This window comes from Lissotriton vulgaris, chromosome 6 (genome assembly GCF_964263255.1).
Source record: "Lissotriton vulgaris chromosome 6, aLisVul1.2, whole genome shotgun sequence".
Lineage (NCBI taxonomy): Eukaryota > Metazoa > Chordata > Amphibia > Caudata > Salamandridae > Lissotriton > Lissotriton vulgaris.
Window position 1 is genome coordinate 300,242,712 of NC_141694.1, and position 144,179 is coordinate 300,386,890.

Genomic DNA, 144,179 nt, shown 5'->3' on the forward strand with positions numbered 1-144,179 from the left:
TTGTGGATAGGCTTAAATCTTTTGAAAGCCAGCTTGAGGACCTTTCGCTTTCCTATGATGCAGTGGTCCCCAGACCACCCTCACCCAGCTAAAACTTGGTCCAAACATTTTATTTAAAAGGTAATTATGATATTGGAGCCCTATCACCAAAATCAGGCCTGTTGAAAGGTGGTTGTCCTACACCTTGACCCCTTCACAGCCCCATATATTGGAGGCTGCAAAGAGTATTAGAATAAAGACACCTAACAACAGGTTCATTGGCCCATCATACAACCATCTATTGCCAGTAAAGCCAGGGAGCTGCAGTTCAGCTATTGGGTCAATGAACAGCACTGAGCTTGGGCAGGGGTTCCGCACATTTCCCAAAGACAGTCACCATCAAGCTTCCCTGAGCTCCCTGTCCCTATGTGACAGTATTCATAGGTGTCCCTGAACGATGTCATGGTCAATCTGAGTCTGTTGATCAACTTAACAACAAAGTATTGACTTGGATAGTTAGGAATAAAGAGGCAGATTTACAATAAGTGGCGCATCCCTGCATATTAGCAGGGATGTGCCACTTATTGTGCTCCATGCCTCCACCACCATTGATGCCCCGCATTTACAATGCGATACAAAAGGGGATGGTGGACGGAGCGTTTGAGCAAATCAAACACTCACACCGAGTCAAAAGATCTGGGTTTAATCCATCACCATTCTTTAGCTCACTCCGCCACCCCAGTTCAGACATGGTCATATGCAAATCAGTCTGACCCTGTGCTGCATTGGAACAGTTCAGCCCGAACTGCCAAGCCATGTCTTCCCTGGACCGGAAACAAGCATCCTAGAACCTGTTCAAATTCCTAATCCTCATCAGCCACGCTATCTTCAATCCAGTGGCAAAGTGAGCAAGGGACTCACGCCTGAGCATACCCTGCCAACTTAGGCAAACAAAGCAATACAAAAGGGGATGATGGACGGAGCACTTGAGCAAATCAAACACTCACCCCCAGTCAACAGATCTGGGCCTAATCCATCACCATTCTTTAGCTCACTCCGCCACCCCAGTTCAGACATGGTCATATGCAAATCAGTCTGACTCTGTACCTCATGGGAACAGTCCAGCCCGAACTGCCAAGCCATGTCTTCCCTGGACCTTGATGGAGGGCAGGCCGGCAACAGTACTCATGCAGAGTCTGCTGAAAAAGTACCTTGGATGGAGCAAATGCCATCATTGAGAGTCTGATGCATCGGTTCTGATTCACGCAGTCGGGTTGGTGGGTCAAAGTCGAGCCTTGCAGTCAGGAACTTGGATCGGTGCTGCATCGTTTTTCGAACCTCGCAGTCATATTCCAGCTTCATTGTCGAGCTGTGCAGTGATGTCTTTACATCAGCACTGCAATGGCGTCGAAGGGCACTGTGCCAGTTCCGATCGGTGCAGTGGTGAAAATGCATCAATTTTATAGCAAATCAGCTGCAGAACCCACCTCTGATGCCCAGGACTGGAGGAGGCACCTCAGGACTGACAGAGTCCAGCAGCACAAGCAGAATTGCAAGAAGTCTTTTGTGCCCCTAAGACTTCAGAAAACAGGAGGCGAGTAAGTAAGGCCTTAGGGTTACTCTGGGGGAAAGTGAGAGGGGCCCAGTCCTTGTCTTCAACAGGGCAGAGATCAGCATGCAGTAGGAGCAGCTCAGCACAGCAGTCAAGCAGTTCCTTGGACTAGTCAGTCAAGGAGAGTGGCAATCCTTTTGGCACAGCAGTCCTTACTCCGGGAAGAGTTCTTCACAGGTCCAGTAGTATACTGTCTTGGTAGGATCAGAGCCCCAGTACTTTTACCTAAATGTGCTTTTGAAGTGGGGGTGAAATCAAAGCAGCTTCTTGAAGTTCACAGGTCCCCTGCAGTTCCAGTATTGTCTGCCAGGTTACATGTGGGATGTAATCAGTCCTTTGTGTGGGGATAGAACACAGTCTATTCAGATGTAAGTGTCAGCTCCCTCTCCCCCTTCCTGCCCCGGAAGGCTATCAGAGTGCAGATGAGTCCTTTGTCACACCCACCCTTCTTGTGTTTGTGGCTGTCTAGAAAGAATGTACAGTGTGTAGCTGTCACCCAGCCCAGATGTGTACTAGAGACAAGCTGCAGGCACACAGAGCTAAGTTAAGAGCAGAGAAATAAATGTCCACTTTCTAAAAGTGGCATTTCTAAAATCGTAAGGCCAAAATAAATTCATTAACCTCAGTATGGTTCCAGGTCAGAGCTAGGTACAGTGGAGCAGTGTCTGAATTTGCATCTTAATTTGAGCAAGTATACCATTGACAGGTGCTGCCCACTGTACCTATCCTTTATTAACCTGTCTACTGCCTTTGAGTGTGTTAATCTTATCAAATTATTGTTGCTCTTGTTGGATATGGGGGTTTAAGTCTTTTTGATCAGTTTTCTCCATACCCTTCATGTTAACTTGAGGGAGATTAAGGGAATTAGGCGCTTGAGACACAGTACACAAAGCGATGTAACGTGTTATATTTGTGTGGTGCTAAAACAGAAGTGATGTCGTCCCTGCATCTCTAACACAGAGGTGAGATCATAAATATAAGTCTCCTAGCACACACAATGTTATATGAACACAATTGTGGGTGGATCATTCCATTATTCCTATGCTCCTCAATTTTTTCTTTCATTGAATTTGGATTCTTCTGCCAGCCAACATGTGTTTCATAAATGGGTGTGTCACCCTACAACTTCCTCTGGGCTTTACTCCATAATTTCCTTCTCAAAGCAGATTGTCCCTTCACATATAGAAATTCTGATTTTATCAATACTGTATGATTTTCATATTTTTTCAATCAACAAAAGAGTGTCTTGCTTTAGCACCATCTGTGCCCGGGTGCAGGCCAGAGTTTCCACATATACATCTCTTTGCGTGTCAACCCGGGTACAGGTCAACAAGTCCACAGCTGATATCCTCCTTGCAGTTGTTAAACGCAAGGAGGATGTGCACGCTGAGATATCTGTAGGCTTTAACACAGAGTAATAACAATGTACCCTTAAATGCCTATTATGTTTAGCACCTGCTTTTTACAATTAATAAGTAATGCCTACTGCTTCTATCATAAATGTTTATTAGAAACAGTCAGGCAAATAAGCTTTACTATTGTCTTATCACCATAAGCAACTCAGTCCTCCAGCATTGCCTCATAAGACTTTCCAAAATGGAAACATCAGATATACTATAATAAAATTACAAACATGTACAAAATGCACTTGACAAAACCATTACAAAATACCTAATAATAGAGCCTAATAAGGATTACCATAGTGCAAATCGTCTTTCCCCATGGTTTTTCATGTGGGTCACCAGCACCAAAATATTTGCCTGCTACATTCATTTGCAAAATTCCTTGTACAAAAAGCCTGCCTACGAGCTTTGGTGCTACTGTAATAGCAATCCACAGTTAAAAGCTCTTTGCCATTATCACATATATTTTGCAATAAGTAAGGCCTACTTGCTTTGTCACATCATAAATATATCACACCTCAGAATCTGACATAAACATTCCCAGTGAGCTGATGAGACCTCTACCCTTTAAAATGGATTGACACTGTATGCAACCCAGGTCTACAAATGAGCGCAGAAGCTGGCAACCAATGGATATACAGTTATACAATGACAAATGTGTACAAAATGACAGTTGGCAACACAATATATACAGCGCCTCTCAATAAGGTCTTGAAAGAATCTTCATACTGAAATTCGACTCCCAGGATTTGACAGAGTGGTTAGCCAACACCCTAGTCCTTGCCTACGATGGTAATGTGTGAGATTACATGTAGCCAAATACTTTTCAACAGCCTGTTGCGAAATGTGAAAAACTCCACTCTTAAAGGCCTAGTGACTTTACCATATGCTTTTCACAATACATAAACCAGACCAACTGCCTTTGTAATAACTAGGGCACTAGAATTATGCAGCTGAAGAGGACCAAATCATGCAGCAGTGTTGGCTAAATTATGCAGCAATAAAAGTCAAACTAAGCAGCATAATGAGGCACATTTTGTCATAGTACTATTTTGTCTTTTGTAGACATAACATTGGCTAGGAAAAGATTTCAGCCTTGTTAGTACCAATTTAACACTGAAATGCAGCAATAAGCAGCAGAACAATGACTAGTCTGTGTCCTGTTTCAACATCCTGCGCATGCTACGGAAGATCTTCCGGTGGAACCCCACCGAGACCAGGAAGACGGTCACCCAGGCCCTCGTCACCAGCCGACTGGACTACGGCAACGCCCTCTACGCCGGAACCACCGCCAAGCTCCAGAAGAGACTCCAGCGGATCCAGAACGACTCAGCCAGACTCATCCTCGACATCCCCCGACGCAGCCACATCTCCGGACATCTGAAAGACCTGCACTGGCTCCCCGTCAACAAGAGAATCACCTTCAGTCTACTCACCCACGCACACAAAGCCCTACACGACCAAGGCCCGAGCTACCTCAACAACTGCCTCAACTTCTACGCTCCCAAACGCCACCTCCGATCGACCAACCACGCCCTCGCCGCCGTCCCCCGCACCCGAAGAGCGACAACAGGAGGAAGGTCCTTCTCCTACCTGGCCGCCAAGACCTGGAACACCCTCCCGACCGACCTTCGCCTGACCCAAGACCACCTCTCCTTCAGGAAGAAGCTCAAGACCTGGCTGTTCGAGCAGTAGCGGTACCCCCCCCCCCCCCCCCCAAGCGCCTTGGGACCCTCCGGGTGAGTAGTGCGCTCTATAAATGCCTTGATTGATTGATTGATTGATAGTCAACCTTTGTGAAGGCCTTTCCAGTGCTCAGGAACGAACATATGTTTTTTGCTAATCAGCAAATTATGCAGCAGATGATGGATTATGTGGCGAATGCAGCAAATCCATAAATAGTTGAAAAATAATGCACCTGCAGAATCGCATAATTCCAGTGGCCTTTTTAAGTACTTTTTATGGTGACCGGAGGAAAACAATAAAGAGTAAAGTATTCTTTAGGCACAAGATTTGAAGATTCCCATAGATGGGTAGTCCAGGTATAAAAAAGTGTTATGACTCTGAATCAAATAGCAGGGTCTATCATAAGATTTGCCAATAGATCACCCACTTTTGCTATCTCTCCCCCTTGGAGATATACAAGATTCAAGCTTGTGGGGGAGCCATGTATGGGGCCGACTTATGGAGGCACTGTAAACTTAGTACCCTTGAAAAATCTAGAAATGCCTTTATAAAGATCCCTTTGAGACTCTCTATCAATGCATTGATGCTGCCAATCAAACTCAACTTAAATAAGGATCCATTTCTGAAATTGCTATGTTGAGACCTATCCAATATTGGATAAGACTCTGGACCAACAAGGATTTAGGTCCCTATATGGATTGTAACAGAGCCCTACTACATGATGATCACCATGTTGGGAAGATTCCCCGGCTTGTACATATGAAAAATTGGGTATTTAAGTTGGACCTGAACGGTTTTTGGCTGCAGCCTTCTGCATTACCCCAAGGTGCTCTGGACACGTTGAAAACGTCCTTTTGGCACTTTGTCCAAGGAGCCAAACTTTCTGCTTCATCCCCTGGTATCCTGGTAGACTCATTCTTGTTGTGTCCCTTAGTTTGAATGAGTAATACCGGAATATGGTTATTAACCCTGCTGCATATAATAATAATAATAATAATAATAATAATAATAATAATAATAATAATAATAATAATAATAATAATAATAATAATAAAGTAGTTTATAAAGCGTCTGGTGACGCCATCCCGGCGTGTCCCCGCGCTGTGGAGCGAAACAGCAAGCAACATAGACACCACCCCCAAACCGCTGCTATGCTTTATAAGTTGTACAGGGGAGTTTTTAGAAGACTTCTGAACTTGGCCTCCGATCTTTCCAGTCGGAGGCACATCGGGAGTTTGTTCCAGTTTAGAGCCGCTACAACTCTAAAAGATCGACCTCCAACTTTGGCTCTTTTTACACGGGGAATCGCCAGCTGGCCCGTAACTTCTGAGCGTAAAGCTCTACTTGGCTCATACCTATGTATCAGGTCTTGGAGATAGGATGGAGCTTATGCCATAATATCCGATGGCATATTAGGAGAGATTTGTGCATAACTCTCTTCTTGACCGGCAGCCAGTGTAGAGCCGCAAGAGCAGGTTTAGACACTGCTCTTTTGGGAAGTCTCAGAACTAGACGAGCGGCCGCATTTTGTAGAACTTGCAGGCATCCCATACTTTTTTCTGTGGCACCTAAAAACAGGACATTCCCGTAGTCCATACGGGACGTCACGAGTGCCTGGGTCATGGTGCGTCTGGCTTCAAGAGGAAGTAGATCTAAGGTGTGATTGAGTGTTTTTAACACCCCAAAACACTTTCCCACTAGGCGACGAATGTGGCCCTCGTAGGATAGTGTGGGGTCAACCCATATCCCCAGATTCTTAGCCTCCTTACAAGGAATGGGGGTAGGACCCAAACATGGTGGCCACCAGTCCGCTGTCCAGCTCAGGTTAGCACCACCAACCACCAGTACCTCGGTCTTGGAGCCATTTAACTTTAAACAATGCAAGTTCATCCATATGGCCAGAGCCTGCATACAGGCCTTAAAATTGGATGCCGCAGCTAAAGGTGCTTGAGACAGGGAGATTAGCAGTTGGGTGTCATCGGCGTAGGAGACTAACTCCACTCCATACGCTTGCACCACTTCGGCCAAGGGGGCCATGTATAAGTTAAATAAAGTTGGACTCAGGGCAGAGCCCTGAGGCACCCCCTGTTCCAACGCCACCTCTGTGGATCTAAAGGAGCCCCGTTGAACCTGAAAGCTCCGACCTGTAAGAAAGGATTTCAGCCACCCCAGAGCAGAACCCGTAACACCCGCCCTGTTTAGACACTGTAGCAAGATGGAATGAGCTACCGTGTCAAACGCTGCACTGAGGTCTAACATCACCAGTGCCATGGTGTGTCCGGCATCTGCCCCTCGTCTTAGGGTCTCAGTCGCTCTCAGAAGGGCCGTCTAAGTCAAGTAACCTGACCGGAAGCCCGATTGGGAGGAATGTAGGATGTTAGCCTTCTCTAAGTATGCCATCAGTTGAGAGTTTGCCACTTTTTCAGCCACCTTGGCTAAGTATGGTAGTAAAGAGATTGGCCTCAGGTTCTCAAGCACTTCATGGCTCACATTGGGTTTCTTCTTTATAGGAAGAACTACTGCTTTCTTCCAGTCACCCGGAAGCGTTTGGGAAAACAAACGAAGTCTGAAGTACTTGCCTGATGTAGGGTTCTAGAACCAACAGGCTCTCTCCCAACACCCTAGGGGGTGCCTGGTCCCGAGGGGAGCCAGGCTTAACCCCTTGACAGATGCTACGTAGCACTTCCGGGGGCGGGACCGTAAAATACTCCAGACAGTTTTCCGTAGTACTTGCCCCAGTCCCTTCCACAAAACTTAACCCACTTTCAGTTTTTTTTTAAAAGGAGGCATAGATATCCCTAACCTTTCCTGCAAAGTATTCTGCTACTCTGTTGCAATCCGCCACCGAGTCGTTATCTGGGGCATTATAGCTCGCTACCAAAGAAATCTCCTTAAAAATCTTAAAGAGTTCTTTCGAGGAGTTTTCTGCCTCCCCGATACAATTTTTATAGTGGGTGGCTTTAGCTCCCCGCACCATAGTTTTGTACTTCCTCTGTGCCTCCCTATAGGTTATCTTTATCTGTGGGCAAAAGTCCACCCGCCATCTACGCTCGATTCTCTTGCATTCAGATTTAGCAGTCTGCAGATCGGGCGTGAACCAAGGAGCTGACTTTTTGCCTCTGGTAGCCGCCTTAGATAAACACATCAGGGCCACTGCATCAAGGGCACTAAGAATGCGTTCCTCTAGCTTTTTATTCGTGCTTTCGCAGTCACCGGCCCCCGGTGGGCCCCCTTCCTGCAGCAATTTACTAAAGGTGTCTTGTGAAAAGTGCTTCCATTTGCGACGGGGGTAGCTCTTATTCTCCCCTCTTTGTCTGTCTGTCGCTAAGATGTTTATATTAAAGGGAACTAAGTAGTGATCCGACCAAGGTACAGGAAGGGGAGTATCCACCACCACTCCGTCCCAACTAGCAAACACTGGATCCAGTAAATGGCCATGCTTATGGGTCGGAGTAATATTTTTCAGTTCCAGTTGTAATGTCTGCAGCTCTTGTCTTAAGTCTATGGCCTCCTTGACCCGCTCATCCTCAAGATGTTTGTTGAGGTCTCCTAACACCAGAAGTCTGCTCCTCCTTATAGCTAAATGAGAGATGTCCTCCATCAGACTTGTTTTAAACTCTTTAAGTCCTCCTGGGGGTCTGTATACAAGGATTCCAGAAACAGTCCCACACACATTAATTGGAGAGTAGGGTGGAGCTAAAAGGGGCAACTTGAACGCTGACCTGACTGCAATGTGCCTGGAAGTGCTGGGCTCCTCCTCACCCTCCGCATCAAACGCCCACAATGGACGCGGCAGACCGGGCGGGAGTACAGTAGGTGAGTGACCCCCCGAACTCGTAATCAGCCCAGAAGTAGAGTGCACATTATTTTAAAAACAAATTTCGGCTCAGGCAATGACAATCATAGAAAGCAGCTAGCAGTCGTCACTCACACTATGTGTTTAAAAAATAGCATTACTATCGCCATTAAATTAAAAACACTCTAATCAGCGCCCACAGTGCAGTGCTTACAGCACACAAGCGGATGGAGTCTGCCTCTGCCACCGGCTTTCTCGTCTCCACAATGTGTCCGTTTTCCTCCCACTTTTTATTCAGTCGCATACAGCGTAACTAGAACGCTGACCTGACTACAATGCAGTCGTCACTCACACTATGGGGCCGATTCCGATCCGGTAAAAAGCGCTCCAAATAGCCGTTCGGAGCGTTTTTTCCTGTACGAATCGTAGCCGTAACCGTCCCCGTACGAACAATGTAGTACGATTCACACCCAATGCAGCTATCCATACGAATCGTACTAGGAACCGCACAAATAGAATTCCCGTACGAATCACCCTCGGAACCCGCTGTACGTGACATTCGTACGGTTCGCGGCAGCTTTGTACGACCCGGCAAGTATGATTCGTGTAGGATACGCTTCGTACGACCCTTTTTCTACAGGAGCTGGAAAGTGCCGTAAAAGCTGAGTTCCCCCCACAACAGGTACGGAACACCCCCCCTGGTATAGTGCCTACCCCCCATGATCGCAGGGGTACGGCGCGTACCCCTGCGATCATGGGGTGCATGTACCGTACCCCGCGATCTCAGAGTGTACGCATCGTACCCCATGTTCGGTGGGTGTACGGTGCGTACACCCTGCTATCGTGGGGTACAGCACGTACCCCCCATGATCGCAGGGGTATGAGCCATACCCCTGCGATCATGGGGGGTAGGCGTGTATGTAATTGTGTGCTTTACCATACGAATTGCCCTTACCTGACTAGGACCATACGAATCGCGTCCTGATTCCCAGGTCCGGATCGTACTTGTCGGGTCGTGCGGCGTGTGTACGAGTCGTACGGTTCATGGTTTCAGCCTTGCAATACGTACGGATCGCGAAGATTGGACGGATTCACGGAATGCGGATCGTACTACGCGACTCGGACGGACGGGTACGAATCGTACGGAAAGGGCTCCGGATACGAATCGTACGGCGGAATTTTTTTCCGGATCGGAATCGACCCCAAAGTGTTTAAAAAATAGCATTACTATCGCCATTAAATTAAAAACGCTCTAATCAGCGCCCACAGTGCAGTGCTTATAGCACACAAGCGGATAGAGTCTGCTTCTGCCACCGGCTTTCTCGTCTCACCTTATGTACAATTTAGATTGGGTGTTTTACCTTTTGCCACAGGCACTCATTCATGGACGAAAAATAGAGACATATCAAATCTTTGCCTGATGTGTTTTCATGAAAACATTCTGTAAGGCCTGTGCTGAACAGCAGTCACGCTTTGTTATTCCTTTTTGTAAACTCCTTGGTTTTAGTGATCGCCCCACAGCTCTTAGAGTATGTAAAACGAATACCACAGCCTGTGTGGTGTATTCATTTGCAAGATATCTGTCAGCAAAATGGTATATTAGGTTGAATGCATTTTCAAAACAGTAAGTTTGCCTTTTGCACACTTGGGATCCTGTCTCAACTGTATTTTTGATAGGCTTCAACTACTTTTTTAATTAATGTCTCACTTAAATTTCTTAGTAGGATTTTGCTTGACCTCATTGTAAATCTCTTTAGCTTTGGTATGCTTCTTTTTTAATATCTTTTATACATTTTAGTTTTCATTTTTTGGTTTATAAAATATGATTACATTTGTATTATTGGGCTGTAATTCCCAAAACAAGGGGTCCATTAGGATCGCGGACGGACTTGCGTCCGTCCGCGACCCCAGAGTAGGAGGGAACCTCCGCATGGCCTGCGGAGTTCCTTCCTGTGAAATTAGGATGTGACCGCCACCCTGGCGGTCACATCCTCTATTTTTACCATTGCGGCGGGTGCGGCTTCAAGCTGCACCTGCTGCAATGGTAAAAATGCATACATTGCACTTGAATGCAGAAAGCGGCAGGCACCGTGCGGTGCCTGGCAATTTCTGCATACAAATGCAGGGGGGTACCATAGGTACCCCCCTTGTGCACCCCCCACCCCCCCTTCACCCATGGGGCTCGCAACGGGCCCCTGCAGTGAAGTTCCACATGCTTTTTCACGGCGGAAAACCCGCCGCGGAAAAGCATTTTTTTAAGTCCATCCTAATATGGCTGGCGGTGTCTGAGAGACACCGCCACCATATTAGAGCTTTTCCGTCGCGGTTGTAAGCCAACCGCAGCGGAAAAGCAGCGGACTGAAACCAGGACCCGCCACCCATCCTAATGTGGCGGTGGGTCTTTGGTGGGTCCGCAGCGGATTTTCCGCATCCTCCTGGCCGGCGGTGACTTCCGCCGGCCCAGAGGATGCGGAAAATCCGCTATCCTAATGAGCCCCAAAGATAGTATTTCCTAGGAAGTTTTTTTAATGAATTTGCATGTTTTTATTGTATTGCTTTTTTAAATGATTTTTACATTATATCTTTTATGGTTCTATTGAAATAAAAATAAAGGAATTATGATGATGACTTTTTATAATAAACAGATTGGGGGTGTGGCTGAGCCGGCACACAAGATGGTGCCCTTATCCAGGAGCTCTGCTTCACTGGATCATGCACAGACATTCCATGGCATTTCAAGGAGGTGCAGACGACAGCCCTGAGTGGGATATGACATTGGATTTTGCTGTGAAACTTTCCTGGTAACTTTTATCATTCATTCATCAACTTTATTTTGATTGTAGAAGATCATAAAAGTACACAGCACAATATAAATAACATGCAGAAATAAGATAATCTTAAATAACATAATTTCATAAAAATATGATCAAAGTCACAGGGACTAAAAGTTTAATATATCATAAAGAGCATTTAGTGCCCCAAATACCAAGTGCATGCCAGGAGCTAGACAGGTCAAAAACCACTACTCTTCGAGTATCAGTCATCAAAATTCTTAAAACATCGAAGTAGTGGCCCTGACCGACTAGTTTACACAATGGGATTATCCATTTTTTCCTTGAGGATTTATAGTGGGGGCAAAAGAATGGCGAATGTACAATTGTTTCTGAACTGATGTTGAACACGGGATAACAGCCGTCATTAGGAACATCATTACACCACTTTGAACAAAACTGTTTTGTGGGAAGGGTCTTAAAATGAAACTGGAAAAACAGTTTACGTGCCATTAGGGGAATCAGTTTATCTATTGTGTCCACGAAACAATAAACAGTAAAGGCTCCCAGTAAGGGCCAAGCTCATCCACGGACCATAATCTTTGGCAAAACATTAAAAGTTTGTAGCTTAGTTTATGCACTAGCTGTCTGTGTGCAAGGTCCAGGTAAAGAGGCACCAACGAGGTGCTTGAGGGTAAATCAAACCAAGGTTCTAATTAAGCGATTTTTAATTACAGACAAGCAATTTGTGGTACCAGTGCCTCAGCTCAGCTCCATAAACTAGAATCCAAGCTATAGGTATTATCAGGGGTAGCATGAAGGGCGTTATCAGGCTAATGTATGCTGAATTGGTAGCATTAAAACAACCCCCCCACCTTCTTACTAAAAAAGCTGCGCAGCTGCAAGAATTTGAAAAAATTACCTCTATCCAGTCCAAACTCCGGCTGAATATCCCCAAACTGGCGGAAGCCTACGTTCTTTATTAGGTCCCCGGTCTTCCGAACCCCCTTCTCTGACCAGACTGCCATAATCTGATCTGAAAACATTTCTGGAAGCGTTGGGTTATTATAAAGCTGAGTATAGTGGTTAAACCTCCCTAGACCGGTCTTTTTTTTCAGTGCCGCCCAGATTTTAAAGGCGGCTGCAAGAGTCTTCAATTTGGTCATTTTGTAATAGCTGGGCTCTGTGATTGTAAAGACGACTCCGCTCACACAACTGGTCGTCAATAACTTTATTCAGTCACAACAGCACACCAAGGGCACGTCTGCTCAGCATGCAGTTCGCCCGTTCATCTCAACTGTCACAACAGCCCTCAGCTGTCAACATTCCAGCTGAGGCTGACCTATCACGCGCTGGAAAGGGCACGCGCAGGGCAGGGTGAAGAAAAGTGAGAAAGGACCAACATAACACATCTCTTTCCCTAGAAAGCAAAAGAAGGTTAAACGCAGAAATTTCCTCCCCCGCAACAGTAACATTTCGTAATTGTCAGTCACACACGAAATCTTTATATTTGTTAGGTTTGAATAGAACTCGGCCAAAACTGCTGGTGTTCTCACTAGCTTCGCCAACGTCTTCTGTATGCCTACTACCCTTATATTTTGTGGATATGTGTTCAGCATTTATAATGTCACTTGTTCCCATTGAGTTGGCCTGACACCCTAATTCTCCTTCATCGCTGGTTTCATATTCCGAGTCGGAGCTTCCTGTAGTTGCACTGTCCTGTGGTTCCACAGAGTCATCGGAGTTGTATGTCCTATCCATTCCGACCGATTCTATTCCTTTCTGGGTTATCCGAGTCGTGGTGCTTGTACGACCTTCAGGTGCACCAAGGTTGTTGTCCTCTGCATTCTCCTCTTCATCTGAACTATCCAGATGGTGTCCGTTTAGTTTGGCTCTACTTTTCTTTCCCTTATGTTCCTTATCTTCTGTATTGTGACACATTGCCATCCTTGAAGCGTGCCATACTTTCCCATCACTGAGTAATGCTGAGTTACAAAATACTTCTACCACCTCTAGTGGTGAGGAATATCTGTCTTCCCCTTTTACTATGTGTCCACTTCTTTTTATCCTCACCTTGTCTCCAACGTTTATGCACACTTCCTTGCAGTGCTTGCTCTTGTCATGCTTCTCCTTGAGAACAGTTTGTGCATTCTTTATTCTTTCCCTGATGGTTTCCACTGACCATTTAGATGATCTCGCTTGTTTAAGCCATCCAATATTGTCTTTTGACATGGGTGTTCTACCTCTCATAACTTCGAATGGACTTGCTAAAGTTTTTTCACCTGGAGTAATCCTGTACCCCCATATCATCTCTTTCACTTCTTTTCTCCAACATTTTCCACTTTTGTTGGCAAGTTGAATGGTTCCTTTTATTACTCGATTGAACCTTTCCACGGCACCATTTCCAGCAGGGTGATATATTGATGTTGTTTTGTGTTTGATGCCATTCCTGTCTATGAACTTTTTGAAAGCCTCCGAGGTAAATTGGCTGCCATTGTCACTAATGATGGTTTTTGGTATACCTTCCCTGGTGAACACGTCATCCATGAATGTTATTATGTCACTCGTGTCCACTTTTTTGCATACTTTAATTTCAGGCCATTTGGATAGATGGTCCACCATAACAATTATATACATCGGTTCACCTTGCCATTTTATTGGACCAGTTATGTCCACACCAATCTTTTCCCAAGGCATGTTGGGGCACGTTATAGGTTTTAGCATTGGTCTGAGTGTAGACTGGGTTTTGTCAGCATTTTCGCAAGTCACACAGTGTCTTACCATTCTCTCTATCTCCGTGTCACACCCAGGCCACCAATACCAACTTTTAATCCTCTGTTTTGTTTTGTTTACTCCTAAATGCCCTTCATGACATATGTCCATTACTCTTTTCCTTAGGCTTTCTGGTGGAATCATTTTCCCCTGTCTGAAAATGAGTTCGTCTTCTGTTGTAAGTTCGTTTCTCAGTTCCCAAAATGCTCTCAATTCCTCCTCCAAACATTTCTTCTTTGGCCATCCCTTGATAATGTGTTCATGTACTTTCCTCAGGGTTTTGTCTTCTTTGCTACTCAGAATCCACTCCTCTTTACCGATGGTAGGAAATTCCTCACATACGCTTGCCACGCACAACTCTTCTTCCTGCTCAACTCTTTCTTTGTTTTTTAACGGTAGCCTGCTCAAAAAGTCTGCCACCACATTTTTTGTACCTGGCAAGTACTGTACCTCATAGTTATAATCTAAAAGCCGTATAGAAAGGCGAGCTAGTCTGGGTGACGCTGTGTACAACCCTTTTACCGTTAACACTTTGGTTAGAGGTTTATGGTCACATCGTAGTATGATTTTCTTGCCCCAAATGTACTGACGAAAGTGCTCCATACCCCACACACAGGCTAGCGCCTCACGCTCTATGACAGAGTACCTCTCTTCCGTTTCCGTCAATGAACGTGAGGCGAATGCGATGGTCACTTCCTTTCCTGTCATCTCCATTTGGGTAAGTACTGCACCAATTCCTCTTCCACTTGCGTCCGTGGTGATGATGCACTCCAAATCTCTGTCAAATCCTTGCAGTGGTGGTGCTGCGCATATTTCTTTTTTTAACTGCTTGAAACATTCCTCGCATTCTGTTGTCCATTCAAATTTGTTCTTGTTCTTTAGTAGTGACCTAATTTGGTAGGTTTTGGTTGAGAAATCCTTTACGAACTTGGAATAGTACTCAACGAGTCCCAAGAATGCTCTTATCTCATCTTTGTTAGTTGGCATTGGTGCGTCACTTATTGCCTTGATTAGTTCCTTCTTTGGCTTAATTCCTTCATGCGTAATTTCATGTCCCAAATAGTTTACGCTACTTCTGTTGAATTTGCACTTCTTGTACTCCGCGGTCATGCCGCACTTTTCTAATTTTTTGAGTACTTGGTGGAGTCTGTTATCATGATCTTCCTGATTTTTTCCCATTACCAAAATGTCATCTTGGAAGACGAGAATGTTCTTGACGCCTTTAAATATTTCTTGCATAAGCCTTTGGAACAAAGCTGCAGCTGATGCTATGCCAAAAGGAACTCTTTTAAATCTGAAACATCCAAAGGGTGATATAAAGGTGGTGAGATGTCTACTATCAGGATGCAATTGTACCTGGTGGTATGCGGCTGCTAGATCAATGGTAGAAAACACACACATACCCTTAGTGAGTGACAACATCTCTCCTATCCTTGGTAATGGGTATTGATCAATTAAGATGTTTTTATTAAGATCGCGAAGATCCATGCACAATCTCAGTCTGCCATTCGGTCTTTTTGCGACAACTAAGGGTGCGACCCACTCTGCTGATTCAGTTGGTTCAATAATGTCAGCATCTAGTAATTTGTTGATTTCATTTTGAACTTCATCCTTAAGTGTTATTGGTATGTGTCGTACCTTGTGTAAGCAAGGAATTGCGTTCTCCTTTAGTTTGATTCTATGTTGGAATCCCTTTAGCTTACCAATTTGTCCACTAAATACACCAGGATATTTTTCTATTATGTTCTTGTCACTTGTTATTTCATGTTGTACAACAAGAACCGGCTCAGAGCGGTTGGGGTCTAGGGTTATGCCTAGCTTGCCCTGGTCTCTCCATCCTAGTACTGATGGACCCCTTTCTGCCACATACAGTTTACTGTGCATTTCTCTATCCTTGAATAAGAAAGATAACTCTCTGTACCCCAGAAGTCCAATTTTTTCCCCAGTAAAAGTTTTTAGTGTAATGTCTGGTTCCTCCAACTTTTTACCCAGAACCTTTTTAAACTTCTCATTCCACACCTTCTGGTTGACTATGGTGTAGGGTGACCCTGAGTCAGCGATTATTTTTAGTTCCACTCCTCCTATTGCTATTTCACAAACAGGTTTCTTCTTTTGACCTACCCTGTCTTCTCTTTTTCCAGTTATTTCATTTACGTTTAATACACAAAAGTTATACTCTGACTCGTCTGATGAGTCTTCTTCGTCCTCCTCTTCTTCCTGCACATACTTAACTTTCATCTTACCACTTCTTTTACATGCTTTCTGGAAGTGTCCTACCAGTCCGCATTTGCTACACTTAGTGCTCCTCGCTGGACAGTTCCAGTCATTTGCTAAATGCCTGTTACTGTTACAGCGATAACATTTTAGCTCACCTTGAGTTCTTTCCTTACTGTATTTTCTTGTACTGTCAATTTCCTTGCTTTTAAAGTTGCTAGATTTTTTCCTTGTAGCACTTACTCTAGCCACTACACTGGTCTCTTCTGTTTCTCTTCTGTTCTGTTTGTTCTCACTGATCACTTCCTTTGCACATCTTCCTGTGAGTTCCGCTTTTTTAACTATTTCTATAACTTGTTGTAAGGGTTTTTCGCCTTTGGCCCACAAGGCATCTTGTATATTCTGATTTGCAGTACACATCACTATTTGGTCCCTAATCAGATCATCGTGTAAACCCCCAAACTTACATGTGATTGCGATATTTTTCAATGCTGCCACATACTCATCTATGCTTTCTTCTTTACTCTGCTTTCTCCTGTAAAATTTGTACCTGTGTACAGCAACACAAACCACTGGCTTATAATATGCATCTAAATCCTCTATAACATCCTCAAAAACGTTCCTGTCAGCCCCTTCATGGACCTTCTTAGCAATGTTATTGTATACTTTTAATCCTCCTGCCCCTAAACTGTGTAACAAAATTTTTTTCTTCTCTTCAGGTTTTAATGCCTCATCTTCCTTGTCAAAAGTACTAATGTAGTTGCAAAAATGTTCTTTCCATTCCTCCCATTTTATTGTGGGCGTACCTTCCCCCTTCAAAAATGGTTCTGGTGGCTGAAGGTTGTACAGATTGCTGTTTGCCATGCTCTTTTTTTTTTTCCTTTACCTTATTATTTGAAGATTATTTTCCTTTTTTTATATTTCACATTAAAGGATACAATGCCAAAAGCAGCTTCTTTTTTTTTTCCCGTTGCTTAGCTCATTATCCACGTTAGATTATGCGTGCAGGTTTCGTCTTTTTCTCTCCCAAGATGGCGCCTTAGCGCGATGACGTCACGTGCGCTGAAGTGTCAACGTTTCTCCTCAGATTACTCTTGACACGATGCTGTCAGAAGTGAGGTATTTCTCCCAGCGCACTCTCCCCTCTCACACTGCAGATGCCTCAAAGAGTGTTTCCTCCACGCCTGACCCTTGCCACCAGTCGTCTCGCCCAGAGCCTTCAGCACAATGAAATGCTTGATTCGACCTCCTCCAGCGATACAGCGCAAATGCCACCGCTGATCAAGTATACTTTAAATTCAATTCCTTATCACCAAGTATTCAACTTCAAAATGCGCACGTTTAAGTGGTCCAAGATTCCATTTCTGTTAACTCGGTTTCTTCACTCAAATTTTATTTTTAAGTTACTTCATATGGTTTCGATAAGTCTTTAAACAGTACCTTTTTTTCTTTTCAATTAGTCGTTTCTCATTCCGGTACCGTTTTTTTTTCCATCAGTTTTTCTTCTCGCAAATATTTCTCTTATTTCATTTTATTTTAAACCGGCTTATCGTAGGTTCGCTGGCGTGCTGTCACCTCGTCGCCAATTTTGTAAAGACGACTCCGCTCACACAACTGGTCGTCAATAACTTTATTCAGTCACAACAGCACACCAAGGGCACGTCTGCTCAGCATGCAGTTCGCCCGTTCATCTCAACTGTCACAACAGCCCTCAGCTGTCAACATTCCAGCTGAGGCTGACCTATCACGCGCTGGAAAGGGCACGCGCAGGGCAGGGTGAAGAAAAGTGAGAAAGGACCAACATAACAGTGATTTTCATGAAGCAGTTCTCAGCATGATCCCCAAGCAACAACTTATATAAAACAGATTTAAAATAAAAAGAACTTCAGAAGTCAAGTGACCCCCGGTTTTTACCAGTTCTTTTTTTAATATCACTTCCCCAAACCTTGCTCTAAGCTTTATTCTTGAAGTGGTGGCTAGGCTTTTCGTGTTTGTCCAGAAACCCTCCATTCCCACCCTCCCCAGTAGCTGTCTTACTGATCTCAATCAAGGGATCAAGGATATTGATGGTAACCTCAGGAGCTCTATTTACAGGCTCCCAGTAAGGGCCAAGCTCATCCACTGAAAATAATCTATGCCAAAACATTACAAGTTTGTAGCTTAGTTTATGTACTAGCTGTCTGTGTGCAAGGTCTAGGTAAAGAGGCAACAATGAGGTACTTGAGGGTAAATCCACCAAGGTTCTAATTAAGCGATTTTCAATTACAGACAAGCAATTTGTGGTACCAGTGCCCCACAGCTCAGCTCCCTAGAGTACCCCTCCTAGTATCTTGATGTTATAGATTTCTAGTGCAGGGGCGAGCTGTCTGGACACAGTTTTCCTGTGTATTTTTAATGATGTTAGCAGGCTGGTGTCTTAATTGTATTTTAACTTTCTCAATGTGAGCAGCCCAATCTATTGTTGGTGTCAAGCGGATGCCAAGGTAGTCAACTGCAATTAATTACCCTGATTATCCCAAATCTTATTTACAGCAAATTAATTTCTACTATTCAAACTTATATACGTGTCAAATGACGGGGCAGAGCACAATTAAATCAAAACAAAAATGCATATATAAACCTCATATGTACAAGACATACACAATCATTACAACTATATTTGAATAACATTCATATATATGATAGACTATATATATATACAATACTAGCAGCCCGTCCCGACGTTGTCCGGGTATAAATTGCTGCTCGCCAGTAGTATATTGTTTTGTAGGATTTAGTTTTGATAGCATTTCTTATCTGTGACAGGCCTGTGAAACGCTCCGATTCACAATGCACTGCTGATGCACTTAAGAGTGTGCGTTCAGTAGTGTGTGAACTCAAGTTTCCCTCCTTTATTTTTCCTTGCAATATTATATAGCGCGAACTCGACAACATGGCATGAGCACAATTTACATTACAGAAGAACACATTAATTTGTGGTAGGCACGGGGAGACAAAGTGATTTGCCTGGAATCACAGGATGCTGAGCTGATGCCGAGATTCAAACGTAGCTCCCCAGCTCTAAAGTTCCCAATTCTAGAACTTGTGGCGGGAGGTGTGCCTAAAAGTGTATGTCGGTGCTGGCCATCAATGAGAGAGACCTGTGCATTTTTCAAATGGGTGGTGAAAAAATATCAGTATGTTGCTGGAGATGTGGGCCGCCGTGCCACCAATGTACTTACTGGGGGAGGGTAAACACCCATTATTCCGCAACTTTCTTTCCGCATACCATCACTCTGCATACTTTCATTACGAAAGTACCATGACTCCGCAATGCCATTATAATGCATGGCATTACATTTTATATGCTTTTACCACGCATACATTTACAACGAAATTCGTTGTAAATGCATGAATTGTAAAAGCATGTTTTTTTTAATGTTTGGATAAGGTAAGTATGGGTATAGGGGTATATGTTTTAGGGTACTGAGGTATATGTTTTGGGGTGTTTGGGTATTTTAAGGGTTCAGATATAGTTTTGGGTTTTGGGGTACAGGGGTAGTTTTAGAGTTTAGGGATAGGTATGGGTTTTGGGGTACAGGGGTATTTTTAGGGTTCAGGGCTAGGTTTGGGTTTTGGAGTATAGGGGTATTTTTAGGGTTCAGGGATAGGTTTGGGTTTTGGGGTACAGGGGTATTTTAAGGGTTCATGGCTAGGTTTGGGTTTTGGGGTACAGGGGTATTTTAGGGTTCAGGGGTAGATTTCGGATTTGGGGTACAGGGTTATTTTTAGGGTTCAGGACTAGGTTTGGGTTTTGGGGTACAGGGGTATTTTTAGGGTTCAGGGGTAGGTTTAGGTTTTGGGGGACTGGGGTATTTTAAGAGTTTAGGGCTAGGTTTGGGTTTTGGGGTACAGGGGTATTTTTAGGGTTTCAGGGCTAGGTTTGGGTTTTCGGGTACAGAGGTATTTTAGGGTTCAGGGGTAGATTTCGGATTTGGGGTACAGGGTTATTTTTAGGGTTCAGGACTAGCTTTGGGTTTCGGGGTACAGGGGTATTTTTAGGGTTCAGGGGTAGGTTTAGGGGGACAGGAGTATTTTAAGAGTTCAGTGCTAGGTTTGGGTTTTCGTATCGTATCGTAAGGGGTGCTGGTATAGCGCACTGACACCATGGGTTTCCTGGCGCTGGTTGGAAGTAGAGGGGACAGAAAGACTAACCAGATTGGGGAAAAAGCCAAGTTTTTAGAGCCTTACGAAAAAGGGTCAGAGAGTTAGAAGTTTTAAGAGAAAGGGGGAAGGAGTTCCAGAGCTTGGGGGCCAGGTGTGCAAATCTCCGGCCTCCAGATCTGCAGAGCTTGTAAGAAGGAACAGTCAGGAAATGAAGGTGAGAGGATCTCAAGTTGCGGGACGGGCAGTAGGGTCTGATGAGAGATTTTTACGAAGATGGGACAGGGGCCAGCCAATGACTTGAAGATAAGGCAGCCGATCTTGAAGGCTGCCCTAGAGATGACAGGGAACCAGTGGAGTTTAACAAGGAGGGGCCTAGCGGATTGCCACTTCGGAATCCCTAAGGCCAGTCTTGCCGCCTGATTTTTGACCGCCTGCAGTCTAGCCATCGATGTTTTAGGCAGACCATGGTAGATCGAGTTGGAAAAATCTAGGCGGGAGAGGACGAGGGCCATGATAACCTGCAGGAGGGCGTCAGGTGTAAGGAGGTATGCCACTTTCCTGATCCTGCGCAGTTGGTAAATACAGGACGAGACCACGGTCCCCACCTGCGGCCCTAGGGATAGAGCGGAGTCAATAGTGACCCCCAGGCTCTTCACCGAAGCCACGGGAGTGGGAGAGGGGCCCAGTTCCACCGGCCAGAATTGAGGCCCCCAGAAGGTGGCGCTCCTACCGGGAAGGAGGAGCTCCGTCTTACCGGGGTTCAGCTTTAACTGGTTGTGGCCCATCCACTGGAGAATGTGGGACATGACTGCCTGAAAATTAGGGATAGCAGAGGGGGAATTGAGAGAAAAGATGAGCTGCAGGTCGTCCGCGTAATTGAACACAGTGACGTCCCACTGCCTCAAGGAAAATAGAAGGGGGCGAAGATAAAGATTGAAGAGAAGAGGGGACAAGGAAGAACCCTGGGGGACCCCACAGAGCGAGTGCTCTCTAGGAGCCCTGAAAGCGCCCAGGCTAAGGGTCTGAGACCTGCCAGTCAGGAAGGATCTGACCCAGGCCAGCGCCAGGCCCTGGATGCCAGCCTGCTCGACACGGCCGAGAAGGATGTTATGATCCACCGTGTCGAAGGCGGCTGACAGATCTAGTAATACCAGGGCCTGAGGGGTACCCTTGTCAAACCGTCTCTCAGGGCGTCCAGCACGGCCAAGATCACTGTCTCCGTAGAGTGGCCGGGTCTGAAGCCTGCTTGGTTGGCCTCGAGAAAGTTGGAACTCTCGATAAACTGTGAGAGACAGGTGGTGACGTGGGCTTCCAGGATTTTTGAAAAGAAAGGTAAGAGAGAGATGGGGCGGTAGTTTGCCGGGACGGCGGGGTCAGCCGCCGGCTTCTTCAGAAGGGGCACCAGCACGGCCTCCTTGAAGGAGCCCGGCACCGTACCAGAGGAAAGAGAAGAGTTTAGCAGGGGGAGAATGCAGTCGGGTAAAGAGTGGCAGATGTCCCTGAGTATGGAGGGGGGGCAGCAGTCATCTGGGGATCCCGACTTGATGCGGGTGGCAAGAGTGGCCAGAGAAGTGGAGTCTAGAAGAGGAAATTGTGTGAAAGAGGAAGTATTGTGAGGGGGGAGACAGATCCAGCGCCAGGGGACGTGACGGGGATGGTGTCCTTGATCAATACGATTTTTTCAATGAAAAAAGTGCTGAGGGCATTACATGCTTCCTGTGTAGGGGCCTGAGTAGGGAGCGTCCTGGGGTCGGAGGTGAATTCGTTAAGGACTTTAAAAATTTCCTTAGACTGGCAAGGGGCAGATAAGATTTTACCAGAGGCATAGGTTTTTTTGGCAGCCAGAATGGCAAGTTTGTACCCGTTGCGGGCGGCCACATAGGCGTCTCTGCCTGCAGGGCTGTAGTCTCTCCTCCACTTGCGCTCGAGCTGGCGGAGTTCCAAATGGAGAGCTTTTAGGTGGGGGGTAAACCATTTGTGGGAATTGCTGTGCCGGGATTGGGGGAACTTAGTGAGGGGGGTTTTGGGGTACAGGGGTATTTTTAGGGTTCAGGGCTAGGTTTGGGGTACAGAGGTTTTTTTAGGGTTCAGGGGTAAGTTTGGGTTTTGAGGTACAGGGGTATTTATAGGGTTCAGGGCTAGGTTTGGGTTTTGGGGTACAGGGGTATTTTTAGGGTTTAGGGATAGGTTTGGATTTTGGGGTACAGGGTATATTTATAGGGTTAAGATAGGTTAGTGTTTAAGGGTGTTGGGGTATTTTAAGGAGTAAGGGTGGATTATGATTATGGGGTGCAGGGGTATTTAAAGGGAGCAGAGTGGGATTAACACACAATATGAGACATGGCATGAAGGGCGGAACGTACCACATGCCCCCAGTGTTTGTCACGCCCCCAGCACACGCCCACAGCTTAATGCAGACACGCCCACATGGGACTACTTTGCTTGCACGGTTCTTTTACCTTTTAAATGGCATGGTGGGCGTCTGCATAGCCTATGTCCTTCTGCTGTAACTGCCCTTTCCAATGCTGTATTGGGTGTTGTGATTAGTGCTGTGGTTCCTGAGATTACCCGCCTCAAAGGTTTGGGCTCTCTCTTTATTATATTAGTATGGATATACAACATATACAACATATACAAAAAACATACAAATATAATCCAAAAAAAAGTAATTCTCCTACTGAGAACAAAACAATCAGCGTGAGCACTCTTAATTCAGCGTAGTACACTGTAAGGTAGTCCATATTGCACCTGAGGGATAACACCTCAAGAATATTAGTAGGGCACTTTCCTTAATTCAAGACAACTCAAAATGATGGGACTCCTCTGAGAATGTCGGGGCTTTCCTTAATTCAAGTCAACTCAAAATGATGGAACTCCTCTGAGAATGTCGACAAAGGCGCGGTGGCGTTTCAGCCAATAATTCCTTTTGGCTTCATCAGGACAGGGGGATCAGTATCTCTTGACAGAATGGAGGCTCTCTCCAACAACAAGGCTAGCAGGAAAAATCCCGCAGCCACCCAGCTAATGTGGGCACTATAAATCCTTTAATTTGACACGTATATAAGTTTGAATAGTAGAAATTAATTCGCTGTAAATAAGATTTGGGATAATCAGGGTAATTAATTGAACTCTGAATGAAAATAAATATTTGATTGGCCCCTCTACACCTTCTTTCTTTGGATATACATCAATGATGTTTTTTTGCTCAGGTCTATGAGGGTGATTTGGGCAAAACCCCTATCTTGTATGCACAAGGTAGTCAAGTGCGTCAACTCGCTAGAGCTTACTATTTCCAATTGACTCCAATCTTTTGGTGTTGGTGGCTGCTCCTTTTTAGAAAGCCACGGGGCATATTACCCAGCAATAGCGATAAATATCGCTATTGCTTGGTTAGAGACAAAAATTTACCGCTGAGCTGCGGCGATTTTTACCGCAAATAAACCTTGGTATTACCAAGGTTTATCGCAAATGCGATAAAAATCGCCGCAATGCATGAATATCGCTGAAAAGTCAGCGATATTCATGCATTACCGAGCTAATGCTCTTAGCCATGTTATCCACCTCCAATTGGATAACATGGCTAAGAACTTCTCAGGGCACGTGTTAGCTTTTGGAGATATTCGCGCTTAGCGCGAATATCTCCAAAAGTTGGTAATAGGAGATAGCGATGTTAGCGACTGTTTCCAGTCTCTAACATCTTGGCACGCCCACTTTGCATGTCATTAGTGATAAACATCACTGACATGCAAAGTGGGGCCCAAGATGGTCGCTATCTCCTACTAGCTGTCGCTAACTGGTGTTAGCGGCAGCTAGGTAATAGGGAGATAATTTTATCTCTGCTTTCTTGGCCTTCAAAACCAAAAAAGCGGAGATAAACCCCCTTGATAATATGCCCCCATATACTTAGTTTCAGACTCGTTTAGCACCAGCCCTCGGGCATCACAAAAACGTAATAAAATCATTTAAATGCTGCTGTATTCTCTGCAGTGATTTAGAAAATAAAATGGAGAGCTTTTAGGTGGGGGGTAAACCATTTGTGGGAATTGCTGTGCCGGGATTGGGGGAACTTAGTGAGGGGGGTTTTGGGGTACAGGGGTATTTTTAGGGTTCAGGGCTAGGTTTGGGGTACAGAGGTTTTTTTAGGGTTCAGGGGTAAGTTTGGGTTTTGAGGTACAGGGGTATTTATAGGGTTCAGGGCTAGGTTTGGGTTTTGGGGTACAGGGGTATTTTTAGGGTTTAGGGATAGGTTTGGATTTTGGGGTACAGGGTATATTTATAGGGTTAAGATGGGTTAGTGTTTAAGGGTGTTGGGGTATTTTAAGGAGTAAGGGTGGATTATGATTATGGGGTGCAGGGGTATTTAAAGGGAGCAGAGTGGGATTAACACACAATATGAGACATGGCATGAAGGGCGGAACGTACCACATGCCCCCAGTGTTTGTCACGCCCCCAGCACACGCCCACAGCTTAATGCAGACACGCCCACATGGGACTACTTTGCTTGCACGGTTCTTTTACCTTTTAAATGGCATGGTGGGCGTCTGCATAGCCTATGTCCTTCTGCTGTAACTGCCCTTTCCAATGCTGTATTGGGTGTTGTGATTAGTGCTGTGGTTCCTGAGATTACCCGCCTCAAAGGTTTGGGCTCTCTCTTTATTATATTAGTATGGATATACAACATATACAACATATACAAAAAACATACAAATATAATCCAAAAAAAAGTAATTCTCCTACTGAGAACAAAACAATCAGCGTGAGCACTCTTAATTCAGCGTAGTACACTGTAAGGTAGTCCATATTGCACCTGAGGGATAACACCTCAAGAATATTAGTAGGGCACTTTCCTTAATTCAAGACAACTCAAAATGATGGGACTCCTCTGAGAATGTCGGGGCTTTCCTTAATTCAAGTCAACTCAAAATGATGGAACTCCTCTGAGAATGTCGACAAAGGCGCGGTGGCGTTTCAGCCAATAATTCCTTTTGGCTTCATCAGGACAGGGGGATCAGTATCTCTTGACAGAATGGAGGCTCTCTCCAACAACAAGGCTAGCAGGAAAAATCCCGCAGCCACCCAGCTAATGTGGGCACTATAAATCCTTTAATTTGACACGTATATAAGTTTGAATAGTAGAAATTAATTCGCTGTAAATAAGATTTGGGATAATCAGGGTAATTAATTGAACTCTGAATGAAAATAAATATTTGATTGGCCCCTCTACACCTTCTTTCTTTGGATATACATCAATGATGTTTTTTTGCTCAGGTCTATGAGGGTGATTTGGGCAAAACCCCTATCTTGTATGCACAAGGTAGTCAAGTGCGTCAACTCGGACACCCCCGCGCCGCACGGCCACCAGCTGCTGCGTGTGTTCCCCTCTGCCTGCCTTCTGCCTCGCTGACGCCGTGGTCGCTCCCCTCTGGTTTCCCAGTTGTTTTGCCCTAAATTTGTGCTTGTCTGTTTCTGCCGTCTGCTCGCGTATTTTGCCGTTTTTCCTTGTTTTGCCCTAAATTTGTGCTTGTCTGTTTCTGCCGTCTGCTCGCGTATTTTGCTGTTTTTCCTCGTTTTGCCCGTAATTTGTGCTTGTCTGTTTCTGCCGTCTGCTCGCGTATTTTGCCGTTTTTATTTGTTTTGCCCTAAATTTGTGCCTGTTAATTTCTTTGTATCCCCTGTGCCGTGTCCAGTTTCCTTCCTGATTGGCCGCCTACCTCGCCGCCCTCCGCTCTCGCTTCCCGCCACCGACATTGGCCCCGCCCCTTTTTCTCTTCTGTTCCCTCCCCGCTCCCGCCTCCCAGCTGCTCCGCCCACCCGCGCACTTCGCCTTAAATGGCGACCGTGCGGACGCGCAGCGGTCACGCGCAGCGGGCGCGCCGATTGTGCGCCGAAGGGGCGCCAAAGGTAAGCCCGTCTACGCCCGTCCGCGACCGGATCGCGACCAGCGCCAGGACCCCTGGCCCACGAAGACCCCGACCGACCCGCCTGACGTACTCCGCCGCCACCCTCACCGCTCTCAACACCGGCCGACTCCCAGAATGCCATCAAGCCTCTCCACGACGTACCCACGGACCCTTCAGCTGCCACGCCTGCAAGTTCACCTGCATCCGGACCTGCCTCGCACCAGCACCCACCAAGCCGAACACCAGCAGTACCCACCTCAAGTGCATCCTGCTCAACACCCGCTCCATCCACAGACATGCCATCGAACTCTGGAACCTCCTCGACACCACAGCTCCAGACGTTGCCTTCCTCACGGAGACCTGGATGAACGCCTCTTCAGCTCCCGACATCGCCATCGCCATCCCAGAGGGCTACAAGATCGTCCGGAGGGACCGAAACGCCAACCAGATGGGAGGAGGCATCGCCATCATCCACAGGAGCACCATCCGTCTCACGACCAGCACCGACAACTCCCTGACCACCGCCGAACACCTGCATTTCCAGATCCACACCAACCCGAACACCACCCTCAGAGGCACCCTGATCTACCGACCCCCTGGACCACGCACACAATTCAGCGAGGACATCGCCGACTTCGTCAGCCCACATGCCCTCCCCTCCGCTGACTACATCCTCCTGGGAGACCTCAACTTCCATCTGGAGAACAACAACGACCGCAACACCAGCACCCTGCTCGACAACCTCACCAACCTGGGACTCAAGCAACTGGTGTCCACCCCCACCCACCTCGCCGGACACACACTCGACGCTGTCTTCTCATCCAGCAAGGACATCAACTTCAGCCACACCACAGAGCTTCAATGGACGGACCACAGCTGCGTCCACTTCACCTTCAAGAAAACAACGACCCACCACCACCAGCAACAGACCGCCCGCAGAAGCTGGAACAAGATCACAGCAGACCAGCTCGCCACCTCCCTGAGCCAGCACCCTCCTGCCAGCTCAGCGAACCCCAGCCAGGCCGCCGACAACCTCACGAAGTGGATCAGCAACTGCGCGGACGAACTCGCCCCACTGAGGACCCCGCCCAGCAGACCCGGCAGCAAGAAAGCCCCATGGTTCACCGACGAACTCAAGAGCTCCAAGAAGAACTGCCGAGCCCTCGAGAAAGTCTGGAGAAGGGAACCGACACCGGACAACAGGACCTCCTTCAAACTTGCCACCCGGAAACACCACCAGCTGATCCGCGCCGCCAAGAAAACAGCATTCAAGGACCGGTTGGACAACAACGCACACAACTGCAAGGAACTCTTCAACATCGTCAAAGAGCTTTCCAACCCCAGCGCAGGAAACAACGACATCACCCCATCGCAAGACCTCTGCAACTCCCTGGCTTCATACTTCCACAACAAGATCGCGGACATACACAACAGCTTCAACAACCAACCAACGCACACCATGACCGAACAACCACCCCCCACCACCACCCTCCGCGCCTGGACCCCGATCAGCACCGAAGACACCATCCGCACGATGAACTCCATCCACTCCGGATCACCGACCGACCCCTGCCCTCACCACGTCTTCAACAAAGCCGACGCTGTCATCGCACCCCACCTGCGAGACATCATCAACACATCCCTCGACACCACCATCTTCCCCGAGAGCTGGAAACACGCCAAACTCAGCGCCCTACTCAAGAAACCAACAGCGGACCCCACCGACCTCAAGAATTACCGCCCCATCTCGCTCCTCCCGTTTCCAGCCAAAGTCATCGAGAAGACCGTCAACAAGCAGATGGCCGCTTTCCTCGAGACGAACGGATCCCTCGACCCCTCACAGTCCGGCTTCCGAGCCAACCACAGCACCGAGACCGCCCTCATCGCCGCCACCGACGACATCCGAGCCCTGATGGACAATGGAGAAACAGCGGCCCTCATCCTCCTAGACCTCTCCGCGGCATTCGACACGGTCTGCCACCGCACCCTAGTACGGCGCCTCAGCAACGTCGGAATCCAGGACAAGGCGCTGGAGTGGATCACCTCCTTCCTCGACGGGAGAACACAGAGAGTCCGCCTACCACCGTACAAGTCAGAGGCCACCGAAGTCATCTGCGGCGTCCCCCAAGGATCATCTCTGAGCCCCACCCTCTTCAACGTCTACATGAGCCCCCTCGCGGCCATCGTACGCAAACACAACCTCAGCATAATCTCCTACGCCGACGACACCCAGCTGATCCTCTCCCTGACCAACGACCCCGCCGCCGCCAGAGCCAACCTGCACGAAGGGATGAAAGAGGTAGCCGAGTGGATGACGACCAGCCGCCTGAAACTGAACTCGGACAAGACGGAGGTCCTCATCCTGGGCTCCTCTCCCTCCGCCTGGGACGACTCCTGGTGGCCTCCCGCCCTGGGCACCGCACCCAAACCGACAGACCATGCACGCAACCTGGGCTTCATCCTGGACTCCTCCCTCTCCATGACCAGGCAAGTCAACAACGTCTCCTCGGCATGCTTCAACATCCTACGCATGCTACGGAAGATCTTCTGGTGGATCCCCACCGAGACCAGGAAGACCGTCACCCAGGCCCTCGTCACCAGCCGACTGGACTACGGCAACGCCCTCTACACCGGGACCACCGCCAAGCTCCAGAAGAGACTCCAGCGGATCCAGAACGCCTCAGCCAGACTCATCCTCGACATCCCACGAACCAGCCACATCTCCGGACATCTGCGAGACCTTCACTGGCTCCCCGTCAACAAAAGAATCACCTTCCGCCTCCTCACCCACGCACACAAAGCCCTACACGACCAAGGCCCGAGCTACCTCAACAGCCGAGTCAACTTCTACGCTCCCAAACGCCACCTCCGATCAGCCAACCACGCCCTCGCCGCCGTCCCCCGCATCCGAAGAGCGACTACAGGAGGAAGGTCCTTCTCCCACCTGGCCGCCAAGACCTGGAACTCCCTCCCGACCGACCTGCGCCTGACCCAAGACCACCTCTCCTTCAGGAAGAAGCTGAAGACCTGGCTGTTCGAGCAGTAGCGGCTCCCCCCCCCCCCCCAGCGCCTTGAGACCCCACGGGTATGTAGCGCGCGTTATAAGTGTCACTGATTGATTGATTGATTGAACTCGCTAGAGCTTACTATTTCCAATTGACTCCAATCTTTTGGTGTTGGTGGCTGCTCCTTTTTAGAAAGCCACGGGGCATATTACCCAGCAATAGCGATAAATATCGCTATTGCTTGGTTAGAGACAAAAATTTACCGCTGAGCTGCGGCGATTTTTACCGCAAATAAACCTTGGTATTACCAAGGTTTATCGCAAATGCGATAAAAATCGCCGCAATGCATGAATATCGCTGAAAAGTCAGCGATATTCATGCATTACCGAGCTAATGCTCTTAGCCATGTTATCCACCTCCAATTGGATAACATGGCTAAGAACTTCTCAGGGCACGTGTTAGCTTTTGGAGATATTCGCGCTTAACGCGAATATCTCCAAAAGTTGGTAATAGGAGATAGCGATGTTAGCGACTGTTTCCAGTCTCTAACATCTTGGCACGCCCACTTTGCATGTCATTAGTGATAAACATCACTGACATGCAAAGTGGGGCCCAAGATGGTCGCTATCTCCTACTAGCTGTCGCTAACTGGTGTTAGCGGCAGCTAGGTAATAGGGAGATAATTTTATCTCTGCTTTCTTGGCCTTCAAAACCAAAAAAGCGGAGATAAACCCCCTTGATAATATGCCCCCATATACTTAGTTTCAGACTCGTTTAGCACCAGCCCTCGGGCATCACAAAAACGTAATAAAATCATTTAAATGCTGCTGTATTCTCTGCAGTGATTTAGAAAATAAAAGTGTTTTGTCAGCGAAGAGAAGGGCGGGAACTCTTTTAGCACACTTTATTTGGGCATCACTCCCGTCTCTGTTTGACAACACAATTATTATAAAGAGTGGGGGCAAGGACATGTCCCTGCCTTACTCCACACTTAACTAGGAAGGAATCTGTAACTTTGTTGTTCTCCCCTACGTCACTTGTGCAGTGTTAGATGAATGTAATCTAAATAAAACATCTAAGTATTCATCAGAATGCCCTGTTCCTTTAAAATACTCCAGTGCCTTGCACACTGGACTAGGTCAAAGGCAGAGAGGAGGTCGACAAAGACCACAGCGCATGCTACGGAATATCTTCCGGTGGATCCTCACCGAGACCAGGAAGACGGTCACCCAGGCCCTCGTCACCAGCCGACTGGACTACGGCAACACCCTCTACGCCGGAACCACCACCAAGCTCCAGAAGAGACTCCAGCGGATCCAGAACACCTCAGCCAGACTCATCCTCGACATCCCACGACACAGCCACATCTCCGGACATCTGAGGGACCTGCATTAGCTCTACCGTCCACAAAAGAATCACCTTCCGTCTCCTCACCCACGCACACAAAGCCCTACACGATCAAGGCCCAAGCTACCTCAACAACCGCATCAACTTTTACGCTCCAAAACGCCATCTCCGATCAGCCAGTCACGCCCTCGCCGCCGTCCCCCGCATCTGAAGAACGACAACAGGAGGAAGGTCCTTCTCCTACCTGGCTGCCAAGACCTGGAACTCCCTCCCGACCGACCTGCGCCTGACCCAAGACCACCTCTCCTTCAGGAAGAAGCTCAAGACCTGGCTGTTCGAGCAGTAGCAGCACCCCCCCCCCCCCCAAGCGCCTTGAGACCCTCCGGTAAGTAGTGCGCTCTACAAATGTCTTTGATTGATTGATTGATAAAGCTTGGAATTCACTTAAAATATGGGACTCAAGAATCCATTCCTGAATTTGTACTAACATTTGCTTGCAAAAAATCTTTTGTGAGGAATGAATAAGGCTAGTAGGCCTATAGCTGGCTGGCTTAGCTCTGTCCCCCTTTTTATATATGGGAACAACCTCTGCAGTATTCCCAGAGGAGGGGATGGGAGTACCTGCTAAAATTGAGTTAGTCAAGAGATTGATGTATGATCTCCAAAGTGTGATATCCTCTTTGTATAAATCTATGGGGATTCTATCTGGTCCAGGGTCACGGGCTACAAATGCAGGAGCGGATTGCTGCTGCTTGCGTTCCTTCTATGGTGAAAATAAGATCACCATCCTCTTCTGCAGACAACACTCTGTGTCCATGGCAAACTTCCTTAACTATTTCATCCCTATATTCATATAAAGAACTGAAGTGGGCTACCCACTCCTCTGGTTGCACTGTAAAATCTAGGGCTCTCTCACTCCCGTTAAGCCAGTATGCTGCTTTGCTCTAAAAGCTCTTGTTATCTGGGGGCGGAGCTTGCTGGCGTCCATGAAAGACGTGTGAGAGCTGAGCTCCTCGCCTGAGCCCCTTTAATATTCGACAAAGATATCCTTTTGACGCCTTGCTGGCCCTAGCAGGGGCAGATTTCGCTTCTACGATCCCCAGAGCTAGCGGGGGCACCTTCCCGGAACGAAATCGGTGGTGGCATCGGTCAACGGACCGGCGGAGTTTGGCGTGGCGGACCAGGCCGCAATCCACGGACTATCCTTGGAGTTGCCCGCCCTACGTAACGCTACGTGTGGCGTGGAGTCCCTGTGAGGTCCCGGGCTGCCGGACTGCCTCCTATCCTGTGGTTCTCCTGGACTGGTTTGCACCGGTGCTTTGGTCGTTGGACTCTGTCGCGCTACTCCTACGAGTGTGTCAACTGTGTCTTAGCAGCGGAGGCCTGGGGCACTCCGGAGAGGCCCGGGAGCCCAGCGGCGGGAAATTGCGCCCTACGGATGCCGGCTGGCGGGTGACATTTCTACTTCGGCCTGCTTGAGGGCTGGAAGGGCACTAGTGCCGGGACACGTTTTTGGAGTGTGCTGGTGCTTTTTGGCAACCTGCGGTGAGACCTGCACTGTGGTGAGTGACTGGGGGTTGAGATCGTCCCCCTGGCCTCGCCCGTAACACGCGGCCCGCGGCCGCCATTTTGACCTCCATTCTTTGCTACGCACAGGACTGATTAACGGAGTTCGCTTCCCCGGCGCCCCCCCTGCATTGTGCCGGTGTTTGCTCTCTGACTCTTCCACTCTGTGAGCAACGCCATGGGAAAGGGCGACAGAAACCAGCCGAAACTCACGTTTGAGCAACGGAAGCCGAGGGGCGCGGAGGGGGCTCCTCCGGAGACCTCGTCGCAGGCGGCTGATAGCTCGCTTTGCGCGGACATTCGCGAAATGCTCAGTACCATGGAAAAGGGCTTGCAGGAGAGCATGTCTGCGATTGGCACAAAAATTGACGCTTTATCCTTCAGAATGGACCTGATGTCAGAGAGAGTGGACAAGCATGCCGAGAGGTTGGATATGGAGGAGCGTAGGCTGACGGAAGCGGAGGAAGCCCAGACGGAGTGGGATAAGGACCGTAAGCAGTTCGGTCGCCTGCTCCAGGTCATACAGGACAAAACGGAGGACTTGGAGGCTCGTTCACGGCGCTCCAACGTCCGCATCACAGGGGTGGCGGAATCCACCAACACTGGCAAGATGGAACTGTTCGTTGAGAAGTTGCTTCACACGCTGCTGGGGGAGGACGTCTTCTCCCCCATGTTTATCGTCGAGAGGGCCCATCGTACTCTGGGTCCCAAACCGCAGCCTGGCCTCCCACCGCGGCCAATCATTGCCAAACTTTTGAATTACAGGGACCGCGATTTGGCACTACGGCTGGCGAGGGAGAAAGGGGAACTACAGTTTGAAGGCATGAACATTTCCCTCTATCCTGACTTCACGGCGAGAGTTCAAGAGGAACAGAAGCGCTTCGCCCCCTATAAGAAGCAGATGAGAGACATGGGGCTGGACTATGCCATGTTGTACCCGGCGAGACTCCGGATCAACAAACAGGGGCACTCGCACTTTTTCACCGACCCAGCGGACCTGAAAAAAGCGCTTAAGGAATGGGCCAAGGAACAGCGCAATAGCCCGAGGGGTCAACGTGCAGACGAGGAGGAGGTTGCGTCTCTGGATGGTCAGGGGTGATTTGTTCTTCGCCCCAGAGCCAGGTTTGGCTGAGTCATCGTGAGTGATTGTGTTGCACTACAAAGCCCGATGTGCCTTTTCTCTGCTTGTCCGGACCACGGTTGATGGGCCCGGGGTAGTGCTACTGGGTTGGGTTCTTGCTGACATTTACTGCTGTATTTCTGGTTTTGGGGGGGTGCTACCCGCAGAACATTGGGACTGGTTATCCACCACTCTACTTACTTTCCTGCTGGGGCTGGGGCGGGGTGCCGAAGCAATGGGGGTGGGGCGGGGAGCTACGGTTGTACCTGGTCCTTGTTTGAGCGTATTATTGTCTGGCTGGGAACCTCTGCCCCTGCGCTTTCGGCTTTTGACTCTCTAGAGGGTCTTGGGTTTGTAGTGGGTTGTATTGGGTGGGTTCGGGGTGGGTAGTGCCATGCTCTGTCTGACCGGGTTGGGGTTGGTCGGCTGTGGGTGGGTAGTTGTTTGCTTTGTTCTTATGCTGCTGCTAATTTGGTGTCTGGGGTTCGGGGTCTGTTGGGAGGGGGGTCTGTTTATGCCGGCTACTGCATTGTGTCTGCTGCATCGTCTGCTCTGCCCTACTGTTTTCTCTAGTCTGCAATGTCGACCGCTGAGACTCTAGGACCAGAGAGCGCCCCGGGCTCTCTGCGATTACTGTCATGGAACGTGAGAGGGCTTAATGATTTCCGTAAACTCAGGAAGGTCTTGGCGTACTTGCAGCGCCACCGGATTGACCTCGCTTTGCTGCAGGAAACACATCTGCCACTGTCCAGTCCTATGTTGCAGATGAGGGGTCTTGGTTCCGCTTGTGTTGCTGCAGGGTTCACCACGCATGCTAGGGGGGTGATCACCTGGGCTAATCCCAAATCCCAACTGTCGCTAAAGCGGGTGGCGGTAGACCCTGAGGGGCGGTATGTGATTGCACGATGTGTGGGGAAGGGACATGATCTGTTGCTGGTGAATGTGTATGGCCCCAACTACGATTCCCCAGATTTCTATGCTTTGCTGGCAGACAGCTGTAGGCAGTTTGTGGGCTCTAGAATGCTGTGGGGGGGGACTTTAACTTAGTGCTGAACCCAGAACTTGACAGATCGGCGGGCCCCACTAGATCCCCGGCTGCTTCGGCATTGCTGCTATTGTCGGAATGTGTGAAGCTTGACTTGCTGGATTTGTGGCGTCATAGACACTCAGGGCGGGGTGGGTTCACCCATTACTCGGCCTACCATAACCTCCATACCTGTATTGACTACTGGTTTGTTTCCCGCTCCCTGCTTGATGCGGTGAAGGGGTGTACGGTGCTGCCTCGCACACTGTCTGACCACTCGCCACTACTCTTGCTACTGGTTGCTCCTCCTAGGAGGATTCCCCCGTTTACCTGGAGGTTCCCCCCGTATTCCCTCCTAGATGAAGTTTTCAGAGGGGAACTAGCTGACGACATAGAGACCTATTTCTCAACTAATGTGGGATCGGTGGATAGCGTACAGGTGCTTTGGGATGCGTTTAAGGTGTACATCAGGGGGATGACTATGGCAAAACACTCTGGGGTGCTCAAGGCTATTAGGCGCCGGCTGCAACTCCTTGAAACACAACTCTCTGATCTGGAACGGCAGGCGGGAGTCTCGGGTGCTGCCACAGACGCAGACAAACTTAAGCCTTTGCTAGAGGAATTCCAAGAGGAGGCGGATAGGGAAATTAAACATATGGGTAAATATGCCACGGCGCGCGCGTATGGGGAACGGGAGCGACCTGGTGCTCTCCTGGCCAAACTGATGCGCAACAACAGGCCCCCATTGGTGATTGAGGAATTAGTGACTGCTGCTGGGGAAGTGGTGGCGGAGGAGCAGGACATACTAGCGGAATTTCACTCTTACTATACAGCACTCTACTCTTCGAGGGATAGCCACCTTGAGGAGGAAATCGTCGACTATTTAAGTTACATCCAAATGCCCTTCTTAGCCGACTGGCAGAGGGAGTTTCTTATGGCCCCAATCCAAAAGGAGGAGATAACGGAGGCACTGGAGGGCATGAAGTCTGGTAGTGCCCCTGGAGCGGATGGCCTCACGGTGGCTTTTTACAAGGCCTTTCAGGACAAACTCGTCCCGTATTTGATGCTTCTGTTCGATGACATTTGTCAACAGGGCAGCATGTCGAAATCCATGAGAGAGGCGCTACTTATTACCATCCCGAAGCCGGGTAAACCCCCTAATCAGTGTGGCTCTTACCGACCACTGTCGCTGATCAACGTGGACGCGAAACTGTATGCAAAGGTACTTGCGACCCGTTTGGCGCTCCTGGTCCCGGACCTGGTTGCCCCAGAGCAGGCTGGGTTTGTCCCCTCACGCAATCTCACTTATAATATCCGCACGGTGTTGGGCACGATACAACACGTCAAGCAGGAGAATAAGGCGGTAGCCATCTTCTTAGACATGGAGAAGGCCTTCGACTCTGTTGAGTGGTCGTTCATGCTTAGGGTCCTGCGTAAGTTTGGACTCGGTGAACCGTTTCTACAAATGTTGGGAGCTCCTTATTACAAGCCCACTGCGAGATTAAAGATAGGGAACTTAGTGACTGCTCCTATCGAGATTGGAAGGGGCACCCGTCAGGGCTGTCCCCTTTCTCCGCTGTTGTACGCCATGGTGGCAGAACCCCTCGCCTGCGCTATACGGGAGTATCATCGGTTCGAAGGGATAAACTTTCCGACGTACCAGATTGGTATCTCAACCTACGCGGATGACACTCTGCTATATGTCCGTGACCCGGAGACAAACCTCTCTGCGGTGCTGCGGGAAGTGGTAAGATTTGGGGCCTTATCGGGCCTTCGGGTCAACTGGAACAAGTCGGTGGCGTTGCCCTTGACTCCGGTGACACTCCCATTTGACTCGGAATACCCATTGCAGTGGACCACAGACTCCATCCGCTATCTGGGGATACGCATACATACGGACCCGGAGGTCCTGATACGAGAGAACTATGGGGTCGCCTATTCCAAACTGGTAGATGATGTCGAAGTGTGGTGCAGACTCCCGCTTTCTCTCATGGGCAGGATAGCGCTCATGAAGATGGTAGTGCTCCCCAGATTTCTTTTTTTATTTACGAATATACCGGTGGTCCTCTCCAAAGCTTTTTTCCGGCAACTTACTCAGACGCTCATCCGCCTTGCGTGGGGGGGTAAGCAGCCGAGGGTGCAGTGGCAAACGCTCATGCTTCCGTATGAGCAAGGGGGCCTTGGGGCTCCAGACCTGGAGCGGTACTATAGGATCGCTCAGGGAGCACATCTTCACTCATGGATTCATGGGGATCCTGGCATCCCTCATGTGAAACTGGAACGACTCTTTGCAGACCCCGTCCCTCTCCCGGCCACAGTATGCTATCCACCCGATTGGAGGGTCGGCAATCTGGACTCTATCGCAGCCACGAACCATGCTTGGCATGCACTGGTTGGCTCCCGAGAGAGTGTGCTGCTGTACTCACCCTTGCTCCGTGTGGAGTGGGCAGTCTGGTTGGCCCCGCTGACGGAGAAGGGCGTCCTGAAGGCGCTACGTGAATTGGGTATTGTCACCATGGGAGATCTCTTTTTAAACGGCACCCTGAAGACGTTGCAGCAGGTCCTTCAATCCTGCCCTGGGGCAACGCTGTTACACAGCTTTCAATATCATAGGGATCGTAGAGCGGCGCTGGCCACATTGGGCCCGGAGTTGGCTGAACCGCAGGAAGTGCCGGAGCTCACGTATGTAATCAAGACCCCCTCTTCTCGCAAACTGATAACGGCTCTCAGGACGCTGGGTGATAGACATCGGCAGTGCCCCCCCTCCAAGGCCCGATTGGCCTGGCAAGCTGACCTCCAAACTCCTATCTCAGACGAAATGTGGCTCTATTGCTCTACCAACACTAGAAAGATCTCGCTCAACAGTCGGCACCGCCTGATACACTTTAAATTCCTGCAGCGTGTCTACTACACGCCCGAAAGGCTGCATAGGTATGGACTGAGGGAGTCGGCGGAATGTGAGCGTTGCCACTTTCACACGGCAGACTTTCTACATATGGCCTGGACTTGTCCCACTATTCATAAGTACTGGGTAGAGGTCTTTGCGGATCTCAGCACTATTTTAGGTGAGGAGATTTTGCCCGGCCCGGCGCTCGCATTGCTCGGCTTTTCCAAACCGCTGCCGGTGGCACTGCGGCGGCTTGTGGACATGGCGTTACTGATGGCAAAGCGCCTGGTTGCCCTGTGTTGGATGCGGGGGCCAGTTCCCACGAAGAAGCGTTGGGAGGCGGACTTACTTTACTGTTGCACGCAATCAGAGGTGTATAGTGAACTACTTCCTCCAAAGAGTCGCCCCAAGAACTTCTGGGGGTTGTTTAGGGCGTTTCAGAGCGCGCAAGGGGACGGTGAGTCAGATCCTGAAGGAATGGAGTTGGATGTACTGCAGGAGGATGGGGTTGCGGCGGCTGAGGATGAGGAGAGTGGTAGTTGAAGGCTTAAGTGTTGTGAGTGAGTAGTGGTTCGTGCCTGGCCTTAACGATGCTATGCATTGGAGGGGTGCTCGGGACGGCTGTCCTGGTTGTAGGTAGACGCTATCCCCACTGAACTTTGTTTCGCTCTCGTGGGCATGTGAGTCGATGCCCATGGCCCTATTGAGGGGTTTGTGGAAGTGGTGAATGGTGGGAGCGGGCGAGTGGACACAGGTTTAGGTAGTCTGGCTAGTTTTTTGGGGTGGGTGGGCTTATGTTTGAATGGGGGTTTTGGTTCCTGTATACACCTTTTCCTGGTTTCCCTCTTGAGAAACTCCATCCCTGGGTCTTCATGCATTTCCTACTGTGTGTTTGCACTGGTCGTATCGTCCTGGCACACTGACCTGCGCTTGGAACTGACACCGCCGGCGCCGCCGGGTGGGCTTTCCTTGGACATATTGAGGTCAATCATCTCCTGCTTCCATGGACTGGTGCTACGGCACGCTTCTTTTACACCTGCAGTTACGCCGCCAGGCCTCCGGGCTGTTGGTATCATGGCTGTGTGTTTTATCTTTACCAGGGGATTTGAGAGTGACCTCTTGCTGCCACCGGCCTCTGGGTTGTAGGCGATGATGGCTGTGTGTATGATTTGAAGGTGTAATAAAGTACAAATTTAATAAAAAAAAAAAGCTCTTGTTATCTTTAGCTATCATTTGGCATAAAACAACCTAGGCAATCAATGTTTTGAACTTGTTAAGTGAGATATTAGAAGAGGAAAAGCTACCAATCAGGTCAGTTTCTAATATTTATTAACATTTGTATTTAAAAACATCAATTACATATCAAAAAAAGTATATGGACAAATAAATTAATTGCAGTACATTAATGCAAATGGGTACAGCAAAACAAAGTTGAATTACAATAAAAAGTTTTTAAGTAAAAAGTGGCACAATAATTCTCGACGCGCGTTTCGGCGACCAGCACCTTCTTCTGGAGGAGCCACGTATTTTAGGTCAGGTTACAGAAAGTCGTGATGTATTAAGGTCAGAGCTTGAATGGCTCGATTTCTTTCTTCACGATAGTGTTCTAAATAGCAGGTCTCAGAAAGTTTATGCTAGATAAAGTTGTGATGTATTAAGGTCAGAGCTGAATAGCTTGGCTTCTTTCTTCACGGTAGTGTTCTAAATAACGAGTCTCAGAACTATTAAATTTAGTTTGATGCGTCCCAGAGACATCACTATCCTTAGATGTATGATGAGTTGCAGGGATAACTATTTATTTTCACTCGTTTTCCCGGTTCCCTTGTATGATGTCAAGCTCTAATATAGAGTTAATGAGTACTTGTAGTACTGGAATTCATGCCCAGGAAAGAACAGGGTCTGATATGTATAAGAAAGGTGCCCTCTCGCCGTCCGGACTGCCGATTACTTGACGATTTGCGAGCTTAGTGGCCGTGCAGATTCCGGCTATATTGGAAAGTCCTCCTGATGTGGCGAAATTCCTTCTTTTTCAGGTTCCTAATTATGTTATGGTAAAGAGCTCATAAGGTCCGGAGGCGAGAAGCGGGATTCTGGAAGCAACACCAAACAGCCTCCAGAATCCCGCTTCTCGCCTCCGGACCTTATGAGCTCTTTACGATAACATAATTAGGAACCTGAAAAAGATGGAATTTCGCCACATCAGGAGGACTTTCCTTTTATTTTCTGTCCACTAGAAAATGTAAGCTCCAGCGCTAATATTTCTTGGGAGTCAACATTTAAAAGTTTAACTTTGACCCCTAATTAATTTTTACCCACTCCTTTAGTCCTCCCGAGGGTCTGTCCATCTCTTTTCTCGTGGCATTGATTGAAAAAGCAGAAAAAACACTTCTATGTGGGAAATGCAGGCGCCAGGTTTCCTGATATAAAATTACATCAAAAGAGTCTACAAAAAAGCACCATTCTATATCTACCAGTTATTTCGAGATACCAGCCACATTCCACACAAGAACCCTCATTAGGCAGTTAAAAAAGAGACCCCCCTCCCACATCCCCAGGAATTGGGGCAGTCATACTGGGAGGGATTTGTTTGAGCTGAAAGCCATTTTGTATTTTGGGAGCCATTTTAGTTAGCCATGTGCTCACCATGTGCTGTTTCCATCTTCAGAGCCTTGCATCTGCTCAGAAGGGCCTAGCTAGTAGAATGCACCTGCTCCTCTAGTATAACTGTCAGGCTATTTTTGCTGCTGTATGGAGAAGTAACTCCCCTCCCACTTTTTTGAGTAAGCAGATCTTGTATGCCCATATTAAGCATTTTGCATGCTTACATGAGCCAGAACATCCCCTTGGTTTTATGCTGACTATGTAACCCTAAGTACATACAAGGCCCCTGTTTTCTGTACTCCTTAGACTGCCTCATTAATTTGCTAAGGCTTCTGTGTGACGTAGTCTCCCTCAACTGAGGTTCTGTGCCAATTTCTTCTTTAATGGTTTAAAAGGACCAGGTATCAGTGAGACCCTGAGAAGGTGTCTTTGTTCTTCAAATGGCGCTCCAAAGTGGACCTCATCAGAGAAGTGGCTATCTAAGGGAGTGATCTTGTCAGGAGACAGAAATCCTACCGAGGAGGACAGGACAGGATTCTGATAAGGAGGTACTCTGTGCATGGAGATTCTGGAGATTCTCTGTCTCTGCAGCCCAGTATATTTCTGATCTTCCTGATTTTGATCCTCCACGTGATGTTTACCACTCCTGACTGATAACCTTTTTGGCGTGAGTATTCTAAAAACGACCGTTAGGTCATTCAGAACTTGGCAGTTAGAATTTGGACACCAAGTGATTGGTAAGGGTTGTTTTGATGCAACACTTGCTGTTGGTTTTGATGCCTTGGATTGGTAAGGTAGTTTAGTAATGCTTACTGTGGCTTTTGATTGGTATGATTGGCCAATATTTGTATTTGTATGTATGTAATATATAGATTGCAATTCATGTAGGCAGGTAAAGAGGAGATTTTTCTCTGTTTGAATTTGTTTGAACGGCGCAACGTACAAAGAGTACCTTAAGCACTACTATAATACTGTATATTCTGCACTATTTTTGGCATTCCTGTTTCAAGCACACATCAAAGAATGTGTTGCTTTTTGGAGGTACCATAGTGAGATGTGAATTAAATTAGCCGGCTCCCCTGAGGGAATACCTAAATAGGTTTATGTATAAAAAACATATTTCTTTCTTGGTGACTCTGTACCCCTATGGAATTAAAATATGAAAATAATACAATCAAGGATCCTTTTCAGTGCACTTTTATAAATGGAGATGTGCAGAGCGATTTATTTGGGGTTCTGCCAGCTAAAGCTAGTGAATTGAGTGTATTCTGGCTTCTGGAAAATAAAACAGTTTGTTGGGCTGTTTTTTTGCAGTCTTTTGGAATACTATTGAGAAGCTCTTCTTGTAAATATGACTTACAACTAGTATTTACAAATGGTATGGTTTAAGTACAATCTATGGGCTGTCCTTTGTTTCTGTCCCAAGTGTTGGTTGGTGGGTTAATTGTGTGTTTAAATGTCTATGTGGTTTGTGGTTTCCCATTAGTACTTCTGTGAGTAAACAGCGATTGCGCTATTTGTGAAATAATGGCTAGCCTTAGGCACACTGTATCATCTGTTCTGAGTGTATGACCCCTTCTGTATATGTCTAGAATGAGCTCAATGTGTTTGTTTGTGTTTTCTTGCTGTCATCAGTCAGTTATGCAAAATGCCATTTAATTAATATTCAATAAAAATAATACAAATCCAGAAATGAACCATTTGATATTTTAAATAACTGCATTCTACTATTAAATTGATAGAGTAAGCAACTAGGCACATGTGCAAACTGCCAATGCTTAAAAGATAAAATTAGAATTCACATTGTATAGGAATAAAATAGGCCTCAAAAACGAAATTGTGTGTTTTGCAATAAATAAACAATTATAGGATGTTACATTTTCCTTAGATACATTGTGTTAGATATAAACAGGCAAACAGATCATCTGAGTAAATTGTATGTTATTATAGAACATGTATTGAAATGCCTCAGTTTTAAATAGACTGCCACTGTGCTTACAATTCAACACTTAAAAAAGCTTTCCAACAACTGTGTTTTAACTGCTCTTGAGAAGTAGCTGCTGTTTTGATTGTAGGCCACGGAGAGACAGGAATGTTGACTCAGCTAGGATATTGTCAGTTAAACACAGGGTAAAATCCTGTATTTCCAACTGCTGTTTTAAAAAGTTACAAAAATGAGGTTCATTATTTTGGATAACAGGAAAACATTTAAAGTAGGGATTTCCTTTCTTAAAGCCTTTTTACAATATTGGTTCTGATGTGAAATAATGATAGTCCTTTTTTAAAAAGTAGCGCAAAATGTTTCATGTTTCAAGTTAGGCTTCTGTGCTTATGCTTATGAATGAATGCGTCTAAATATGATAGGCAAGAAATGGAGCTTGCGTTTCCTATGTGGAATTATCAAAATGATTGGTTTTATAAAAAATAAAAAAAAAATAATTATGAAAAAAATAAGTCCTTTTAAATTTGTTTTTTAACATATATAAAGCTCAATAATCATACTGTGACCTCCTAGCATTAAAATTAAATTTAAGTTGTGTTGTACCGCATAATGAGGACATTTGCATATGAAATATCGCTCTGCGCAGGCGTAAAAAATTCATTTTTATAAGGGTGTATATTAAATTGTTCTGATTTCCCATTCCTGGGCTAGCTAGAGAACACTCTGGGGATTCCTATTAAGCAAAGAAATTATTGGATATTCGTTTTTAAGTGCCCCAAATATCAAAGTCGAAATTGGGCAAAATTCCTCTAATTTGAAAACAAATTCTGCATTCAGAGCACCTTTTAAAGTGCCTTAGGCTTCACTAAATGCATACATTTAGGTATAAAACAAATAGCTGACCTCTATATTGGTAGACAAGTATACTGCACACTGCTTACAATTGAAAATAAATATTAAAACCAGCAGAAGCTATTTTTTTAAACTCTAAACTGACAAACAGGGGGATAAGTGCTTTCCAGCTTTCTGTCTCTAGTGTGACTTTGAATTGGGCAAGCCACATGGAAAATTTGCACACAGAATAGGACAGCTGGGAAGACTTAACCCCTTCACTGCGGGGCGTATTCACCTGCTGTGTGTGGGGGGGGGGTGCCACCATGCTTGTGACGAGCTCGGCTCGACGCGGTGCACGGTGGCCACACCCATTTTGGAACGTTCAGAACAGCGGGCATATTATCCCCGCGTGCGAACGTTCCAACGGACGTGACGAGCTGAGCTCATCATGAGCACAGCTCAACCGTGCCTCATGACGAGCTGAGCTTGTCATGAGCACGGAAAGTGTTAAAAGTCAGTTCTATATTTAGAAGCCTGGCAGGGCTCCCAGAGCAAGGTCTGCTTTGACATTTTGACATCTGAAACTTTTTGAAAGACAAGATGGCAGCGCAGGGAAAGAAGGAGGAGTTGTGCTTATTTTTTGTTGGCAAAAAGCAAGTTTTTATGCACTCATATGAATATACCACAATACAATTGTATATGCGAGCTTGGCCATATATACAGCACTAATGCTTTTAGTTTGGCGCTTACTAGGGCTGAGCCAATGGAATTTAGTTTGACTTAATTTGCCCTTATAGTACAACTAGTATACTTACGAAAGGGATTTGACTTTGGATATTATAACTTTGTGTATGCCCAATTGCTACAAATAGGGGTTGATAGTGTTGACAGAAGTGAAACCTGTTTCAGGTTTCCTACTGTCAAAATGGGGGAAGGAGGCTAGCTCCTCTACAAATTAAGGCTAGGTAAAATGTATGTTGCTCTCTCTTTTTATCAAATATTTTTTTTAGCCTGTCTAAGCTGTCTGTGAAATAGCAATGATCATTTAATTTGCTATTCAATAATACTGTTTTAAACATTGTTAGCATTAATAAAATGAATAAGTATATATGTTATGTTAATGGCCATCATGTTTGATGAAATTATGACAGGATCAGTAGTCTAGATTGTTGTTCCCTTATTTTGATCTTTAAGGGGAACTAGATGTGAGTAGTTTTTGTTCTAAAATTCTTAGGTGATAACACCATTATTGTATGTTATTCCCATGCTACATAGTTTTGCAAGGGAATTGCTAGTTTTTATTAGCTAGTCTGCGTAAATAAACTGACAGTCCTTATTAGAGCTGATGTTGCAAAGGGGTCGATTATGAGGTGGAGGGACCGTCCGCAGTGGCAGCGGCGTTCCTTCCGGTGGAATTAGGATGTGACCGCCACCCTGGCGTTCACATCCCGTATATTTAACATTGCGGCGGGTGCTGCTTTAAGCAGCAGCCGCTGCAAAGTAAAAAATGCATGCTGTGCATTTGCATGCAGAAAGCGGCAGGCACCGCGCGGTGCCTGCCGCATTGTGCATGCAAATGCAGGGGGTACCATAGGTAGACCTCATATGTACCCAAGCTAAGCCTGTATGCCTTTCCACGGTGGCAATGCCGCCGTGGAAAGGCATTGGACCGCCAGCATCTTAATATGGTTGGTGGTGTCTTGCAGACACCGCCACCATATGTGAGCACTTTTGCGACCGGCGGAAAAGCGGCAGGCCGTCTTGCCATCCGCTGCGGACCCCCAGCCATCCTAATGTGGCCGGGGGTCATTTCAGGGAGAATGGTGGACGGATTGCCCCCGCCAACCCGGCAGAGGCAATCCGTCCGCCATCATAATCGACCACATAGTTTGGATCATGAAAAGTAGAACGCAGGGAAGATGCTCATGTGATCCTTAGCAAAAAATGTTTTGAAGAAAATGTTGTTTTATGGATAAGAAACCCTGTTAAATTAGCAGTTTTAGATTTTCCTGTTGCTCCTATAATATGAGAGCATGGTCCTAAGCGTACAATGTAGGTGCTTTTATTAAGAAGAATCATTTTAGAAGTGTCTGCAGTCCTGTACAAGTAGTTTAAAATCTATAAGTAAAAGTGTAGAATAGTTTTCTTTTTTTATCTTGAGGGTTTTCAGATTAGTACACAGGAATAAACCAATGTAAGGATTTAGGGTATGTCTGTGTTGTTTTTTCTTTTCCTCTGAGTTTAGTAAATGAACACACACTTCCTTGGCTACTTGGGATTGGGTGATGTATTACTCTTGTCAGTTCACCAGAGAGTTCCTTTTATACTTGCCAATAGGTCTAGGCTGTTGTTTTTTTTTACTCTCTCATAGATAGATGAAAGTGGTTCTTGGGTCCTTGCTAATATATGGGGCGTCCCAAGACTAGGAAGTATTCTGAGACTATCCTCTCTGTTGATAGACTGTTTCTGTGCCTTGTCTAAAGACCTTTTGTTCTGCCCACCAATAGATATTTGCTGCCTTATCACCATTGCCAGAGGGGCCCGGACATCAGATTCAACCTGGGGAGTCAGCGTCAGAGCTGAGCTCGTCATGAGCATCAAAGGGGTTAAAGGTATCTGCTTGGCTGATTTCTATTTTTTCTGGAGGTGGTTCAGGAGATGTATCCATCATAGAGACCCTTTTATCAAGCTACAAGCTCTCTGAGTTTAATTATATAGCTGTGACTGCTCCTCGACTCACCTCTTCAACGTCGACTACAAAACCAAGAGAAGTTATTATTCTTTTTTTGCAGTTTACGGATTTGATGCAAAGCCTTACTGCAGCACAGGATAAACAGCAGATGCCTCAGAGGGTAAATTTGTCTCAAAATGTTTACAAAGTTGTTTACAATGCCACCGCTGCCAGAAGAAAGGACATTCTAGATCTTCGGCCTTCTCTAAAAGCAATGGAAGAATGATATGTTATCTTCCATCCTTGCATCCTTGCATCTTTAAAGTCACTTACCAAAACAAGACTTCTTCCTTCGAAGATCTAGCAGACCTTAAGAGATTTATACAGTCTCATAGATCATTGGACACTATGGATATGGAGGGTCTTCCTCATGTTGACGTACCTTTTCATAATATTTTGTTTATCCGTTTTCTGAGTCAGATGACCACCTGTCATTGCTTGAGCCAGATGTTGTAAGCGGTGACAGTTGTGTATGTGCTTATTCTCTATTATGATATTTATTTGTTGTTCTAAGTTACCTTTATCATGCTGTATGTATTCCTGTATGCCTACCATTGCACAGAAAGGTACACAATTTCATGATGCTTACTTTATCTTAGCAAGTCATTGTAATCACATAATGGACCCATGCAATCCGCAGTTCTTTTTTCAGCCCAGAAAATGCATAAGCAATTTCACTCTACTATTCGCAAAGGAGCTTTGGTGTACTCTTTCAGATTGTCCAATCCAACTGCACTAGAGTATACCTATTATTCTGCTTCTCATGGCTCACTTTCAAGATTAGACAATACATTTCTTCCTTAGTCCCTTCCCCAATTTATCATACAATCGCATATTTATCCAATTGTGCGCTCTGATCACGCCATGGTTTTCACAGTTTGGGATTTTGTTCCTCCCCACCCTCCTTTGCATTGATGGAAATGTAATAATACTTTATTGCAGTATGCCCATTTTTCTTTTTCTAGGTTTATCACATTTGTCTCTGACTTCTTTGCCTTTAATGATAATGCAGACACAACTCTTTTCCTACTCTGGGACACATTCAAAGCCTCAGCACAGGATTTTGCTTTAAATGAAGTTTCTAAACAAAAAAGACCTGATTGAAAGAACACACTACTCTACTTACATCCATTAAGTCCTTAGAAAATAAATATTTCTCCTGTAAACCGTCCACAGACCTTTTGGCGCTGCTTAAAGCCAAAATGCAGTTTAATTCTAGCTCCATTGATGAAGCTTCTTCAGTAATTCTCCGGAAAAGTGGTCACTATTGCTGGGGGAGAAAAAAAGCTGGTAAGTTATTAGCAAATTTTCTTAAAGGAAGGAAATAACAACACATTATTGATTCTATCTCCGATTCAACAGGGAGGTCTACCACGAAATATCAGGAAATCTTGGAAGAATTTGTCAAGTTTTAAAAGTTTCTATACACTCCTGAATCAACTCCATCCTCTTCTACTATCACAAACTATTTATCCTTCACCCCTCGTCCGGTTCAGCCTTTAAATCTTTTGAACTTGAACCCTCTTCAGAAGAAATTGCAGCAGCCTTAAAAGTGATTAAGTTAGGGAAAACGCCTAGCTCAGATGGATTCACACTTGATTTTTATCTCCATTTTGCTAGTATCCTTCTTCCTTATTTATATTCGTTATCTAGTCACTTTATTGCATCCTCCTCTACTTCTGGTGCTTTTCAAGAAGCAATAATGTATCTTATACATAAAGTAGGCAAAGACCCTCGTGAATGTAAAACTTATAGGCCCATAGCTTTAGTGAAGGTAGATTATAAAATGTTTGCGAAGCTCTCTGCTCCCTTCTCCCCCACCTTATAGGAAAAGAACAATCAGGTTTTATCAAAGGAAGATTTATTTAGGATAATGCAAGATTGTTCCTAAATGTCCTCAGTAAAGACTCAACTTTTAAGTCTTCTCTCGCAGTTATAACAATCGATGCGAAGAAGGTATTCAATAGAGTTAATTGGGACTTTGTATTTCACTCTTTAAAATGGCACGGCTTGGGACCTAGTATCATAGCTCTTATCTCCCTTTTATATGTTGCTCCCCATGCGTCTCTAACGGTTAATGGTATAGCTTCATCATATTTTTCTCTTTATAGGGGGTGCAACAAGGATGTCATCTCTCCCCTCTGTTATTTGTATTGAGCCTGGAGCCCTTTCTCTCTCAAATTCATCTTAATCCTTCCATTTCTGGCTTTCCTTACAGGGATCAGGATTACAAAATGTCTGCTTATGCAGATGACATTCTTCTATTCATTTCTTTTCCTCATGACTTCATACCTCATCTATTGAGCGAAATCTCACTTTTTTCTAATATGTACCGGATATAAAATCAATAAGGATAAAACCGAAATTCTCCGGCTGACTAAATACACTTTTAGTAGCTCTTATTCTCTGACGTTATCAATTGTCCATTTCTGCAAAAAATGTATATTTGGGAGTTTGGCTCACATTTCTAGTCCAGACACAGTTCCGATCAATTTTATGGAACTTACTACTAAAATTGACAAGATTCTCTCCTCTTCGAACTCTTTGTTTTTATCTTGGCGATGTCATTTAGACTCTATTAAAATGATGATTTACCCTCTATTGTTATATCTTCTTTCTATGCTGACGGTACATATTCCTGAAATTTTTTCAAAAAGGTCAGTAGGATACTCGTTAAATTCCTTTGGAGAAATAAAAGGTCGAGGGTAGCATTAGCTACTTTACAAAGACCAAAGCTAGCAGGAGTCTACTTTGCTAATTTCTATGATTACCACAGACCTTTTACTTTGCTCTAAGCAATTTATTGGACTCAGGATTTATCCTCGCTCTGTTTTCCCTTATGGTTTGATATTGAACGTGCCTCTCTTCTTCCACTCAGCTTCAAAGAAGTTTGATCATTGTTTGCTAACACGTCATCTTTTCATTCTCCTCTGTTACGGAATAAAATATCTCTCCTCAAAATGGCTTTTCTCCCCCTTACTTTGGACATGGTCTTATTTTTCAAAATGCCGATTTGGTATAATAGACCCTTTTTCTGGCGCTCTTGGAAAGATAAAAGATAAATGTGGGTATCTCAACTCTTTCACAATGACTTCCCCATCTCTTTCCTCAATGTTGCCTTCATCTACCATTGCCGTAAATCCTTTTATAACCACTTTCTATTACTAATTAATGTAATCCTTGTCCCTTCTCATATCACAGGATTTTTGAAGATTGGCCCTAAGGCTTCGGCTATTTATGAGTATTTCTCCCTCCCTGACCCCTCTAGAACCACATCCAAGTCTGAGTTAATATGGGAGAGAGATTTGGGAGTTTCTTGGTCTACCTCTTTTTCGGATAAGATATGGGTGCGTATTTATAAAATTTCACGATCTGCTGGCATTACACAATCTCTATTTTTTGTATATCATCGGCTATATTTTTCTCCTTCCTAATGTTCTAAGTTTTCATCAGAAGGGTCCGCCAAGTGCGTGTCCTGTGAATTTTCTTTTGCAGATTTGGTACATATCTTATTTAACTGTCTCAGTACCCTAGTTTTTGGTGCAAAGTTTGGGCCCAGATTGGGAGAATTTTTAATTGTGATTGCTTTTTTAATATTGTATACTTTTTTGGGTTCCCTAAACAATTTAATTACTCCAATTGTCCCTAAGAATACGTTATCAGATGTTCTATTAGCGATTGCCTTCTTCAATCTGATCTGTTTGAATTGGAAATCAGCATCTAAGCTATCATACAAAATGTGGTGAGACTCAATGATCTCTCATCATAAGTTAGATACTATGTATGCCACACAATGCTCATCTGTTCATAACAAGCAATTATTATGATTACCACTTAGTACATATCCTAGGAAAATTGGTTGTGATAAAGTAAATATTTTATCTGTATCTTCTGAGAATTTTTGTCCTCCATAAAATGTATCTCTGTCTTTCTTTTATACCTTATTTATTTCATTGGATGTGTTATGATGCATATTGTTAAATATATGAATTGTTCTTGAGGCAACCGTAGTCATTACTATCAATATGGATGACTTATATTATGATCTTTCCTATGTCCACCATTCCTCCCTTTCCCTTCTTTCTGTTTCCTCTCCCATTCTCAAAATGTATAAAGACTTTTAATGGGTCTTCTTATAGATATCTAATACTACATATTAATATTGTTCTTGTATTTGTTTGATATGTAGTATATCCTAAATTCAATAAAGTCATTTTAACACTATAATAAACAGATCAGACCTAAGGCATAATAATGCCCTGCCCACCAATCAACCCTATGGCTGTTATCATTGAGTTGTCACTATAACCAAATAAGGACTTATTTACTGTTCATTGTCAGTGCACCCTCTGAGAGAAAACCCTCTGGAGGTCAGCATGGCTCCAGACATCCCCTTGTTGGTGGGTGCAGTCAGTGACTGCACCCACCTGCAAGGGAATCTCCAATGTCTTTTAAAAGTGCAGGCGAGTGCCACTTGCACTGTGAAAGCACGGAGTGACTTCAAAGAAGGCGCTCTGTTTTTCACATGAATGCGCTGCCCCCAGGATAGCGCGAGTTTGCAGCTGCCCGAGGGTATCGCATCCATCATAATACAGTGCATTTTCCTTCATAATGCTGGACTCATGTTTCAAAAGGTTCACCCAGCACTAATGAAGGAAAATGAGCTGCATGCATAATGGGGCCCCAGGGAAGCACCACTGCCTACCATATGTAAAAAAGATGTGCACAATTTCATGCTACATTTAAAGTGGGAATGTGCTCTGAGACCTATGGCCACAACAAAAGAATTAGAAAAACTCTAGGAGGAAAAAAACAGCAATGTGCATTTGCTCTGCCGTTTGCCTACCACCTGCTCCACCCCTCAGGGCTTACCATCAGGGTGTTCTAGTGGTTTTGGAAGGCCCACTGAGGGTTGGCTTATGAGGGAGAACTGCCAACCTGAGCACAAGCATGACTGCGCACACACATGTTTAACAGGCTATTCTGGTGGGTGTACAATCAGTGCTGCATCCACCTACTAGCCAGTGCAGTACCAGCACAGGGTATATGGTGTACCCTTTTACAGGGCACTCCCAGGTACGACACCTAAACCAATCAAGTAAGCACCATTTCATAGTGTGTAGGACGGGCGAGGGTGCTTTCACACTGCATTACAGTGGTGAAGTGCCCAGAGTCCTAATGCCATAAAAAGAGAGTCAGCAAAAACCAGGAGGAAAAAGCATAACGTTTTAGGGAAATCCCCCTAAGAAGGGCCATTTCCAAGAGGCAGAAATACACTCTGGAAAGCAAAGTGGATAGTCATCAGACTCTGCCAGATCTGTAAATCCTGACACAAAATTACAATCTGAGGCAATAGTTATCATCCAATGTTGGAATTGATATAGGATATACCACCTTTTAAAACACTAGTGCTAAATACAGATGAAATCAGGTCTGTTACACTCAGTCTTTCAGGATGAAAGTCACCCTCACATTCTAGATATAAAATAGATCATGCAGTCATTTATCAGTATGGTGAGGCTGCATGGTTCAAATGCAGCTTCAATTTGTTTATTCAATACATTGTGGTAATATGAATTTGAGATATTACATAAAGAAATGTTTACCAAGTTTATTTCCAGAGGAACGTAATGATGTTTTGGGATAAAGCAGCCCTCATATCAGTGAGCAGTGAATTCATACAAATATGTGATTTAAAATAGTTCCTTGCTTTTCACAAACATTTGCTTAATAAATGCCTTTCTAGCACTGGTAACTCAAGCTAAATAGGAATGATTGAATATGAAGGATGAAATGGGGATAAAGCATATTTAATTGCTTTTTAATTTAACGATCCAGTAAATTAGTTTAAACATTTCTGTGATTTTATATACGCCTGGCTGCCATGAGTTTGCAGGTTATCTGTATGAAAATGTGTAATTTATGAACCAAGATTTGCAGTTATATTAACTTATTAATTATCCTTCCTATTTCTTATTGTCCCATTTGCTTTACAAATATAGTGGAAGTCTTGAATTTAATTATTTTTTGAAAATGTGAAGTCACGCTTTTGCCTGGCAATTCATACACTGAATAAGATGTATGTGCTGCATAAATATAATATTTTAGTATGCACCTGTAAGAAATTTAGTGACTGGTTGAGGGGGTGAAATCCCTCTCAAGCAGGAACCACAATACCTGTCAGGGTGAAGTCACGAGCATACCTTAAATTAACCTGGACACCACCCTCTGGTTGCTTGAGCCAGAGCAGTCAAGCTTAACTTAGAGGAAAAGTTTAAAGTATTTATGCAGCACTTCGAACAGTAATAAAGTTAAAACACAATACAATTACAATCTCACACCAATTTAGAAACATAGAGTAAATGTTAGTAAATAGTAGAACCACAGATATGCAGATTTCTGTGTGTTAGCACCAAAATTTACAAAACTGTAACTGTGGATATCTTGTCAGGACAAAAAGGCACAAGTTCAAGATGGCCCACGACGGAGCGTGGGCCAACGACTGAAACCCAGTTAGGCCTGCTGAACAAGACTACAATAAATATAAATCCTGGGTGCGAAGAGTTCCAGAGTACCGTGTCGAGGAAGTGACGCACAGCGAAGGCAATGTGAATTCCGGATTGGAGATGCAGTGCACAGCTGCTTTTTCGATGAAGCTGCAGGCTTCAATGTGAATTACTTGCACCAGAAAACTCCACGCAATAGAGCCGATATGTCGGGTCTGCTCAGGGTTGTGCCGAGCAGCAGAGGAGATGTGAAGGCTCTGCTGGGTCCATAGATGGGTGGGTAGAGCAGCTTCAGGGCCTATATCCAAGTGGTCTAGGACAGGGGTGGCACCACTTCACAGGTAATGAATCATAGTTGGCAGAATCCAGGTGCTGGGTCGAAGGTTGTTGGAGCCTTCTGTCCTAAGGCTCTAGTCAGGAGACCAGCCACTTAGCTCTTAGAGTCATTTTGGGGTACTGGGTTCAACAGATGGAGGTCCAGTCCTTCTCCTCCAGGTAGAAGGGTGGCAGAGCAGCGGGTTAGCACAGCAGGAAAGCAGTCCTTCAGCGCCGCAGTCCAGAAAAGTGGCAGTACTTTCAGCCGCACAGTCCTTCTTCCTGGCAGCGTCCACAGGTCCAGAAGTGTACTGAAGAGTTGGGGTCTGAGATCCAATATTTATACCGGGTATCCACTTTGAATTGGAGGAAGTGTCTAGAGGGTTTCACCATCCTGAGGTGCCAGGCATCCCATTGTTCCCTGTCCTGGCCCCAGCTTGTTTGTGGTCATAATAAACTAGTGACAACCCCCTTGTGAGAGCCCGGAGGCACAGCCATTGTAATGTAAATGTGTGATAGGTGACTGCTCCTCCCCTTTGTTAACTCGGAGTGGCCCATCCTACCAACACCTATCTTATCTTTGTTTTACTGTCTGTGAGCAGTACATAAAGGCCAACTAGATCAGGCTGCAGGCACCAAAAAGTTAAGACAAAAAAATGCCATTTTGAGAAGGAATTGTAACTAAAAAACTGACATTGCCATTAAAGAGAGCTTTTAATTACAAATCTTCAGACACCAAACTTGACTTATATACTTGTTATCAATTTGAAGTTACAGCTTATTAAATGTAATAAGGTAACTCCACTTTTATCCTATGGGAGAGGCAGGCCACGCAGTTGAGAAAAAGTAATTAAAGTGTTTTTCACTACTAGGGCATGTAAAACTCAAAAATACACATCCTACTATTAAATACACTTACCTACATGTGTATTGAAAAGTAAGGTGCTGGCCTAGCAAAAAGTACATTTTTCAAGGTTAAAATGGCAGTTTAAAACTGCACACACAAAGTGCGATAACAGGCCTGAGACAGGTTTAAGCGGGTACCTAAGTGGCTGGCACAAAAAGTGTTGCAGGATTACTAATAGCATTTACTATATAGGTGCTGGGTACATGTATCAGCACATTACTAGGGACTTACAAGTAAATTGATTATACCAGTTGGGGGTATGCCAGTTCTACCATGTTTAGAGGTGAGAGCACTTTAGCATTGGTCAACAGTAGTAAAGTGTGCTGAATCCTAAAGGCCAACAAAAAGCAGGTTCAGAAAACAGGAGGGTGAAAGCAAAATGTTTGGGGATGACCCTGCTGAGGGGGCCAAGTCCAACAGTACCCATCAGCTGCTCCAGAAAGAAGTCCTTTTCCCTTATCTTTTTAATACTTTGTACCAGAATCTGATTCCAAAAAGTAAAGAAAAACATACAAAAAACATTATTTGTGCTATTTTTTTGTAGCATTTGTATAGCACTTCATATCAACTAACAATGCCTTGAAGTGCTCTGATTGGCATTGGTTTCTTGGGTGGCTTTTTAGGGTGGATGTTTGAGAGGATGTTGGACGTGGTAGGTAGTATGTGAATTGTGGGAAATATTGGATGACGTATGGAACTTTAGGAGAATCATGCACTCTGTTTCACATTTTGGAGGTGCTCTGCTTATAAGATTCACTCATTAAGGTGATGTATAAAAGTGTTATTATCCAAATTATCTTCTTAGGCATGCTCTGGGTGTCTTCAAATAGTCTTTACCCCTTTGTTTATAACTGACAACTAAAAGCAGTATAATTCTGTATGATATATACTCAATCTAATAAATTTGACCAAGCCACAAATCAATTGTTCAACCTGCCTTGTCAAATTCTAAGTGACATGGACCTGGCTATCTCACTGATCATTACAATGATGGACAGGTACTTAATTTGAACTGGTGGTTGGAGGTGGGGTTCACTGGCACTCATTAGACTTATTTTTCTCCATCTGGCTGTGCCCTAAAAAAAAGCAAATGGCGGGAAAGAGGGAAAGAGGGAGGAAGAGGAAGAATGGAAGAATGTAACAAAGGAAGAAAGAAAGGATGAAAAAGACCCTTCAAGCATGAGATACAGGAGCAAGGAGTACTTTGGAGTGGATGAAAGAGGCATTAGATGGAATCACAATTAGACAGCATTGGTGTTCAGCAATGCAGACATTCGCTAATACCGGCCATGGGCTTCTAAAAAAATGATCACCTGCACTTTTTTATTAGACACTCTGATGGGTGGGTCCAAATCCCTTTTGAAAGCCCTTCTTGACATCAAGCACCAAATAATATTTGATCTTATTACTGAGTTACAAAGTTAACTCTTGAACAATTTTGATAATAAGGAGATATTGTCAGTAGATTAATTACAGGGACAAGCAGTATTTTAAATTTGTTGAGAGCACACATACAAAGATGAATACACATCAAAGATAAAATGTTGTGCATGAAAATATTCCTTCATGTATAAGATTTGTCCACACACCAAAAAAGGCACCATTCTGCCATTTTAGGACAGTAGCTGCATTGAAAGGACTCAGATAAACGTTTAGAAGCCCAGGTATGGGGCAGAAAGGAAAATACTTTTGCTTATGCATTGCACAACTGCTCTCTTGCCTTTACATAAGCCTGCAAAGGAAATGTAGTTTCAGGGCTACATTACATCAAACTTGACTTAATGTGGGAAAAGCAGTAATTTAGAAATTAGCATTTATTATTAAAATCTATTTTGAGTTATCTCAGAATATTGTACAATGTATTAATACCTGACTTTAAAAACACCAACACAGAGGTACACATAGGTACATAGAGCTGTAGGAAAGGGGCATTGTAAACTCTATGACTGTGCCCCCTTTGTAGGTATTACAGTCTGGCCGATGCCCCAACGAGCTGCTTGATCCTGTTGGATGCATTGGTCTATCCATAGGACTCTGGATGTAGTGATTTAACACAAAGTACCTCAATTGCGTCTAATTCCACAAGGCAAAACACCAGCGTTGGAAAACACATCGATGTGTCGGTTCCTCAGCCCTTGGGGAGGTGATGAGTCAGTTCAGCTGCACGCATGAGAAGTGTTGCTTCGAATCCGGACTGGTGGTGGAAGGAATGAATCAAAATGCAAGACAGTTCTGGTCTGTGGTGATGGGTCAGGAAACCTGCCACACAGATTCGATGTGTGGAAATCTGGACACGCTGGAGATCAATTTGGTGGTCACAAACAGGCACTACAGTGGTTACATCAGCCTCATTTCCACGATGTGTCATCTTGTCAGCTGCAAATCAGGGCCTGTGTTGGAAACAGTGCGAGGGTCACTGGCTTCAGAGACATGGTGAGGTGAAGTCACGCTGCAACAGTTTCTTTTGCCGTGGGCAGGCACTGCGTTGTTTTTTTCAGTCGCACGGCGGAGATGCATGGAAATTTCTTCCAAATAGTGGTGCTGCTTTGGAAAAACAGGCTCTGGAAAGGTGACGCGATTCTGAAGGTTTCAAATAAGTCTTTACAGCAGGAACAACCTAAAAGGTCCCAGAAGTAAAATCGGCACCACTTGGTAGGTCAGAACTCCCAGCAGTGGGGTTCAGGCGTACACAGTTGAACAAAATAGAGAGACAGCAATAGAGCCTACACAACATGAAAAATTGCCAGGCACCTTACCAAGGGAAGCAAACTGTTTCTAAATCACAAATGGCATTAATTACCTGAAAACCACTACCCTTGACCTTCCCAGGCTATTCCTTGCACCCCCGTTAGCATAGTCTCAGTGTGTATTTTTTCAAATGCAAATAACAGTCTCTGAATACCCTGCTTATTCCTGAAAGTTTCCCAATTCATCATCCTTAAAAAAAATCCTGTTACTGCATCTTCTTACACCCCTTCTCAGTAATTAGCATGTTGAGTCATTAGTGGTCCTTGTGGGGCTGGATCTGCTCATACTATGGCTGGCGGCCTACAAGTGATCTACTAGTGGCTCTGATGATACCCCTGGTGGTGCTTCTGGTATTAGTTTATTGGCAGAACATGGCTTTGTTCAGTGTAATTTTGAAGTCTCTGAGTAGAAGTTTGACAAGTGAAACAGAATAGTTTGTAAAACATGTGTAAAGTCATAGTTGCAGTGAATCACAGAGGGTGGCGGAGCAGAGATTATGTCAGGGCAAAAGGAGGAAGGAATTATGGAATATTATATGACCATTTATCTAAGAACGTGTTTCTGTCTAGAACTGGACCAGCTCTCTAGCTGAATAAGAGGGGCATATTCAAAACTGGTATATAATGCTGATAGAATAGAGTATGAGATCCCCAATGTTAGGTGAAAACATGAAATGGTTTGTGATATAAATCCCACTTACAGGAATACCACAAAGGCCGGAAATGCAAGTCTGCTGCAACATTGTCAACCCCAGCAGATTGCCGTACTAAACCAAAATTCTGTCTTGTAGAAAATACTTCCCAAAAAACTTTGCTATGACTGCCTGAGGTTTAGAACTGGTGCTTCCAATTGATAGATGTAGGGTACTACTGAGGAATAGTCCATGAACAGGAGTGTTGTTTATCACTTTGAATTTTGTGAGACTGTGAATGACAAAAGTTGGCTGAAAGCACCTCTAAACAGTTGATGTGCAAAGTGGACTTCTCCACAGACTACAATCCTGTCATGGAGAACTGACTACATTATGCTCAACCAACTTTATCTGCTTGTATCCAAATGTTAGGCCCTGATTAAGACTAAAACTGCTATTAAGCACACTTGATAAATAATGAAAGTTTGTCGTAAGTTATTTATCAAATGTGATAAATAGCACCTATTCTGAGTTTTTCAGAAATAACATACAGATGTTGGTGCTTAATGTGCCAAATTATGCATAGTACTGTAAATACTGTGCTGTTTCTCCCTGTTATATTTAGGTACAAGTGACCTGCTGACAATTTTAACAAAGAGCCAGGTCTAAGTTCATCCAGTGATTACTGAAATGCAATATAGCACCCACCATGGATAAACTCAGACTCAAGTCCTTAGCCTGGAACTGGGAATGAGCTAAAAAAGTGATTTTCCCATTCTTTAAATCTTAGATAGTTCAGCCACTATCTGTCTACTTCCTGGGTTCCACAAGGTGGTGGTTCTAAATCTGAACAAGAAAGTAATTTTCAAAGATAAATTATTTACAGTTAAGAGCTAGAAACTGCATTGGTATTAGGAAAACTACTTGGACGGTATAAGCTAGGGATCTCATTTATGAAAAATGACGCATCGCTGCGTCAAAACAGTGATGCCGCATGACGCATCATGTCGCAAGGAGTTACAGATACAGCAGTATTTCTGACGTATCTGTATGGTGCAAAAGTGACGCATTGCTGGAGTGTGTCACAAAAGTGACGCAACTCCAGCAATGTGTCCTTTCACATGGGGCAAGCCCCAATTGAAAGGGCCTGCACTAGTCTTACGCCTGCTGTGAGGCAGGCGTAAGATATTGACGCAATGGCGTCCTAGAAGTAATGCAGTGAAATCTTATAGATTTCACTGCGTGACTTCTATGACCCTTTCTTGAGTCAGAACACCCCCCCTGCATACATTATACCTGGAGCAGGTATATTGTGGCTCAGGGGTTTACAAAGTGACGCATCTACCTAGATGCGTCACTTTGTAAATATGGTGCAACAAGGCACATTTTTTACGCCGCTGGTACGTCACGAAAACTGATGCACCTGCGGCGTAAAAGTGACGCACGGCCTCATAAATAAGGCCCTAGAAGTCTAACTGTCCTTGTTGTTTGTCTTAAGCATTTATGTGATATTTGTTCAATTTGTTTCAGTTTGTTTCTGATATTCTAACCCCGATCAATATTACACTTTTTTTGTGAGTACTATAGCTGTGTGTTTTATTCCACTTGAAGATAAGCCCCTGCTGCAAGCGAGCGAAGTCTCCAGGTGAAATATCGGGGAAAACATGCAGTAATTAGCATGTTATCCCTAATAAATACTTGTAAGTGCTGTTATGTCCCCCTTGTTAAATTAGTTGGTGCCCTTGTAACTAATTTCCTTTTTTTTTTTAAATATCTTTATTGTTCAGTTCATAGCATATAGTATTTCTAAATCAATCATTTAAATAATTCATGTAGGAATATTACACAAATACATACAGTAGCACCAAAGCATGGATAGCATTACAACAGCAAAAAGAAAGAAGAGCGATGGCAATCAAAAAAACAACCAAATTTCAAATCATCATCTCCATATGTTGTAACATAGGCTGCCAGATTTGAATCCCTAGTTGTTTCTTCTCCAAAGATTTTATGTAATACAAGCTAAATTCAAGATTCAAGACATTGTAAAACTTAGCACGCCGCATTTCATATGATGGCGCCTATGTTTGCAGCCACATAGACGCGATGCATAATTGGGCAATAGCCATAGCATAAATATTAAATATTGAAAAGGATAACAAATCTGTGTGGGTTCAATGTCCTCACCCACTTCTACTATGATCTCTCTGGAAATACAAACATCAACCCCGCAGTTTGCAATAGAAATTCTGAGATGCCACATAGAAATTGTTTTAAAACTATACAATCAAAAAATATATGTACAATGTCAGCTTTCTCCGCCTGACACCTAAAGCATTTCCAGTCATGGAGCCCACCCCACCGAAGTGACCAAGAATACAACTGGTTGAAGATAAAGTCGTCTTTATTACCGTTCGTCTCAACAGCTTCCAGGGAATAATGTCAAACAACTCTCGCAGCTTCAAGCACAACCATTCCATCACCAAGGAGGTGACAGAACCTTCAATATGTAATGTTATAATGACTATTAATACTACAATATCTCCCTTTCTCACAGGAGCATAATAAAAATAAAAACAGAAATGAAAGAGAATAAAACATCAAAACAAAATATATATATATAATAAAATGCATAAATATCAAACATAATAATAGAAATTATATAAATAGAAATTGGCACTACAAGAAAAAATACAACAAGAAAAGATGACCACTTCAGATCATTAGAACTTAACTAAAGATAAAATGGCTAGAAAATGTTTACAAATCCATACGTTTGGGAGTAAATCTCCCGCGACTCCTCCTCCTCAAAAACAGAATAGAAGTATCTGCAGATGTTCCATCAGAAAAAGAACTTCCCCTGTTCTTGTCAGACTCCGAACTATTAAGAGTTGATTTGTTGGAAGAAGAACCAGAATTAGATTTCAAACCCATTTGATATACAACTTTGGGGGTCATTAGGATTGCGGTTTTTCCGCATCCTCCGCCCTGGCCGAAGTGTCCCCCGGCCCGGAGGATGCGGAAAAACCGCTGCAGAGCCTTCAAAGACCCCCTGCCAGATTAGGATGGCTGGGGGGTCAGGAAGACCGTCCGCCGCTTTTCCGCCGCGGTCACCTTATGACCGCAGCGGAAAAGCTCTAATATGGAGGCGGTGTCTAACGGACACCGCCAGCCATATTAGGATGGGGGTGAACAGATGCCTTTCCGCGGCGGCTTCTCCGCCGTGGAAAGGCATACGGTGATTTCTTTGGGGGCCCGTTGCGGGTCCCCAGGGTGACGGGGGTGGGGGGTGCACATGGGGGGTAACTATGGTACCCCTCTGCATTTGCATGCACAAAGCGGCAGGCACCTCGCGGTGCCTGCCGCTTTGTGCATGCAAATGCGAAGCACGCATTTTTAACATTGCGGCGGGTGCTGCTTCAAGCAGCACCCACCACAATGTTAAACATACAGGATGTGTCCGCCAGGGTGGCGGTCACATCCTAATTTGCACGGAGGGACCGCCACTGCCCATGCGGATGGTCCCTCCTCCTCTGGGGTGGCGTCCGTCTGCCATCCTAATAGGGCCCTTTGTTAGGAATTCTATAAATTCTGGATATGTTCCCCTAATTCTTCCCATTGACTCTAACAGCATAACGTGAAACTGAATCAACACAAACAGGTAGACTGAATTTTGAGAGACATTTGGGTACATTGTGAGGAATCCTTATTTTTACCTAATCTCCCACCTTGATTTTATAAGTCCACACTTCCTTGTGAGAACTCGCTCCTGAATGATCTAGAGTCTTTTCTTTATTATTCACTTTATCATATACAGGGAGATAAGCCTCATCATTGACTCTCACTTCAGAAAATGATGTTGAAATTCTGGAAACTAATCCCCACTGTCTCATCCATGCTGGGCACATACAAAACATAGCAACTCTCCCTCTCAACAACTCAAAGGGACTTTTCCCAAACTCCTCCCCCGGTGTGGTTCGATGAGCCCAAAGCATACTTTGTACTGCCTCTCTAAAATCAACTTTTACAGAAACAGCCCATTGTACACATTCAACCAAAATGCGAATCATGCGCTCAATAAAACCATTTCCTTGTGGGTGGAACAGTGCAACCCGACTATGAATAATATCTGATTGATTCAGAAAACTAGACATCTCTTTAGAGACAAACTGTACTCCGTTATCAGACGCTAATTCTTTGGGAAATCCCTCTCTGGCAAAAAGACTCTGAAGAAATCTAATCACTTTGTGTGTGTTAGGATCAATCATAAAACATACTTCCCACTATTTGCTGTAATAATCAAAGCAAATCTGTATTTATTGGGTAATGCATTAAATGGACCAATAAAGTCTAAATCCAATTTCATCCATGGACCAGAAGGCAACTCAGCTTTCACCTTGGGAGGAATGACAGTCTTGATCACTTTGTCACTAGAACAACAAGTAAAACAATTGTCGATCTATTGATGGCGGTGGGAGATTGGGTAAAAAGAAGGATTCCTCACAATGTACCCAAAGTTCTCTCAAAATTCAGCCTACCTGTTTGTGTTGATTCAGTTTCACGTTATGCTGTTAGAGTCAACGGGAAGAATTGGTGGAACATATCCAGAATTTATAGAGTTCCTAACAAAGTTGTATATCAAAAGGGGTTGAAATCTACTTCTGGTTCTTCTTTGAACAGCAAGTTCCACTTTTTTTACAAATAAAAAAAATAAAAAAAAATAAATCTTGAAAAGATAGACTCTGCACACGTGGGATGTAGAGATGAACGGTAGACCAACCGCGTCGCCAATTGAAGTGACCAAGAATACAACTGGTTGAAGATAAAGTCGTCTTTATTACTGTTCGTCTTAACAGATTCCAGGGAATAATGTCAAACAACTCTGGCAGCTTCAAGCACAAACATTCCATCACCAAGGAGGTGACAGAACCTTTAATATGTAATGTTAGAATGACTATTACTACAACACCCACTTCAACATTTTAACAGGTGTATGATATAAGTTGAACAACGTTTTATAGGGTTTTGTGCGTAGATTTGCGGTCAGTATGACTTTACTTGCCATATCTATTGATAGTTGCACATATGAGCCACTATTGCCAAATCTATCCCTCCACTTTGCTTCGTGCATCTTAATATCATCCCGCTGAGTCGCCAACAATACATCATACAGTGCCCCAATCTTGGCTCTTTCAATCAAAGCCTCTACTAAATCATTGGTTATTATGGGCGAGTGTCTACAATGTTTATTAATAAACTCATGAATTTGCAAATATTTCAAAAAATCATTCTTAGGTATTTTGTATCGTTCAACTAAGTCTGAAAAAGAAACAATTATCCCAGCACTATAGATGTCCCCTAGGCGTCGTATCCCCTTGTCCCTCCAAGTAGCCATCCTTGCATCCCAAAAGGCCAAAGGAAATAGTTCAGTGGAATTAAAAGGTGTATAATAGCCAATCTTGGTTATGCATAAAATTTTGCTTATCAGCTTCCACGCCTTATTTGCAGCAGAAGCAATTTTAAATTGCGTTCTTTCAAAGTAACTTGGTTCATAGAACTTGAGCAAAGCCTCACTCGCCTGGGTCCCCAACAACATCTGATATATATTAGGAACTTCAAATGGCCTTGCTTCAACCCCGGTCACCAAGTACTGCATGTTCTGGAAAAGACAAGCTAGATAATGTTAGCGTCATATATTTAGACGCACAACAAGTTTTCTTCCAGCCCCATATAAACCTGTCTGCAACTGATTGAAGCTGCATTAATTGTACTTGTGTCAGCTCTAGGGGTACCGTCCTAAAATAGTATATTACCCTGGGGAGTATACATATTTTTTAAACATTACATCATCCTACCATTGATAAGTGGAGGCACTCAACCTTTTCCAATTGACTTCTTGCTGAAGCTAGTATATCTACCCAATTCACTTCAACTATCTCTTGAAGTGACATCCTAATCTTTATTCACAAATATCTAGCTTCTGGTGTAACACGTACTTCACCAGGACAGAGTCCCTCGGTACAGACAACCTGTTAAGTACGTACCAAAACCAATGTCTTCAGGAGAAGTATGGCCGAACGTGTATCTTTGCTGATAACTTCGAAATTCCCATACCCCTCTAAGACCAGAACATCTCTAGTCTCAGAAACATGGGGGAAAAGGGATTTGGGAATAAAAGAGAGACTACCACTGTGGTTCCCTCGCAGGATGGAGTCCTGGACTCGTTCTCTGCACCTGTAAGCACAAGCACACTGTTACTACTATTCTTAAATGCAACTAATTCCAATACCTTTACAAGTAGTACCTGTTAACACAGTGGAATTAGCTTCTCTCTTGAAAATTAGTGATATAGAGCTCCACTTGTATGAAGTTAGTAGAAGCAGCAAAGTCTCAATTAAAGCAAGTTGTTATCTTGCAGCAATGTAGGTAGGTACAAATATATATATATATATATATATATATTTATATTTACTAATAGATTTGCATTCACAATGATAGAAGCAAGAATTCAACAGCCTCAAGACATCCAGTATGTTTAGAGTATCTGGGCACAATGGTATTCAAACAACAAAGAAAAGTTCGTAAAGGAGGTCAAATGGATAGCGAAAGTAAGAAATAAAAACAGTCTCTGTGCTATGACTTTTCAAGCAAAAATGCATGTGAGTCTAAATAACTGAATTAGAGCTGACTTGAAGACTGCTGGTGTGCTCGATAGTCTCAAAAATAAAATGTACAGACCTTCGGTAGTGTTGAGGAATTCCTTATAATCTCCAAACTCCAAGACTACTCTCTTCAGGAATCTCCAGGCAAGTGTCTAAGATAAACAAACCTTCAGACGCACAGACGATAACCTCTTCTTACACTCCGGAACAAATGCTGGCTCCGACGAAGGAATTGCGAGCGAACGCCTCGCAAGGAAGCCACAGAAAAGAAATACCCCAAAAAGCTTTAGAGAATACTTGCCACCTTCTCTGAAATGACGCTTGAAGTGCGAAGCACTCCAGGTGCTCGCACTTCAGTTTGACTCCGCTAATTAGGAAGCACTAGAGTGCTGACTCTCGCTAATGCCACAATGTTGCAAAAATAGCGGAGGAGCGAGGAAACTGTATCTCTAATAAGAATGGCACAAACGTCTTGCTACAAGCTGACTCCACATCACAGGACTATGTAGCACAGAATACCCTCTTTTACCTTAAATGAAGGACCAGTATGCCTACACTCACTGTATGGAATCTCAGTACTGACACAACCGGAGTTTTAGAAACGTTTAACTTATAGACGGCAACTTACCCAAACTGCTGAGTCTGGTTATCGATCTCCTTTAATGCTTGACCTGGGTCAGATGGTACTATCGCTATATCATCAGCGTAAGCAAGTACACATACTTAATGCTGCCCCATAACCATTGACTGTATATCATTAGTGGTCTCCAATATTTGCAACAATGGGTTAATATAAATGGCAAACAGTAAAGGTGAACAGGGGTATCCCTGCTGGGTGCCCCTAGTTGTATATACAAAAGATGACTCTTTCCCCACTGTACAAATTTGAGCCCGCAGGCGTTTATACATAGTCTGTAACGCTAACAAAAATTGGGGACCAAACCCCAACTTCCGCATTGTAGCCCACAAAAACGACCACAATACTCGGTCAAATGCTTTTTCAGCAGCTAAAAAATTATACCTATATGCTTTTGCAGTGTAGTAGCATAGTCTAGTAGCGCAATAACCCTGTGTAGGTGATTAACCGTATTCCTGCCAGGCAAAAAGCCATGCTGATCCCTAGATACCAACGGCGATATAACTTGTGCTAACCGAGTTGCAAGGATTTTTGCCATCAGCATTTATTAATGATATGAGTGACTAATTTCCAGGTAGAAAATATTCAGAAATCATAATAGTGTTAAACCTTCACTATACAGGTTTCATTTATTTCCTCAAAATATTACTCAAACTCTTTTATGTACTTATGATGGAAATGTGTATAAATACGCACCAGAGGGAGCATGGTACCATGCTTATCACTCTAAAGAGGCTCAAGAAATGGTGAGTTTTTCACCAATCAGACAGAAATGCATTAGGAACAAACATAGACAGGAGCTTGTGTTGACTTGTAGTTGGACAATGAGTTCTAATGTAGTACCAACAAATTAGCTAGAATTGGCAGTCTTATAGTGAGAGTGGTAGTTGTATACAGGTAAACAAGCTTGGACATATGGCTGGAAATGTCAACATTGACCTCTATCAGGGAGCTCTATCCAATGCCACTCTAGTTTATTAGCCAACCAATGTAGGGCCAGATGGACTGGGAACAGCAGCCAGCCCTGGCAGATTGCAGCTCGATGGGCCCTGAGTGCGGGGGGTGCTAGTAGAAAGCACTGCTTCTGCTTTTGTTCCTGGGGGCTGATAATGCAGGACTGCAAAAATGGGCCCCCAGTGACAAAACCAGCCCACACCTAGAAAACTGGCCCCCACCGCTCCAATTCACTGGGGAAACGCCCGATGCCCGTTACGACCAGTCTGGCCCGGAACCAAAGTCATTGTGGGATACATGTAAAAGGTACAAACAGGAGGTTTACCTGTGCACACCCTATTGAATGTTAAGTACACGGTTTTAACAACTACTTAATAGAATGTGTGCTGTTTGGTGGAAAGGCAGCCAGCCTAACTGAAAGAAGAACAACAGCTAGTGGGGAAACCACTAGTATACCAAACGCACAGCTAAGTTTAGAGTATGAAAATGCAAACAAAAGATACTTTGCTTGTTTAAACCACTGTTAACCAATAAAGAATTCACTTTTAAAACCAGAAAGATTCAATTTATGTATACAATTTCATTTTCAGGAAATACATGAAGAATTTGATAAGCTACAAGACTTTTCTTGTACTACAGAGAAATCTTCACTATATAGATATTAAAAAACAACATGAACATTGCTGTCAATTTACGAAATTGTCAATCTTATATACATTGTATTAGATACACAACCAAAAAATGTTGATGACAAAAGCCCAATGCACTTCGGGTAGATCCCTCCTTCCAATCTACCCGAAATGCATAGGGCTTTTTTCATCAAAATTTTGGAGGACACCATGTTATTGGTAACAATAGACGTGGTTGCTTTATATACAAATATATCACATGAATTAGGATTAGAAGCCCTAAGATATTACCTCTATAAAAGACCGGTGGAATTGTTAGATCACTCCAATATGTTGGTGGATTTGGCGAGGATCATTCTTGAACAAAATGTGTTCATGTTTAAAAAAGATTGGTATCAGCAAATATGTGGCTCGGCAATGGGCTCCAGGTTTGCGCCGTCCTTGGCCTGTCTCTTCATGGGACGTTTTGAGGCGGTGCATATCTGGGGCCAACCGGGAGCGATTTGGCAAGAATACATTATGTATTATGGCAGATATATAGACGATTGTCTTTTGATATGGACAGGAGGAGTGGACAAACTAAAAGAGTTTTTTGACTTCCTAAACAATAATACCTTTAATATCAAATTTAACATGGAGTATAATGCAAAAACTTTGGTCTTCTTGGACGTGGAACTATTTGTTGAGGGTGATAAGTTATTGAGTAAAATGCATATAAAGGAGACCTCATGTAACTCTTTGTTACATGCGGAAAGTGCTCACCCTAGAACACAAATAAATGCAATCCCCTACGGTAAATTCTATAGAGCAAGGAGGAATTGTGCTAAAGATACTGACTTTTTGGACACATTGAATGATATGGAAAAGAGATTTCTATTCAGAGGTTATAATTCACAAGTACTTGGAAAAGCTAGAAATCGAGTAAAAAAGTTGAGGAGGTTAGATACTTTACAAACTAGGATTAAGGATCCAAATAAAATAATACCTGTTAAACTCATTACGGCGTATCACCCGTGGTCCAATAAAATATATGGTATCCTGAAACGTCACTGGCACCTTCTAACTTCTAATACATTATTACAGAAGTATATATCTAAAAATCCTGGTATAACATACAAGAAAGGTAGAACTTTGGGCAATAGTACTAGCCCTAGGTTCCTAAGAGATAAGACATCAAAACAAACCTGGCTACACATACATAACATTGGTTCATTTAAATGCAATAATTGCAGCCTGTGCAGAATGGCATTTACAGATAAGAAAGAATTTGCATATAATGGATCCAAAAAATACTATATAAGACAACATATAGACTGTACAACAAAATATGTAGTATATATAATAGTATGCAAATGCCAGCAGATTTATATAGGGAGCACTATAAGAAGTATGAAAGAACATATAGCGGAACATTATAGAGCTTTTAAAAATATGGACCAGAAATACCCCATAGGACTGCATGCATTAAATTGTTCCAATAAAAGTTTCTCATTTCATGGATTGGAGAGTATCCCATCTAATATAAGAGGAGGAAATAGAGAACTTAAAGTGAGACAGGCTGAAGTACGCTGGATTAATAGATTGCGGGCAGTTACACACGGGATCAACATTGATGATGAAATGCAATATTTCTTGGGGTGATGAGATAACCCAATGAGGAATGAATGGGTTAATATGAGATACACCAACGAGGAATGAATGGGTTAACAGGATTCAGAGATAGTACCCCCTTACCACATCCTTATACTGTCAATTATTGTAAATGTAATTCCTCCTGGGTACATATCTACGCAATCTCAAAACAATATTGATATTAGACTGTAACTATTCTGACTAGAGGGAATAAATATATATATGATTTTTTGCAATATCGAGTGGGGAGAGAAATGTAATATTTTTTATAGAGACTGTGAAAATTTATATAGAATATAGTATAAAGAACATTGAAAATGATAATTGTTAATTTATTGCTATTGATTATCGAGAGATGTCCCCCATGAAATTTAGTGAATGGTTCATTCCTTAGGAATTTAATTGTTATTTTTGAATGATGGGATACATTATATTACATCTGATTATATATAGGTGTTAATAATAGAGTTTATGTGATATTCACATACTGGATCACTCTGTCTTATAACTCTACAGGATAACGAAATGATATAATATTAATAATGATTAATAAGATAATAGTTATTTATTTATTTATTTATTTATTTTGAAGCTTGTAGAGCGCACGGCTACCTCCGGCGGAGGTGTCCCGGCGCTAAGATTACATGAGAGTCCCCACAGAGAGTAACCAAGATCACATCCCACTGAGGGAGAAGGAAAATACTGTTAATATATAATAGTTAGTATATATAATAGAGATTACTAAGAGTTTTAATAGGGAACAGATCGATAATTTTTAAGAAAAGATATATACATTTTTTTTAGATTTATCATAATCGGCTACTAATATTAGTTATTCTTTGAAAATATATTAAATTGGAAGCTCAGATAAGAAGACATTTAGACAATTTCAAATGACATATAATGTAATTCTTTGACACGCATAGCCACGTTAAGATGGCGCCCATAATAGACACGATTTGATCGGAGCTCCAAATATATTATAAAGATCTGATTGATGTTGAAATTGATTGAGGTGAATTATACACCTTAACTAAACGTATTTCCCTTTGTCTTATGTATTAAGATAATACATATATGAAATGGGTGTCAATAATCGCAATTGTATACTCTATACTAGATATAATATTAAATATATGATTTTGACTGGCAATATTTAAAGAAACTAAAGATTATTTGGAGAAATAGTTCCATTGTATTATAGCGTTTAATACTTTGATTTATAAAAATAGCTAGTCCCCTTCTCCCTTTCGTAACAGTGCCATAGTATAAATAACCCTAACAAAGATGGCGACGACGCTAGACGCCGAGAACGCTAAGATTCCCATATACCGAGGTTTCTCACGATTTATCCGGTAAGACTATGGAGGAGAATGTATCTACTTTTTTTTTTTTATTAGGTATTTAATATTACTTTAGTTCTAATTTGAACTTCTCTTCGTAGAAAATATAAGGAAAGGTGACAATTCGACTTTGTGATATTGGAACATGAGAGAATGTGGAACTTTGTGGATTTCTTATAAAACCGAGGTATTCTAAACTTGCTCCCTATAGCTACAACTTTAATGTCATTGTGCATGGGGCAGGAGATATAAAATGTATACTTTTAATTATGTAATATTTTCTGAAATCTGTTTATAACGGGTGTGTTAGTTGAAGTTACTCTAAGCAGCCCCTGTTACCTAAAAGTGCGGTTCCATACATAGATATCCTGGTTTCTAGGTTTTGAAATCCTGGTTTCTCTGTGCTTAAATCCGCCTAATACGGGTATGTTAGCTGAAGCAACTCAAAGCAGCCCTTCACTAAAAAGTGTGGTCCTATGCTAATACTGAGATATCCTGGTTTATAGATACAACTCTAGATGGCCATCTGAACGGTTTTTTGACTACAGGATACTTAAGAAATAAAATGAGGTATATGGAAAGTAGCCCCTGTTACTTAAAAGTGCGGTCCTATGCTAATACATAGATATCCTGGTTTCTCTGTTTTGAAATCCTGGTTTCTCTGTGCTGGAATCCGCCTAATACGGGTGTGTTAGCTGAAGCAACTCAAAGTATATGGATGTATATGCTTAGTACTGAAAATTATTATATATATTCTTTAGGAAAATTTCAAGGTTTGATTATCCTGGGTTTCGCCAATATCTCAGAGAAAAGATATTTATTCGGTGAGTCTAGCATCAAATATATGTTTATAAAGAGTTCAATTTGAGATTGCCCAATCTGTAGCCAAATAAAGTCAATGTGCACCATGAGAAATGCAGAATGAGATATATATATTAACATCATTTCCCCTGTTTTGAGTACCTTTCTGAAGATCTTCCTATGAAATCATGACTTTTTAGTTTGTAAATATGGAAAAGGATTTATGATGATATAAACTGTAAATAAGGTTCTTTTGTAAAAAAACCTTTTTATATAGATATTCGCTTCAAAAGTATTGGCTCCAAGTGGAGCTTTATAATTGAACTATTAATTGTCTATGTTGCGGCTGATAGGAGAACGTTCCATCATGAAAGACTTCTAATCACAACGCAAAATTGATCATCTTGTAGATTTTCTGTTATAGTATTGTATTTATGATACTGTATTATGTAAACTTTTATGAATTTTAGTAATTTTATAATTGTTTAATTTGCTTTTAGCCCTGACGAAGTCCATAAACTGTATAAAGTTAGGACGAAACACGTGTTGGCAAAGCAAAAAAGAAGGAAAAGTACTGAGTGACTGGAAAGAAGAAAATAAAGAAGAAGTTTTTTTGAAATATACTGGATTCATTTCTTCTGATTTGTTCAGATATATTATTTTGATGCTTTTTGTGGATTAATTCTAAGATAATGCTTTAGTAACTGCTCAGGAAGAGAATTGTGCTATGTTTATTATATAGACAGATTTATTTGTCTATTTTTACAGTTGTGGCAGGGACTGTATCTCAGCCTTTGAGCAATACTAAGTTTGATTAATATTCACTGAATAATAACACTATAAGCGCAAAGAACCCCTCTTGCCGTTCGATAAAATAATCAATGTAAAAACCGTCAGGGCCGAGAGCCCTGGCCCTCCTCAAAGATTTAATGGCATCAAGGATTTCTTGGAGAGATATATCTTTTTCAAGGGGAGACATTTCATCAGGCACAGACGGGGGAGAAGGAAGATCATCAAAGAAAAATTGAGTATCACTAGCAGAAGGAGAAGTATCATCCATATATAGAGAATGATAGTAAAAATGGAAAGCATTAATAATATCAGAATAAGAATGAAGTAATTTATTAGTTGTGGTGTTATGAATAGGGCTGATGGTTTTTTTTTCCGTTTAGATTGATAATTAATTAGCCAATATTTTACCTGCTTTATTTTGATCTCCGTTATATTTAGAATTTATTTTAAGTAAAATATTGCACGCATTCGCTGTGGCTAATTTATTTAGGTCAGATTTTGCCTTTATGAGGTCGCAGAGGTGTGAAGGAGAATTAGATGTGAAGAAAGTGTATTCTAGAGAGTTAATGTGTTTGAGAGTAAAGAGATACTTGGAATTTAGTAATTTCTTATTTATGGCTGTGTATGCAATGGTGAAAGCCCTAAAGGATGCCTTAAAGGTGTCCCAGTTATTATGGATAGAATTATCACTAGCTTTGTTGAACATAAAGAATTCATTTATGAAAGAGGTGGCCTCAGATACATAGGATTTGTCAGATAGGAGAAAGTTGTTAAATCTCCACTGGGCATGTTTGGAGTTGGTAAGGGATAAATCAAATGTCGAAGAAACAGGGGCACGGTCAGAAATAAAAATGGATCCAATTTCTGAGGATTGACGGATTTTGAAACCAAAATATAATCAATACCTGACTTTGTATGGTGAATATTTGAGAAAAAAGTAAATTCATATAGATCAGGATGGTAGGTTTTCCATACATCGATAAGTGGATAAGAGGCAAAAGCAGATTGAAATGATTTATGAAACATGTCCGGTTTACATTTACATTCTGATTTTCTATTGGAAAAAGGATCAAGCCAATTGTTAAAATCTCAAGCAACAGTAATATTGGGATTTGAAAGGGAAGTTAATTTAAGTTTAATTGTATTCCAAAAATCAGGTCAGGTTTAATTGGTCCATAAATATTAAAGAAAGTGGTCACTTTATTATAGACCTTGGCCTGAAGTATTGCCCATCCTCCATTTGTTTCATTTTCAGTAGACAAAATGTGAATGTGTAAAGATTTATGGCAGAGAATTGCAACCCCACACTTGCGGTTGACCGCAGACGAAAAAACAACCAGGCCCACCCATTGGCGTTTAAGTTTAAGAGACTCAACATCATTACAGTGGGTTTCTTGTAAGAAAGCATTTTGACAGTTTAACTTTGATAAATGGGAGAGTACCTTCTGATGCTTGACAGGGTGACCCAGAACGCGAACATTCCACGATACAACATTAAGCATATATCACTTTAAAGACAAGGGTACAGGAACAATGATGACACTGCAGAGACAGCAATGGGAGGAAAAAGACACTGTTTAGCAATAATGAGGTAATAAATATGAAATATAAAAAACATAAATGGAGTAACCATGAAAACATAAAGACATCATTTATCAATAGGAAATGATACCAAAACAAATAGCAAAAAATAATAAATGATAAAGAACCGTGCAGAATGAAGACGAGGACAGAAAAAAACACAAAAAAATAAGTATTCATATGCATATAAAAAAATGAAGAGAAGAGAAACAAAAATAGGAAAAATGAGGGAAGGGGGCCAAAACAAGAAAGAAAAAAGAGTTAGAAGGAGAGAGAAAAAGAAATGACAGATCAAACACATAAAACAGATCTGTAAGAAGCAGAATAGGAAATAGAAACCGGGCATGTCCACACTCAAGGGCAAGACAGACAACACTGAAACGTGGATTGGAAGAGGATAAGAAAATCATTGAGAAAATAATATAAAATATAGTATAACTAGAATATTAGTAAAGCAATTATTTATCTGGATCGCTTAAGACCTCAATAAATGAAGAACATTTAGAGCTAGACAAGCGGTAACAGTAACAGTTAATGTGTTTGAGAGTAAAGAGATACTTGGAATTTAGTAATTTCTTTTTTATGGCTGTGTATGCAATGATGAAAGCCCTAAAGGATGCCTTAAAGGTGTCCCAGTTATTATGGATAGAAGTATCACTAGCTTTGTTGAACAGAAAGAATTCATTTATGAAAGAGGTGGCCTCAGATATATAGGATTCGTCAGATAGGAGAACGTTGTTAATTCTCCACTGGGCATGTTTGGAGTTGGTAAGGGATAAATCAAATGTCGAAGAAACAGGGGCATGGTCAGAAATAAAAATGGATCCAATTTATGAGGATTGAAGGATTTTGAAACCACAATATAATCAATACGTGACATTGTATGGTGAATATTTGAGAATAAAGTAAATTCATATAGATCAGGATGGCAGGTTTTCCATACATCGATAAGTGGATAAGAGGCAAAAGCAGGTTGAAATGATTTATGAGACATGTCCGGTTTACATTTACATTCTGATTTTCTATTGGAAAAAGGATCAAGCCAATTGTTAAAATCTCCAGCAACAGTAATATTGGGATTTGAAAGGGAAGTTATTTAAGTTTAATTGTGTTCCAAAAATCAGGTCAGGTTTAATTGGTCCATAAATAATAAAGATAGTGATCACTTTATTATAGACCTTGGCCTGAAGTACACATTAGCGATGAACAATTTAATAATATTGAAGCATAAAAAGTTCAGGAACATTGAGCAGAGGTGTCCATAGGAAGTCAAGCTTGGAATGTAGAAATTGTTTTAGTTGACGAGGATCTTCAAAGGTACGGGAAACACCTTCATGTGTGATTTTGCAAAAACAAGGATGAAGGATGACATAGATCTCATTTGAGGCCAGAGGGCCAGAATTTTTTTTGCGCCTGGCGTTGGTAGCATTGGATATGTTTTGTGAAATGAAGATGTTATGGCCTGGCCAAACAAGACAATGTTTCTCTCTTGCAGTTTTGAGAACATGCATCAAGTCAGTAAATTCAAGGAAGACCATAATTATGCCACATGGTTTGGTAGAATGAGGTTGTGGACGACCCAGACGATGAGCTCATTGGATGTTGAGGGGAGCTGAAGACTGAAGATCTAGGAGGTCAGCCAAGAATTTCTTCAAAGAGGAAAGGAGATCCGGACCTTCGACATTCTCCAATAAATCATAGAGGCGAAGATTGTTCCTTCTATTGCGATTTTCTCAATCCTTGGTGTGGAGTTTGAGCTCATGAATTTCTTGTTCTAACAAAGGATTTTTAGTAGTCGCGTCTTGAAGGTTACTCATTCACTTCTCTATTTCTGACATTTTACCTTCCATGTTAATCCATCGATCTTCAATCAGTTTTCATTTTTCGTTAGTGGTAGTCATGAAGGGCCTTAAGGCACAAATTTCCTCCAAGATGGAATCTAAGACCGGATTGGAAGAAGATTGAATAGGTGATGGAGGGTCATTCTTGACTCTTTTTGGGTTGGCGCCAGATGAAGAGGAACTCACAGAAGAAGTGGATTTGTTGGCCCTCTTAACAAAGTGAACTTGACATCGGGAAGTAGGATGATTTTTAAAAGTAGAGATCCTTCCCATATATGAGAGACACAAAAATGATGGAGAGCAACCAGGAGAGCTGCTATTTCAATACAATATGATGGACCAGACACGACCCTCCAGAAGACATTCACTGATGGGAGAAATATGAGGTCATGCAACAGCAGTCATAGGCAGGTAGTGGAAGTGAAGATATCCTGTAGAATGATTAATGACACCAGTCCTGAGAGGTTATCACATCACCAAGTGCTTGTACGTCAAATAGGGTATTAACAACATAACCTTTGTACGGCATAGCAATTGGTAAGCATACATATATATGAGAGCACGTATAATAAAGGTGGTCACAAGCAAGCATGAATAATAGAAATGTAGCTAGAGGCAGTTGAAAGTTAGCAGTGGAGAAAAAAGGCTCTATGTATTAAAAGATGCCAGCAAACAGTTAATAAAGTCCATTCACCATAGGACTCATTATTTCTTCAATAAGCATAATGAGTATTGAAGAAGATGTAGGAGTGGCATACAAACACCAAAGCGGCATGCCCACAGCACCTCCGGGGACCACTCGTAAAGATTTCCTCACACGCGACGGCCGCCAATCATACAAAATGGCGGTCATTCGCGAGGCAAAAAGGAATTGCGGACAAAGATATACAAATACAGGTGTCCTATGTTTAAAAAGTATACTAAATGGTATCGGCCATAAAGCGGGTGAAGTCCGCTACCTTCAGTTACTTGAATAGGTTACCACAGCAGTCGAAATCCTCTTCCTGAGTCTGCGTCACAGTGGAGCTCAGACAGGAGCCGCCATCTTGCGCAGCGCAGTAGCCATGCGCCCCAATTATGTTGGGTTTTGATCTCCATTCATCAGCTTTAATTGGCACTTAATGAACAACAACCGTTTAGATTAGTATAGAACCCATATTACACTCTGCTACATATAAATGTTATAGACATAGAAAATGTAGGCCCTCATTTATGAGATTTTACCGTAGGGCAGCTCCACAGGCCTCCCTGCTGCCCTGCCATACGGTAAAAGAAAAAGGCAAGAATGCACCGTATATATGAGATATGGCATATTCCTGTCCTTTCCCCTGTGCACGATGGACTGCTGTGCACCAAGACACCAAGCACCTTTGCACCGTGGTGCATGGGTTCCTGCATTGAGGGGAACCTTCCTGCACAAAAACAATCACAAGAAGCTTTTTCCATGTTCTATGTGTGCTGCAGAATGGATAAACGAGGAGAACGAGGCAAAACAATATATCTCTCCTTGTGCCTCCCTTATGCCTCCCCTGGGGAGGTGTAAGTTTTTGGCACTGCCTTAGATTTACGATTTCTCGTAAATCTTGGGCAGTGTCAAAATGCCATGGATGTTGCTGGGAACACCCCCAGCAACACCCATTGCACACCCCTTTAATGCAGAAAACTGCCTTAGAGGAGACAATATTTATGAGGTAGCATTAAGCCACAAAAAGTGGCTTAGTGCTGCCTCGTAAATATGAAGCAGCCTCCTGGACCACAAAAAGTGACGTTCTGACTGCACAAGGGGCCTCATAAATGAGGCCCGCAGGGGCAGATTTACAAGCCCCTTGCATCACTTTTACACCACCGTTGTGTCACTTTTTGTGACGCAGCAGCGACGTGAAGATTGTGCCACATTACGGCCCATCTACAACATGATGCATCTAGGGAGAAGCATCATGTTGTGAAGCCCTGTGCCACATTATGTCCGCATCAGGCATAATGTATGCAGGGTGGGCATTCACACACAGGAAAGCCTTGCAGAAGTGACGCAGTGAAATCTACAAGATTTTACTGGCCACTTTTAGGACGCCACAGCGTCAAAACCTTACGCCTGCTTGGAGCGGGCGTAAGGAGTGATGCAGCACAATAGGAATAGGCCTCTCCATGCATTGCCGAAGTTGCGTCGTGCTTGCGACACAACTCCAATAATGCGTGACTTTAGTGCCAACAGATGCATCAGAATTTCTGACGCATTTGTCAATCTTTGCAACACGGTGCGCTGTATTTTAAATACAACGGGGCAGATTTATGTTAACTGGCGCATCCCGAGGGATGCGCCAGTTAACATGCGCCACAGTGCGCCACAGCTACGCCACCCATGGTGCGCCGCATTCATGATGCGGCGCACCATGGGGCAAAAACGGCACAGATGCGTGACGCATCTGTGCCGGAAATGTGGCGCATTGCTGGAGTTTCGTCGCAAGCGCGACGCAGCTCCAGCAATGCTCTGGGGGGGCCTATTCTTTCAATGCTGCCTCAAGCCTTACGCCTGCTTCAAGCAGGCGCAGGGTTTTGACGCAGCATTGCCCTGAAAGTGACTGAGTGAAATCTCATAGATTTCACTCAGCCACTTTCAAGAGGCGTTCCTGCGCAGGAACGCCCCCCCTGCGCAGGAACGCCTCCTCATGGCGCAGTGCTGTACAACGTGACGCATCTCCTAGATGCGTCACGTTGTAAATAGGGCGCAGGGATGCGCCACGTTTCCGCGCTGTTGCGTCACGCAACGGCGGCGTAAACGTGGCGCAAGCCCTTCATAAATCTGCCCCAACGAATCCATGGTGGTGCAAGAGTTTTTCACACAGCTGCAGGGAAACTGACACATCTCTGCTCTAATGGAAAGATGTGTCAGTTTCTTTTAATTCCACCCCATAGTTCGTACTGCAGTTAAATAATCATAAAGGCTGCTCTGTCTACATCATATATGCATTTGATGATAGTCATTTTCTATGTTCACATTGATGAATGTTCACTCTGTTGTTTATACACTGGTAGCTTTCTGGTCATGTTTATGGTTCAAGGCGTGGCAAATATGACACTTTTGTCTAAACTACCATAATGATGTGCAGGAACCTTTAATAGCACAAGTCGTTAAAGATTTTGTACATTGTTCTGAAAACACGTGTCTCAACTCAGCATTAAAAAAAACTAAATACAAATATTCAGAGGCAAGTAGAGGCTCCTAAACCCATCTCCAAGTATTTGGGAAGAACTGACGAGCCCCTATAATTTTTTATCAATTATTATTGTGATTGAAGCAAATCCCACTGGAACTTTTTGATCAATCTAATTCCTGTTCCGTGAAAAGAAAGGGGTTTTCTGACACAACCATATTCATTGCTCGCCCAGTTAGGGTACTGACTTTGTGAGGGGCTTTGCTAGATTTCCAGGAAATTTTGATCCTGACAAAACAATGTCCATGGTAATGTGTGCTTCGTTCCTGTGCACACTTCACAAGGCACTGTTAATGTGCACACCGTTTACATGTTCACCCTTTTCTGCACATTTGTTCATAATTCACACATATCAGTGAAGCACACCCTTTAGGCGTCAGCTCTGTTTTCAACGATCTAGGCACACAGGTGATATGCACACCATTAACTGAGTTATTTTGCAAAAAATGTTCTGCACGGTACTGCATGTTATTCGGACTTAAGCATCAGTAATGCACTTGCTTTTCTTGAAATACAAAAGATGTTATTCAAGCAGAGATACAAAAGATGTTATTCATGTAGCCCTTTAACCCTACCTCACAATTGTTATGGATGATGACAGTGAAGTGCACACCTCGCGCACATTTATTTTAATTATGAATCAATAAGTGTGGATATTTTTAGTAGCATGCACACAATTCATCTCAACCTAACCTCTAAGCATTTTGCTGTTCTGCATTTTTTTTATTCATATTATATTTTTCTCTGCTGCAGTTCATTCTGGTGTACACTGTTCTGTACTTTAACATTCACTGTTTGCAAGAGTATTCAGTTCTCCAACTTTATTTGTATGTGGACAATGGATTTTAACCATTTTTGATAATTGTGCTTTCCACCATTGCAACTACATGTATTATACTGCAACTTTGCAGTCACTGTGTTCCCATCATTATCCATTGCCTTTGTATTCCAACACGCAAGCTGTACATCCGCTCCACCACTGTCGAATTTACTTAGTGAATTTATTATAGAATGGAAGATCTAGTACAGATCCTTCAATGTCTATGTACGTACTATTGATGTACAACGATACTGTGCAGAAAGGAAGAGATTCCTTTTATAGCACTGTTTAGGCAGAAGAGGTCAGTGTATTTTTGAACTCCTGCCTGTCTGGACACCTACTGAAGGTGAAGAATTTCATGAGTTTCAAGAGGTTCAGAGGTTATAGCAATGTATTGGAACACAAAAAAGCAGTACCAAGCCGTTCAATTTTATTTTATGAGAATAAAAATCTGAGGAATCTGTAGAATTTTATGTCACTGCCATTAGGATTTTAGCTGTGTCATGTCAATTTCAGAACTTCACTGGTCATTTAATCAGAGATCAGCTTGTCCTCAAGTGTCCCAGTAAAGACATTCAGAAAAAAGATTTATCTCATGTTAAACTTTGACTTAGTGAAGCAGTTGAAGCTGCTGCTATCATTGAAGTATCACAAGCAGAACTAAAAATCCTAACAAAAAACTCTAAGGAGTCAGTTTTCAATGTTACAAGCAATATTAAAGTCATCAAATCCATGCCTGATCAAAACAAACGTAAATATTTTGCCAATCCTGCTAATACCTTTTGTAAATGTTTTCATTGTGGATATTGTTGTCATGCTGCAACAGTCAAGTGTTGCCCTGCGGAAAGAAAGTTTTCAGCTACTGTGGGTCATTTTTGCAAAGTGGATTTGAAAAAGAAATTCCGAGTTAACAGAGTGGAAGATGTTTTACAAAGTAGTCTTAAGAATTGAGTACTTAGGGGCTTATTACGCTGGCGGTGAGACCGCCACGTTAGCCCGTCAGTAGAGGTCCCACCGCCATCGCACCATGTAAGACCGCCTACCACATTAGGATGGTGGGCGGATGGTTCGGTGCGCAAAGACCCTCCAACACTAATCCGTCGGGCTCCTTGAGCCGGTTGGGCCATCAGACAGTCTGTAATGCCTACAATGGTGGAAGGGCCTGCTCATAGAACACCATAGGCATTAGAATGTCAGTTTCCACTGGCCATTTCATGGCGGTTAACCTGCAATGAGAAGTTTGCAGAAAGTGACAATGGGGGCCCTAGCCACCCCGCCCCCCTTCCATCCTGGGCCTCTGATTGGCACCAATGGTACCCCCTACAATTCCCTGCATCAAAAGGCAGACACCGCATGGTGCCTGGCACATAGTGCAGGGATATGCAGAATGTGTATTTTTTTATACTGCGGCATGTTCTGCAGCATATAGCACACGCCGCAATATAAAGGATACATATTGCGACTGCCTTGAAGGCAGTCGCATCATAATCCAATGGCGGGGCTGCAGACAGATAGTCGGGCAGTCTTGTTTCCAAAAGGTTGGCGGTCTGACAAAAGTCAGATCACCATCCTAATTTAGCCTTAAGTACTGAAACATCTGAAAATACCTTCTGTAAAAATGCCACAGCAGATATTATCTGAGGAGGTCATGAAGTCTAGTTGTAAATAGATTCTGGTGCTAGAGGAAACATCATCGGGGATGATACCTTTGGAAAGTTGTTGAAAAATGAGATTTTACAGGCTCGAAATATCAAAACTGAATAATTTCAAGGAGCCAGAATCGATCAGATTGGTTATTGTTATTCAACTATTGCATTTTAAAATAAATGTATACAGACAAAGTTTTTCTTATTTCCAAAGGCAACAATATTTTCAGTTGAGTACATCAGGGCATGTCACATATACATATCCAGTATACATATACTTAATATTGTTGTACTATTATTTAATTAGTGTTTTATTATGCACAAACATGACCTGTTAGAGCACTTAACAGTGGTAAAGTGGTCGCATTATGACGGGAGCAAGCAATCATATCAACTCTTAAGGGAATACATTACATTCAATGAGCAGGAAGAGACACATGCGCTTACAATAATACCTGAACCTGAAGGAATACGTCATATTACAAATTTTTTACAATCGACTGAACACCATAGAAGATGCCATATTTTAGAGTTAAACTGCGCCTCTGTAAGTTAGGTGATAAGACTCTCTTAAAGGAGGGTTGCAAAGTTCCCAAGGAGCTTCATTTTGGAAGACTTGTGGGGCTAGTGAATTATATACTTGTAGGGGACGGTTCATATTCACTTAGCAAATGTAGGTGTTTGCTCTGAAGGGAGTTATGGAAGGAATTTACCCATTAGAAAAATCATAACCTCCTTCTTGAATCTTGAGATTGTTGGGATTCTTCTAATATTTGGCTGTAGCGAATTCCAGATTCTAGGTCTGCCACCTGAGAAAGCTCTGCTGTATATTTTCTTCTTCTGGAAGAACAGCAGTTTCAGAACAAGTTCCCCGGTGCTCTGGGAATACCTGCCTCCTCTGCATATCACAATTTTCTGAGCTAAATACGAAGGCGTTTTAGAGTGTAATGCTTTGTGTGTGATGTATGCCAGTTTGAGTTGGATTATGGCTGCGTATGGTAGCCAATTCAGAGCCTTCATGTGCAGAGAGATGTGGTTGAATTTTCTAGAACCTGTTATGAGTCTTAGGGCTACTTTGCGACAGGCTTTTATAGGAACTGTTGAGATCTTGAGCAGTGTTGATACAGTTGTACATCCATATATGATCCTTCAGATGACTAATGCCTGAACTGCCATTTTGAGTCTGATGTTTTTAAGAATGGTACACTGGAAAACACACAGGCCCCTGTAAGAAAGGATACTACCCTAACAAGGAAACAACTATTTTGGAAAATAATTTTGCACCGGGCTCAGTGCTCGGTAATATTAAGACAAGCAATTAAACCTTAGAACCACAAACAAATTCATACAAACAATACTGCTGTTATATGGAGAAAAAAATGTTTTTTTGTTTCACTTCTTTTTTTCTTTTTCAAAAAATATGTCAGATTAGAAAAACATATACAAATACATATATAATAAATTATTCATTTCATAAAAAATGCATTCTATATACTCTTTTTTTTTGTCCTCATAGATGCCACCAGATGTTGAGACTCTAGATGGGATCTCTCAAAGCAGCTAGCACAAATCATTACTATGCACCCTGGGATTTTATGCATAGCAGTATAAGATCACCCAGAGGTAGTCTGTCTACTAGTCCAACTCCCGTTCTCGATGTGGGTGAAAATTGCCCCTTTGGAGGACTAGACCACAAACCCCTGGTATAATCATTGGACTTTTCATTGTTTATCTGTCCGACCATTTTTCCAACGGAGCCCATATCTTAGCAGCGCCCTCTCCACTGCACAACAGATCTGATTTACTTATAGCCATGATGTTCCTAAGACAGTCAGCAAACCTGGGGGGGGGGGCAATGATTTCCATTCTTTACACACCTCCCTCCTTGCGATGACAATAACATAAAATATGAACTGAAAAATACTGTCTCTAATATCATATCCATGTGGCAGACCGAAAAGAATCAATCTTGGACTGCAGATTACTGATCTTAACAGTACGCCCTCTAAAAAACTGCAAACCTGCTGCCAATAGCTTTTGATTTTTGGCCAGTCCACAAAAATATGTAGGTCGTCTGCTGCTAAAAGCTTGCATCTTGGACAGTAATAAGATTCTCCAGAGATTTTTGTCAGCTTTGAGGGAGTCCAATAAACTCTGTATGCTGTGTAAAGGTGGTTCCTTCTAAGATTGGCATGCTTTATTGTCTTTTGAGATATTATAAATGAATCTTTCCAAACCTCCAACTTCCCTGCTGAGCTATCTGCAAGGAAGTCACCCCAAAGTTTGGAAATTTCTGCCTCCTGCTGATCATTTGCCCCTACTTGTAAAATGTACCATGCGGAGACCTCCCCCTTCCAGCCTTCCTGTCTACTGGCTAGTTCCAGAAAGCCATTTTCCTCATCCTCCAGCTCCCAATGTTGGCTCCCCCACCAAGATGATAGTTGATAGTATTTAAATCTTGTAAGGGACCCTCCTGTTATATTACATATGGATGTCCAATTGAGAAGTCCTAGATTGTTGCTCAGGTCTCCCCATCTTACAAAACCTGCATCCCTAAGAGGGAGCGACAGACGGTCTAATAAGCATGCAGGTGGAGTCCTAGATTGGGGCTAAAGGTTTATAATAGGGAATTCCCCATGTTTTACAGGCTACTTGCCACAACTTAAGTGCTGTTAATAAGATTTTTAAACGAACTTTCTTGTAAAACTTCTGGGCACCGAATTTGAACAAGAAAAATTCAAGGCCCTGAGGTAGGTCAGATAGCATTGCCTGAAACAAATGGCCGTGTGAGGATGAGTCCAACTTATTAACCAGGAGTCTAAAGTTCTTCAACTGAAACGCGTAACAATATAGGAGCAAATCTGGGAGGGCCAAGCCGCCTATTTTTAAACCCCTTCTTAACTTCCTCCAAGCTATTCTTGGTGATTTAGTGGCCCAAATAAAGGAACCTATCTTGCCTTGGAGGCTGGAGATATCTTTATTGTAGAAAGTCAATGGGATACTGTTAAATAAAAAGGTTACTTTAGGCACTACCACCATTTTAATTAGGTTAACTCTGCCATATATAATAAGAGGTAGACCAGCCCATCTGAGTAAAAGTTTTCTTATTTCTTTAACCACTATTTGCCAGCTTATTCTAGGTACATCAATTAGCTTTTGCGTGAAGTGAATACCCAAGTACCTGATCTTGCTTTTGGCTCCTGGTATAGGGATAGGACTGTTCCAGCTCATGATGTCCGTTTTGCTCTTATTAATACTATATCCTGAAGCAGCACCGAATTCCTCTGCTAATTGAAATAGTTTTGGAATGGCTTCTAGTGGATTGGTGGTATATAGCAATAAGTCATCTGCATATAATGCAGTCTTAAGCTCCAGGCCTCCCATTTTGAAAGGAATGATCGTTGGATCCAATCTCAGCAAAGAAACAAAGGGCTCGATGTAGAGATCGAAAAGGAGTGGAGACAGGGGACAGCCCTGTCTCGTCCCCCTTGAAATCATAAACCAATCAGTCAGGGTACAATTAATCAAGACTTTCGCCCGTGGGTTCCCATACAATGCTTTAACACCATGAATAAAGGGGGGTGGGAAGCCAAACCTAGTCAAAGTGTCCCAAAGAAGAAGCCAATTAACCTGATCAAAGGCCTTCGCGGCATCTATCGCCACGATGGCCAACGGTAATCCCCTTTCTTCTGCGTTATCTATCGCTCCAATAGCCTGGAATGTCAGCTCGTTTAACTGCCGCCCTGGCACAAAGCCCCTCTGGTCAGGGTGAATGATGAATTTAATAACTTTCGCTAATCTCCCAGCCAAAATTCCAGAAAATATTTTTAGGTCGGAGTTAAGAAGGGAAATGGGTCTATAGGACTCTATTTTCATGGGATCCTTATTGGGTTTAGCTATTAAGGTGATGGTAGCCTCTGACCATGGGGGTGGAATACCCCCTCCTTGCTGATATATGGTGTTAAAAAGAGACAGCAAGTGGGGAAGAATCTCCTCTAGGTTATCCTTATATACCTCTGTTGGTAGACCGTCAGGGCCTGGAGCCTTGTTTCTACTCATCTTTTTTAGCTGCGCCCTAATCTCCCCTTCGGTAATCCCACTCGATAGAGTGTTTTTATTGGTTTCACTCAATTGGGGCAGGACCCTATTACTCCACCACTTCTCCAATTCCTCTGCTCCCCCATTTCTATTCTCTTGGTATAATTCTTTCATAAAACCCCTAGCTTCGGCCTTGATCTCTTCTTCGTCAGTCAACAGTATTCCCGAACTCCGTTGAGACAGGGTGTTGATGTTATTCCTGGTCCTGTCGGATCTGGCTTTCCACGCCAAGAGTACGCCACATTTCTCCCCATACTCAAAGTTCTTAAGTTTGCTGGCTTCCCACCTGTCATGGATCAACTTATCTGCCTTAGCTTTAATATTCGCTTGTAGCTCCATGAGCTCCTTTTCAAGTACTAAGATCTTATCTCCGTCTCATAAGGCTGCAAGCTGTAACTCCTGCTCCTTCCTCTTAATAGAGTCCAGGTCTTTAGCTTCTCTTTCTTTTAGATCTTTCCTTTTTTGTCTCATCTGGTACCCCAAAAAGCCTCTTATAAACGCCTTAAACGACTCCCAAACAATTTGTTTTGTGGTCGATCCCACATTAAATAAAAAGAACTCCAATATGCTGTTCTTAATTTTGACTCCAATGCCTTCCTCTAGAAGAATAGTTCTGTCAAGAGTCCATCTGCGTTTACATGCATGGGTCGTAAAGATAGTAGTTAATTCTACAACCGAATGGTCTGAGAGGCCCACTGGAGTATAGGAAACTGAGATCAAAACCGATTTAAGTATGTGGTCTACCAGAAACAAGTCAATTCTTGAGAATTGCCTATACTTTTTACTGTAGAAAGAGTACTCTCTTAAATCCCCATTCTTAAATCTCCAGGCATCCAGCAAGGTGAAATCTCTTATTATATTCTTGAGAGCTAAAAGAGACCTCTTAAGTGGGACATATTTTGCTCAGGAGGTACGATCCAGTTGACAGTCAAAAACAAGATTAAAATCACTCCCCAGAATAACAGGTGCTGTACCCAAGATTAAAATCTTCTCTAGATTTTGAAGAAAGATTTCATTGTCTTCATTCGGGCCGTAGTATACTGCAAAGGTATAGGGTGAGCTAGCAATCAAAAGGACCGCCACCAACCACCTCCCTGACTGATCGGTGTCCCAGCTTTGTATCCTTATTCCCTTATTTGCCCTAACGATTACTGCTACACCCCTAGAGATTCCCTTCTGTCTAGAGCATAGCACATCCTGTACCCAACGTTGTTTTCCAAAAACCTTCCTGCGTTCTTCTGCCTCAAGGTGAGTCTCATGCAACAGGTATATGCTGGCCTCCAAGTTTCTTAAGAATTCGCATACCCTCTGCTGTTTCTTCCGACTCCTTATACCATTGAGGTTCCAGGAGAAGATTTTGCTACTAGAATACAGATTAGCTGCCATAACCAAGTGTTACCCAACCAACACCCCCCCTGGGTGACTGTAACATCTGAGTCGACAAATATTTCATTTCTACAACCAAAGAGGACTTTTCATTCTCCCCCCCCCTCCCCAAGCCACCCACACCCTCCCCAGTGGAACCCTCCCTTCAGCTCAGGCGTTATCTAGCCCCTATGGAGCTCCCCACCTTCCAGCACCGTGTCTAAGACTTCCTCTTCTGTCTATTGTATCTACTATATGTGATTTTGGTGTCGTTTTTTTTCCCTCCTCCCTTTTCTTTCTTTTTTTTCCTTTCTTTTCCTTTGATTTTATTATATCTCTTGTTTTTTTCCTTTTAACTATTTTTTCCCTTCTCCCAATAGGTGCAAGAAAAAAAAAACCTTCTTTCAAGTATCTTTAGCAGGTATTACTTGCATGCAATATTCATGTACACCATGAGCAATGGCAGTACCTACATATAACCAAACCAAACGACTTCCTCATTCTCATTAGTAACTCATCAACCTCATCTGGCTGGTTACATATGTGCATTTTGTTGTTCCACATGATTTTTAAAATAGCAGGGAACTTCATCTGCACCCGCGCCCCCAATGATCTAAGTTCGGGCATTCTTGTACCCAGCACCCATTGCCTTTGAGCTATTCGCCCTCCCATGTCAGACCTGATTTGATACGGATTGGCCCGATAATGAAGTGAGGCACTTGCTAGGGACCTACTAAGTATCAACTCCTTGACACTATATGTCTGGAAGTATACTAAAATCTTCCTAGGTGCCTTGCGGTCTGGGTGAAGTCTGAAAGGGTCTCTATGGACCCTCTGTATCACTGCCTCTAAATCTATATCTAATCGATCTTTCAACACACCCTCCCTAAAGAGCCTACAAACAAAGGCTTTAATGTCCTCCACTTCCTCGCCTTCAGGTATTTTCAGTATGCGAAGGTTATTCCGTCTTGAGTGGGTCTCCAGATGTGCCACATCCATCATTAAAGCCCGATTTTGCTTTTTTAAGGTGCAGAGGTCAGTGGAGCTTTCTGCAGTAGCTACTGAGAGGGTGGAGACCTTATTTTCCAGTATGGTAGTCCGATTCTCTGTACCTTCCAGTTTGGTTTCCAAGAGATCGAACCTATCATGTAATTTCTTTTGATTGAGCTCAGAGATTTCAAATTTCTCAAATAAATCCCCTCGCAATGATTGGAATAAAAGCCCTATTTTGTCAAGATCAGGGGCAGGGGCAGGAGGTATATCCGTTTCAGGTCCGGCCAAAGACTGAGAGGTTAAGCTGTTTGTAGTATCAGACAGGTTAGGTCCTGAAGTTTCTGAAACTGGATGCTTTTCTCATGGGGGGTGAGATGGCCTTGCGCCTTTTATTGTCAAAATGTAAGTAGAGTTTTTTGGTCCCAGGCTCCCTAATAGGACCTGGGATGCTACTGTAGGAGCTTGTTGGACTGGGGCTCTCTCCGCCACACTACGACTGCCACTTGCCCATATATCTGTGTCAGGGTGAGCCGGAACGGCTGGCTCATCTAGTGCCTCATTGGCTAGTGCCTCAGTATCTTGCGTCGCCGCAATAGGGGAGTATCTGTTCTCCAAGACCAGGGTGGGAACACTAGAGGTCTGGGTTGACTGTGAGTCAGGTTCCGCTCCTGCCCCCTCCTTTAAGGAATTCATATTCTCCATAACCTTAAAGTAGCTTTTAAGAGAGGGTGTACTTTTTTTGTGTCTGAACCTGCTGGGGTGTTTTATTACTACCTTTCTTGGCACACCACTTCCTCTTGCTCCTATGTGGTGTAAGCGGTGTGGGTCTCACTTTCTCACCCGATTCAACTGGGTCCCAAATCCCCTGCTGCCTCAGATCTTGTTTAGACCTCAGCTGGTACCTGTTTCTGACCACCTCCGTCCTACCTTTAAACTCCTTAACCTTGATGAATTCCCTCTCTCTGGACCCTAAAGACTCAGTTGTGAGGTTAGTGTTCGCAGGAGTTGTGACAGTATGGCCACCCCCTGCTCCTGCTGGGCTGACTTGACACTGGCTTAATAACGCTGCTGCTCCTGTTAAAAAATCTGCCTCCATGCAAACACTCCCTTTGGCTGAGGCTAAATATTTTGTGGCCGAAAAATGCCCCCAACACACAGGGCCTCTAAAGTGGTGAAGAAGTGCTCCCCTTGAATGCTGCCAGACTACCCATTTCCAGTCGGCGAACCTAAAGCTTTAATCCCAATTTCCAAACTTATCTTAGTTACTCTGTCTCCTTGATCTGGTGAAATTGTCACGAGCACCTCTGATGTAGCCTTTCTGCAAGCGAAGGCCAGCTCCTCCCCTGCCTCTAGGTGCAAACTCGATTCCACCATTCCTCCAGGTCCTAGTGCCGCCGCCGCTGCAGCCGCCGCTGACAGCACACTCGCAACGCCGAAAAAGTACGGGGACAAAAAGCCAAAAAAGAAAAATTATTTTAATGCGCTTAATTTTACCGCAACTCCATGTGTTTCCGCACTCACCGTAAAAACGGGGGAACTCATCCCCACTCTCGGTGCCTCCATGCGAGGAGCTCCGTGACAGCCGTTTGCCTGCCGCCGCCATGTTCCTCAATCCCCGCCTACACATCGACCCCTTGCGAGGCCCATTCTATATACTCTTGTACATATTTAAACCACAGGAGGTTACAATGTATGAATCAACCTGAAAAATATAAGTATCTAAAGTTGGTATAGACAGAACGATCAAGCCCAATCCACAAAGATGTGTCTGCCTTCTGTTAAACAAGACGCACCATTTATGCCAATTCTGAAAAACACTGGTTACAGTTGTTAGCTACCAACGCGTTTCAGCAAAGCCTTCCTCAGGGTTTTCATACCAGTGGTTTACTAAAATGAAAAAGAGTATTGGTTTTTTTTTTACATACAGTAGTGGTTTAAAGCTTAAGTGCAAAGTACAACAATAACATCAAAGCACCTATGTCCTGGTGTCAACCCCCCCTAAATACATGGTCTAGTAGTTCAAGAGCCTGAACCCCACAGTGAACCAACATCAATAAAAATAATACAATACTTGTGAACACATAATAAACTCTCTCTCCTTATAACCACAATGTGATCTTAACTGTACACAAGGATTTTGTAAGTCAAACTGTAGGATAATATTCACATGGACCTCATCACTGGTTTTATTGGTATAAATAAAGGCTTGTTTCAATACATAGAGGGATATATACACAGGTAGAGGTATCCAACCTCTTTTACCTAATATGACTGCACCTACATTCTACAGATCTTGTATGTAAACCCCTTTTCCCTTTACCCCCCCCCAACCTCCTTAGGTTGACTAGATTGTATATACCTCTATCTTGGAGTGGGTAATCACAAGCTTCATCTAATGCTTGTACAGGTGAGTTCGAGAATCTGAGTTGCCTAAATATACAGTGGAACATACATAATGTGACGCTATAAATTAATAATATAAATGACTTATCTCTCACATGTATGATATTAGTATCTACGCTCCATGGCTACCTACCAGATCTGTTGCAATCACTTCCATTGTATACATAAGTTCAAATGTTGGTTCGGAAAGTCAAAGACTGGATAATTATATAACGTTGCTATAAAGATAAATTGATCTATATTAACTTCCATCTAACCAATTATTTGTAACACTACAACTGTCAAATATCTACATAATAAGGGGCATACTGACCTCAAGAATTATAGTAGACTCAAGTTTCAAAAACGATAACCTGGCGTCCGTTTTCATTAAATATTTAATTTGGGTCTGGATATGACCCAACAAAAACAGAGGAGAGGAGACCAGACCAAAGATAAGAGCGAGAGATACATGTATGTTGGATGTTTCATGTTTAGCCGCTGCGCATCTATATATATTTCTACCTATACTAGAGTTAAGGGTACTCATCTCCCTTATACATATATATTAGAAAAAAAACACTCCTGACTCTGATCTACACCTACTGAATGTGATCCTACAACCTATACATAATTTTTCATCTTATTGGCCTATGCGTCATATTCAGATATTTTAATACGTTCTCCTTGCGCAGCTGAAAGTCTCAAAGACCAACTCAGCAGTTCCCAACCGTGTATCGATCCAGGCAGATGAGTATACTGAAATTGCCTCGTAAATGCATCAGTGCAGTTATTTTCCTGCTCTCTTACCCGACCTTCTCAAGTTTTTCTAAAACGGATGTCCTCTACTGCAAACGCTTGTACCTAGGTTGCCTCGTAAGTGTGTCTATGCAGTTATTTTCGAGCTCATTGACCCTGCAACAAGTAGGGTACATGTTTTCAATTCGAAAGTCTCACCACAAGGCTTAGTCATGGTTCCCTTTTAAAGAGAATTTATAAATATATCACTGACCAATCGCCTCCTAGTGCCGTAAACTAAAGCCACTACCCCCAAGTGACGACTTCAAAGAGTACCCCGCCAAAATGTTAGCAAAACAAATCAACACATCTATCCTTAAACGCAAAATGTTCTTACCTCTGCAACTTAGTTTTTAGTTTCTGATCCACTCCATAACAGTCTGGCACCCAAAGTGGTAGCTAAACAAATACTCGCTTTAAATCGTGCAACGTTGTAGCTACGCATTACGGCATGATGTCATAAACGCGCGCTATTACCAGAGTGAAATTTGCTACAGTGGTCACCATATTATATGTATTAGTCCTCTATGAGATCCTCCCTTAATAGATCTAAACATGATATTAGGCAACAGCACTCCAATCATGAAATGTCACAGCCAACAATTTGCTCTTATGTGCCTCCTAAAAAATAAAGGGAGAAAAATCGACTGCCATGCACTTATGCCAGCTATTATTAGCACCGCTTATTTATTGTGGCTTTACACATGTGGAATGCCAGTCTTGATAGTTCCGACACCATGTCTAAAATGTCGACAGGTAAAAGTTTGAAACATTTATACTATATGCAAGCTTTATTCTTATGATACCAGGGTATATTTATATTCTGTCAACCTATAAATTAATCTTAACTGAACTGGTACCATAGTATAACATTGTCACTAATGTGAATTAGTATTAACAAAATATGTGTTTATATATCCATGGAGACTATTAATTGGCACCCTCATTTACTTTCTCTTATATTTCACATGTGTATATCCAATAAAAACTAGTGACTCAACCCTATTTTTGGTATATATATAAAATAACATAAAATGATTCAATTCTCCTAGTGCATCCCAATATTTATTTTTTATGCCCACCTGATTTAACGTATATTTTGCTTACATATTTCTTTGTGTTTATCTTATCAAATGACGATTAACAATATTAACCGCCACACACATCCCTACTTAATCCGTAAAACATCTTACTAACCTTATTTATTAAGCCACAGACTGTCTACTTGTTGTTATGCTTGTTAGAAATTTACTGTTTAAGACAAAAGATTTGATGAAACTAATTACTTCAAGAATCTACTTGGTTGCCTGATCCGAGGGTATTTCAAGATTGAAACCTTTAACAGAAGTACCCAACACGAAAATCTAATATACTTTCCTCAGTTTTCTGATGATTTCTGATGATTTACCTTCTTTCCGACAAATTTTCTCCACTATATACCAATGCATATCTTCAGCTGCATGGTTTTTCTCAATATAGTGGTTGACCATAGGGGCTGATGTTTTTTTTTCATCTTAATTGCAGACCTATGCTCAGTGAACCTCACATTTAATGATCTGCCAGTTTCACCCACATATCCCAATTCACATGGGCAAATTATCAAATATATAACAGTCTCTCTCGCTCTTATCTTTGGTCTCCTCTCCTCTGTTTTTGTTACGTCATATCCAGACCCAAATTAAATATTAAATGAAAACGGACGCCAGGTTATCGTTTTGAAACTTGAGTCTACTGTAATCCTTGAGGTCAGTATGCCCCTTATTATGTAGAGTTGGATATTTGACAGTTGTAGTGTTACAAATAATTGGTTATATGGAAGTTAATATAGATCAATTTATCTTTACAGCAACATTATATATTTATCAAGTCTTTGACTTTGACTGTCCGAACCAACAATTGAACTTATGAATACAAAGGGAGTGACTGCAACAGATCTACTAAGTAGCCATGGAGCGTAGATACTAGAATCATACATGTGAGAGATAAATCATTTATATTATTAATTTATAGTGACACATTGTGTATGTTCCACTCTATATTTAGGCAACTCAGATTCTTGGACTCACCTGTACAAGCATCAGATGAAGCTCGTCATCACCCACTCCAAGATAGAGGTATATACAATCTAGTCAACCTAAGGAGGTGGGGAGGGGGGGTAAAGGAAAAAGGGGTTTACATACAAGATCTGTAGAATGTAGGTGAAGTCATATTAGGTAAAAGAGGTTGGATACCTCTGCCTGTGTATATATCCCTCTATGTATTGAAATATATGAATTGGATAGAGGTAAACTGTTTAGGCATAAGCCAGCTGACACAGAAAGCGTGATCAATAACGTATAACAAATTGATAAATTGTAGACCATATCTGTGGTGTAAATACGATAGGTCCACCTAGACATGACTTTCCACCCTAGAAATCAAGTGTGAACTATTCAAAACTATACAGTTTGGCAAGCCTTTATTTATTCCAATAAAACAAGTGATGAGGTCCATGTGAATATTATCCTACAGTTTGACTAACCAAATCCTTGTGTACAGATAAGATCACATTGTGGGTGTAAGCAGAGAGAGTTTGTTATGAGTTCACAAGTATTGTATTAATTATTATTGATGTTGGTTCACAGTGGGGCTCAGACTTTTGAACTACTAGATCATGTATGTAGGGGGGTTGACGCCGGGACATAGGCGCTTTGATGTTATTGTTGTACTTTTCACTTAAGCTTTAAAGCACTACTGTATTTTAAATAAAGCAATACTCTTTTTCATTTTAGTAAACCACTTGTTTGTAAACCCTGAGGAAGGCTTTGCCGAAACGCGTTGGTAGCTAACAACTGTAACCAGTGTTTATCAGAATCGGCATAAATGGTGTGTCTTGTTTGACAGAAGGCAGACAAATCTTTGTGGATTGGCCTTGATCGTTCTGTCTATACCAACTTTAGATACTTGCATTTTTTCAGGTTGTATCATACATTGTAACCTTCTGTTGCTTAAATATGTACAAGAGTATATAGAATGCATATTTTATGAAATGAATAATTTATTATGTATGTATTTATGTATGTTTTTTTAATCTGACATACTTTTAGAAAGCGAAAAAAAGAAGTGAAATAAAAAAGCAAAAATATTTTCCATATAACAGCAGTATTGTTTGTATGAATTTGTTTGTGGTTCTAAGGTTTAATTGCTTGACTTAATATTACTGAGCACTGAGCATGGTGCAAAATTATTTTCCAAAATAGTTTCTAAGAATGGTTTCAGTTTTCTACAATAGCTCAGGTGAAACCGGGCATTTTTATCCGAGTTGATGTGGGTTTGCATATTCAGGTTCTTGTCCAGTGTGAATCCTAGTGATTTGGTTGAATTCACTATGATCGGGGTGCAGTTTAGTGTGGTGATCAACCTGGTCCATTCCTTAATGTCAGAAGAACTTTTGGGGGGATATTAGTACGAATTCTGTTTTTTGCATGTGCAGCTTAAGCTGATTATTTGTTAATCATTGAATGGACATCATTAGTGGGTCATTCATTGTCTTAATCTCCTCCAGTGACAACAGTTTAATATACATCTGTGTGTCATCTGCATACATATGGATGAGGTGTTGGCGTGACAAAGTCTTTCAGTTAGCAGTTCCGTATAAAGATTAAATAAAGCTGGGAAAGAGTTGAGCCTTGTGGTACTCTAATCGTAATAGAGGACGGCAATGATAGTTTTTGATTTACTATAAATCTCTGCATTCTGTTCCACAAGAAAGATTTAAACTATTCCAGAACAGTTCCTTATAATCTCATCCTGTTGTTGAGTCGATCTAGCAATTTATCATAGTTTACTGTGTCGAACATAGACAATAGGTCTAGTGCTTGTAAGGGGTCATCTTCTATATGAAGTATTGTAATATCAGTACTATGATCCTGCCTAAAAGCCAATTGGTAGCTGTCTAGCACATTAATTTTAGCAACATGTTGGCTTTGTTGTTGTTGCACACATTTTCCTAGCTCTTTCGGTAATAAGGGAATATTGGATACTGGCCTGAAATTATTTGTGTCAGCAGAGTTCATTGTCGTTTTTAGGTCTTGCACCGAGATCTATTGTTACCCACTTGCCTCTCAAGTGGTACAGACCGGGGCGCGCGCCGATTGTGGTCTGTGGACACGCCCGCAAACATGTGCATGTGCACAGCTCCCTTCCATCATCGCAAGCTTCACTTTCGTCTTTGTAATGCGCACGTGCGCTCCAAGCCCGGCACGCTCCGTCTTATTGAATTCAGCCATCATGTCCCCTTCACATCCAGCCCACAGTAACAAGTAGCTGCTCTTCCCTCTAAGCACCCCTCCTCGGCGGTATAGAGCACCCTCGCTCACTCCCCTTCCCCCTTTTTTAGGAGTGGAATCTCCCAGGGCTCCGCGCCTGCAGCTGTCCCCTTAAACGCTTACGGCCTGCAGCTGTCCCCGTTAATGCTTACCGTGCCCTTCTCGTCCTTGCTCTGGCACCTCTCCCGTACTCTCCTTCCACAACCAGGTAGAGGTAAGGTCCGACCTGCGAGCCCCACAGAGCGGCATGCCTCCCGGTCCCTGGACAGCATGCTCGTCCCCAGCCCTCTTGCATCGCTGCCCTACACCCACCTCTAGCTCTCTGTCAGCGGCTTCTCACACCCACCGGAAGAGCAGCCTGGCTGCACGAGACCCGTCTCCTGACTGACGGCGGCTCAGGTCAATCAGGGCACTTAAGATAGGTCATCCCTCACGGATGAGCGTCAGAGGCCTCGGCTAGGTTTTTTTTAATATAACTTTCTCACTGTGTGTTGCTGCTTCCTGCCCTCTGGTAGTTGCCTTCCTGAATGAATGATAAGGTGACTTAAAGTCAGACTACAGTTTATTTTTTTAGAAGACCCGTCTAAGAACAATGTCCGGCAGGATCCTGCTGGTGCTCAATGAGTTGTATTTGATTTACCTGACTCCAGTGCTGGTGATCACGTTTATTGGTGCCAGTGAAGCGCGTGAAACACTAAACCACAATTGTGTGTTAGGAACAACCAACCAAAAGCCATTCAGAAGAGATGGGGACCTGATCCTGGGTGCAGTGATGCAGTTTAGAGTTAATGGCGATGGTCAAAGTCCTATATTTGAACAGAAACCTGGCTTCACTAACAAATTCACAACGTATGTATTCTATTTTAGAATGAAATGTGCATGTTTGTCATATGGGTGCCGGTGACCAGAGCATTGCTCTGAAATAGCCTTAATGTGTTTAAATACCTGACGAATAATGGAAATATTTAATTAGCAAAAAGTTAATTCTACTGAAGTATTTGTAAAGTGGGGGGATACATTTAAAGTTTACATGAACAATACAGAAAGTGATAAAAGCTGCGTTACAAATGAAAAAAAAACTAAAAGATAGTGATATGTGCTGCGGTATAGACACTTTCTTACAATGGTAGATAACCATGACAGTTTTGCATTTTCAGAGTTACGTTTGTCTCCAAGATGTATTTACTCTTCCTCTGTTTCTGTGCTTGAGAAATCTATTGTTCTCAAAGTAAATAGAAATAGGAGTTACATCCCTTCTTCCCTCGCCTGGCCTGCGGATGTGGTGTCAAAGATACGGCGGCTGCTAGACTGCTAACTGCTACACGCCCCACCGAAACACAAGAAAACACTCTTGTTTTGACTTTCCTTTATCGATCTCCTTTTGGTCTATTTGTCAGCACTTTTTCATGGTAGTTTCTTTCTTTCTGTCCTTCATACCCTCTTTCTTTGTTTCTTTTTCCTTCTCCTGCATCCAGTTAGGGTATATGTAGTTTATGGTTCCATCACACTTCCATTTCCTCCATTACGTCATCAGACTTGGCTGAACAGGAATGATGGGTTTCTCAGTTTAATGAAGTGTTACAGTGTTCTGGTAGTCCGGAATATTTGAGAAAAGTTATTCCCTGACCACCGATTTTCTCTTACATAGCCCTATCATGCAAAGAAGGCCAACGACTTGGGAGTGTTTTCAGTGCTTAATTGACTGTTTAACTACTACCAAATGCTCCATTTTACAGCACTATTTCCCAAAACTATGAATGAAACAGCTATGGTTTTTACGGGCTGTTCTTTAAATTAATTTCTGAAATGTTCCAATAATCCACGTGCTTACATAGTTACACCAGAGATGTATTCCTTCAAAAGCAAATCTTGTACATACCTTGAAGAAAGTGGTGTCTCTCTCACACGGGGCAGCTGTTCTGGTTGGCTTCTCCGAGGACTACAGCCCAATCCAAAATGCAACCTACTATTCACTTCTCCCCCACCCAACCAATGTGTTTATCCTGTATCCCACATGTGCCGTAAAGCCCTGCAGGGTCCAGTGGGCTATTTCGGGGTTTTGTCATGTTTCCAGGCTTCTTGTTTTTGTGTATTTCCAGTGTGATTCATATTGTGGTGCAGGATTTGGGAATTACAAATTTTTATGGTCTAGAGTTGTGGTATGTTAGAAAGTTTAATAACCTCAAATTCATTGGCATGAAGATGGTGCACATGTGGAATAACAAAGATGGAGGATGGTTGACAAGTGAGATCAGAGAGTGGCAGCAGCAACTGGCAGCAAACCGCCTCACCCATAACTTGTTTTCTCTCACTGCCTCTCGTATTCAGCCTTCCATACTACCACACCCACCACCACCACAACATCCACCACGTCCATCACCACCACATCCACAACCACCACGTCCACCACCACCACACCCATCACCACCACACCCACCACCACCACATCCACCACCACCATGTCCACAAACACCATGTCCACCACCATCACGTCCACCACCACACCCACCTCCACCACGTCCACAACCACCACCACCATGTCCACTACCACGTCTGTCACCACCATGTCCACCACCAACACCATGTCCACCACCACACCCACCAACACGTCCACCACAAGGCCACTACCATGTCCACCACCACCACGTCTATCTCCACCACATCCACGTCCACCACCACGTCCACCACCACATCCACCACCAAGTCACCACTACATCCACCACCACATCCACCACCACCACGTCCACCACCACAACATCCACCATGTCCACCACCACCACCACATCCACCACGTCCTCCACCACCACCACCATGTCCACCACCACCATGTCCACATACACTTCCACCACTACGTCCACCACTACATCCACCACTACATCCACCAGCACGTCCACCACCACGTCCACCACCACAACATCCACCACATCCACCACCACCACGTCCACCACCACCACATCCACCACCACCACCACCACTGCTCCACCACCACATCCACCACCACCACCACCACACCCACCTCCACCACCACCACGTCCACCACCCCCATATCCACCAGCACGTAAATACAACACATATTGCATTACAAATGCTATAGGTGTCACATTTGCGAAAGTTAAAACTATTGGCATTGTAAATGACAAAGCTATTAGTTTTGTTATTTTAAAAAACCAACACATAAATAAAAAATGTGTCATTTACAATACCACTAGCTCAAACTTTCCTAATGGGAGACCTATTGCATTGTTTTAATGATGGGAATAGCTTAGGCAGTCTGGTATGGAACCTTGAGACAAAGAAGCGTTGATTATTGCTGTCCAGATGGTGGTGACAAATTGGTTGGGGCTGTCTTCAAACATTTTGAGAGGAGAGGGTCATTGAAGTGGTTATTTGGTTTTATGGATGAAAGGATTTTAGACATTTTTGTCTTGTCATGTGAATTGAAGGTTGTCCATTGAGCTTAATTTATTGACACTGATAGAAGTATGTTGATTCATCGATTTGTGAAGCGGTCAGGAGAGGTAGGTTTGGTAGCGGCTGTTCAAAGCTCCTTTCCCAGTGAGCTGACTTTGACTGTGAAGAATGATGAGAATTCTTCACAGCCTATCGGGGAATTTTTTGCTTCTTTACAGGATTTGGTGAATTTATTTGAATGTTGTTTTATTATTTTGAAGAGTTTACAGGGTCTATTTCCAGCATTCTCCAGTTCCATTCTAAAAAACTCCTTTTTTGGACTAGAGAGCCGTTTCTGATTTTTTCTTAGCAGTTTTAGCTGGGGAAATGATGGGTGATGTCTCCATTTCCATTAGTTTAGTCTCAGATTTCATCTTTCCTCCTTTTAGGATTCGTTAAGCCAAGTATTTATCTTTATCTGGGATTCTTTTGTTTTAAAGGAGCTAATGAATCGATTATATCTGACATTATTGCGTTATAGCGGTCCATTGGTTCACAGATGTTTGTTACATTAGAGTGTGGGAAAGATACTACTCACAACATGCTGACAGTTTCTCATAGTCTAAACCTTTTGTATCCCTAATCCATAGCTTCAGTTTGACTGATTGCATTGCTCTTTTTTCTATTACACCCGGTATTTGGAAGGTAACAATATGGTGGTCTGACCAATCGCATGGAGCAATCGAGATTAAATTGACAGTGTTTTTCTTTGAATTGATCCATTCTAATGTAGTCCTTTTGTGTGAGTTTGGAGACTGCAGGCTTGAGTAAGTGTTTGGTCTGGTAGGAAATCTTTAAAGATTTTAACCTGATTATTGTTAAGATCATACCGATGAAGATTTCAATCCCTCAGGAATATATCATAGGAGTGAGGGGAAGACTGTGTAGTAATGAATTCCATTAGGTGGTCTATGAAAGGGACATTCTTACCTGGAGGATGGTATAAGGTGTGTATTCTGCACAGTTAATTAGCTTTGTTTCTTATGGAAAGTGTGAGATATTTGCATGAGTCATGTGAATGTGAATAACGGAGAGGTCGGAGCAGTGAATACAAGTGATACCTCTCCCTTTTATTTGATTGTCTGTTGATTCTTATGATGCTATAGTTTGGAGAAACCAATAGATCCATGCATGGCAAATATGCTTCGGTGAGCCATGATTCAGTTAAGATCACCAGGTTGACTTCATGGCTCAAGATGAGTTTGGCGATGTCAGAGGCATGCTTCACTAAAGATTGGCAGTTGAGTAGTAGGCCTAAGAACGGTTTCCGGTAGTTACCAGGATTTGGGTTGTGATTAAAGGTAGTTAAAGATTCTTTCTTCAAGATATTGATGTTTAATGTCAATTTTGGGGAATGGATGTGCTATTTGCGTTGATTGTGACCGTTTCAATTTTGTTGTTGCCTCCCTTGATAGAGGCGACTGGATGATTAAAGTTTTGACTCGTAGGATAGTTGAAAGGCTAGATTTTCATCATCCAATAAATATTTATGTCGTTTGTGAGGGCAATATTGCCTATTTGACAGCAACATTGATGGAGGCTACGGCTTGCTTTGTAGAGTGAGTACTGAACTTTGAATGAACTTGATGTTTGAGCAAGAGATTTCTGCCAGATGTAAAATGCTCTTCATTTTGATAGCGTTTTTAATGTTCTGAAATATGCTGTTGGTTTGAGGTTTCAGTGAACCTAGATCCGTTTGAGTTGATGGCGATGGATGCGAGGAATCCAAGGGTCCTGAGCTGGGTTTGTAAAAGGTTTAATGCACTTGTGAATACGGCTAGATTTAGTGACCAACGGACCTTATCTATTAGGAGAGGTGACCCACGGACTTTTGGTGCAGTTATGCGATGAACTCCATCTGTCATGGGTACCTGATGCTGAGGATGTAGTATGCAGAAATTGTATGGTTGATGAAGTTAAAGGTGCTAATTTGCTGTGATTTTTAGAAGATGGACTGATCATTACGCTATTGGCTTTTTGGTGGTTGCTACCCTCTGCACCGTGCCAAATGAAAATTTGTGGGTATCGGGACGGATCTTTCTTTGAGGGTTGGTGTTAATAAGCTTGCCGTGAAACTTGCTGGATTGTCTTCTGACAGCATGGGGGTGCTAATCTGTGATTGTAACTTCATTGATGTGAGTTTGCTTTGCTGGGGTTCTTGTGCAGACATAAGGTATTTTCTAGAGGGAAGACTGTTGGAGGTTTATTTGTTTGTGTGCTAGGGCACTCTAGATGTCTTGAAAGAGTATTGTTCTACACCTGCTCCTTTATGGTGGTAAAGTTGTCATCAAATATTTTTAGATCCTTGTTGGCTGCTTGAATCAGTACAGTGCCTTTTTTGTAGTTTGTTACATTTAGATCTACCTTTAGTCTTTGTGAGGGAGTGATCGTGCCATATGGAAAGGTTCTTAATTCTTGTGTATTTAATTATTTTGTTATTGTTGCGCTCCAAATTTCTATTTTTCTAGTGAAGAATATTATGTCATTTACAATGATGCCTTTTTATGTTAAATGATGGGTCAGAGATCAGTGTCTCTGAGAATCTTCTCTGAAGATTGTGTTTATAGGTTTTAGTTGTTGCCCCTGAGAGGTTAGGGGGTATACTATAGTGTAGGAGTTACTTCCTGCTGATTTAAACATGTTCCTGTCATATTGGAGGATGTGCTTTTGCAGATTTATATATATTTATTTCCACTCCCCTTTCCGAACTGCAAATTCCATGTAATCTCCAAACGTGGTCTAAAAACAAATGTTACAAGAAATTAATAGAATTTCTAAAAATTGCTAAGGTTAATGCAACAGACGCTCCGATACTTTCCAGTCACTATATGGGTGGTAGTTTCAATATGGCCACTTGTTTGCACACAGTAACTATTGCACACAGTAACTACTCTGGTCTGGCAGTCCAATTTTTATTTCTAGTTTCTGAAGCGTTGGTTCTCTTTCCATTATGAGTGCCTGCGGGCTTACTCAGGGATCAGCCATTTTGAAAGTGAAGAAATTGAAAGTGGAAAAGGTTATAGGGCAGCAAAACAAATCTGTAAGTCTGCTCCTTTGGCTCCATTGGCAATTCCTGCAGTTTTGGGCAGCAGAACTCTGTGCCTCTATCACTTCAACATAGCGTGCTCCAGTGTCTGAGATTTGGGTGTTGAAGAGGAGGAGGGGGGCCTCAGCATCATTCGCTGACGCAACCCAGTCTGTATGCCCCGCTTCAGTGCTGTTTGTCTCCCAGTAGGGGGAGCTGACTACAATTGGCCAAGAGCACCTCCATCACGTGGTAACCTAACTGTGCTACCAGCAGGTTCTGGAAGCTGGCAGCAGCAGCACTTGACACTCTTGATTGGAGCTCCATTCCCTGTCAGCTGCAGTAATGGCGGGGTACAGGCAACCCTCCCGGGGTTTGTGGCATTGGGAGGCCCCGGTGGGAGTCAGCAGGCCTCCCAGGAGAGAGCCTCAGGCCGGTTAGTGCTGGATGGAGGGGCACACAATCACATCTGCAGTGATGTTTGAGAATCACTACCTCGGGCAGTATGCAGGCTGTTAGTTAGGTCTTTAACCCAGGAAGGGCTAAAATGGATGCATCTCCTTTTGGATTGGACATAGATTGGACCTGTTTCAAAGACCAGCATCACCCTCGCAGTATGCAAAACTGATGCATCGCCACAAGGGTGTGGCGTATCCAAAACCCACATCCTAGCATCTCTTGCAGAGGGAAACCTCAGTTATTAATGACACTGGACTCTGCATCGCAGCCTCATAACTCCTTAGAACCCATGTATCATCACCTGCACATAATGCCTCCCCAGCACCGGTATTCACTTCTCAAGTCCCATCGATGGGATCCTCAACGACATTGCAACAGGACCTCGCACTGCAGCCTCACCCCATTTCGCAACCGACGCATTGATCTGGCTGAATTTTGCAGACCCACACAATGCTCCATAACCAGGATGTAAGGTACTTTGTGCAGTGGGTCTAACTAGGGCCCTCTAGCCGGCCCATGCTCCATTGTAGTAGACCTAAACTTGTGACTTTATCCTGGTCCACTGTGACTAGATATTGTGCTTTTTGGTGATATTTTCACTGAAAACGTTAACATTGATTAGCTCTGGTTCAACTAATAGTTTTTTTGTCTTTTTGTTCTTTTGTATTTACTAAATGCAACTCTTTGTTTCTAACCTGTTGTGGAATCCTTTTTGTGTAGTGTTTTCACTGTTTTACTGATGGACATGTACAAATACTTTACACATTGCCTCTAATTGAATCCCGCCTGCTCTGTGCCAGGCTACTAGGGGGTTGAGCTAAGGTTAATTTTAGGTTAGTTTGTGCCTTACCCTTACTAGGATTGTGGTTACTGTTTGACCAGGGTTTACACGCCACTCTACAGTAACTCAGTTTTTTAACAGTAGGTAATGAATTTTAAACATGTGTGAATATAGTGCTTTTCACCTTTGCAACTACACACATTGTTCTGCAACTACTCAGTCACTATTTTCCTATCAATATTATTCCTTATCTTTGAATTCCATCATGCAACCTGTAAATCTACCACCGACTTTCTTTTTTTAAATGACCTGGTGAACCTATAATAGAATGGAAGGACTTGTACAGATTCACTAATGTCTATATAGGAAGTATTGATGCACAATGGTACAGAGCAGAAAGGAAGAGACTAATTTAAGAGCACTGTTTAGGCAGAGAATGTCAGTGCATTTTTTAACACTTGCCTGTCTACACACCAATGAAGGTGAAGAATTTCACGATTTTCAAGAAGCTGCTCAGAGGTTAGTGTATTGGAACACAAAAAAGCATTATCAAAGTGTGGCATCCTTCACTGTAATCTGTCTCTCTCATATGCTCTGGCCTATGTTATTTGCTTGAGTGTTATGTTCTAATGTGGAATATGCTTAGCTTAGAATGTTAGACCTCAGTGACAAGTAAGTTGTTTGCTGGATTGTGGAGGATGAGGTCTCTAGCTTAGAGTTTACAATTAAACTCTTATTTACTTCACCTCTGCCTACCTGCTCATCATTTCATCGACAACACTACATTTTGGTGACGATTGTACTTATCTCACGCCTAGAGACCTCAACTCAACACATCTATTTTGTTCTCTTTTACCATTTTCTGGTGTTTGGAGTCAACCTGGATCAAGTCACATCTTCCACCTCCTGCTGAAGGTAGAGACACCCTCTTTATCCATACCTGGAAAATTTGGAACTTTCTCGTGTCTTCCTTCCTATTTTTAAAAAAATGTTCTCACTGTCCAGCTGTACTCTAATTAACTTTAGAGTTGGAAGCTGTGTGTCTCATTTGGATGAGGGATCGGAGGCTGTGTGTTCGTCATTCCGAACCAATTTTTATTTTAATTTAAAGACCTTCAACCAAGTTCTATTTCAATTTAAAGACCTTCAATTTCATCGTTACATAATGACTGTTGGTGCGCACAGTGTTGCCCTTTGAATCTGTGCCTAGCAACGCACGAACCCTACCTTCGCGTCTTTGCCGTCATCTCCCGTCATCTGCTTACTTCCAGCGTCCTCGGTCACCTGGCAACTGCCTCTGAAGACCCGTCTTCGCTGGAACCCCTTTGACGCTGTGACGTGTCATTGACGTGACGTGTGTGTACGTCGCTACGCTACGCTGTGACTTCATCACGTCATCCGCCATTTTGCTCATTATTACCCTCATCAAACGCAAGATCCTGAGCCTGTTCCACCGCTCCAACGTTGCGCTGGTGCAGAGCCGGTCTTGTCTTCGCTGATCGGCACAGCATCTCCACTTCATCATAACCACTGTTTATGCGGTAAGCGATAAAAGAGTACTTTGAAGCCGGTGTTGCCTTAGCTGATAAGCACAGCGTTTTCACATCGTTGTGACAAAAGTTTATGTTGTAAGCTACAAAAGGGTGTCATATTTCACGCATCTCGCTGATCGGCACAGTCTATGCCGGTCATCTGTTTTGTCTTTCTGTAACAAGTACTATTCACGCTTAGTGCCACCTCACAGCGATAAGTAATTTTCACGCTGATTGGCACATCTCATGCCGATCTCCTAATCATTTACTTATTTATGAAAGAGGGGGAACATTTTGCGCTTTTAAGATTTGTTTTAAGTCAATTTTTGTACTTTTAAAGTTTATCTTATTGATCTTCTACTGGATAATTTCTCAACCAGATTTCACCAGAGTATTCCTACTTCTACAATTCATTTGGTTAAGAATCTAAAGTGTTCATTACTGTAAGAGGGAGTTAGGTTTGTAACTGTTGTCACCATTCTGAATGTCACGGCTCCTCCCTTCTTCCTCTCTGAGCCCGGTGATCCCCCCATCCCTTGGCTTAAATGGAAAAAAGTTTTTGCTCACTACACCAGGGTTTGTGGCACTTCACTCAGTGCAGAGAGAAAGTAGTTTCTGTTCATTCACTGTCTAGGCTCAGAGGGGCAAGACGTTTTTGAAAATGTTCCTGAATTACCAGATGCGAATATGAGATATGCATAAAAAAATGGATCTGCATTATCTTCCCAAGCTGAGTATGGTATTTGAACGTTTTCACTTCGGGAACAGGATGCAGAGGCAGGATGAATCTGTTGAGCAATATGTTACAGCTCTTCGTAAACTTGCTTTCACTTGCTCTTTTGCTGGCGCCTTAGATGAGCGGCTCAGAGACCAACTGATGCTTGGTTCTTCTCTTGAAAAAGCGAAGGACAATCTGTGGCAAAAGGACAACCCCACTTTTCAAGAAGTGATAACTGCACTTAAGCTACATGAACATTCCAACACAAGCTCTGAAGTGATTCGTAAGAATAGTTCTGAGGAGAAAAAAGGGGTTACTGAGGTCAAGGAGATAAAAACATCCTCAATTACTACGTCTCAAAAATCAGCTTCTCATGAGACGGGGAATTCTACTGATAACAAAAGCACAGGTTCAAATACCATATAAGCTAATGTCAAGTGTTTTCGTTGTGACAATTTGAGCCATTTGGCCAACGCCAAAGATTGTCGGTGTGGACATGTTCTTGTATGCAAGAGAAAAGGTCATTTTTCAAAATGTTGTAGGCCAAACAAGGGTCAAAAGAAAGTGAGAGAGGTAGACATTTACAATCAAACTCAAGAAGAATCTGTGGTGTGTCAAATTAATACTGTTGGGGTGGATGGTCCTATGGAAAAGGTATTGATTGACAAATGTCCTGTAGACATGTTATTTGATTCTGGGGCAAAAATCACTTTGATACCCAAGCTCTTCATTGAGAAGTATCTTCTAGGTAAAGTTAAACTGCTCAAACCAGACATAATTCCTAGAGGATATGGTGGTCAAGTCATAAACTTGTTGGGATATTTTATGGGCACCATTGATTTCAAAGGAAGAGTTACTGCTGGAAAAATGTATGTTTCTATGAAAGGAGATTCTCTCATTAGTTGGGCTCATCAAAGGGACCTTGGTGTTTACCTTGACTCCAACCAGGTTCCATCTGTGTGCTTAAGGGATATGTCCCCTGGTGTGGCAGAGGTCTCAGATAACTGTCACTGGGTCAAGAAATTTCCAAGAGTCTTCACTAAAGAACTAGGATGCCTCAAGAAGTATCTGCATCTTATAAAATTAAGAAAGGATGCTATCCCTAAAGTAGCCAAAGTTAGAAACGTCCCTCTTTTGGTTCGTGATAAAATGAAGGCTGAGTTGGACAAGTTGATAAGCAATGGAGTGATAGAATAGGTGGAGGGCACGGAGTGGGTTTCTCCGGTCGTGATGGCCCGGAAGGCCAATGGCGAGGCAAGATTGTGTATTGGTATGAGAGAGCTGAATAAAGCTGTGATAGTTGACCATTATCCATTACCCAACATAACAGAAATGATGACTTCTTTGGATGGTGCCACACATTTCTCCACACTAGATCTCTCATCCGCTTATCACCAGGTCAGATTACAGCCATCATGTCAAGACTTCACAACCTTTATCACTCCTTTCGGCACCTATAGGTTTCGGTTTGATATCAGCTGCCTCAGTATTCCAAAGGGTGATGGAAGGCGTTTTAGTTGGCATCCAAGGGGTTAAAGTTTATCAGAACGACATTTTAGTGCATGGGGTGAGCCGTGAAGAACATGATGGAAGGGTGTCTGAAGTCTTGGAAAGATTACAAGACGCAGGACTCACTCTTATACTTGACAAGTGTAAACTTTGTGTTGAAACTATTGAGTATCTTGGGCATCTGGTTTCAGGGTCTAGTATTAGACCTAAACCGTCATTGGTAGAAGCAATTTCCAATCTTAAGTGTCCATGCTGTAAAGATAAATTAGTCAAGTTTCTGGGAATGTCCAAATTCTACAACACATTTGTTCCAGGGTTTTCCCAGAAGACGGAGAGGATGAGAAGTTTGTTGAAGAAGGGTCAAGAATTTTTCTTTTTGAACATCCGTTTGACGGCTGTACGGGTTGTTGCATATGAAGAGTATTCCCTTATCATGGGGAGTCTGTTATCTCGGCGGTGAACAGGAATGATACATGCCTGCCCTTTCGCATTTCTCACGTGAAATTGCAGTCTTTTATTATTAGCAACGTCGCCCAAGGTGTTGGTACACTCCAGACCTTCCTTCCACCAAGGGGCACACCATTGACATAAGGACCGTTGACCCTCTGACTCTTCAGCTATTCGATACGAGGATCACATATTTATCTTGTTATCAGTTATTATACTTTCCTTACAAATTCCGATTGATCCTTCGTACCAACGACGTTGCTCCCGACTTTCGATTGACCACACTACCTTTGGATAACAAATTAGAATCCTATCGACTTGTACTTAGGACTCGTGCAGCGCTGGATCTATACGTCCCCGGTCCGTTTGGAATATTATAAAAACTCTTTTTGCCCTGACGAAGTCCCTTCTAGGGACGAAACGCGTTGGCTGAGGCTTTTTAAAGATTACTAAACAATAAAGGAACTCTTTCTATTCAAGTATATGTGCTACGGACTTTTCTTCTTTTGGTGCACCATCCTATATTCATACAATTTTCTGGAACAAAGGTTGTCCTGATGAGTAGGATCACATCAAGAGTTGTCTTAGTCATGCTCAAGATCTAGCTAGTTTTGATCCCACTGAAGACTCATACATTATGACAGATGCCAGCTGCAAAGGGATTGGAGCTGTTCTTCTACAGAAAGGTGAGAAAGTGGACAGCATCATCCTTTTTATTTCAAGACCATTAAGAGGTGCAGAGTGCAATTACTCGGTTGTGGAAAAAGAAGCCTTAGCTGTGTACTGGGCTGTTCACAAGCTTAAAAAATGTGTCTGGGGTAAAAGCTTTTCGGTCATTTCGGACCATAAACCTCTTAAAGAAGTTTTTGAAAAGAAGGGTATAGATTGTATTTCACACAGGATAAGGAAATGGGTTGTTGCCTTACAAGACTTTGAATTTAGGGTTTCATATTTACCTGGCTCCAACAATATTCTAGCTGACTTTTTGTCCAGACTTACGGGTGATTGTGTCCCTGATGAACTGGATGATTCTTCTTTTTGCAATGAAGACTCTTCTGAGAATTTTAAAGTGTGTATTGTTACGGAGGGTGTAATCACGGAGAGTGAATGGACTGCTGAATTAAATTCTGATGTCGATCTCCAGCTAGTCATTGAATTTGTACGTGATGGTCGGTGCCAAAAAAAGGACTGTAGAGAAGAAATTAAGGGGTTTTGGTGTGTGAAGGATCAATTGTATATGCTCAATGGTTTGTTGGTTAGGGGCAGTAGACTTATTCCTCCTGTGAAACTGAGATCTAAAATTATTGATTTTGCTCACTCCAGTCACATGGGCATTGCCAAGACTAAAGCGAGAGTTAGGGAAGTCTATTGGTGGCCTGCTTTGGACACAGAAATTGAAAGATCAGTACGAGATTGTGCGCAGTGCTCTGTAAGTGAATCAATTTTGAAATGTAGGACACAGTCCATGGTGATCAGAGAACAGTCTACGGGTCCATGGGTGGATATTTCTTTAGATATTTTGGGTCCTGTCAAAGTGAATAGTCAAGACAAATATGTCCTTGCGTGTGTGGACATGTTTTCCAGGTGGCCCTTCATCAAGATAGTGAGTCAAGTAGATTCTGCTTCTGTAATCTCGTTCCTAGATGAATTGATTGCATATGAGGGTTTGCCAAGTTCAGTTCTTACTAACAATGGGGTGCAGTTCACTTCTGCTCTTTTGGATGGTTTTTTAAGTGAAAGAAGTATTGGTCACAAGCGTGCTGCTGTGTACCATCCAGAAAGCAACGGTGTTGTCGAGAGATTTATCAAGGTTCTTAAGGAAGCTGTGCAGTTAGCTCTTGTTTCTAGATGTGATTGAGAGGAGGCTGTGAAAAAGAAGGTTTGTGAATATAGGTTCACCGTACATTCTTCTACTGGTGTCACACCCTTTGTATTGTTTAAAGGTAGATCTGCTTGCACTCCACTCAAACCCTCTTGGGTTTCAACAAAACTTGGTCAGATTGCAGGTTCTAGCGACAACACTCGCAATACAACCTTCTGGAAAGAGAAATAATTAGAAAGAATGGATAGAAGAAAATATGAGTATGATGTAAGGAAGGCTGTAAAAAAACGGTTGTGTGTGGGGGAGATTTGGTGAGGATCAAATTGCCTGAAAGGTATTTTGGGGTTTCTAAGTTTAGTAAACCTATAAGAGTTGTCAAACTTTTGGGTAATGCAATTAGGACACAAGATCATAAGGTTTGGAACCTCAACAGAGTTGTTGTTTGTCGTTCTAATAATGTCATAGAAGATTCTTCTTTTTTATCCACTCTGTCACCTACTGGTCAATTAAGAAGATCTACAAGGGAGAGGACTGTTCCTTCCCGCTTAAGTGATTTTATCACATCTTGAAATTTGTTTTCAGCAAGTTTTGACTTTGTTTTAAATTGTTTATATTTTGTGGTTGATGGGAGGGAGGTGCTGTGGTATCCTTCACTGTAATCTGTCTCTCTCATATGCTCTGGCCTATGTTATTTGCTTGAGTGTTATGTTCTAATGTGGAATGTGCTTAGCTTCGAATGTTAAACCTCAGTGACAAGTCATTTGTTTGTTGGACTTTGGAGGATGAGGTCTCTAGCTTAGAGTTTACAATAGAACTCTTATTTACTTTACCTCTGCCTACCTGCTCATCATTTCATTGGCAACACTACACAAAGCTTTCAATTTAATTTCACAAGAATAAAAACCTGAAAAACCTGAGGAATTGTCAAAGCCATAAGAATGTTAGCTTTTTCATGTGAATTTCAAAACTTCACTGATCATTTCATCAGCGAGCAGCTTGTCGTCAGGTGTCCCAGTAAACTCATCCAGAAAACGTTTTTATCATATAAGATCTTTCACTTATTCCGGCAGTTGAGTCATATTGTAAGTGCACAAGGAATAAGTCCCAAACCTGGGGGTCCATTAGGATGGCGGACGGACTTTGTCCGTCCGCCATCCTGTCATGGCAAGGGACCGTCCGCCATAAGGGCGGAGGTCCTGTGCGCCGAATGAGGATGCACCCGCCACAGTGGCGGGTGCATCCCGCATTTTTAACATTGCGGCGGGCGGTGCTGAAAGCACCTCCTGCCGCATTGCTAAAAATGCATGTTGTGCGTTTCAAAGCACAACATGACAGGCACCTGCCATGATGTACTTTGAAACGCAGGTGGGTACCATAGGTACCACCCATGTTCACCCCCCACCCCTCCTCACCCTGGGGGCCCACAACGGGCCCCCAAAGCAAAGACCGTATGCCTTTCCGTGGCGGCATTGACGCCGCAGAAAGGCATTCGCCAAAGCCCATCTTAATACGGCTGGCAGTGTCTGATAGATACCGCCACCATATTAGACCTTTTTCCCCACCAATGCAAGAGGTTGAACATAAATGTTAAAAAGTAATGGGCTCAGTATTGAGCCCTGATGCACCCCCTGTTGTAGAGCATGCTCCTGCAAATAGAAAGGTGGCACCAAGACCTGGAAAGATCACCCCTCCAAGAAGGAACGAAACCAGGCCAAAGCTTTGTCAAGAATCAGAAAGGTTGTGGCAATTGAAGACTGCTACAAGAAGACCTGTAAGGTGTGTTCCTTTAAGAATGTGGTCAACCGGCCTTTGACAGATGGTTTGCCACGGGTAGCCTCCAGCCTTGGTCAAAGGTAGGACTTTTGCGTAATGAAAGGCAGTAGTTCTACTTAAACAGCATGAAAGCTTATGGAAGCATCTTGGCAAATGTTCATATTGCATTGGTATTCTACTTGCCATATTGTTCATTCACCATTTCCCATTCTCCATCTATGTAAGTTTTCCCTTCTGCTGTCCCTCAGTTACCTGTCCTATTGCCTGTAATGCTAACCTTGCTCTGTTGATTACATTTTGGCTTTGTTGTATTGCTTTGCATTTTGCTACACCCCTCTCTTCTCTGAAGAGTTTTGATTCAACACCTGATTCTCAGACTTACTGGTGTCCTTCCTGCTTCGCTTAGGTTTACTGTGGCCAGTGAGTGTACTTTTTTGTTATTCGATCAATATGAGTGTTTTTCACTTTTTACCAGTACTAAAACCCTATTTGCTCTCTTTGATTAGAGAATAATTATGTTACTGGAGACCCTCAGTGTATACCTGAGCAGTAACAGGAGACAACACCTGAGAAAGCTGTGCTAAAAAAGAAGACCTGGCCTTACTGTATGCTGTTCAGTCTTTCTCAATCCCTTTCCTGCATTACATTATTGGGCTTTGCCTGGCACATCTCCCTCTGTACAGTCCGAGACACATTCTGGAGAGTGGAAATGGTTGTCATCAGAATCTGTTAGATAACATTACAAAACCTGACAACCTCCCTGTCAGTTTCAAATAGTACCTAAATAACTTTTTAGGAAAGGTTGCTTGAAAACGGGTTCAAAGCCATCTTAGACCATCTTCAGTCTACTCCTTGGTTACCATTCTCTATCTTCCTTCCTTAGCCTCTTTCAGTCTCGCTATGTTCATACATAATTTCTGGTCAAGAAAAGTAGGCCAGGTGGCTGCATGAGTAATGGTTTTACTCATAATAGCAGAATACTTTACAAGCTAGATGAGTGAGGAAAGTAGACACTGTACCTTTGAAGTAGTTCTGAGGATAGGGCAATTTGTGGGGAAAAAGGCTCGCCTACCGATCTCGCAATTAATGATATTTAGAGCAGCAGAAATTGGGTTTTTAGGTGAGATGGGTGGAAGCCCCACTAAGGCAACAACCTCAATCCTTGGCAGGGTGAAACACAAAAGTAACTAAATTAACCTGTGCTTAACCCTCCGGTAGCTTGGCACAAAAGCAGTCAGGCCTAACTTAGAAGTAACATGCGTGGCATTTCTGCAGCATACAAACAGTAATAAAGAAAAAACACAAACCAATAAAAATCCCAAACCAATTTAGCAAAATAGAGTACATTTAAATAAAATAAATGATATCAGAATGACAAAAAATCTAATCAATAGAACTGGGGATCTACAAGTTTAAAGTTGTTGGTGAAAATAGCACCTACGAAAACAAAAAGCCACTTGCAGCTATCTGGTCTAGATCACATAAAAGTCAAATATTAAGGCCAACCACGAAGGAGTGCTACACAAGCATTGCCAGAAGTTAGACTTATAGGAAGCATTCCACCCATCACCTTTGTTTGTGTTTCATGTACAACCCTAAGTAGCCTAGGGTGTGCCCAGAAATAGGCCCCTTGCTCAGAGTGCTGCAGGAACCAAGCTACACATGACTAAAGTACCCTAATCAGCAAGAAACTAGTCTTTGGTTGCTTGTGTTCCAGTTCAATCAGGACCTAGCCTGGCAGTTTGTGCTTGACTGTTTCAATTGGAGCAGGGTCAAAACTGATTTGCAATATGAGGTGTCATGGTGGGCAAAAGAATGATGGGTTGGAATGCTACCATGATCAACTGCCAGTGGCTAGAGTTATTGAAAGCATTCCTCCCATCACCTTTTGTGTATTTAAAGTAGATGTTATCATCAAGCACTCTAGTGACTGTTAGAAATTGGATTCCTGGTTGGCTGAGGTATGCACCCAGGGTGAAAATTGCAAAAAACACAGTTGATGGACAGAATGTAGAACAATGTCATACATTCACAGCAGTACAAGGATCTGGGCCTAAATCCATCATTTTTTTGCACTCCACACCCCCCTGGGTTAGACACTGGCTATATGCAAATCAGCTCTGACCCTGTGCCTCATGGGAACAGTCCAGTCCGAACTACCAAGCCATGTCTTTCCCACACCGGAATCAAGCATCCAAGGACCGGTTTCTGGCTATCAGCCTTCATCAGCCTGGATAGCTTGACTTCAGTGGTGTGGAGAGCCTGGGACTCACGTCTGAGTATACCCAGCACACTCGGGGTGAAAATTGCAAAAAACACAGTTGATGGACAGAATGTAGAACAATGTCATACATTCACCCCAGTACAAGGATCTGGGCCTAAATCCATCGTTTTTTTGCACTCCACACCACCCTGGGTTAGACACTGGCTATATGCAAATCAGCTCTGACCCTGTGCCTCATGGGAACAGCCCAGTCCGAACTACCAAGCCATGTCTTTCCCAGACCGGAATCAAGCATCCAAGGACCGGTTTCTGGCTATCAGACTTCATCAGCCTGGATAGCTTGACTCCAGTGGTGTGGAGAGCCTGGGACTCACGTCTGAGTATACCCAGCACACTCGGGGTGAAAATTGCAAAAAACACAGTTGATGGAGAGAATGTAGAACAATGTCATACATTCACCCCAGTACAAGGATCTGGGCCTAAATCCATCATTTTTTTGCACTCCACACCACCCTGGGTTAGACACTGGCTATATGCAAATCAGCTCTGACCCTGTGCCTCATGCGAACAGTCCAGTACGAACTACCAAGCCATGTCTTTCCCAGACCGGAATCAAGCATCCAAGGACCAGTTTCTGGCTATGAGCCTTCATCAGCCTGGATAGCTTGACTCCAGTGGTGTAGAGAGCCTGGGACTCACGTCTGAGTATACCCAGCACACTCGGGGTGAAAATTGCAAAAAACACAGTTGATGGACAGAATGTAGAACAATGTCATACATTCACCCCAGTACAAGGATCTGGGCCTAAATCCATCGTTTTTTTGCACTCCACACCACCCTGGGTTAGACACTGGCTATATGCAAATCAGCTCTGACCCTGTGCCTCATGGGAACAGTCCAGTCCGAACTACCAAGCCATGTCTTTCCCAGACCGGAATCAAGCATCCAAGGACCGGTTTCTGGCTATCAGCCTTCATCAGCCTGGATAGCTTGACTCCAGTGGTGTGGAGAGCCTGGGACTCACGTCTGAGTATACCCAGCACACTCGGGGTGAAAATTGCAAAAAAGACAGTTGATGGACAGAATGTAGAACAATGTCATACATTCACCCCAGTACAAGGATCTGGGCCTAAATCCATCGTTTTTTTGCACTCCACACCACCCTGGGTTAGACACTGGCTATATGCAAATCAGCTCTGACCCTGTGCCTCATGGGAACAGTCCAGTCCGAACTACCAAGCCATGTCTTTCCCAGACCGGAATCAAGCATCCAAGGACCGGTTTCTGGCTATCAGCCTTCATCAGCCTGGATAGCTTGACTCCAGTGGTGTGGAGAGCCTGGCACTCACGTCTGAGTATACCCAGCACACTCGGGGTGAAAATTGCAAAAAACACAGTTGATGGACAGAATGTAGAACAATGTCATACATTCACCCCAGTACAAGGATCTGGGCCTAAATCCATCGTTTTTTTGCACTCCACACCACCCTGGGTTAGACACTGGCTATATGCAAATCAGCTCTGACCCTGTGCCTCATGGGAACAGTCCAGTCCGAACTACCAAGCCATGTCTTTCCCAGACCGGAATCAAGCATCCAAGGACTGGTTTCTGGCTATCAGCCTTCATCAGCCTGGATAGCTTGACTCCAGTGGTGTGGAGAGCCTGGGACTCACGTCTGAGTATACCCAGCACACTCGGGGTGAAAATTGCAAAAAACACAGTTGATGGACAGAATGTAGAACAATGTCATACATTCACCCCAGTACAAGGATCTGGGCCTAAATCCATCGTTTTTTTGCACTCCACACCACCCTGGGTTAGACACTGGCTATATGCAAATCAGCTCTGACCCTGTGCCTCATGGGAACAGTCCAGTCCGAACTACCAAGCCATGTCTTTCCCAGACCGGAATCAAGCATCCAAGGACCGGTTTCTGGCTATCAGACTTCATCAGCCTGGATAGCTTGACTCCAGTGGTGTGTAGAGCCTGGGACTCACGTCTGAGTATACCCAGCACACTCGGGGTGAAAATTGCAAAAAACACAGTTGATGGACAGAATGTAGAACAATGTCATACATTCACCCCAGTACAAGGATCTGGGCCTAAATCCATCGTTTTGTTGCACTCCACACCACCCTGGGTTAGACACTGGCTATATGCAAAATAGCTCTGACCCTGTGCCTCATGCGAACAGTCCAGTCCGAACTACCAAGCCATGTCTTTCCCAGACCGGAATCAAGCATCCAAGGACCACTTTCTGGCTATCAGCCTTCATCAGCCTGGATAGCTTGACTCCAGTGGTGTGGAGAGCCTGGGACTCACGTCTGAGTATACCCAGCACACTCGGGGTGAAAATTGCAAAAAACACAGTTGATGGACAGAATGTAGAACAATGTCATACATTCACCCCAGTACAAGGATCTGGGCCTAAATCCATCGTTTTTTTGCACTCCACACCACCCTGGGTTAGACACTGGCTATATGCAAATCAGCTCTGACCCTGTGCCTCATGGGAACAGTCCAGTCCGAACTACCAAGCCATGTCTTTCCCAGACCGGAATCAAGCATCCAAGGACCGGTTTCTGGCTATCAGCCTTCATCAGCCTGGATAGCTTGACTCCAGTGGTGTGGAGAGCCTGGGACTCACGTCTGAGTATACCCAGCACACTCGGGGTGAAAATTGCAAAAAACACAGTTGATGGACAGAATGTAGAACAATGTCATACATTCACCCCAGTACAAGGATCTGGGCCTAAATACATCGTTTTTTTGCACTCCACACCAACCTGGGTTAGACACTGGCTATATGCAAATAAGCTCTGACCCTGTGCCTCATGGGAACAGTCCAGTCCGAACTACCAAGCCATGTCTTTCCCAGACCGGAATCAAGCATCCAAGGACCGGTTTCTGGCTATCAGCCTTCATCAGCCTGGATAGCTTGACTCCAGTGGTGTGGAGAGCCTGGGACTCAGGTCTGAGTATACCCAGCACACTCGGGGTGAAAATTGCAAAACACACAGTTGATGGACAGAATGTAGAGCAATGTCATACATTCACCCCAGTACAAGGATCTGGGCCTAAATCCATCATTTTTGTGCACTCCACACCACCCTGGGTTAGGCACTGGCTATATGCAAATCAGCTCTGACCCTGTGCCTCATGGGAACAGTCCAGTCCGAACTACCAAGCCATGACTTTCCCAGACCGGAATCAAGCATCCAAGGACCGGTTTCTGGCTATCAGCCTTCATCAGCCTGGATAGCTTGACTCCAGTGGTGTGGAGAGCCTGGGACTCACGTCTGAGTATACCCAGCACACTCGGGGTGAAAATTGCAAAAAACACAGTTGATGGACAGAATGTAGAACAATGTCTTACATTCACCCCAATACAAGTATCTGGGCCTAAATCCATCGTTTTTTTGCACTCCTAATCAATAGAACTGGGGATCTACAAGTTTAAAGTTGTTGGTGAAAATGGCACCTACGAAAACAAAAAGCCACTTGCAGCTATCTGGTCTAGATCACATAAAAGTCAAATATTAAGGCCAACCACGAAGGAGTGATACACAAGCATTGCCAGAGGTTAGACTTATAGGAATCATTCCACCCACCACCTTTGTTTGTGTTTGATGTACAACCCTAAGTAGCCTAGGGTGTGCCCAGAAATAGGCCCCTTGCTCAAAGTGCTGCAGGAACCAAGCTACACCTGACTAAAGTACCCTAATCAGCAAGAAACTAGTCTTTGGTTGCTTGTGTTCCAGTTCAATCAGGACCTAGCCTGGCAGTTTTTGCTTGACTGTTTCAATTGGAGCAGGGTCAAAACTGATTTGCAATATGAGGTGTCATGGTGGGCAAAAGAATGATGGGTTGGAATGCTACCATGAGCAACTGCCAGTGGCTAGAGTTATTGCAAGCATTCCTCCCATCACCTTTTGTGTATTTGAAGTAGATGTTATCATCAAGCACTCTAGTGACTGTTAGAAATTGGATTCCTGGTTGGCTAATGTATGCACCCAGGCCAGGCAGGTACCAACACTGTAATCAGGGTAAGCTAAATACACACTAAAAGATAACCTGTGCTCACTTTTGGTAGCTTGGAACAGAGCAGTCAGGATTATTTAACAAGGCAATGTGTAAAGCATTTGTGGACACACAGTAGCACAATGAACACACCACAAACAAGACTCCTAACAGGTTTAGAAAAATAGAGAATATTTATCTGAGCAAAATGAGGCCAAAAGGACAAAGCTCGAATCAGTGGAAAGTCAAGATATGAATCTTTAAAGAATAAATGCAAAAATAGTGCCTAAAACTCACTAGCAGTCAAAAAGTTACTTGAGGTCGTGAGGGACCGGCGTAAACCTAAAGTTAAGACCAACAGCAATCAACGGCAGGCCAGCTACAAGACCCAGACAGGTTCTGCTGAAGAAATAACTTGGATGTACCTTTTATTGGTGTTGAGTCTACTGCATTGTCATCATGCCACACAAAGGTTGTTTCGCATCGTCGTCGAGCTCTGTTGAAATGAATGTAATGCATCATCTTTGAGCTGTGCAGAGCTTCAACTGGCAGCCCCAGTGTCAGCATCAAAGGGCGATGCAGTGGAATTTCCCACACAGTCAATGCAATGCATCAGTTTTTGATCAAAACAACTGCAGTACCCACTTCAGAGGCCGAAAGCTTGAAGGTAGCAGTTTTGAGAAGTTGTAAGTGTGATCTCCATATAAGATTGGTTTAATTTGCCAGGATTAATATCCGTTTTTTCCAGCTCGTAATATGAAGGACAAAGACATTTCTGTTTGCAGCAAGGTTTCTTTATTTTAATTCATACGACAAGGACAGCCGACACGTGTTTCGCCCCCTCTTGGCGATTTGCGCCGGGGCTTTCTCAAGGCTAAATGAGTTAATTCACGTCGAGCTTGAAGCTTGAAGGTAGCACCTCAGGCACGAGTAGCTCTCACAGAAATTAGAGTTCAGCAGCCCCAGCAGAATTTTTGGAAGTCTTTTGTGACCCTGAGACTTCAGAAAAATTGAGGCATGCCAGCAAGCCCTTGGAGATTACTTGGAGGGGAGGCAGAGTCCTTCCAGCCTAGTCAGGGAAGCAAGCAGCAAGGCAACAAGCAGAAAACAGTCTTTCCAGTAAATTGAATCATCTAAACAGCACAGCAATCCTTTTGACAGAGGTTCAGTTCAAGATCCAGAAGTGTCTGATTTTCAGGGGTCAGAGGCTCACTATTTATACCCAAAAGTGCCTTTGATGTAGTGGGTGACTTCAAAGCAGCTCTCTGAAGTGCACAAGGATGCCTCTCCGCTGATTCCTCGCTACCTACGTGGGTAAATCAGTGCTTTGTGTGTGGGCAGGACTCTACCTAATAAAGTGTAAGTGTCAGCCCCTTCCATTCCTCCCTGCCCAGGAAGATCTATCAGAAAGCAGATGAAAGCAGATGAGTGCTAAGAATACAGATGAGCCACCTCTCCTGTTTGTGTGACTGTCTAGAGGGAATGCACAAAGTATAGCTGTCACCCAACCCATAAGTGTATTGGAGACAGGCTATCAGACAGAAAGAGCAGTAAATACAGTACACTTTCTGAAAGTGGCATTTCTAAAACAGTTATGTTGAATCCAACTTCATCAGTTAGGAGGATTTATCATTGTCACACCAAACATATCAAACATGAAAAAGCTATTCCTCTCTGATCAGAAATTACAGATTAAAAGTGTTTTATGGAATTCCCAATGCTGGCCTATGAGAGGGGTAGGCCTCACAGCATTGGAAAAATAAATAGGCTGTTTCTCACGACCAGGACAAGCAAAACATAGAAATATATGTCCTAGCTTTTACGTACATGGCACCCTACCCCTAGGGTTACTTAGCTTTCACCTAGGTGATGACATATGTCATAAAGGGGAGTTTAAGGCTTTGCAAGTAGTTTTAAATGGCAAGTTGAACTGGCAGTAGAGTTTACACAAAGGCTCTGCAATGGAAAGCCTAAGATACATTTGAAAGGCTAATTCTGTTTGTGACACAATCAGTGCTGCAGCCCACTAGTAGTATTTGAAGCACCGGCCCAGAGTATATGGTATACCACTTTACAAGGGACTCATCAGTTCAACAGTTATGCCAATCAGATATACACCAATGTCATCATGTTTAGGTGAGAAGCACATGAACTTTACAACTGTTAGCAGTGGTAAAGTGCTCAGAGTCCTACGGCCAACAGAAAGAATCAGCAAAATCGAGAGGCAAAAAGTTGGAGATGAGACCACTCAGAACATTATAGGTGTGGAAGTGCCACTTCTAGAAGTTGCCATGTTTGTGCAGTGAATGTGAATTGGCTGTCTTTCTTGTGATTGGCTGGAGCTGGCAGGTGTGCCTGGCTCCAGGAGTCAGGATGGGTCTGCCCCTGTGGTGAATGGAGAGAACTGCATGTTGATAGGAGGGAGGAGTACACCTAGGACCTGAATAGGGCTGGGCCTTCACTCCACAATACCGGCTCCACCCCCTGTAGTGCGTCTGATGTCCCTAGCCTGGCCAGTGAAAAAGGGAGAGGGGCATAGCAAAACAAAGTGCTCAGGAGTTTCCCATAACCAGTTGTAGCTGATTCTCTCATTGCCTGCACCCTGCTAGACCAAGGATTTTGGTGTATGTAAAGGGGGCTGTGACCCCATGAAAATGTTCTTGTTTTTCTAACTTGAAACTGCCAGGGCTGTACTGCTGCTGGGGCCCAGGGGAAGGCTTGTCTCCATGGGCCATGACCAGCCCCGGGATGCTGGAGGACTTCTTGGATCCTTTTTAGTGTTTCTATTTTTCTAGCCTTATGGACTTAGGCTGCCCTAGCGCCCTGGGAGCCCTGTGCCTGCTTCCTTGGATTAGGATTCCCCCAGAAGAAGAGACCCTGGGGGCTGCACAGCACTGATGCTGCAGGCCTGGTAAAGGAACCCCTCTCATAGGGATTCCCCTGTGATGCCAGCCTTGCGGGTGCCCACCCCCCTTATTTGAATATTTTGGGTGCACAGGTGCCCACCCTGTGTCTTCGTGCCTGTCGGTTTGTTAGAGAGAAGGGTGCCTACCCCGCATTTTGCTCTCTTGCAGGTGCCCACCCTGCTGGCATGCTTCGTGGTCCTAGCTGGTGCCCACCCCGCTGTTTATTTCAAAATACGGGTGCCACCCCGTTTATGCCTCCAAAAGAATCACCGATGCGGCCCTCGTGCCGAAACCAGGAAGCCAGGCACCGTAGTGCCTGACGCGGGTGGGCATTACTGTTTGGAAGGGAAGTCCCGCCCGCCACGCGCTAGTATTGGAGGAAGCCCGGGAAAAGTGAGGAGGCCGGCGCCGGTGAAGACTCAAGGCTCCCATGAGCAAGGGGGAGCCCCGCGGTGCCGGCCACCAGAGTGAGCCCTGCGGGATGAGGAGTGGCGGTGGTCCATGCCGCATTTAGGGAGAGTCCCGGGTCCCAAGCGGGGTCCAGGGTGAAGCCGTGCAGCCTTTTCGGTCGGCGGGGGCACGAGGCAAATTGCCGGTGCCTGCCCCTCCGTGCTGACCGCATGGATTACCGCCGCGGTGCCTCAATAGAGCCGGTGAGTGTAGACGGCTTTGTAGGGGGCAGAGACCGATGGAAGCGCATGGAGGAGCCCAGTGACTGGGGCTCTCGCGATCCCTAATAGTGCCTCAGACTTGTTGGGGTAGGTTTTGTCTCTGGGCCTGCGGGCCCCAACGATGCCCATAATTATTTTCTAGGAAGGGCCAGCGAGGGCCCCCTGTAGTCAGAGCGGCCCCGTCTAGCAGCGGGCCGCTCCAACAGATGAGCATGGTGGTTTCCTGGCCCAGTGAGGGGTCTGTGGTTGCCCCAGTCGAGGGCCCATGCTTGTTATTTGAGGAGCCAGTGTGCTCCATGGCACCTGATTATTAGAGCCCCGTGGCTCGCACATCTGGTGCAATTTGCTTGAAAGGCAGTTGCCAGGGAGGGCTCCTGAATGTCGCAATTTCTGGGGCACAGTTGGTTTTAGGGCCAGATGGCTCGAACACCCCTCAGCTGTTTCAGAGCCTAGGTGGCTCCAACATTTTGGCGCAATTTATTCTATGGGCCAGTGAGGGCCCCTGCCGCAGTTGGATTTCCTAGCTGCCTGGCAAATAGTGGGCAGCTGCACCGTTTAGGTCTTTTCTTTCTAGGGGACATGTCTTTTCGACTCAGGAGTGAGTCGCACTCCTTCGCCCCTACCTTGGTCTTCCACAGCTGCGCAGCACTTAGTGCCAGCTGCAACGTTTAGGCCTTGTGATTTTTCCCAGCTGCCCAGTAAGTAGTGGGCAGCTGCAACATTTAGGTTTGCGCAGATGGCGCACCCCTGACAGGCGCTGCACTGGCAGCGCACACTGACATTCTGGATACAGGGCATTTGAGCCCCTTCTTGAGATGGCCAGTTGGCCAAGGGGCTGGTTTATATATAGGACACAAGGCCGTAAATGTGATTGATTTGCTTTAAATGTGGTGAAAGGAAATGTAATGCATCTAGTATGTTTTACCTACCTTGTGTTGACTCCTCTAGAGATGTTTTTACCTATGGTGGTTTGTGTTGGTGAGATTGTGCTTCACTGTGATTTATGCCCCTAAATGTGAGTTATGCTTAGGGGGTAGGGTCTAATGTGTTTAGACTAGTGAGGAGATGGCCTACTGTATTTATACTGGTTAGGCCTAATGTGATTTAGGCGTAATGTGCAATGCCGAAATGCCTGTGATACCTCTAAATGTGTTTTCATGCTTAGGAGGTTGTTTTTTCTAGTATAGTTTATACTAGTGAGTTTAGGTGTCCCTGCTTGATCTATGACTATGGTGATTAGCATTGCGTAGTGTGTACCTACCTTTTACCAGTGGTTACTGGTTGTGTTCTATAATTGTTACCTGGTGCTACAGTTACTCTAAGTGCTATTTCTACTAAGTGTTGATCCTGACAGTGGCCAACGTGCCCCTGTCCTGTGTAAATAATCCCTTGTGAATATTGCCCGTGCCAGTTGGCACAATGTATATTTTGTGATTACTATCTGATGTGTTTTTAGAATATAAAAGTTATTTTTATATAACCTTGTTTGGAGTTCCTTTTGTAGTGTGCCTGGGATGTTGTTGCTGTGCGTGTTGCGCAAATTCTTTACACATTACCTCCGGGATAAGCCTGTCTGCTCGTGCCAAGCTACCAAGGGGGTGAGCAGGGGTTATCTTTGTCATGGAACTCCCTTGACCTGACTAGAGTGGTTGTTATTGCCTGGCTTTGGCGCAGGCCTTAGCCAACCAGAAATCCCAGTTCTAATAACAAGCATCAGCCCTTTATCACCTCCAAATTGCCATGAGGGAATAAACAGGCCATTTGGCAGTCCATAGTGGCCAAGATCAAGAGTGTTGGACTAGCAAAGAGGACAGTGACTGACCAGAAGAAGCACTGGCATGATTATAAGCGCATAACGAAGGAGAAACTGGCCAACAACCTGAAGGTAGCCATGTAGACTGGAAGAGGAGGACCTATGGACCAGATGGAGATGAACCTCTTGGAGGAGGGGGTGGCAGTTGTCATCTCAAGGAAGTTGGTGACAGGAGTTCCCATGCAGGACAGTACTGGCTACAAGGACAAGAACAACATACAGGGTAATTGGCAATATGGGCAAATAGGCCATTTAGTGCAGAGCGCCAGGCAATGTTCCTGCATTCCACTGTGCTGTGTGCAAGGGAAATGGTAGAAATGTTTCTTATGTACAATTAAACATCACATAATTGTGAGTTGCTTTGCCTAGTAATGTTGTCCAGCTCAGTTTAGCTCCATCAAGTTTATCCATTCCATGTGCGATGTGCATCAGCAGGTCAGGTTTCATTTTATATACTGTGTCTTGTGGTGGAATGCATAACTTGAGTAAGCAGAACTACAAGCCCCATAATGCAAAGCTAAAAATATGGACTGCAACAGCACATCATACATGGATACTTGAACCCTGCCCAACCTGACTGTGATAACGCAGGCCATCTTGCACCATGATGCTTGTGTGTCTTGCTTTGAGCCCATGCAACCAAATCAGAACTGTAATACAATGGAACGGAATTGGCTTGTCAGTGGTTAAACTCCTCACCTGAGAGGGGGCTCAGGTGTGGAGCATGTGAAGTATCAACACATAGACACATAGTAACATGTGAAGATCCATGTGTATAGTCAGTAGCATGAAACTACATTACCCACACTGTCCCGATATACAGGGTGAGAGCACACAGGTGCTGCATGCCATGGTAGGGACCACCCAAAATCCTTTTATGTACCTACTCATGCTCTGGTGGAGGTGAATGTAGGTGATAAACACCAAAGGACGATATGTGTTGATTTAAAATATGGTATGTGAGGCAGGCGGCCCCTGGTAGTGCAGTGCATTGTAGTTGTGACTGAGCACATAGAAATGTCAGTGTGTCTGAATGGGGAGACACTGTATAGCAAGGAGGAGAAAAGGGATGGTGAACTGCAAGATAGCCAGGCCAATACACATGCACTGCTGTGTCTGACAGTGTCACACTTGTGTTGCAGCTGGAAAGGGATGACAGAAAAGAGCCCATTTGTGTACTTGATCCTACATGTGATGTTGACCTGGGTAAAGCTGTAGTACGGGGCAGGAGGGTGTCCAAAAAAGAAAAGTCTTACCATGCCATATATGTCACAGTAGGAGGGTGTGAAACAGGGATTTTTGAAGTGGCAGGATTAATTAGATTGCCACCACAAACTGCAGGATTCAGGGATGGTTGGAGGATGAAGTGTATGGGCCTAGTAGTGCGGCAAACCTGTGTAGATACATGTCACCAATTCCAGTACTACTAGCATGTGGGGTATAGCTTGCCCCATGACTTTGAAATGCAGAGAGCCATGTCAGTCACTTGGATATGTTCATGCATATTGTTGGTGTTGGAGTCACATGAGAGTTAATGTATGAACTCAGTGTGTGACAGTAAGTTGAGTTCCTGGGCCTAAATGAGGATTGCCAGAGGAATCATGTCCATGTACAAGGTAGTGAGCCTGAGCCAAACAATGTGTGATACCTTGCTGATTACCAACTCTGGAAATCATGAAAAGAGGTGAGTGCCACTTCTAGCACTCAACCTAGTTTGACAGTTCCCATCCCCTCAGGGTCAGTACACACTGCTCACTGTCCACAACTATGGAGCCAACTGATGAGTACATATCCTCACACATGCCTACAGATGTGTGTGAAAAATGAATACGTGGCTATATGAATGCACATTGTTAATGCCAAACAAGGCAGAGTGCTGTGGTGTACTGTGTGAAAGGCAGACTGCTGGATCAAATAAAGTACATGACCAAACCCTCATCACCTTCCCAGTGGCCACAGGGAAATCAAGAATCCTTCAGGCTTGGTGCAATGTGCACAGTAGTGGTGTAAATACGTGAAACCACAATCAGTGTAGTCATCATGTAAGAGTTAGGTAATCACCAAGGCAGATGTGGACCTTACCTCAACTAACAGGCATGGCAGCACATCGAGCTGCGTAACTGTGTTGCAATGTGTGTCATGACACTAAAAGTCATCCTTCTCACACAGTGAATGGCAACAATAGTACAACTTAGCATCAATAACTATGACATCACAGAAACTGAATGAGAAGAAAGTCTGTATGTCAGCCAGATATTTCATGTCAACATCTAACATAAATCACCATTAACATATACCTATTTCATTGCAGAGGGAGAAACAATACATCCTGACCAGCTGCCTGTCTCAGAGGGGGAACCTACTTAGGATGTCATCCTACCAGCCATGGACCAAGGCACCTTACAATAAATCCAGGCCTCCTTAGATTCATCATCTCCAGTTGAGAGAAAGGCCAAAGGCATGACAGGGCCTCCAGAGGATCCACCTAACACCAGACATGCCTGATCTGCAAGCTCAAGCCCAGATCTGGACCCCTAAGTTGACTTCCAACAGTGTGGAGTAGGAGTACAGCAGCAGTTGGTAGATGAGGCGCAGGTGGGGATGGAGACCATGACGGACTCCCTAGAAGGGGGCCATATGTGCCTCAGTCCCAATAAGGGCTAGCCATACATAAATGAATATAGACCCAGTCAGTACTATTTTAATTAAACTTGTCCAGCCGGACAGAGGTCTAATATTTAATATTAACAATTATTTAAGAAATGTACACACAAAAATACAGAAAGTGGGACACAAGCCTGCATCCTACTACAGAACCAAAAACATCAACAAACATTTAGGGAACATTTAAGGGAGGCTCAGACAAAGCTCACTGTTTGTTATATAAAAAATGATCAATATAGTAAACGAATTGCAAGGGACACCTTTACATAGACAATGATAGCATTACAGGTGTTGTATGAGGTGTTTTATGGTGTCGACGGCGTTTCGATCCATGTGAACAATGCATGGATCATCATCAGGACATTTAAATAAGCATGCCTGTGTATTAGTGCCTTAGAAAACTGTAATCAATCATATATGGAGAAAGGAGAAAGGGGAAAGAAAGCAAAAGTAAGGAGTTAAGAGGAGGTATGACACGGTTACGCAACCTCTCTTAAAATTGACAAGCTAGTTAGAGTACACCATGTAGATGTAAATAACACATAATAGCGTGTGCGAAATTAAATTGGTCATAGTGATAAATGAAGACTGTCGGCACATTGACTTGGAGATAAAAAACTTTCAGCTCAATGACTTAGTGGTCAAAGGACCAACATATACTGGCAATTTGGTTGAGACACGTATCCGGTGCAATGACTGCGTGGTCATGAGGATATTTAACAATTGCCATAATTGCCTACTGATCATTGTTAGAGTACAACATGTAAAGAGTTGCATGTGCAGGATTTATCTATTTGGTCATCGTGGTAAATAGGGGCACAGTGACTTGGTGATAATAAACTATTGGCGCAGTGACTTGATAATAAAAGGAACCTACTAGCATATTAATGAGGACGGTATATGGTGCAGTGACTGTGTGGGCTAGAAGATTTCGCTGTATGCTATAAAGGGACCATTGTAGTATAAAATAATCGAATCCCGAGGTCCCTGGCTGACTTTACTTGGTTCCCCTTGTTGTTTCAAAATCAGTCTCATAAAGGACACATCTGAGGCAAAAAGAGGCCTCTACCATCTGCTCCATGGATTGGATCAGCCCATGGATGACATCGATGGAGTCATGAGTCAGAGGCATGAACAAATGCTCTGCCAAATTGGCAACTGCAAGGTTGTCAACGAGCTGGGGTGATACACACTATCCTTGAATCTAGGGAGTGGAAGTAGGACTCCTACATTGCAACACCGTGACATTGTTTCCGTGATGGCAAGCCATCAGGCGCTTCCCTGTGCTGTGCTGCCTTCTTTTTTGGCACAGAGGCTGCGGACAGGGGATCCACATCTTCTGCACCTGATGTGTGTTTAGCTCATTTTTCACCCGCACCAGCAACACTTACCTCAGGGGACACACCCAATACATCAGAGGATGTAAATGTGGACTCCTATATTTTTCACAAAGAACTGCGCAGTAACATTTGTCCTTGCCACTTGGCCAGTTTCTCATTAGACCTGTGATTCTGATCATGCCAGAGAATTTGTCAACTGGTACTGTCCTCTATTTGCTTAGCCACATGTTGCAATGAGCCATTTGTAGAGTTTTGGTGTGGCCTACCTTCACTAATGGCAATTTGGATCACATCCTCCATGGGACACCCCACTCCTCAACATGTCACATGACATGTATTTCCCATGGATTCTGTCTGCACATCCTATGGCTCTCAAACAATTTGGGATGGTAGCTGCACAGACTGCCTCCTGCTCATTGCTCCTTGGAACACTTGTAAATAAAAGCACTAATGTGAACCTGTGTCTTGTATATCTGTTACAGATAGGAGGAAATAAACCATGGTTCATGTGTATATACAAAATATATTTCTTTTGGCAATTGCACTCCTGTCCTTATCACATGCTCATGTCTGATAAGTGCAGATATCATGCACCTCCCCTGCCATGACAATATGTTGCAAATCCCTTTCAACTATTGAAAATCATGGTGTGACAAATAATCATTGTTACCTTGTGTGCCACACAGTGACTTAGGCCAACTAATCACACAATAGCAGAACTGTACTAATTGGGACTGTGACACATATGCACCACTAACACATGCTCAGATATCCACAGATACCATGCGCAGATTTGCTGCATACATACTATTTAGCAAAAATGCGTTCGCAAACGCCAAAATTCACAGAATTTCGGCGTTTTGCGAACGCATTTGTGCTTGATATATATGGCCCTATATTAATATATAACTACCTACACTACACTAACTTACCCTATCTAAACTATGACTAAACTAACCTATGCTAACTAACCAGCACTACTTTAACTTAACTCTATCTTAACCTACCTAATCATATCGTACATTACCCTACACATATACCACAACAGACATGTTAAACATCAACCTCTCACCCCCTTAATGCAAGTATTCACAAAATACAAACATAAGCTGCACTTATACATAAAGTAGCTAAACATTAACACCTAAACAAATATATATTTTTGGTATATTGTATTTTTTTTTGTTTTATTAAAGAAACATATCCTAAACATCAGCCCCCACCCACTTAAAAACCTACCCACCTATATCCCACTTAACAACAACTCACTGATAAAACATTAAACTTACAAATACTAAACTAACCTATCCTAACGCTACAACCTATCCTAACCTACGCTAAAATACTAAACTATAAAACCAAGTTATAAAAAACAGGGGATAGTCTAAATGTCCCAGAGAAGGTTACATCTGTGATCTAATCCAGTCCACACACTGCTGCAATGTCTCCCCCATCTGCCAGTTTGTAGCACGTTCGGACTCCATTCCAGCCATCCTCTGTTTATGGGCGGCAAGGACTTTCATGGTCTGTGTTTCAAATTCTGTTCTCTGTCCTGGGGTCGTGGTCACAGGCTGTGATGCTTGTGCCAGCTGAGCTATTGAGGTGCCCGGAATTGCCACTTCTCTGCCACCATGATGCACATCCACATCCTGCTGGTGCTTTGCCTAGACGGTCCTTGTTGGCCTTGAGGTCCAGACTTCAAGGCCCCTGTTGCCTCCCTTCCACGTACAACATGGCTGGTGTGGTAGTACTTCTCCAGCCTGATACAGGCCTTTTCCTCTTCTGCTGTCATGTTGTCTGGTGGAGAGGAAGGAATAATGTATCAAAGCTGAACTTGCGCATGTTGTATTCAATAGTAGGCTTTACTTTTTTATATCATCACATGTGGCATGTCCATCCTAACACCTTTTATTGAACGAAAAAAGACCGTTCCACAGAAGAAACCTCTCCTAATGCAACAATACAAACATACTCAGGTGCTGGCATTGTAGGTATAAGAAATTGCAGTGTCCACACAAATAAATGTATAACCAAAAGAATACTGAAATTGACTAGGGAATATGATGTGGTGTACACATGGTTTACCTAGGGACTCCCTGTGGTTTGTAATGAGGCTTGCAACATTATATAATCTATGGTCAGTTACCTTTGTAAAATTAGTAATGTCTAGCAAATAGAGGTATAGTGCCTCAGTATTTGGTTAAATGATATGGCAAATATACAAGGCCACACACTTTGCAGCATAGACTGACTCTGTGCCAGGCAGTTAAAACATAGATGGAGGATGGCTAGCTACCTCCAATTAAACAGACCTGTTTGACACTTCTCAATTATTGACTCATGGAAATACCAGGCACCCTATTACATAGCTCATGCTATAAAATCCGAGCAATACCATGGGGACCTTTGCATATCCTAATGTCTGTCCACACATCAGCAAGGAATCTAACCTTGATGCACATCACCTAAAACCATATCCATGTAATGAGTGTGTGCATGCATGCTGTAGATCTTATATGTATAAGTATATTGTACTGTATCTTGCTGGTTGTCTTCAATCATGAATCACGGGTGACAGATTTTTTTGGCCTATAGGGGTAAAGCCACCAGCAGGTGGACTGTGTAATAGGCTGTGTGCTGACAACACAATGCAGACATTCATGTGGTGCTTGACACATTGACTTTTTTCTTCAAACATTGCTATGAAGGTATGATCATGTGTCCAATATAGGGCATTGGGTATATGAACGTGTAAACAACAAGGGGACTCGTCTAGGTAGTTGAGGACCTTGGGTGATTACTGATTTTGTAAAGAACACAGGTCCTAAACTTTTTCAATACAATTGTGATTGATAAACACAGACTAAAATAAGAACTATGTCTCTTTTTGTTCGATGTCCAGCCGGACAGAGGAATATTTAATGCCAGGATTCAATAAAAATTTACAATTATGTGAGACACGACAAGGAATCAAAAAACTGGGCACAAGCCTGTACCAAGTCAAAAGGAGGACAATACAGGGGAAATAAATTGACAGGCAAACAGAGTGGAGCAAAAGGTGGCTTACAGTACAATGTAATCTTTTGTAAGCTCAAACCAACAGTTACTGCAACACATATTATACAATTGAAAAGTGCAGTACTGTTAATACAGTCAACGTGACGTTTCAATCCCTATCTCAAATTATTAACTGGGATCATCTTCAGGACTACTATTAATACTTTTGCCTGAGTGAATTAGAAAGCCTTTGGATTTGTGCAGAAAGCCATGTGGTGGCTTTCTTGGAACGGTAGGCGGCGAGACAGAACGTCCAGCGGGCGTTCTGTGGTGGAATTAGGCAACCTGTGCCAAACGGCGATAGGCCAGTTCCGGTATGGAGGCCTGATGGGTAGGGGGCAGCTACAATTTTATGCAGTCTGATGCCGTTGGATCCTCAATGGGGTCAATCGGGCGTTGAGAGTCCCGTCCGGGTTAGCGCAATGGCTGGTTGTCACAATAGTCGGTGGAGGTGTAGGTTGCACAGTGGGAATAAACGTCACTTTAAAAGAGAATGTCACATAACCAATTGAAAATATCATTAAACTCAATAACAAAAACAAACATGGTATTAAGAATCTTTTCTGCGTGATTAGCTTGCATATCTTATTCTTAAAATTCATTGTCCTTACAGGTCTCTCCAACTCGAAGAAATCCATCCTAACTAAATATGCTGCTCACGATGGTAGGGTGTTCTATGCTAAGGAATGCTTCTGTCAACCCAGGGCAACTCCCTTAGGCCAACCAGGACCTTCGACCTAGTGTCTCAGGTTTGCACTCCAAAGACTTGGCACCGCGACCCTACAGCTGAACCCGGATGGCGTTTCGAAAAACAAAAATGAGTAGATCCTCGGTGGAGAGTTAACCTGCAAACAGAAATATCATAAAAACTTTATTTCTTTATTAGTCCCACGACTCTTGGTCACAAACTATAACGATCTTTTCCAGGCAATTCGTGATCTTTAAACAAGAGTTCAGGCTCAGTAGTGTTCAATCGATTCAAAGGAGGCACAGCTTCTTGCAAGAGATCGTCACTTTCTTTCTCAGAGTTTGTTCCAATCAGACGAGCATCGCTGAATGGCAAAAATCGTGGCACAGTTTCTGTTTCAGAGTCTAGGAGTCCTTCCTGGACCCACCAGTCGTACGGTAAGGGCAATGGTGCCCACTTGCAATGTATGCCGTGGATCCAGTGTTTCTTGCCTTGCACTCGAACTGCAGAACGTGTAGACAGGAGCACTAGATACGGTCCTGTCCAGAGGGGCTGCTCGTTCTTGCTCCGCTGAAAGTTCTTCACAAAAACCCAGGCACCGGGTTCAATGGCATGGCCTGGATCTTCGGAAACCTGTGGCAGGCTATCGTAAACCTGTTGGTGTAAAACACACAGTTTAGCCGTTAGTTCGTGCAAGTAATCAAGCAACACAGGATACTCAAGATCACTAAACTTTGTTGGTCTTGGTACACCCCAAATATTCGCCGGGCGACCAAACACAACCTCATACGGACTCAAACCCATTCGCAAATGCACAGTCATTCTTGTGGACAGGAGCGCTAAAGGCAAAGCATCTGGTAATTGTAAACCAGTGCTCGCTTGGATTTTGGCTAATTTTAACTTCAAGGTGCCATTATAGCACTGGACTAAACCAGCTGATTGGGGGTGATTTGCGGCATGGAACTTCTGCCGAATTCCTAATCCCTCACATACTCTCTTCAATACTTGGCCCACAAATTCACTCCCATTGTCACTCCAGATAATTCTCGGCAAGCCAAATCTAGGGAAAAATTCCTTTATTAGGGCTTTTGCTGTGGACAAGGCAGTATTGTCCTTCAAAGGATAAGCTTCCACCCATCTAGAGAAGGAGCAAACAACCACCAAGACATATTTCAGATTGTTGCACCTCTCCATGTGGATGAAATCTAGCTGCAAAGCCTCGAACGGATACGTAGGAGGAGCAAAATGACCAGCTGGTGTTGGAGTTCCCTTATCAGGATTGTACATCAAACACACCATACAGTTCTTAACCAAATTCTCGGCACATTTTGGAATCCCCACACTCTGCCAAACCGGAGCCAACAACTTACAAATCCCTTTCATGCTGATATGTGCCATCCCATGAGCGATTGTAACAACTGGAAGCACATACGCGTCAGGCAACAACCATCTTTGATGTTCGGACAAATCAGTCCAACAACCATTCGAGTCCAATCTACCCTTACTTTCTCTCCATTCGTTCAACTCTTTCTCTGTAGCTTCAGCTTGGATGGATTTCACACTCTCAATCGTATCTTCACACATACTTTTCTCTGGAACCCATCTCAACGGACCTGCAACATACATTCGACTCATCACATTTCTCGCAGTTTCTTTCGCAACTTCATCCGCAAACGCATTTCCGCGACCAACATCATCCGTAACTTTCTTATGGGCACTGCATTTCACAATCGCAACTTGCAACGGCAAAGTAAGGGATTCAAGAAGTTCATTCACCAACTGCCCATGTTGGATCTTCGTTCCATGCGAAGTCAAGAACCCACGTTCACGCCACAAACGCCCAAAGCTATGAGCCACACCAAACGCATACTGGCTGTCAGTATACACATTCACTCGTTTACCTTTCACCAACACACATGCTCTCGTTAATGCAATCAATTCTGCTGCCTGCGCTCAATTATGTGGTATACGTGCAGCTTCAACAATCGTATGCAAAGTTGGAACAGCATATGCCGCAGTCGTATCACCATTCGGCAACTTAAAGCAGGAACCATCAACCCACAAAGTGCCATCACACTCTGGAAGAGGAGCATCCCTAAGGTCTATTCTCCCTTTCGTTTCTTCCTCAGTTCTCAAAAAACAATCATGTTGTTCTTCACCAACATCTGTTTCAACTGAAATTGGCAACAACGTGGCTGGATTTAACGTGTTGCATCGTTTAATGTGAACATGACTCGCTAACAAGGTCAACTCGTAACCCGACAACCGAGCACTAGTTAAGTGCTGTGTCTTGGTACGGTTCAACAAGGTATCCACTGCATGTGGAACCAATACTACTAACATGTTGTCCATAACCAAACCAGCAGATTGTCGAATTGAAACAGCCTCTGCCGCTGTAGCTCTCAAGCAACTCGGCAACGCTCTAGCTACCGGATCTAAAGTCGACGAAAAATACGCACATGGACGTTGCTTATCGCCAAACTGCTGAGTCAACACTGACAATGCACATCCCTCTCTCTCGTGGACATACAATGTGAAAGGCTTACTGTAGTCGGGAGTACCCAACACAGGAGCCGAACACAACGCATTAAGTAATTCGGAAAAGCTCTTCTGACATTCGTCAGTCCAAGGAATAGGATTTGGAGTATCCTTAACAGTAAGAGCTATCAAAGGCTTCGCTAACAAAGAAAAATTAGGGATCTGCTGTCTACAGTACGAGGTAATACCCAAAAACTCATGTACTTATCTGTGTGTTGTAGGAACATTCATTTTCGCAATAGCTTGAATTCTTTCTGGGGTCAGTTTCCTTCCCTAATTCGATAAGAGGTGACCTAAATAGGTTACTTCTTGTCGACAATATTGCAACTTCGAAAGAGAAACTTTGTGATGAAAATCAGATAAGTGACGTAACAACGACAATGTGGCTTCCCTACAAATCTCTTCATTGTCAGCGGCGACTAACAAATCGACAACATATTAAGTAAGGGCAGCACCATCAGGTAAAACCAACAGATCAAGTTGTGTTTTCAAAGCTTGGCTATAGATCGATGGACTCTCGCAATAGCCTTGAGGAGCGCGCTTAAAGCGGAAACACCGTCCTCCTAAAGAGAATCCAAAGATATCTTTACTTTCCACGGCAATCGGGATGCTGAAGAAAGCATTCTTCAAGTCAATCACCGAAAACCATGTGGCTGTAGCCGGAATCAGAGTCAACAAAGCAGTAATATCAGGTACAACAGGAAACTGTGGAATAACAATCTTATTTACCTCGCGAAGATCGATCACAAACCTATATATAGGAGGCTGTGAAGAATCTGTTCTCTTCAGAACAGGCAAAACGGGACTATTACACACATTACCTCTCGTTTCCTCAATTACACCCTTTTCGATCAGATCATAGATAATCGCCAAAAGTGCTCGCTCACCATCAATCGAGATACGGTACTGTGGAATGCGCAGTAACCTAGCATTCACCTTCAGCGTCACAACATATGGAGGATTCTCTAAAAGACCAACATCATTCGCATTAACAGCCCACAATGAATTAGGTAAAGAAGATAATTCAGGTGGAAGTCTGTCTTTCGATATGTACATCGGAGAGATCACTCTCTCACCCAACGTAAGATTTACTCCTGATGGAGAACAATACAACGTGGCATACAATCTCTTCAATAAATCCAATCCCAACAAGTTCTCACCACAACCTGTAGTCAAAATGAGGGGTGCTTCAAACTTACGAGGTCCAACAGAAAGAGACAACGGAGCAGAAATCGGATTTGTAACCGGGGCGCCAGAAAAACCTACAGAAACATTCTCAAAGCCAGACAAAGGTGTTCCAGGGAGTTTAGAGTGTATTATGGAACTCTTCATAGCACCAGTGTCTAACAGAAAAGGCTCTGACACACCTGATGCAATCACTCCAACATAAGGTCCACTCTGATCTACTGGAACTGAAACAACTCCCTCTCTTTGTCCATGGCTGTCCTAGCAATCATTACCATCCACTTCCTCACCTTCGACAAAGTAGTCGTCCGTATAGTACTGTGCTGTCCTACCAGACGAACCTTGCTGCTGATCAAAACTATTCATTGAATTCTGTGGAGGCAAAGAACGCCAATTCTGTCCTCGACCTCTACCGCTAGGCGCTTGTTGAGCACCTCGACCTCTTACACCAGAGGCACCATTCGTGCGCTGTAACAAAACCGGACAACTATTCTTAAAATGGCCCTCTTCTTTACAATACGCACACTGATTAAGCCCATACGGAAATTGCTGTTGAGAAGACTCGTTCCTTTGCGAGTTTCTCGAATATTGCTGATTCTGATGATAATCGCGTTGATTATTAGTACGGGGTGGATAAGCTTCTTGTAGAAGAACTTTAGTCTTCAATTCGTTAGTCTTCTTATCCGCTTTCTCTAACCCATCTTTGCGCCTATTTTCATAGTACTGGGCTTTAGCTAAAATCTGCGCTGACGTGGAAACAGCTCAAGCACTTTCAGAATCTTTCAGCTTAGTACACAATTCGGGAAGCAAATTATGTACAAATTTTTCGACGAACAATCTTTGGCCACCCTCAGTAGCCATATCCTGACCACTATGATCCACAAAGGTCTCTTCAAACCTCGTGAAAAAGTCGGACACTGTCTCGTCTTTCTTCTGTTTACAAGCAGACAACTTGTCCCAATTAACACGCACTTCAGGCATCAAAGTCTTCATATAATTAATTATCCTACCAGGGAGTTGAGTAATGAGATCTTCAGGCTTAGCACCTCCAACCTGTCTATCATTTGCAGCACTAATATTAACCCATGTATCACCCAATTCTTGGTGATGATCCATATGTCGAATCGCACTCCAAATGGGCTGTGGGACAACATTTCCAAACAACATATCTATGTCTGCTAAATTCATAATGCACGAACCCACAGTCTGAGTGAGCTCTTTATAATAGCCTGCTGGATTTTTGCGCGGATCAGGCAAAGACTGCTTAGTTGCCAAAACTTCAACACGCTTCCAAGGAACATGTACCCATACTCGTTGAAAGTGTGCAACAACATCTGGATTACCCTTAGGATCAGCAGGTCTCCAAACTGGAGGAACCTCACGCATCGGATATTGACGCGCTTTTCTCCTAACTGACGAATCGGGCTCAAACAATCGCTCAGAAGGAGTGTCGCTACGAAACGACAAGATAGTCGCAACTGCTCTTCCAACATCACTCGGACCCACAACGGTCCCTTTCGCAAATTCAGAACGTATTCGATACAACTCATCAGGAGCTTTACCTACTTCTTCAACCCATTGTTCATGGAGGAACACACACATCATCTCAAAGACGTACCACTGCTTTGGTGCTTCCCATTGAAGGAAGACATCCATACCACCCTCAAGATCATATTGAGAAGCGTACGTAATCCATTTACGCGCCAAATGATCCAAAACTGTATGTTCATTTGTATCAGGCAACTGACTACGTGATTGTCTACGCTCACTAACCGGAGACATACCCAATTGTCCCAACAAAGGAGAAAGGAAACCATAAAAAGCAGCAGTCATTCACTGTCTAGCAGAAGGAGAAGATGAAAGAATAAGAGAAGACGGAACAATAGTAGAAGAATCCAAAGTCGGAACAGAAGGAGTATTATAGATAGGCGTAGGAGTAGCAGACGAAAGAGGAGGCAAAGTTGGCGGCCCCTGAGGAGGCTGCGCCAAAGGAACAGTAGCCAACGGAAGAGGAGCTGGCTGTGGAGGAATTTCAGGTGGCAAAGCAACCAGAGGTTGCACAACTACAACTGGTGGCGGTGGTGCCGTAGCATCCTGTGCATAAGGAGGTGGCGAACGCAAGAGATGCGACATTAAAGGATCTTTCGCAAGATCTTTCTTTTCTTCCTATTCTGTACGCGGCAAAACTGGGTAGCATTTGTCTACCGCTAACTTCCTCACCCTAAGTATCTGCTCGCTCTCTTGCTCTTCCTTATTATCCCTATACGCTATGGCAGCTTGCACCATTGACAAACCTCGTTCTCGTTTATTCTTCTTTGCTAATTTAATTTCTTTCTGTTTGGCCTCTTTGCGCCATATGCGAAAAGAGTCAAACATTGCCGTCCGGGCTTTCTTCTTGAACAGTTTAACTTCGAGATTATCTAGAATCTCAGTTTCAAAACTACCATAACGGGGCCACTGTAGGACACCGTCTTTCCTCGTATATTTTACCCAGATGTCATTATAACTAATGGGGCCCACGCCATGCTTCACATAGAGATCATATGTAGGAGTTCCAATTGGAGGAACCGGACACGAATCCTTTAACTGGGAATCCTTAGAACAACCACAACCAAATATCTTTCCAAGTCTGCTAAAACCAGGCATCGTGCTCACTAGTCTAGCTTCAAACTACAAGGAAAATCTCAAAACGATAGTCTCGTGAATACACGAGTCCCTTGGCTTTGGGGCCTGCAGGTACCAAATCAAAGCGATCCACTAAAGGATACCAAAACAAACTAAGGACTGGGAGACGCTCCACTCATACTTAACTGAAATGTCGATGACGTCACCAGAAGACCCGTCTATCGTCTCGCTCTACAAATCGTCTAAGGCTCCAAGACGAGGGTGACAGTCAGGGCAGCAGTCCTTCGTAGCTGTCGGAAAGCGGGGAACCTCGCAGCAAAGACTTTCGGACCACGACAACATACAGGGGTCGATGAAGTGGCTGGCCTCCCTCCAGAATTTCCACACGAAGCTCTCCACGATCTTCAGGCTTGGACCGGTACCGCTGAAGTCGCCCCACGTTGGGCGCCAACTGAAGGACTGGGTTTTTAGAACCCAGCAGCGTCAGGGAAAACGCCTAATGCCTTTGAGTTCCCCTGCCTTGGCAAACAGAGACACGGGACGCTTCTTGATGACGTCCAAGACCAAAGTTTATTGGCTGCAACCAGGAACAGAGGTCTACGAAGCACAACACGGGTGGTTCGCTAGAGACTGCACAAATTCAATGAGCGGAGCATGGTCTTTTATGCCAAAAATCACATTCCAAAGGTGGCTTTGGTTACATACAAACGTACCAATCACGGAGTGACATTTCAAACATATCGCATGACAACAATCCCACTTTCCGTTGTCCAGCCCACCAAAAATGACCAAGCAAATTCCAATATCCTGTTCGGTCAGGCCGGACAAACCCATCATAAAACCTCAACCCAAATCAGTAATCATGTTGTAAAGGAAGGAACAGAAACAGATTAGAAGCAAGATAGAAAGGTGGGTGCAGTGTACTGTAAGCTCCGGCACATCCTGCTCTTTGATCTTTATCTGACCAGCTGCTTAACAAGGAACTGGCTCAGCGAGGTCAGCCTCGAGCATGGAGTCAGTTCGGCCAGGTCATTCAGGAGTCAACTAAGGTGTACGTGTCCCAAAGACTCATTCGGCCGTAGTCATCGGCCTATGTGAGGGCAACCACACAAAATGGCTGCCGCACACAAAATGGAACCCGAAGGTTCAAACGAAATCCCTAAATACATAGTGTTCTCATAGATCGATTAATGCGAAAAACACTCATACATACCGCACTTGTGATTTGCGGTCCGCTGATACCAAAATCGTCTGTTTCCGACGACCTTTATTGAACGGGTTCGGAACCACCAAACCAGACCCTCAAACTACGGAACTACACAGCAATGCGTCATGTTTGCACCTACAGATACATCAGAAATACTGACTTATCTGTAACTCCTTGCGACATGATGCGTCATATTGTAAATATGACGCATCCAGCATGTCCCAAGGAGGGAGCAATGAAAAGTGACGTATCGCTGTTTTCATGCAGCAATGCGTCACTTTTCATAAATAAGGCCCATTGTGAATTGTGGAGACCTTTACATTAATTATGTGTATTACAGTGTATATAATACTTGGCTGAACATAGACAGCTGCGTAGTAGGCTTTTTTTATTTCCCAGATATTGCACTCCTATGCAAATGAAATAAACATTGTTATATTTGATTATGCACAAACTTAAAAATGATACTATCTGTATACATTTCTGCCATAGGATGTGTTACAGACGTAATACTCACTCATGGAATGACATACACTGGTTGGTTCAACTAGTCCACAGTGTATGTGGAATCCAGCTCACAGATGGAGTGTATAGATATGAAAGGCATGTGGCTAGACCAATGTGACACCTGTTATTGTGTGAAAGACATCATTTACAAGACTAAAATACCCAAAGACCACCATATAATGTTGTGGTACACACGCAACTTCTGTCTGAGATTGGTGTCTGGCACAATATGTATGGCACATGCACAATACACCTGAGGAAAAGTATTTGCTTAATTATCACAAGTCCTGATTGTGTTCCTAAACAAGTGTGATGACTTACAAGTAGAAGTATGTTTACCATATCTATGCATCATATTATTCGGCAGCAGAGAGTGGGTTACATTAACTTAGACTATGGGTAGCCATTCATACCAGATGGTCATATGTGCATTTACTGACGGATTACGCCACTCTAACTGGAATGTGTCAGTGCATGCTACCTTGGAAGGAGTGATATTGCATGTAGTTAAACCTTGGCATCTTTTTTGCTCTTTGATTTTCTCTGTGTCCTACATTCATCAGCACACATAGATGTAGCTGTGGGAGTCATAGCACTGTTTGTTGAAGAGTAAGACACATCAACACTGTCATATCCATTCCTGCATGTAAAAGTTGCATCCTTGTCTAATCAGTCAAGTTGGCCTGCATTGGGCCTAGCTAGCCAATCCAGCACCGGCACAGATCAAGACTCAACATTTATATGTGTTATGTAAGATAGCACACTGATTTTGCTAGGTGCTTGCAAACAATGATGTAGCTTATGCAGAGTATCTGGGTTGCACTGTGTGCCCTTGCGCATCATATGGTACTCCGTTCACAGTCATAGGACAATTCAGTCACTTTACTGGCCTTCCCAAGTGTCAGGCAGGAAAAAAATGTCAAAACATACAACACGTACACTCACTCATTGCACAGTGTTAATATCTACACTCCCTTGGGTTGTGGTAGGATGTCTGATGGTCAGTAAACGGTAGCAGCACGCATACTCATAACATGTGCACACTGTTCCACATTGCTAGAATTGTTTAGTGTATGTCTTCTTGAAGCACATGTGTTTGGCACATGTTGTTGATATGCACACATATTTTGGTCTATATTATGTTGTCCTGGAGTGAGTATAACACCTAGGTACATACACCTGTGATGGTCCAAATTCCAATAGGTGAGATGTGAGTGTTTTGATGTTTACAGTAACTGTGAAAATAAATTGCATACACAAAGGCGGTGTTCCTCCATGTATTCACATTTTTGAAAATTCATTCAATCAAAAGAAATATGGCAATCAAGCTCCTTCACATTTTAGATAAAAAGTTCTGTGCAATGAGGTTTCTTCACCGGGTACCCACAATCATGACAACATTTTCCGCTCTGTCCTCCTCTTCATCCTCATCCTTCTCCTGTGCTACCTAGTTCTCATGGTCCACATCCTATGAGACATTTCTCCTTACACAGATCAGATGTTGTGCAGTACACAACAAACTATGATCATTTTGCCAGCCATGTGGGAAGTATAGCAATCTCCCCCAGATATGTCCAAGCACCAGAAGCGAGACTCCGGGACCGCAAACGTTTGCTCAACAATACCCCTTTTTTGCTCAGTGCCTGTTTGTAGTTGCGCTCTGCCTCAGTTTGTGGATGTGCAATTGGGGTCATGACCCATGACTGCAAACGTTATCCTGAGTCAGCTGAAAAGTCAATGATCAGGGTGATTGATCGACCCACATTCAAGTACATGTCTGTTATGTGTACTGTGTGACTGATACACAATTCTACCAGTATTGGACAATATTGGTTGCATATAGATTTTCGCATTTTAATCCACGTCTCTTCTTGTTCTCTGTGTCATATCAAAAGATGTGCATGCCCTGCTACTTTTGACACAGCAGCAATCTGACAATTAATTTTGGCCAACAGTTTAGTTGATAGGTGTTTTGAAGGTCCGTTGCCATTGTAAATGACAGTATGTCGACATAAATTTGAGTTTTTGGTCATCCCTAGTTAAGCTGTGCCAATACCATCCTGCTTCACACTCACACATACATGTGTCCATGTGGAACCACTGGTGTTGTTGCTGCACTACCTGACAATGACAGAGCTTTTGAATTATTCTCTTCCTTTAAAAAGTGAAATCTGGTGAGTACATATGGTGGATTCTAAATATGTTCCCAGTATAGTGGTACGATTTATAGTATGCCTTCAGCTGCTGCTTTTCATGAGTTAATATGTCATGATGCACAGGGATTGACAAATAGAGATGCAATGTGGGACATCTCTATGTAGGACACACTGATGTTGTAACTGAGATCTGTCTACCACAGACATGTACGCAATACATTGGTCGTCACTCAGATGAGTTGTATCGTAAATCAATGCAGATTGTGTGCCTATTTGCAATGGTTCTGTCATCATTGCTGTGTCAATGGAATGCTGAGATTGGTTTCCCGAGTACCCTGTAGTGCCTTGTCCAGGTTGCATTAGAGTCTATGTTGATGATTGTTGAATTCCATATTTGGCACCATTGTTTTAGTGCTTGTGACTTGCATATTCCTGAATTCATATGGTTTTTCTTTGGTCAAAGTACCACCAGAACAGGTGTCCCAATACATTGTTTGCATCTGTCATCGTGGCTGTCTACCTGAGTGTATGTCTGTACATGGATAGCCAGTATGGCTGAAAGAGATGTCGTTTGTGTACTGTTGATGTCATTTTGTGAACCAATCTAGACATTTACCCATTTCTGGGGCCTATACTGACATTGAATGGCACATGTGGCTTATCAAAATTATTATTCCTGAAACTTTAAAACACATACAAGTATGCTTGCATAAGTGACACACTTACTAATTTACAAAATACTTGTTTGCAGTAGTCTGAAAAATGAGTCTTGACTGATACGGAGAGTATATACACCAGTGAGGAGACACGTATCTAACACTTCGCTATTGTATTGTTTAGGAACCCATATAGGCTTTTCTAGCCTACAACATGTATCATTTTTTATTTTTTTTCCAGTGCAGATAATGTGGTCCCATTCATTCTTAGAAATTGAAATTTGTCAGTAGTAGTCACTGATGTTCAGTGGCTACTGCCATTAACAGATTAATGAGTGCATGTCAATACAGACCATTTTTGTCTATACGTTACAGTGCGTTTGGGCCGTTACGTGGACATGATACAACGGCCCAGATATTTAGAAATGAGGCACTGTACAGCACAGCATGAAAATTATCATCACTGCAATGCCTCACTGAGAAAGCGCAGTTTTAGGCTACACGTCACAGTCCCGATTTTTCAAGCTGCACTGGCACGCAATAGACTACACAGCACCAATTGCATGATTGAGTGGCTGCATTTCATGTGAGATAAACCTTGTGTATGAGGGGCCACCTTCCTGCACAGCATGAACCCTTGGAGGCCTGATAGTCTATGTCTGTGTGCCACAAAATGACCTACACATAGGTGACAAGAGTGTATTAGATTGAGTTAAGTATTTTTTATGTGGTACATATGACCTGGGGAGAGCAATTCATTGGAGACGAGTCACAGTTTACCAGGTGTGGGATAAATTACATGCCTCATGAATCATGGAAGTAACATGTGGACACCCTGACGACAGCCATGGAAGCCCTACTTCGCACACAGTAATGCAACACTGCATTTTGCCTAGTATTGCATTGCTCTGGATCTTTCCACCACTGAAAGGCACATACAGTGGCTTAGCATGTCTTGACGTGTGCAAGTATGAGGCACACTTTTCCTACATTTGCACAGTCTCAGTCACCAAACACAGAGATGGCTACTTTGTTATACATTATTTACTGTTACTAGATCAGTTATCTACTTCAGATGTACTTACCAACCAGTAGGCCCCTCCCATATCGCTCATTCTGGAAACACACATTGATGATGGAGTGCCTCAAGATGTAGGCATCCTGAGCACTCCCTGGATACTTGGCCAGCACAGTGATGAAGGTCCCCAGATGGTTCACAATTGCCTGCACGTTGATAGAGTAGGTGTGCTTACTATTGCGGTATAGATGTGTTGTGGCAGTAGAAGGCACCAGTTGCGCATTTGTGCAATTCATAATCTCCGATATATTAGGAAAGCCAGCCATGGCATGAAAGCCTTGCTTTGTTTCCAGTTGTTTCTGTGTCTTGGGGAACATGAGGTACTGAGGTGTCAGGTTGATGATGGCATCCAGAATGGAGCATAGGAAGGCAGAAAAAGATGGCTGGGAGATTCCTGCTATTATGGCTGCGGTGGTCTAGAATGACCCAGATACCATACAAAAATATATAGAAATGACCGATCCTCTATGTGTTGCTGTACTAGTAACTGGGAAAACAATACTCATGCAAACAGTGAGTGAGTTACAACTGACTGAGATATTGCCATCAGCCCACCCTTCTGGCAGAGTCTCATCATATGGGATATTTGTTAATCCATCCAACCAGCCACCCAAGCCATCAAATGATGGTGCGGATATGGATGTGGAGTAGAAACTCTAGCCAGAATGTTACTCAGAGGGTAGTGCTAAGGGTGTGTAGTGCAGTGCTGTGGTGAAGGAAAAATTAAAATTAACGACTCAGACAAAAAATGTGTTTAATGAAATTTGTCTAAGTGTCAAGGTTAAAACCACGCCGGGTAGCCTAAATATATAACTACACTATGGAGCTGTGCAGGACGGTCAACGTGTTTCAGCCAAATTGGAAGTCTATCCGGCTTTCGTCAGGACCTAGATAATAAGCTACTGCAACATGGAAAACGTGAATGTGCAAAATAGTAACAAAAAGAATAACAGAAATATTTTTGGTGTTATATTATATAGAAATACTTATATCTACCAGGAACTTGGAGCCCCAATGTTCACAAGGAAGATGTAAATTGTGTCTTAATCTGCGCTTTGCGTGGGAGATGACCTCACCTCATCCGGCAACCGCTCGGGAATATGAGGCCCTGCTCTGTCCGTCGGTACCTCTCTCTGTCGTCCGAGAGGAGCATTGCATTAACGACTATTGCTTAATGCCGCAACTGCCACTAGTGGGAACATTCTACGAGACCACTGCTGGCCCCTGGGGATCCGGAATACTTTGGTTGTGCACTCTGTTTTTGGTTCAGTTGCATATTAATGTATTCACAGGATTGTTTTTCTCACTATTAAGAAAGAATAAACCGGCTGAAATACGAAATAAATACAGACACTGGGGCAATATTTTTAAATGTGTGTACTATGGCAAACATTGCACAAATAGGAGTGTAAATGTTTGCCACGTTTCGTTGTTAAATACATTCGTTTTTACATTCCAAACTTACATGAACCACGAGGGAAACAAGAATCATGCTTCCATAACATCAGACGTTTATGCTCTTTAAATTTGATCGAGGATCAATAATTCCAAATGTTGCATTTTTGTACCCTGCGACATGGTGTGCGAAGGTGCTCCAGGGCCACGCTCTCGACGAGGACCCGCTAAAACTCTCGATTTTAGCACATTTTGCAAATGATGTTTTCCCAGGCTCATCTGGGCTTCAAGCTGCGCTGTGCGTGCAGCTGGCTAGCAGAGCAGCCCTTTCGGGGTGAAACGGAACTGTCTTGTGACGCAGAGCACAATGAACGGGTTGCCTTAGGCAAACAAGCTGGTTTTCTGTGCTCTGAGAGACTGCAGGGAGGACGGAAGTGCTATGACTAATGACGTGCATTCAAATCACCGATTTTTAAAATGTTTAAAAGCGTTGACGCATGCCTTTCCTCAGAGTCACTGTGCAATGTGTGTTCACTTCAGTGACAGTGTTCCAAGATTGTGTGGAGGCATTCGCTTACTTCTTTTGTGCTCTCCCACTGCCTACTTTGACGCTTGACCGCTTTTCGCAACTGCCTTTTCGCGCCGTTGACCTTCGTGCACTAAAGTTACTTCCACTGTTAGTCCATGATTTATGTCTCTGAAAGTTGGGAGGTCACAGCGGAAGGATATCAACAAACCTGTTAAAAAAAAGCATCCTTCATGATGACTAATGTGTTCTATCACAGATGCTGTTTCCGAGGATTGTAATCCATCAGTTTAAGGTTAATATTTTATTTTAGAGTAGATCTGATCGCTTCGTCCTTTTAGCCGTTTGGCCAGTATTACGTCTGGCAAAGACATCTTAAGTTGAGCTACATTTATCTATAACACACACGCATTTTTTTAAAGGAGTTTGGAGGTACAGTGGACTGAATGGAGCAAGTACGCAGATTACCATATTATGAATCACATCATTTTGAAAAATACAGTTTACATATAACTAAAACTAGGCAACGGCGATTGGGAACATAGAGCAGACATACCACAAAGCACCAATGCTAAGAAGTAGTATTGACCCGGCGCACACCAACACACATACATAGACTCATGTCAGCCCAGAGATGGCTGTCTGTTGTTTAATGCAGGCCAGCATGCCTGTCCCAATCACGGGGGCTCGCTAACATGCTGAAGGTGGATGGCGGGTCTTCATGCAAGAGCCTGCTGCCATTCAAGTAAGAGGTAATAGATTATTTTCACAAACATCAATCTTCAAAAATGTCTAACTTACACGCTCACCCAACAGCAAACTATCCAGTACCCACGCAGACACACAAAGACAACAAATACCAGTCACAGAAACACTGAAATGGGTCAAGACATGAGGTTCCACACCTGATGTTGAACACAGAAATGAGACAAAAACTAGGTGGTGACTAGCATTGTCCAACAGTATAGAACGTGCATGTCTGAGAACCTCCTCAGACAGGAGGACATATTTACCACAAGTCTGCACACTCATGACACTATATAACATTTATGCATGCAGGACATGTAGTCACAGATGTTCAGTTAGTCACACTACATAAGAGCCTCAGAACAGAGCCCACTGATTTCTTTCGACAAAGGGTGCCACTATTATCCCTAAGTCAACACATTCAATGGCCAAACAAAACAAAAATGTAAAGTGTAACAATATATCACCTTAACTTAAAACTCCCTTGACCAGACTGCAATACAAAACTAGTCATCACAACTACACTTCCAGACATTCACCTCACAATATTAAACTATGCAGGTGACAACGACAAAACCACTCTTACATTTTCTCCATCTTCCACAAGCAACACACACAACTCCTGAAAGACAACACCCTCCACTACACACTCACACACAAAAGGGCAGCCTAGCACTCCAACACTCCACACTTCCAGTCATATTAGCTTGGCAAACCAACAAGACCAAGATCCGGGCCTAAGAAAGCAGTTAACCACACTCTCTCGAAACTGCACCTGAAGTCTTGGGACGTCTTCTGAACACACTGATGACAGTCTCCATTAAAAGCTTAATGAATAATTAACACACAACAATCAAACACTAAAGCAGTCCAGCAGTTCCACTATGACCACCATACCACATCAGCAAGTAAAGAATTACTCACCTACAACACACTGGAGCTACATTGCACTCTACCGTTGAAATAGAATACTACCTCCATACAAGAGTCTTGGGCCTTTCAAGTAGGAGGTAAGTTCGTTATTAGTTGTGTGCGGAATTTATGTAATTTGCTTTTGCCTAAAAAAATATGTAAAATAATAGAGTCATTACAAAAAATGCAAAACTGGTATGAAATGCTCCTTCTTATCAACTTTGAATAAGGGGATGCATTTTGTGCAAAACAAAGTGCAAAAAGCACCAAACAACAGATGCTTCCACACTGGTGTTCGCAATGTTACTGTCTGTTTGCAGTATATTCATACTGTGAATGGTCGTAATTAGTAAGCCATCATCATCTTCGTCATATAATTTTCATTCGGTTTTAACAGAATAAAACCATAAAAGAAAAGAATAATAACTAAAATACTTCAATCGCATAGTAAGATTGTCCTTAGTAAAAGGGATCCTGTTAAAAAAAACAAGCTGGATAAAAACAGGTATACTATGCACTTCAGACAGTAAAAGTAAATAAAAAAAGCAGGTCGGACTTGCCATCAAGCAGCGGCAAAACAAAAGACTTCCAAAGTTTTTTGTAAAAAGGACAAAACATAATAAAATGCAAGGTGTCCTGGGTGGAAACACAGTCACATCTAAATGGAACATATGTGGAACCAAACCTGCATAACAGCAGCCAGACAGATAACCAGCTGAATGGTGATTTGGCATATTAAAAGTTAAGTAAGGCTCGAGTGCCAAAGTGGTTTGTAACAGTGCTAGGCTCTAACTGAAAAGGTATCCATTT